We start from the raw sequence: 144179 nt of genomic DNA, 5'->3' as shown, positions 1-144179 counted from the left end.
TCTGCTCCTCAACCACTTTCTCTGAGCGTTAATAGTGACGTGATTGGTTTACATTAAATGGAAAGCCTATATCACACGCAGAGGGGTGTGACAAAGCATCTGTATTTAACGCCCAGGGAATGAGAACGAGCTGGAAACCCCAGCTGAAGGCTACTGCAAACATTTAATACAATTTACAACAGAGTAATCGGGATGGCACTGACAGGTAAAGCTGTGTGCATATGTATTGGTGTGTAAAATGTCCATGTGTGGGTGTTTGAGTCAGTGTGTGGGTGTGTGTGTGTGTGTGGGAGGCAGAGAGAAAGCCTTTTAAGTCATCCTGAAATCACGTGCAGCTTATTTCCTCCTGATCCTGTATGACTGAGAAGTCTTGTGATTATAGTCCCTTGTTGTGGTTCCTCTCTCTCTCTCTCTCTCTCTCTCTCTCTCTCTCTCTCTTTCTTTTTTTTCTTCTTTCTCTGTTACATGGGAAAGGAATCTAGAAGAACTACAAGGACAAGGCCTGTAAGTAAAGAGAAACGACAGTATCACTCTCTCGGCAGCTTGTTGCCTTAGAGACCAGCGAGAGATAAATCTGTGAAATCTTCTGATCATCTGTGTGTTTGTGTGTGTGTGTGTGTGTGTGTGTGTGTGTGTGTGTGTGTGTGTTTGTGAGGATTGTGCCTGTGTGGGCGTACAGAGAACGGGGTCGGCTTCTGACACGCAGCAGAGGAAGATTCCCACATAACTTCTCTGCCCTCTGTTTTCTCTCATAAATTGTTACATCAATGTCGGAAATCAGATCCAATTATTGCAAATTAGTAGAGTGGCACCCTCTTTTCTCCAGCGCGTGCCCTCACCTCTGAACCGATATCCGACAGACACTCTCCTAAACAATAGACTGTGAAAAGAAACCACAGTGTTAAACGAGGCACAAAATGTTATCTTCAGAGGACGTTAATTAGACAGAGTAGTGTCTGTCTGAGGCAGGAGAGAGGAGAGGAAGACGGAAAAAAGGTTGGGTAACAGGACAGGAATGTTGTGGTACAGCATCATTTACAAACATAGACTGTATACAAGAAGTGGACTTAGTCATCGTGACGTCACTCATTGGTTTGAGGACTGCCATTTTGAAGCCTTGAGTTTGGCATTTTGGACGTTGCCATCTTGTTTTTTTGGAACCAAAAGTGAAAGGAACAACCAAACACTGAATAAGACATTCTTAGAAGACTAAAAAGGTTTTAATTAACTGTCATGAACGAATGAAAGGGTTAAAGTTGTAAGGCACAAAAACGGACAACTCCCAGACCGTTGGTAGCGAACTGCCAATAACAAGGTAGCCACGCCCTAAAGCATTTTCCCCACAGTGGGACAAATAAAGGAATATCTTATCTTATCTTATCTTATCTTATACCCTGTTTTAAGGTCGATTTGACTCTAAATGGGACCATAATTTACTAAATGAACATCATACTGTATTGAAAAAGACTTGAAACTAGCGATTGAGACCATAAACTCATGTTTACAATGTTTACTGAGGTAATAAATCAAGCGAGAAGAAGGGTCATTTCCTCATAGACTTCTATACAATCAGACTTATTTTTGCAACCAGAGGAGTCGCCCCCTGCTGGCTATTAGAAAGAATACAGGTTTAAGGTACTTACACATTGGCTTCACTTTTCAGACCTGGAGGTTGCCCACTGTTTACAAATCGAGCAACACCTTACTTAAATCTGTGACTGGATTAAAAAAGCATTTACAAGTAAATGTAATTATTAATCTGTTTTGTTTTTTTTACATAGAAAATTGGCGTTAGTCACTGAAACTAGCTAACTAATTATGGGAAATAGTGTTGCAGTCTAGTCAACTCCAGGTTTACCTGTTCTTTGGTCTGACAGTCAAAAATCCCAACTGAAAGCTACTTTACGTCTTAAAGAAAAGATCATCAATATAAATATGTCATGACCTTTAAAAGTGTGTTTTTTGTGATAATGGATGTCTACAGTAGTATCTAGAATGAAGGTAAAGACGGCGTAGTGCTGGCTGCAGTCACATGGCAGGTCAGAGGCAGGTCACCGAGGAAAATAAATCAACAAACAAGAAATATTATACTGGAATCTGAACTTTTTCTCTGTGAAATCGGATTTTCAGCATATTAGCGGGAGTGACCGCTAACACAAACTGTGAAAAAAAACATAATCCTCCTCTAAGAGGAATGAATGAATGTTTGTCCAAGAGCCTGAAATGTCTTAAAAAGAGAGACGAAATACATTCTGTGGTTCAGTGCCAGGAGATGTTTGAATTTATTATGCTTTGGTTAAATCTGTGAATTTAAAATGATATGCTGCTTTCTGATTTTTAGCAAACACCTTCTAAAAATAATGCATTAATCCATTTAAATTCCTGTTGTTTGACTTGAAACAAAATTTCTGGATCTACTGTTTATGGGGACACAGGCATGGTGGAGAGTGCTTTCTTAAAACAAGTTAAATTAATGTACATTGAAACACAAACACAACTGTACATTTTATGTTAGAAAAAGTGTGTTTTTAATGTTAGTTTAGCCCTCTGCATAAGAGTGAAACTGTTGTCCACTTACCCAGGTGTTTTCACTTCCTGATTAGACCTCTGTTGATTGGTTGCACCTGTTTGAGGGGGCGGGACTATACACACCTTTACCATTGGTTGGTCTAATCAGCCAGAGTGATTGAAAACACCTGCAGATTATAACATAAAATCACATCCAGACACTCAGGTCAGTAAAGCTATGGTTTATTCATATGAACATGTTGAAAACAGGATACTCATTATATAATATGTACATGTTTGTATATATATATATATAGATGCATTTATCCCATAATTACAAATATTACAAATATTGAACAGTGTGAATATAAATTTAATATAAAACCATTGAATTAAAATGGAAATAAAAGACTTTATGTCATAGTATTTTGAAAGCATTGCCATGGAAACGAGTGGAATTCTACCTCAGTGACGAAAAGTAAGGTCATCCGACATACCTTTAAGTGCACATATAAATAAAATATGTTGTGAATACATGTATAACTATTGAAGACATTAAATATAATGGTTTGTATTAGAAAAAAGCACTTTAATTACATCAATATAATCTGTTATACATTATTGGAGCCGGCAGATGTGCAAGAGGTAAGACAAGAACAGTGCCATAAAATAAAATGAAACAAAATCCAAGGAAACCATAGCGGATAATGTACTGCAGCTGTATAGTGTTATCGGGACTGACTTTGAATTGCTTTGGATATCTGGAGGAAAACGATATATAAATTAGCTTTTTGCCTGCTTATTAAACCAGAATGATGCTGTCAGGGAGGGATGAGGAGACAGAAACAAGCAGAGAAAAACTCAGTGGGCAAGAGAAGGAGGGAGAAAGAGAGACAACAAATAGATCCGCGGACCTTTATACGGATATGTTTGCTGCAATCTTCCTGTATATGTGTTCATTAACAGAATGTGTGTTTCCATGGTAACCGAAGTGGCAGTGTCGAGACTTGAAGTCACCCAGAGGGTGACCTTGCCTCTGACAAGCGCACACAGCTGGATCCATTTCTATTTCTCTCTTTCTGTCTCCATTTCTTGAGCCAGCTGCCTGTCTGTCATCCACCCACCCATCCCCACCCACCCACTCACCCATCCCCACCCCAGCTACCAGACAGGAAAGGAGTTGGCACCCATAAATGCTTCCTAAAAAAAACAGCCAAAGTAGTTCTCCCTCCGTCTCCTGCTCACAGACAAACTCGACTTTGTGTGTAATAATGAGATACAAAAGGACATCCAACTGTCGGGGGCTGTTACTGGGCTCTGAAGCAGGAGGAGCATGTCCCGCCTTTGTCCTTCTCTAACTGGGGGGTGATGGTGTCGGGGACTTCTGATTGGAGCATGTCATTCTCACTGGCGATGATGTGTTTCACCAGGCAGTTGGCCGCTTCATCGATGTTGATGTTTTCCTGAAAAGAGAGGACAAAGTAGAAGGATAGATAGGAGGATGAAAAGGTGGGAAAGAAAAAGAGAGGAGGAGGCGAAAGAGAAATTGATTAATGCAAACATTTTTATGAATGGCAATAAAACAAGTGTGGCAAGAAAAACCTGTGAGAGCAGGTGAGTGAACCTAATGAGCCGTTACTAAACGGAGTGGATGGACGAGGCACCGGCCAGCAGACATGATGTGAACTGAAAAGGGAGTTTTATATACATTTCTTATCTGTAACCGCTTATCCTATTCAGGGTCGTTGCAGCTGACATTGGGCGAAGGCGGGGTACAACCTGGACAAGTCGCCAGACTACCACATGGCTGACACATAGAGACAGACAACCATTCATGCTCACATTCACACCTACGGGCAATTTAGAGTCAACAATTAACCTGCATGCCTTTGGACTGTGGGAGGAAGCCGGAGAACTCGGAGAAAACCCACGCTAACACAGGGAGAAAGAGGCTACAGGCAAATAAAAATACTAATATGTTCAATCTACGCAGGCACTCACATACTAGAGACAGGCTACGTATTCAAATAATGATTAATTTCTCAATGTTCTGCATCTCAGGAAAATCAAACATGAATTTACTACTGAATGATGTGAAGGAGTGTGTTTTTTCTGTCACAGCTGAGCAGCTTTGATTTGATGCTAACAGCAGAGAATGAAAGCTGTGTCAACTAAATATAGTTGATGTAATGTTTTAAATAAACAGGGCTGACAACAGAATGATTTTTGTCTGACAGAAATAAATGCCTGGAGTGTTGCTCATTATATTCTACTCTCTTCACGTTGTAAATCTGAATTAGGTTCAGCTTTACACCGTGTTTTTGCACCACCGCACTTGTGGATTTTTCCGTGCTTGTTGTTTTTTTTATTATTATGCCATCATGAAAGGTTATTTTGAGTGAATTTTGCAGACAGGAAGCAAGGTGCAGAGAAGGTTGTAGAGAACGCAACAACGGTCTGGAACAAGTTGTGATTATGTGGTTACACAACCAGGATATATGAAATTATTAGAGCTAACATTATACTGCTATGAGAAAATCATGCAAAACTCATCTTGCCTGATTTACAAACCTATTCTACCCATCAAAATAAAACACAAATGCAAAATGTCCTTTCTCGCCAGCACCCAGAGATTAGACAGCACCCGTACAAAAGATTTAGAGCGACTTGGACCAGAGCTGAAGGCTATAGTAAACTAGAGTAATGGCCTGTTAAAGTGAGGTTCACACAAGGAGAGGACCAGCAGCGAGTGTTGTTGAGATACACACACATGCACACACCTTCTTAATATATGATGCAGTACAAATACTGAATATTCATAAGATGTAACAGTGTGCTCAGTAGGATGTGATATGCTGCCGTCTGCAGCAGCTCCCTGCACTTCTATGTGCCACGTTGTGATCTATCATCCTTACTGTTAAATCTGGAACAACAGATTCTTCCAAACAAAAAACACCTTCTCTACACTTCACTTCCTTCCCTGTGCGTTCTTGTGCATGCAGAACATGTGCAGCGTTGTTGAAGATAAATGTTTGAAATAATTCTTCTGGCAGGTTATTTGGCAGTGGGCTCAGAGTACGTCAGATATGACCCTGATAGACTATTTAACAGACTCTTGACACTCATTCAGCTCCAAAGGAAACTGTATACTTTCTTGTGCAAATGACACTTGTGGCATCAAGATGCACATCGCTTAATATTCACAGTCTGTGGCTATTTATATTCATGGTTACAAATGTGATGACTCTTGGCAGGTTTTTATGAAAACAAACACAAAGCAAAGAGCTGTATGGGCTTCAGACTCTACAGTGTACACTGCAACGCCTCTCAATTCCTTTACTGGTTTACTGCCTTGATTTCAACAGCTTAAATCCTCACTTTATCTTATAGCCTTCTATTTTGTTCTTTCACTGCACCAGTCATTGTTGGTCACCACTATTTCCAGTTACCAGTTACCTCCATCCGTGTGTGTGCGTGTGTGTGTGCACGTCTCGGTCTATTTTCTTCCCTTCCCACTCAGCTGTGAGATTCCTGGTCCACATGAGCTGCAATCACGGTTTGTGTTGGTGAGTTGGATCCTCAGCTCATCTCACCGTCACAATTTGCACATCACATTCTTTCATTCCTGTCTACATCAATGAGTCTGGAATTATACTGCACTTTAGTTTATTAAAGTTTAAAAGTTGTGTTTCATATTCTTTCGTTTGTTGTGTTTTTGTGTTGCTCAATGAAATATTTGATGTCCAATTTAGACTGTAAAAGTTACAAAGTTCATACGAAGGTTCATTCATGTAATCATAGAAGTGCTGGTATTTTTTTTTACCTTTAGATAAAGCCATAAAGGCTAGCTGTTTCCCCCTGTTTCCAGTCCTTATGCTAAACTAAGCTAACCATCTCCTGGCTCCAGCTTCATATTTTAACAAACAGAGAGAGTGGTATCAATCTCCTAATCTAACTCTGAGCAAGGAAGTGAATAAGCGTAGGCTATTTCCCATCAATGTTGAACTATTCCTTTAATATCTGTGTCAGTCAGTGACCTGAAATAACACAATAGGAATGTCTGCTGTGAGCTGCAGCTCTGCTCATTGACTGGAGCAAATACTGAGCAGACTGAGAGTCTGTTAAACTCAGCACTTTTAAAGGATTCCTTCACATCCTGAATGTGCCTCTGTGGTAGCGTCTCCACAGGCTAATCAGGTGCTGGGTCTGACACACTCGAGCTGGTAGCTGGTAGTCAGAGGCTTCTCGGAGAATTTTTTAACAGGAAGTACACCTCAGGGCTCTTCTCTTTGTATCCACAGCACCACAATGCTCTGTTACTGCTTGGTATTTATATTTGTGTGTGTGTGTCACATCTTTCTCACCTTAGCGGACGTCTCGAACCATCCCACAAAGCCGTTCTCCTGGCAGAACTGCTCCATCTTTATTCCGTTATTGGTCAGTACGTCCCGGCCCTGGTCACATTTGTTAGCCAAAAGCACCGTGGCTACATTTTTCCCATTGGCAAGAGTCAGTTTGGAATCCAAGTCCTCCTTCCATTTGGTGATGGCCTCAAAGGAGGCGGGCCTCGTGACGTCAAACACGATGAAGGCGCCCATGGCCTCGCGGTAGTACACGCGGGTCATGTTGCCAAACCTCTCCTGACCTAGAAGACACACACGGACAAGGACGCAGAAGCATACACACAAAGAAAATGATTAGAATTTTGGTACCAGTGTAAAGGTGTAAAAACGTGTTATATCGCACATTAGAGAAATTCATCGTTGTATTTTGCAGGGAGATCAGCTACATGTTGGCACAGTGATGCTGTGTCACCTCAGCGGCAAACAGACACAGAGGCATGAATCATCCGATTTACTCATTTTAACACACTCCTGTCTCCTCATATGTGCTGCCACGCAAGCCTTCCCGACATACTTCGCCCACTCTCTCAAACACGAACACAGATGCACGCACAAATTGATATGCATGTTTGCAAAGAGCTGCAGAAAGAGAGAGATGAGATGTAGACATGGATAGAGGCAGGATGGGAGGAGGAGAGAGCAGTCTTTGGTGTGTGTGTGTGTGTGTGTGTGTGTGTGAGTTTGTGTGTGTGTGAGCGCCCGCCTGTGAACTGTAGAAATTCCTGCGGGTAAAATTAATTCGATAAGCTCTGAAGGAATGTTGTATCCACACTGATTTTTCCCATCCATAACGTCTGCTAGAGCACCATCAGTACCAGCCTCACAGTTCAGCTTGTGGGCAAGACGTTTTCACACTGTGGACTGAACGAAAAAAACTCAACTGATCCTTCCCAAATTAGTTTGCATCGTGGTGAAGAGGAGAGGAGCTGATATTAATTTACTGTGTTGAGGCTCATAGGAACATTTGTTATTCACCTGCTCTCCTGCACAGGTGGATCAGAGAACAGGGTCAGCTGCACAACAGCTGGGAGGAGTTGTGTCTTGTTCAAGGACACATCACAAGGGCACAATCTTGTAATATATTAGGGAAGTATCATAGTATACAGGAGTATTACCCAAGTGAAAAATTATGTTTCCAGCGTTCTGTGTAAGCCAACTCAAACATACGAGTGTTTTCTGGACAATGACCTAAAAGAAATTGGTTTCATACTTAAAAAAGAACACAGACATACAGAAATGTCTCATGTAAAATAACCAAAACCGTTTAACTTTGACAGATATTGGACAGATCTTGAAGTAAAGCACATACCATCACACAATGCTTGCATACACAGCACACATACACACTCTTGATGTGTCTGAGAATTAAATTTGTTGCTTGTAAATTTGATTAGATAATGGTGCAGATTAATATAGATATGTTTGATTTATGTGTTTCTTTTTGTATTTTCTTTCATCTATCTATCTATCATTTTATTATTATTTTGTATATATTCTATTTTTATTTATTTTATTCTATCATTTTATTATTATTTTGTATATATTTTATTTTATATTATGATTGACCAATATGTGACAATATTTATATAAAAATTCAATAAAATACTAATTACAAAAAAAACGTGAAATGTATGTGTTCATGTTGGCGTTCATAGTAAGAAGCCGATTAAAAAAGAAGGTATTTAAGGCTTTTAAAGTTACGTAATGTAAGGAGGCGTATCAATGGGTTCACTAATAGGGATTATATGTGGTAATAATTCAATGGAGATGAAGTAGGAGTAGGAGTTCTTCTTGTGTCAAACCTGGTCTGCAGCCATAAACCTTCACAGCTCAACATGTATATCTATGTGATTTCAAAAGGCTGAACAGTGTATAAAGCCCCTCTAATAAGCCCTAAATCAGCCTCTCTCACATCTTCATGCTATATATATGCCTGTGCAGCTAGCCACGACAGCCTTTGCCATAGAAAAAAAGCTGTTAAAAATAGAAGTTATTATTTGTCTTGGGGAATACACAGAAAACAGCAGGTGATTTATCACATCTGTGGCATGAGAAAACTTCAGTCCATCATCAAATCCCCAAACAAACCCACAGCAGTGCTGCGTAAAGTAAGCGCAAACATTTAATCCACATATTTGCTTTGTAACCAGTGTGTTAATTTGACACAATCTTTTCCCCTCTGTGATCCAAACCAAATGGAGAACCCATATGATATTGTGATGGACAGACCCAAGGCTCATGTAACTTTAGGCCGAGTGTAAGGAGCACATACAGTACAGACCTATAGTAGTTTTCTCTGAGGGAGACACTCATCTGTAGTTCACAATAAAAGCTTTCTGTATACAAGAGCTTGGGTCTCAAATCTGCCTCACATGAGTTTGAGACACATGACTGCTTGCGCTTACTGGAGAGGGAGCACGGGAGGGGGAGAGAGCAGCAGGTCAGAGGATTCTTCTAAAGCTCAGCCGACACTCATGTGAGATGAGACTGCTGTAGGTTATCAACAGCATCCCTCTAGAAAAGCCTTTATTATTTCTGTGTATTTCTGTGTTTCACATCTCTATTTTATTATCGAAAGAGTCATATCTGAACCCCAATAAATGCAAACAACATAGTACAAAATACAATTAAAAATGTTCTGTTATAAAAAATACAGATTATCCTACAGGTGAGGAATGTATTTGAAATGTATCTATGTATGAATTAATTAATTAATGAGTAACATGAATTCAATCTTAGCCTTTTAAAACCACAGATGCCATCACTACACTGCCTCATAAAATGAAGCATTTATCTTTATTGTGTTTATGAAAGGTGAAAGGTCACAAATATTTGGTTGATTTAATATCATCCAAATATTGTTAGTAATACTCATGGCCCATAGGTGATTTTGGCACCTCGGTCTCGGTTTCAGAACTTCTCTGGACTTCTGTATGTAATTGCAGAAATGTGTTGCCAAGTGATTTGAAGTGAGTAATGCCAACAGGTCAGCTGGTGCACATGAGGAATATTAACCCAGGATAACCCATAAAATCACTCTCCTCCTATCAAAATGATTCAATAACATCTGCGACGAAACGGTCCCATGCTCATCCTCACTGTCTTTATGTTACTGACCTCAAACTATCAGTGTTTCCAAAATACACAATTCTTTGAAAGTCAGTAATCCACATTTTCTCTCAGGCCTCCATACATGACTTGAAACCAACTTGTTGCCTTTCCTGAAGGACAACATTTACATTTGAGCAGCCGATCTCTGATGAATATTGAATTTATTGTTTGGAAAGTTTAGTCTTTAACCTAAAGTGACATTAATTAAGGATGGGAAAGTGATTTTCATAACCACCACAAGCAGATTCATCCAATCATGTGATGTTCAAAAAAGAAAAACATAATAATTAAAAACATAATTTCCTCCAGGACTATATCTTGCCACTAACATTAATGAATTTCCAAACAGCCTTCAGCTAATTTTAAATGACCATTTTCAATAAACAAGGCGCGTTTATTTAATTGTCTACCAAAGTATGTTCCATTTTCAGCTACATCTGAAAAAAATATATATATTTTTAAAGAATATTAACCAACTAATATTAATCTCTTCTTAGCCACTGTGTCCTATTTATAATAAATAAATAAAAATATATTTATCATTTTAAGGATAGGCTCTTCTCCTTGGCTGTGGCTCACTTAAAAAAAACATGTAAAGTTTGAGTAAAAGTAAAATTAGTCACATAAATAAAGAAAAAGAAATATTAGTTTGCCCTCCTGTAAATCTGCTTGTTTCATGTGAGCTGTGTGTAAAAGTTGACTCTTACCTGCGATGTCCCATAGCTGCAGACGCACCGTCTCCTGGTCCCAGTTGAGGACTTTGAGGGCGAAGTCCACCCCGATGGTGGCTCTGTAGTTGGGGCTGAAGTTGTGATGGACGTACCGCTTGATGATGCTCGTCTTACCGACCCCGAGGTCACCTATCACAAGGATCTTATAGAGGTGCTCCTTGTTGTGGTTGTTCTGCATGGCGACCGAGGAGGGCGAGAGCTGAGCATGAAGCCACCGTACAGGAGAGGAAAGAGGGGAGGAAAGAGGAGAAGAGGGGAACAGGACAGGACAGAGCAGAGAGGACTGGAGAGAGAGTTGGGAAGGAGTTGAGAGGAGAAGAGAAGAGAGAGAAAGGGGAGGTGAGGTCCCTCCCTGCATGCCTGCCCACTGAGGGAAGTCTGGACCTTGTGACGCCTCCTGGGAGTGCCTGGATGTATTTAAAACCCTGTTTAAAACATGCAAGCCAGAGAGGATAAAACACTATTTTAATATTAAATAAGCAGTGGAAGAAGTTTTTTAGATTAAAGTAGAAGCATGAAATGGAAATACTCAAGTGTCTCATCCTGCCCAGTTATGTTGGCTTTTTTTCAAGTTTTCTTTCTTTCTTTCTTTCTTTCTTTGTTTATTTATTCATTTATTTTCTTTTTATTTATTTTTTATTATTTATTTTCTTTTAATTTTTTAATTTTTTCTTTTTTTCTTTTTCTTTTTTCTTTATTCCCTTTTTTTCTTTTCTTTTTTTTCTTTCTTTAATTTATTTTTCTTTCCATTTTGTTTTATCTATGTTTCATTTTATTTTATTTTGTTATGAGGAAAAGGAAGAAAAGAAAAAAAGGAAAAAGAAAAAAGTACGAGAGTATGTAAGCAGTGGAAGAAGTTTTTTAGATTAAAGTAGAGGCATTAAATGGAAATACTCAAGTGTCTCACAAATTTATTACAGTAGGGGAGAACAGGGTTAGTCGTCACACTTTTTACTTTCAATTTAATCCCTCAAAAACTGATCCCTTGATAGTTTCCCCTTCAATATGTAATGGAAGCCAAAGTGTCAGGTAGGAACGGAGTGACCTTACTCTCCTTGAGCTTATTCTGTTCAAAAGATATGGACTGTCAAATATGTCTTGTGCACTTGTGACAACCATCCCCATGGTTGGGCTGGTTGTCACACACTATGGGGTTTGTTGTTCCTATGGTATTTTAAAGGGGGAAAATAAAAAATGGAAGCAATCTTAAAGGAATTGATAAATAAATAATAATAATACAAAAAAGTAATAATAATAATAATAGAATACATTTTCATGTAAAAAAAAATTAATACATCCACAGAGCCTTTAGAAAGGTGCTGAATAAAAGTATAGCTTTTCCTGGAAAAAAAAGATTGTGAATTAATCATTTTAAAAATGTTGGTGGGTCCAAAATGAATGTTTTGTTTACCTCGGTCTCAAGTTTGGTTTCCACTTCTGACAAGGATTGTGAGCCAATATTAGAACGACGTGTCTCTGCCATCAGTTAGTGTTATAAAAAAATTATAAATGGCTGAGATTGACGGTAAGTGCCTGGCAACGACTTGTTGTGAAGTGAATGCAATGGAATGGGGGAGGGAGACTGCAACCTCTGGTGGCTGAATATTCAATAGCACCTTTAAAAAGGAATTTTAAAAGTTTAATTTCATTGAAAGGCAACAACCTGACACATCTCCTGCATCGAGAGAACAGAAACAGGAAAAATCATCCCTATAAGTGCATTTTTTTATCCTTATATAGTAATACTCAACTCATTCTTATGTCAGTCACTCACTATCAGTCACATGTGACAACCAACCCTGAAGAGGTTGTGACAAGCATCCCCAACTGGGAAAGCGACTAAGCCAACAACCACATGTTGTAGCTTAGCTAAGAAAAACCCCATCTAGTTCTCCCATCATACTTTTTAATGATAATTGTTTGATTATAAACCCAGGGTGTAAAGCCTACAAGAGAAACACAGAAGAGCTGGATATTTACATTTTGATATGAAAAACACTAAAAGCCCACTCACCTTACTGTCAAGTGTCTTACTCCTGAAATGACCCTGTAGGTGACCTCTGACCCCAATTCTGAAAATTTCAGTACCAACATTTTTTAACAGCCCTCTAAGGAGCGACATTTAATGAATGTGACAACCAAACCATGTGACTAACAACCCCATTGTCCCCTACTCAAGTACCTCACAAACGTACTTAGTTAACTTCCATTACTGTCAAGTCAGAAATTGATATTAAGATTTATCCCCATAAAGGAGCTTGTGCCAGTAAAAATCAACCATTTTTTGTATTTCACCCCCCTATAATTAAGTTGTTTCATCTTCTTGTAGTTTGTTGTAACTTTGTCACACATTTTTGTTTATTATATTGTTGTGAGAGTTTTTGCTTGAGAGAAAACTGTTGATCCACCCCAACCAAAGATAACAATGACAACCATCCCAGAAAGATTGATTTCATATTGTGTTCCATCTTCTTTCACACACAAAGAAAACATACAAACCTTTTGAAATGCTTTTATTCTGTTAAATTCAAAAGGAAAAAACAGTGCAAATCAGAATAATAGGCGCGTCAATCAGTTACATCCCTTTATTGATTGATTAAGAATCCCTTTAAAAACGCTCCACGGGGAACTCGTACAAATTACCCCGCAGAGTAACATGGCAGTCAATTTGATGCAAGGACAGAATATATTACAATTCTCCACTGTTGCTTCCCTGGGACAAAGAATCAAGGTCCTGCACCTGGCAAGCAAACACAAACACTCCTCACTTACCACATTTGTCACAGTATGTACTGATGCATTTTGATTCTAAGTTTGTGTCGGCAGTTACAGCTTGAATTGAAATCGTTCATAGGCAGCTATCAGTGATTGTTGTGATCAGAAAACATTTGTAAAAAATTAAAGCAACGTGGTAGGTAGGTGGTAAATTCATCGCATCAAAAGGGCAGAATAACAGTTTCCCTTCAATTAAAATTTTAACTAATGTAGGTGCCTAGTTTCACTAAATTTAAAAAGTGGTTGGATGTTCCTTTCATCCTGCGTTTACAGCCTCTACAGTTGGGGGATTGGGTTGGCTGCTACCGCGATGCTCTCCATTGCACACTCGTTGCTGCCCCGGCGGATTCGGAAGTAGCCGTCCTCGCCCCAGCCGCTGCCCCAGCTGTTCTTGACGATCCAGTACTTCTGCCCGGTCACGTGGCAGCGGCCGTAACCCACCAGTAGCACGGCGTGGTTGGTGAGCTCGAAGGGATTGAAGGGGTCACCGAGGCCCGTGTGGTGGAAGATGCCCTCCTTATAGTTCATGAAGTCGGGGTAGACCTGCAGAAGGATAGGGATGATTTACTTTTTCTCACTTTGTATCAAATCTAAGCTATACCTATGAAGTAGGAGGGTCTACTGAGCTGTAAAGGAGAAATTACAGAATACATTTCATAAGCAAATAATTAAAATTCAACACTGACCATTAAGCCCACAATTGGTTTAAATTGACTAACTGTGAAGTAGAAGTCAACGGTTTTATTATGCACTCAGTAGAAGGCAGGAATATTAAAATAAATGTGTGTGTGTGTGTGTGTTAATTCAAAGATGTGAACATTTCGGGTACATCTTTTATCATCTTTTGATTCTTAGTTTATCCATTAGGTGCGTTTGGAAAACAAGATCTCAAGCAGTGGATTAGTTAAAGTGGATTTCTGCAAGACACAGTAACCGATTTTGGGCTAAAATACGAGAAGGATTAACCAGACAAACAACACGGGTTAAACTCAATTTAAACTCTAAGCTGTTGGAGAAACCCCAGTTGTTTTGTGAACACATACTGTATGTATAGGAATAGCAGTTAGGAAACAGTGAGCAGCTGTGGTACCTCAAAAGCGACTCCCATGGGTCCGTTCTTGACCAGTTCCAACATCATGGCCATCTCACTGCATCCGCCATAAAATCCACCGACGTAGTAGTATTCTGCGGCGTAAGTGCGGCCACAGTTTTGAGGAACGCCACACGGAGAGTCCTTGCCAATATACGGAAAGCAGGACTCATCCACAATGCCGAAATCCTGCACATACTTCCCAATCAGGTATGGGAAGCCACCATCGCAACCTTAAAGAGGAGAGATGAACATTAACTCTGGTTTGTTCAATAGCTCTGAAATTCAGAATCATCAAGAAATATTTCTGGAGGTTTTCTCGACTTTCTAATTGGGTGAAATTCTCTTTTGTGGTACAAGATGGAAAAATTCACTCTTCAAATGAATTAGTGAAAATGCACTAATCAGGGCAGTTATAAAATGCTTGATACACTTTCCAAAGAAACACTTAAGCGCTACTTGTTCTGATTAGGGAGGACGGCGTCCCAGAGTTTCCTTCATACAGCAGTACTACACTTTTCCATGATCATCATGTATCGCAATATGAATATTCAACTAAGACCATCATGTACATTTTCTAACTGCTACCTGACTCTTATCTGCAATATTCTGCTATTCTAATGTAAAATGAATTGATGTGGTCAGGAAACAAGATTTGAGATGGAGAGTTAGTTTACCTTGAGAATATTCAGAACAGGAGACGACTTGTTGCGGGCTGAGGATGGGAGTCTCGCTGTTGTTGGTGAGGATTCGAATACGAGCTTCCAGCATTCCCATCGAGGCAAAAGAGTAGCAGCTTCCACATGACCCTGAAACAGAACATGAAAGATTTACAGTCAAACCACACTGCTGTGTAACACAACAGCACGGTAATAAATCCCAACTTTGTGAAGCTTGTGATGTTCAGTTTTTTTTTTGACTGTACAAGTCAACTGGTGTTGTACTAGAAAGCATTTAGGGCTGCCCCCTCTTAGTCCATTAGTCAATTAATCGGTCACAAGATTGCTTTGGTTAATTAGTCGTTTTTTATGCTTTTTCATGCAGAATGACTTTTTATTTTCAAGACACTTATGAGCACATCCCAGGTAAACGCAAGATTCAAAGTGGTGATTTTGTCTGATTCTTTGTTTTTGTTTTTATGGGTTAAATGCAGAGGTTAAATTTCATGCATGTGCCTGTATGTACAGTATATGACGATTCTAATAAAGCTTAAGTTAAGATTTTCACTGAGGACAGCCCGAATAGCATTATATTAAAAGGTACTTCTAATATTCTGTCCTAATGTATGTAAATAAAGTGGACAAAACATTGGAAGCACCTTTCAATATAATGCAATGCTGCAAAAACCCAAACTGACCATAATGTCAACACCTCTGACATTGTCAACCAAAAATGTCCAAAGATACTGTCGGTACACATGCATTCTGCTACAACACCCCTGAAATAAAACTAGGGCTGACCTCTACCAAAACAATTCTCAGTCGACTAACACTCATACGATTTTGTCGAATTATAGATTAGTTGATTTAATCAACAGATCTGTAAAACTGAGTTTCTCCACAAAGAATCACAAAAAAGCACCACTTTAAATCTGGTGTTTACCAGAGATGTGCTCAAAAGTTTCTTGGAAATAAGTCATTCAGCATTAAAAAAAAAAGCATACAAAATTACTAACAGATTAAAAGAAATCTTAGTCGACTTAGACCAAAACAACCGATTAGTCGACTAATCGACTAAGAGGGTGCAGCCCTAAATAAAACCCTAATAAACTGGTAACTCTGTACACTGTAATAGCACATTTGTGCAAGAATTTATTACATCAGTTAGTACTAAAGTTTCTGTAATGTTCCTGCCCCAGTACTCTTATCTGCAGTAGTTGTAATTCATAATAAGACACTGATTACAGCCACCGGTTACCATCAATAGTGTGAGACGCCAGCTTCTTAATAAAATGCTCTGCAGAAACAAATTAGGTCAGAGAACAGCAGCTGTGGGGATTTGCAGGGCGGTTTAATTGTAGTAATGATTCAAGTCAGGGTGACAGTGAGAACACTTTTCATTTGGGTCCAAGACTTAAGTCTCTTGAGGCTAATAAGGTGTTACAACTATTTAAATTAAAGATCTGTGCTAGTGGGAAACTTTGCCGTCCTAATATTTTATAATATATGATGTAATCAGTCTGTCACGTCTGACCAACAGGACGCCCGCTCTCAGGACTTATGACGAAGCTTTAATTAGCTCCGATGCCAGTTACACCTTCCCTTTAAAGTCGTGTGATGTTAAGAAGCAGGCAGACCAATTAAATCCTCAATCATACCAATTTTTGTGAGCCGAAATGGGACCTACAAAATCCACCTGACTCAAAACACTGAAGCAAAAATAAGCTCAGCAGCACTGCACAGTGGCTTAGAGGGCTTCTATTGAAACTCTCCAGCCCTCTCCAGATCCTTAAACCCAGCCCTACAGAGGCCCTCTCAGACACTCAAACTATTCAGCACGCATAATCTCTCCACTCACACACTAGGCTGTGCAGAAACACAGGAGGAGAGCAGAAAGCACACCCAGGCCTGCCAAGAGGGAAGCAGAGTAGCTGGCAAGTTGCTGTTCAGAGTCTGCCCTTACTGACAGCTGCTCGAGTGTAAAAGTACGGCTTTGTCTGCCTCCTGCAAGTCTTTCTAATATCATGTGTGCACAGGTATAATACTCTGTCCCTTTAAATGTGGTGCAGCAATTGAATGTCACCTTGGTTTCGCACGGGGCTGACGAAGTTAACGCCAGCAACGTTCCTCCAATCCCAGTGCTCAGGTAGAGCTGCTGCCATCTTGGCTACCTCAGCTTGCACAGGCATAGGGCGAACACGCCTAAAGTCAAAATAAAGAATCACACTTGAATCACAAGGGCATTTTACCTCAGACATGTTTGCACTGACAAATTGTTTCACAGTAGGGCTGCTCGATTATGTCAAAAATCATAATCACGATTATTTTGGTCAATATTGATATTTAACACGATTAGTCATTGACTTTGGAAACATCATTTAGAAGTTAAATGTATTAATCTGGTGCACTTTGAGGGCGAAATGAAAAGGGTCTATAAAAAATTTTGTGCTCTTGTAAACAATTTAATCATTTAATCAATATATAGATATGAATGGAGAGGACACGGCACAAAAAACTCATCGCCGCACTGAGGACAGTCTGTCTAAGTTGACAGTCGCGCTGGGAGCAGGGCAAAAGTGCACTGCTGTAAAGGAACGGGTTGCTCTGGATTTATAACACAAGACCAAACAAGAGCATCATTGCGAAATGAAATGTGGCACAATAATATCTTTATGTTGATTATCTTGTTGTCACAATAGTTGACACCCATAATTGGAATTTGTTTAATAGCACTGCCCTATTTCACAGGAAACCTAATAAATTAGAAATTAAATGCATGCAGCCCAGCAGGATTCATGGAGAAAAAAATATATTAGTAATAATTTAGCGCACTAGATATTAATTTAGGAGCACAAACTACTAATGTATGTGCATCCATGTGTTTCTTTCCTCTGTGGTATTGTATGGGAAACGCAAGTAAATACTCACACAGGGATTCGGGAGGCGGGCCCTCCTGCTCGGTAGTGCAGCTCCTTCAGAGTGTACGTCTCATACTCCGGGTAGGGTACAGCCTTCCAGGACTTCTGAACAGAGTTGATGGCATCAATGAAGTCCAGGTTGTGTTTGTACGGCTTCTCGAGCAGCCTGGAGGGTGAATAAGGTCACATGTGAGGCTATTTTTTATTTTTTTAAAAAAGGGGTTTGTCTGCCACACAAACAGAAGAAAAAAGACATTGCAAGCTTTACATTGCAATCAAGTTGTTATTGAGGTGAATCATAGTAAGTTAGTTGGTTAATATGTACAGCTTTGACAAAACACACACACCTGACAGTGTAATACAATTATACAGTAGCGCTGCAATAAAAACTACAACTTCTGCTAGTAGGTTTAACTTGGATAATAAAGACTTGCAAAGATATTTTCCAGTTGCTGATACAGAGATGTCAAAAACAGCTTTGTAAAGCAAAGCTAAATTGTTCCCTCGAGTGCTGAAGACTATTCCAGTAAGAAACTGCACTTAGCTGAAAGTTCCTAATGAGGGAAGTACAACTCCCAACACAAATACAAGTCATTTTCATCTAGACCAAGACAACATGGACCTACAGAGACATCCACTACCGAAGTATGTGCAGAAAACATCGTAGATCAGTTAGTAAAAGTCCAGCCAAGAGACAACCAGCAACTCCAGCCTTGACGGGAGCATTGTAGTTTCAAACTAACCTACAGATTAATGCTAATACGTTTTTCAGTTGCAATTGTGAGCTTCAGTATGTGAGGAAAATACAGCATGATATAGTTTGAAGTGTGAAGGTACGGAGATGTTTTGCCTTTTTCTGAGTTAGGGACTTTCACACACCCCCGATTGCTTGTAAGTTGTGTGGAAACGGGCTCTTTTTCCAGTAGCACGCTGAGCATAAAGATGCTCTAAATGCTAGTATGGACTTTTATGTTCTAGAAACAAGGAGGGTTAACTTTCAAAGCTTTGCCTTCACAGACAGAGCTCAAATTCCACTGATCATCTTCATCAGTGGAGGGACAAACATACTGTAAACACACTCTTGCATACTAGAAAAAGAAAAAGATGAGATGATGTGGATGCTTCTTATTATGCAAATACTTGTTGAATCAATGCTTAAGACTGTGAAAATACAAACCTTTTATACTTTTATTTTGTAATTGTGTTTGGGAGATATCACACTAAAATCCTAACTGTATTATCTATTTGGTGGGTAACTCAGACAGCGCAGTGGATACCACTAGTTAAATCACACTGGTTCCGAGAGAAACATTATTTTGTTAAAATATTTTTATGGTATAAATTACAAATAAACTTGAATCTACTGAAACCCTTGAACTTGACACTTGAAAATAATCTGATTTAAATCCAACTGGAACCAAAGAGGCCAGGAAGCAGCTTGATGTTGCCAGAAACTGAGTCAACGTTCATTTCGCAATCGAGTCTCTTTGTATCGCCTGTTCACCAACGACTGTGCTTCAACATCAGATTTCTCAGATGTCAGGACCGTTACTGAGGGCGAGTGAGGCCAACAAGGGAGGAAATGAAAGTGTTGATTAAAGCTGAGATGTCAGAACGGCACAGTACAGTAAAAGCAGGGATCATCATCACTGCCTGCACTCACTGAGAGTCTGTGTACAAACAGATATCCCTGTGTACCGCTGATGTCTTGCTTGTTAGTTTGTGTTTCTCCACTTTGCATTTTGAGGAGCGAACCAAACTATCATAATGGACGTACCTGCTGCTGAAGACTGGTTTGAAATCTACTCTTGGAGGTACTGTTTTCACTTTCTTCCCCACAAAACAGGCCCAGTTGTGCCCCAGGACATCATGGACCCACCCTGGCATGGTCTGGTCACAGTAGCTGGTCACCTTAGGGCCGTCTTCAGTGTACTGGAAGTGTAGCGAGACAATAACTTTAGGGCTCATGCAAATACAAATACTCAGGATTTTAGGAAAGTAATTGAATTAAAATCTGATTATTCCATATAAAGTAAGCTATTTTCAGTACATTATTCAGACAACCATTGAGTTCTAAATTTGAGAAGGAATAAAGTTGTCTTATTGCTGCATTAAGTTAGGAAATGGGGAAGTTGGATGAGACGTGAATAAATCATGACATGTGTTTGAAGACAGACGGGCTATGACACTTCCCTCAACTCCGTGTCATGTGATTGACGAGAAAAACTCATGACTAAGCCATTAAACTCCTTTATAGCCGCTTTCAAATAGTGCAACTCATTTCAGCATGGTGTGGGGGTGCTGAGGATATGCATATTTTCCAGATACCATCATCATATCAGATGAGGCGAGAGGAAATTGAATGATGGTGAAATTAAACCTTTAACATTAGGACGTGTTGAATGATGAGGTGAACTTTGACTATATAACATTTCCGATCAGCTGGGCTAACTCAAGAAGATGAACAGTGCATAATACCAGCGGAGATATAATATCAGAATGGGATATTAACTAGCTTGCTGCTGCAAGCATTTTCAATGGACCGCAGTGAAAACTTGTCCACCCGGGAAATTAGTTTTTGCAGGATTACCATGACAAAATACTGAAATTATCGCTCAAATAAATGAATTATGAATGTGCATGTTTTACCTTGAAGAATCCGAACCATTTGTAGCCGTTAATGACCACCTCAAAGCCCTGGTTGTAGATGAGGGTGAAGAAGCCGGTGTTCCCCAGCTCGTCTGTGGCTACAGACAGTTTCTCCAGGGTCACAGTCACCGTGCTCTCACTTGTAGCTGAGGAGGAACACCACAACATACCATATGCAAGAGTTTAACTTTTAGATTAATTAGAAGCAATTGAGCATAATGCTTACTACTATTTTATACTCTTAGATCCCATTTGAAGTATTTGTATTCTAAAACTGCTCAACCTAAATACTTCAGACATGTTTCAAAGTGATAAACAGAAACACATTTCAATTTGAATCATGTTAATAACACTTATATACCTTTAAACAGAGGGTCATTTCATTCAAATTGCATTTGGACTCAACTTGACAGCATTTATAGCCCACATTTCAAGTAATTGATCTTAAAAGCTTTCAGAAAATGAACAGTATCAAGACTGGCATAGTCCTAATAAATCCAGATACTTAAACTTACCAGCCTAAAGCTGACTTTCATTAAGTGCTACAACTTTAAAATAATGAACTTATTGCCCATATTAGAGTTTCTATTGGCCCAAAGCTAATATGGGTAGGAGTAATGAACACAATATGCTTGTTTTATTGGTGCAAATGGTCTCCATCTGTATATATGCACTTTTTAATGATACAGCACATTTTTATAATTTATTTCATTTCATTTCAAAATGTATTTCGAACATGTAGAATACAAAAAAAATATAAGAAAAAATAAAGATATAAAGATATAAAATAAAAAATATTATTTGTAATTATTTTAACTATAATTACTATTATTTATAATTATTCTAACTATAATTATTACCTTTAATCTGTGTCATACAGAAATATAAATTAATTACTGATATAATTATCCTTATCAAAATATAAATTTGTTATCAATCCAGAATACGAATTCATTACTTATAATATAACTTAATCACAATACCAATTCATTACTTACATATTTAGCTTAATCATATTGACTATTTGTTATCTTTTCTTATTTATAGCAAACTATTTCTAGGGGCTCCCTGAATTCCACTTTGAGAAACACTGAATTAGAAGCAAGGACACAAACCAGATTCAGGAAGGCTCCTATTTCCGGGTAGAAAAGGGGCTTTACACAAAGAGGAAGTGATCATTGAATCACCTGCTTTAGTTAGAAGTTAAAAACCTAAATTCAACAGGCCCTAACATGTCACCTGATTTACATATTATGAAACTACTTTCCCACCCAGCAGGATGTGAGAGGTTTAACAGTCATGGGGGTCTTTTACCTTCAGCAGAGCAGTTGATGGTCTTGTCTTTTCCTCCTTTGGACATCTGAAACACCCATGTCCCCTGCAGGTCCTCATAGGTGCAGTTGGCAGGTGTGTCACCCCAGCACCCTTCAACCCAGAGCAGCAACACACACACTACTAGCACACCTCTCATCTTCACACACACCTAGCTTAGCTGCTTACACACACAAACACACACACCTGAAGAACTACACAGACAGATCTGCGTCTTCTGAGGAAAACCTGAAAGGTTGACCCTTGTTGTTTGTTTCTCTGGGTCACCTGAACGACTTTAACTCCTCTGTATTAGTGTTACATCCAGCCCTTCTGCAGGCTATTTATGCACACTGTAACTTTTTAACAAAGATACACGTGTCAACTTCCACAGCCAAGATAAGTATCCGAAGCCCCAAACGCACAAGTACGCGTTCTTGGGTTCTTCGCAGTTAAGCACACCTAATGTTACGTCTTTTAGAGTATTTACAAAAGTGTATAAATGTAATGATGTATATACGAGCCCTCAGCACGCTATTAGTTTAGCGTGACTTCAACACTCTTCTACTCTTTCATACAGAGATTTCAGCGAACAAGGAATCAAACAGCAGTGTACTCTCTCACCCTCGATCGTCCTTTGTCTTGTTCTTCGTTTTTTTGGTTTCGTTTTCCTGGTCATATGACTCGACAGCTGGGAGCATGCGCAGTAGATGTAAGCAAAGAACAACCTCTGAGTGCAGTGCAGCAGGGCTGTGGTCATGTGACTTTTTTTTTCTCATCAAATTATTAATGATATTTTAGTTGAATAGGCTATCAGCAAAAATAGAAGATTTTCTTTTTTTTTAGAATCTTAAAGTGACACCATAAATGTTTTGTTATTATAAATAAATAAATAAATAAAATGCAAATATTGTAAGAATATTTAGCTTATTTATTTATTGTTACACTGATAAGCATTCTGGGCTGCACGGTGGTGCAGTGGTTAGCACTGGGTCGCAGAGGGTCGTAGGTTCGAATCCGGCTTGGGGCCTTTCTGTGTGGAGTTTGCATGTTCTCCCCGTGTTAGCGCTGTTTTTTTTCCGGGTTCTCCGGCTTCCTCCCACAGTCCAAAGACATGCAGGTTAATTGTTTACTCTAAATTGCCCACAGGTATGAATGTGAGTGTGAATGGTTGTCTGTCTCTATGGGTCAGCCCTGCGATAGGCTGGTGACCTGTCCAGGGTGTACACCGCCTTCACCCAATGTCAGCTGGGATCGGCTCCAGCCACTCCGCGACCCCTAACGGGATAAGCGGTTGCAGATGATGGGTGGATGATATGCATTCTTTAATTTATATCAAGGCCTACGTTCTGGATTTACTTTTGTAGCCTACTGTAGGCATGTTTTTAACTGCATGCATTTCGTCATAGCAGAAAAAAAGCACAGCCAGGTGTAGGCTAATTGATAATTCGGTTTAGGTGTGCCAGTGTTGTTGTGCCATGTTGAGGGTGGTGTGGAGGCAATCCCTTAGGCTACATCCACACTAATACGTTTTCATTTTGAAATACCAGATAATACCAATATAGATGAGCGTTTTAGGGCCGTTTCAGAATTAATCTCCGTCCATACTACCACGATTGAAAACGCATATCACATGACTATTCACGTACACTGGGCATGAGCGTGCCGCTGTAAACAGGAAGCAGCACTGGACACAGGGAATTATTGTAGAGCGCTCAAATTATAGCTTGCCTCCTGCACATGTAGGCAGTAGCATTATAAAATGCAGAATTTAACTGCACAACAGCTGTTAGCATAGACAAGCAGCAACGCTTGTAACTCGTTATCCATGTTGAAATTAACCGCTGGTAGTCGAGGCTGATGTCGTTTGTTTTCTTCTGGAAAAAGGTTCACATGATGGGGCGTGATGAATCCGGGAAGGACACGTTGTAACTGATAAGACCCAATCAAAAAGCGAACATGGGTGTCTACATCATCGTTTTCAAAAGTCTCCATTTCTGTCCATCCAGACTAAAACTCAAAACTGGAGTTTTAAAATTAACTTCTCCGTTTTAGGGGCTCGAAAACACCGTAGTAGTGTGGACACTAGGCATAAACGTAGCAAAAGTTAAGTGATTTAAAGCGAAAACATTATTAGTGTGGATACAGCCTAAATCATAGATATGCTCTGACTTATTTTAGCATCTTTAACTATTCATATCACTTCATAATCAACCATTCTATGACTGCACAATCCAATAGTTGTTTTCAAAAGACAGTTTGGTTTAACAGATATGTATTAGTAATTTGGTCATGTACCAAAGTTGAAACATCAACAGGGTGTATGTGATGCCTTGTGTGATGAGCCAGAAAGACCAAATGACATCACATCAGGAGCTGGCGGCGGGTGGAGCGGCAGCAAATTGCCCCGCACATAGAGAGGCTCACCCAGAGGTGATCTGAGGTTGATCCCGGAGAGTTTGAACATATTGAGCCCCAAAAAGTCACCGCTTCCATTAGTTTGTGTAAATAGGACAATAAGGTCTTGTTGATATGTTTTTCTTTCTTTGACTCTGCGGTCTAGTTCTTGTTTGCTACTTCATAATCTTGTTTATAATGTTATAATTATTTAATATTCTAATAATCCCTGCGGAGGAATTATCTTTTCACTTGCCTCCCAAAGGAGGTCAGAGAGTCAAATTGCCTGTTTGTGTGTGTGTGTGTGTGTGTGTGTGTGTGTGTGTGTGTGTGTGTGTGCGCGCGCGTCTGTGCATGCATGTGTCACTGCATCCTGATAGGTCTGTAGTTAAAGGGGTTAAAGAGCTTTATTTTTGCCAGCGGGCACTTAAGGGAAGTGCTAGAGGCTTTGATCACCATAGTAACCATGACATATACTGACTCATCTCCTTGACAGACCATAATAAGCACTCATCTGAAGAAGGAACTGAAGAGGTATTAGTCATGCAGTCTCATTAGTGCCATTACACTGTGTTTGTGTGGAAGTGTGTGTGTGTGTGTGTGTGTGTGTGTGGGCACATGTGTATGTTATTGCGTTCATGTGACTGTGTATGCCTATGCAATAACGTAAAATAGAGGAGCAGGGAGACGGAGGGATGATGTTATGAATGTTAACAGCCTGAACCCACTGAGCTCCCTGTAAGAGTGACTCATTGAAACTCGTGTTTCAATCTTGATATTGTTCTCGCTTCCACTGGCAGGAAATTAAAACTCAAGTGACTTTCAGTTCTGCTATATTGGCATCCACAGATTTGTTCCCTGCTTGCATGGCTTCCTCTCTCCCTCTCTCCATCTCCGTCACACGTTCTCTTCTTCTGTCATGCCTTTTACATTTCTCTCCTCTCTATACTTCCGACTTGTGTCGCTTAATTTTTTGGTGATGTCTCCCCAACACACACACACACACACACACACACACAACTAGGGATCTGCTTCATAACAGACATTATACGACACAGTCTGCGAACCTGTTTACATGCCTATTCAATTACTTTCTTGATTAATTGAGTTTCCATTTGGTCTATAAAATGTCATTAAAATGTTTTTAAAAAATCCATCACAGTTTCCATGAGCCCAATGTGACGTTTTTTAAAATCTTGTTTTGATATTTTCATCAAAACACAAAGATAATACATCTCCAAAAGGCAGCAAAACAAGGTCGTGTCTAGAAGGTAACCCCAAAATTGCCAAAAATTTGCAAAAAACCACACGAGACTCACTGCTCGACGACCTAACCTAACCTTAACAATTCAAGGTCAAAGCCCAACCTTAACCATTCAAGGTCAAAGCCCAACCTTAACCATTCAAGGTCAATGCCTAACCTTAACCATCTCGCAAGAGTTTCGCAATTTGTGCTTTATCTTCTAGACACGACCGCAAAACACATTTTGAGAAAATTGTACCCCCTGGAAGGAGCTCAATACGAGATTGGGAGCATTTCTATTGCCTCTAAACAGCTCTCAACACGGCAGACGGCTCGTAGCTAATGGTGCTAACAGTGCAACAGTGCAAACAATGGCGAAAGTGCTGACAGAGATAACAATGTTTGCCTGAGGGGGAAACGGAGGGTGGGGCTATTCTGCTGCGACACTCACATGCACTGAAAGCACGCACGGCCGACCTGATGACAACAAAGCGAGGAGAAGCTCTGATTACAACACACACAGAGGGAGAGCGACTTCATTCTCTGCTCAGGTAGACATTACTCCTCTATATCTGTACACAGCAAATAGTTGTTTGATACTACATTAATATCAAATTTAGAGCCTATTTAGTATTTTTGCTTGAAAAATTACGACTAGTCGTTTTAGCTCTAGACTGTGTGTGTGTGTGTGTGTGTGTGTGTGTGTGTGTGTGTGTGTGTGTGTGTGTGTGTGTGAGTGTGCGGTTATAGGTGTGCAGTATGTGTGTGAGCATAAGCATGCTTCCATCTGTATTTTCCTTCTTTGTATTCTCTGCACAGTTCCTCACTCCCTAGCACATAATAAAAAATCCCTTCCTTGAAACTGCAGCAGCCATTGGGGCCTGATCAATGCCGTCTTTCATAGAGGTTAAGACTACATTTATGCAAATTTAAACTCTGAATAAATTACTGAAATTTACCTAAGTGTAATGATAAAAGTAATTTATGAAACCGTTCCCTCCATTTCAGACTGGTTGAGTCATATTCGAAGCTGTTAAATACCTGATGAACATCTGTGACTAAACTGCCTTTAATTAATATATTAACATGCTGGTTGAAAGCCATTAGACTCCTCATGTAAAGACTGTTCAATCATATTATAGTTCTACTTGATGAAAGAGAACATCTCTTAGCAATATTGCCTTTTTCTGTGCTTTCTTACCCACATCGATCAGCTGGAAACAGGACGCTAGAGCAGCATTTCATTAAGTTGGAGGTGTGGGTGGAGCCACTCCATCACAGAGTGGGGTTGGCCACTCGGGCCCTATGTTGTTAACGTTACATCCTTCACATTTAAATTAAGTCCTCTGGAGTGACTTCACGGTCAGCTACCTCAGCCATACCACAAACACCTACACACAACGCAGCCGTGCACTGTGGAATGAAATGTTTTCACCTTCCTCGTACATATGTGCATGCCCACACATGCATGCTATGTATATACACGCAGCAGCAATTATATACGTCAACGCGCACGCACGGACAGTCTGACTCTCACTGTTAACCACATGCTGCCATGTCACCCCTTGCCCACACACACTTTATATATAGGGGCCACCTGACTCACAACATGCTATTTACATGGGAACAAACAACACAATAACTGTGAGACGCTGTATGAGGATTACTCACTGTACTAACTGGTTGTATTCTATTCTTTTATTTTTTTAATGCCCCGCAAAATGTCATATTGCAAATGTAGGAAGTCAAGGGTCCACTCACTATATAATATAAAACACGGCTTTTTATCGCACCTCAAATATGTAAATGAATATACCTATTTCACAATAGAAATGTGGAACTTTTGCTTTGTAAAATCTCTCAATTCCGTAAAATGTTTCATTTTCAGTGTAGCTGTAGTCAGAGATGTCTTGAACACAAATATATCAGTCATTGTCTGGGCTTATGGAGCAAAATCTTTTTATAGCACCTCAAATATCCAGAAATTAGCTATTTGAAGGTACAAATGTGGGTCTCTTACTTTAAAAAATCTCTTATTTGATACAGTAAAAATGTTTGATTTTCACAATATTTGTAGTCAGAGATGTCCTGAACAAAAATATATCAGTCATTGTCTGGACTTACGGAAAAATTTATTTTTATAGCACCTAAAATATCCAGAAATGTACCTATTTCATGGTAGAAATGTTGGACTTTTGCTTTGTAAAATCTCTCAATTCATACAGTAAAAAATGGTTGATTTTCAAAAATGAAAAAGTATATAAAACGGCACAGCTCACAGCTGAGGGTATGGGCGTGTAGAGTTGAAAATTAGGAGATTTACGGGCTCTCGGGGGTGGTATAACATTATATCTAACATCCTCAGATATATTTAAAGGCATCACAAATCAAACCCCTGGGTCTTTATGTTCCTTAATATCAGGCACAATCTGGGTTTTAGTCTCTTGAAACATGCCAGCTGAATAACTTATGGATGATCTTTGCGGTAAATCACTGATTGCGGTTAAAAAAATAGTTTGGCATTGAAATTTGCGTAATTGTAATTTATCTTAAACTGTTATCATGATGTTTTAACATCTTTCCACGACAAGAAATATTGCTCTTAGCATTTTATTTAATTCTACCAGGTTAATTTATTGTCTTTCACTGATTTTATCTTCAGTTTTTACTTCAGCATCAATAACTATTGATGAGTCACTTTAAGAAAGTTTAACGACACACAACCTAATTGGTCTGTTTTTTCAGCCAATGATATACTGTAAGAGTGGAAACAGAGAACAAGTTCAATATAGCAAGTGTAAAAACTAGGGCTGTCAATCAGTTAGAATATTTAATCGCGATTAATCGCATGATTGTCCATAGTTAGTCGCAAATTAATTACACATTTTTCATCTGTTCAAAATGTACCGTAAAGGGAGATTTGTCAATGATTTAATACTCTTATCAACACGGGAGTGGGCAACTATGTCTGCTTTATGCAAATGTATGTGTATATGTATTACTGGAAATCAATTAACAACACAAAACAATGACAAATATTGTCCATAAACCCTCACAGGTACTGCATTTAGCATAAAAAAATGCTCAAATCATAACATGGCAAACTGAAGCCCAACAGGCAACAACAGCTGTCAGTGTGTCAGTGTGCTGACTTGACTATGACTTGCCCCAAACTGCATGTGATTATCATAAAGTGGGCATGTCTGTAAAGGGGAGACTCGTGGGTACCCATAGAACCCATTTTCATTCACATATCTTGAGGTCAGACGTCAAGGGACCCCTTTGAAAATGGCCATGCCAATTTTTCCTCGCCTCCTTTGCAACAAGCTAGTATCACTGGTACCAGTGGATTCCTTAGGTTTTCTAGTTTCATATGACAGCAGTATCACTCTAGCTTTGAAACTGAGGCCGCTGCGAGCAAAAAAATCACAAGTTACGTTAATACGTTAAATAAATTAGTGCCGTTAAAATGAAATTGCTTAAATGCATTGACAGCCCAAGTGAAAAATGCTGCATCTTAGGTTACTCTAGACTCTAGAGTATTAAAGGGGACATATCATGAAGAACACACTTGTGCCCATACATTTGGGTATCTGGAATGTCTACCAACCAACAAACTATGAAATAACCTCACAAGCCAATCAGAGCAGACAGGGCTTTTTTGGGAAGGGGTCTTAAAGAGACAGGCGCTAAAACGGAGCGTTTCAGACAGAGGGTGAATCCAGGTATATTCGGACGGACAGTATGAGAAAAATAATGTGTTTTTATAACATTAAAGCATGTCAACATGTTCTAGTAGAAACCCAAAATACAATTATGATCCTGAAAATGAGCATGAGCATGAGCTTAATGATGACATTCACATAGATTGTTAAATCAATACATATTCCTCTAGAGACAAACACAGGTGAGCATCCCACAGGAGACGACCGAAATAAATATTGATGCAGTCATATTTGAATAAACCCATCAATGGCTGAGCAGAGCTGATGAATGTGTTTGTGAACATATTACATGTTGCCCAAATTGCATCCATTGTAATAACAAACCAATTTCTACCTGCTTGCCTTTTATTTGTTCCTCCTTTTTTTGCATTCCTGCCGTTTGCTCATTGCCTTCTCATCCTTTCCATTTACCTGAATAGCGGGTCATTTGCGACAATTTGGAGATTTAATTTTGAGAAGAGCAATTTCTGCACTGAGCGTTGGAGAAAGAGAAAGAAAAGGAGGGGGACAGAGGCAAATATAAGAGGGTGAAGTGGGGAGAACACAAGGAGATGGGGGGGAGAGAGAATGAAAGATGGCAGGGTAATTTCATTGTCTTGACCTTGTTATGCCTTCAGTTAAATGAAATGTTTTCGGGGGCTGATTCAAAGCGGAGCTGTGTCATTGTGACACTGAAGGAGATGGAGGAGGAAGCAAATATCACAGGAGCTGTCAAGGTGCTGTCTAGCAGCTTCCACTGACTGGGATCGACATGTAGGCCAGAGACTCACAGACTGTTGAGTTCATTCATTGTGGGCGATCAAACTGGGAGTTTATCCAAATACTGTAAGAAATAAAACCAATGGAACCGTATGAGGTCTATGTTTCAGTTCCACAGGTTATTTTCTAACTTTTGCACGATGATTGCTGAAACAATTATTTATTTCTATGTAATTGAATGATGCTGTGGGAAAATACTTTATGGATCCATGTATCTGCTACTACTAGTGCTTTATTCCTCCCAAACTCAAAAACTGATACGTCAAATACGTCACTGTGAGGAACCCATTTAACACAAACAGTTTTAGAATGACATTGACAAAAAATGAATTTAACACATTTGTTCCCATGAGAAAGAAGTATTAAGAAATTTTTTTTTTCTTGAGACACACCTTCTCCTAAAAGTCCTGCCAAGCACAGTTATCTATTTTACTCAAAGCAGGCGTGACTTACACAGAACTGTCAAAACACTAAATGGGAACCTGTGTGGGCATGTGCATGTGTGTCAAAGTTTATGAATTCACCTTCATGACAACACGTATTTTTTGCAGTAGGTGAAGTTCTATGCAGACATTTAGCTACAAACTGATTATTTTGGTGCTATATATTTATTATAATTCTATCTTGTCTAAAAGTGTTTAGAATTAAAACAATATAACCATCCAGATAAAGAGACAATAACTGTTGTCATGAACATCACAGCAAAGTAAAGACAACTCTTTTTATATTTGGGATCTATCGGAATCCGAATTGGTTATTCGGGAAAGCACAAATAATGCCATGAAAACAGATTAAACAAGCGTACAACAACACAACGCAAGTGTGGGAAAAAACATATATATATATATAGATATAGATAGAGGACAGAGATGTTGAATGTCATTGGGTAATCACTACTTGTGGTTGGTGATATTCCAAAGAATAAACTACCTTACAAAACCGGATTCAAATCATGATTACTTCTAAGTAAATGTTGTCACTCTCAACCTCTGACTTCCTAGGAAAGAAGCTCCAAAGCTACCTTGGACCACGCCTTGTGTGTGTGTTTGTGTCTACCTCCTGAACTCCAATAGCCCATCTGTATTCATGTGTGATGATGTTAGTCCCCATTTTGAAACCTGACCACAAACTAGAGACCTGGAGCATTCAGAGCATGGATGGCTTTCCTAGCTAGGTTTACAATAAGGAGGTTTCTGCAGGATTGGTAGGTTATCCAAGATGGGATAGCGTCTGAGCTGCATCTCAAATTAATCTTCAGGTTCCCAGCTCAGATGATGTACACCAATTCTATTAGCTTTATTTTGACTTGGAGGGGTAAGGATAAGTTATATTAAAGAAAATTACTTCTACTTTTGGGAGGGAAAATCAGCTAATTACATAAAAAGTTATTTTTATAAAACGGTTGCTATATCGTGACAGTAGTGCATGAAAAAGGTAACCTGAAAAAAATCATGTTCCTCTGTGTCCTCCGGTGTCCTCCGATACTCCTAACGGCATCTGCAGGATTTCACAGACCGGAGGAAATCAAGCAGTAAGAGCTGATCTGAGGTCTGCTGTCCAGCTGCCAGCTGCCATCTACGAGAGCCAGCTGTCAATCACTCACAAACTCCGACCAAACGGTCAAACTAGGCAGCGCTGATCAAATATGAATCAATATTCTGTTATGTTAATGCCTATTTCTCTCCTCAGATGTTTTCAGAATCATCTTGTAGTGCCCGGTTTAGCTATAAAATGAGAAAGTTTGTGACGCCGCTGCCATTTTAAAATCTGGTGAAGGAACGCCACGTTCTGGTCACATGACCGGAGCACAGCCAATAGATATGCTCTCTCTCTGAAATGACCTGTGATTGGTCAAAGTCTCCCGTCACGGGCTAGATTTTTTAAAATCCTGAAAACAGAGCCATGAGGACGTGCAGAACTCTAGTTTTCTCTCAGAACAATTGAATTACAATAATCTGAAAGGTTATTTTGGAATTTTTGCCCAATGATGCCAAAAATATGCTGCCTTCTGACACTTTAAGATTGTTTTAAACATCCCCTAATCGGCTCGGAAGTCCATCCTGGACGCACCGATTTCAAATCGTAAACATTAAACATGTTCAGCATTTACGATGGGATCTCCTGTTGTATTTAAGTGAAGGCCACAAAACAAAGAGCCAATCAGAGTTCTTTAATTGGTGAAGTGTCATCAGATTCGTCAGGTTGGTTGCTGGGGCCCCCCTGATCCCTAGCAACAGGTTACACATTGGTTCATAGTCTGCCCAATGAAAGTGAGTTTACATTTGAAATCAAAACAACGTACATTTACATTAACACTGCTCTGTGACTAAAGGAGACACCCCACGTGGTTAGCCACCTACTGGCGGGAAACATTAGTTCAAAACTCAAGTTAGTCATGCTATAAAAACTATGCTAGGTGACACACAGTAACCTATTGGTGTCATTTAAACTGCGCGCAGCTTCTGTCCTCTGATTAACACAAACGCACGAACACACACAACAGCGCCATGCAGCGTCAGAAATGTTAGGTCGGTTGACTTGTTCAGAGATCCTCTATCGATTTGTTCGAGAAGATGACTCACTCCTCTCGAAATAAGTGAACTGAACAAAATGAACAGAGATCCTCTATCGATTTGTTTGAGATAATAGACAGACTTTGGTTAGTTCGAATTCACAAAAGTCACACAATAGCACAAAGAAACAAACCAATCAAGGCAGCGGTAGACCAGTAACCCCCATGTTCTGTGAGGTAAAATTACTGTTTTTCCATGGAGTCTGGTTGCTTTGGTGAGAGCATAGATAACGGCTTCAGTTCCCGTTGGAAATATACATCTGCCATGTTGAATTTCCAGTATTAATGTTGCAGTGACACTTTTAATCAATTAATATGCAACAATCCTGTTTAATACATAGCCTGTTTTAGTTATGATGTGTATAGCTGACCAGATGTTTTTGATCAAAAGCCCTGGTGAGTATAGTCAAAGATGGGTTGACCGCATGTTCTGTATACTGCATCTTAGTACACATGGTCTGTATTAAATTGTTGTGACTTTATTATATAATGACTGACTAAAAAGATGGAAAAGACAAGGAGTTCAATCATAGTTTTTTTTAATAATGATTTCAATAATGATTCAAAGGTACTTTGTAGTACACTTACACAATGATTTATCAACGGCAAAAAAATGAATTATAAAGCAAAACCCTTTCTTTGTCTTTGTTTTTTTCCCCCCACCCACGCCATATCTTATATCTCCTGTCCGACTCCACAGCACTGCTGTGTGGTGGTCGCACTGACTGGAGGGTCCCAGAATTGTTGCGTTACATGCCAGTAAGAAAAAACACGAAGAGAACCATGTCATCATGAGGAGCTGTAAGTCAGAGTTAATGAATGCCCTGTGACTTCTTTTGTTCCATTTAAAGAAGGCTACTCTCGCTCTTTCTCGGTGCTCAGTGTGTGGGCGTTCGACTGCGGCGAGTCAAACTATGGGGACTTTTTAAAAATCCACCTGTTAATGCCAAGGTGCTGTGGCAGCACAGTGTTTCTGCAGAGAGGAGGAGTGCTCAACAAAAGATGTAATTCATGTGTTTCCTTACACAACAGTTACAAAATCACAGCGTTACGTCCTGGTATGTGGATGTGCACCAAGCTGGAGCTGCCTTAAATGCTTATACTGAATACTTCTAGTGCTCACAGGTTCTCCTTTTGCTCAGGCTTCTGTAGGCTATTGGTTCTTCTCAAATCCCATTAATGCATCTGCACTTCCAGCCTTGCAATATTAAAGAGGACCTATTACGCTTATTTTCAGGTGCATACTTGTATTTTGTGTTTCTTCTAGAACATGTTCACATGCTTTAATGTTCTCATACCGGCTGAGCTGTGCTGCAGCACCTCTTTTCGACCGCCGTCTGAAACGCTCTGTTTGAGCTCCTGTGCCCAGTTGGTTGAGGGCGTGCCAAACTTGCCGCTAGGCAGGTATTATGCAAAGTGTTACATGGTGACATCACCACATTACGAAAGAAAAACTCCCTTTGAAAGTAACTTTGCAGACCTTTTACATGCACAAAAAACTATATACCATACTAAAGGAAAGGGGAAAAGCACAAAAGCATAATAGGTCCTGTTTAATATATTGAATATACAGTTTATGAATATAGTGTACCCACAATTGTGCCAGAGTTTATGTTTTTTTGGGAATCTCATGTAAGATAAATAGGTGGAAGTGGCTAGTACTTCATCTTGATACAATATTAAATGTGCTTTTTATTGCTCCAAAACAACTGAAAACATTAGACACATCCAAATAGGATGTATATGTGAACCTGTGCTCCAGGCTCCTCTAAAAAGCTCCTTACTCTTCATTTCTCGTGTCCTCTGATAAACAAAAACACTGTATAGTTATATTAAAAGCACAGGGAGCATCTTGTTAACACTGCCTACTCTCCGTTCTCTTTACGGTTCCCAACGGCCACAGAGCAGCTCAGAGAGGTGCCTTCACAGGCACCGCCGAGGGCCAATTTGGAGCGAGGCGATAAAGATTCATTAATTGGGAGATGAGAAGAACTCTTGTTTGGCCAGAACAGCCCTTGTTCTCGCTGCCAGGTCTGTTGGGAGCCTCCAAAAAGCCTGTGAACGAGGCCCCAGTGTCAGCGACAAAACAACGTGGAATCCAGTTTGGATCTCAGCACGAACTGAAAGCAGTTTATTAAGTTATCAAATCATATCTCATTTTGTAATGGCTGAGGCTGGTCTAAAGCTAATTTGTGGGCAAAAACAGTGATCGAACATAAAATCTGCCTGAATTAGACGTCTACTACCCCCCCCAACCTCACCCGTTACCAACCCCCACTAAAAAGCCACTTAAAAACATACTGTATTTTCCAAACAGCTAGAGCCATACAGAGTATTCTCACATTTCACAAAGCTGAATAGAGAATCAAATATCCAAATATAAAACCATCTTCCATTATCACACCAATATAAAGCATCAAATTACATTCTACAGTTCTGAACATCAGAGGAAATAAAATGCAATAACAAAACAAATCTTTAAAAAAAAGGTAATGTTCACTATCAAGTGTCCCTGAGGGTGGATAAACACTACAAGGCTTTCTTTAGAAGATGATAAATTCAGGCCATCTTTATCACATTTACAAACATTTTGAACTTTTCACCACATAAGGTCATGTAGATATAACTCCAGTTTAATCAAATTTCTGTAGTGTTTATCCACCCTTAGCTAAAAAAATGCAGAAGCACTTGAAATAAAAAAAAGATGAGAGAAAGTTGGCACATAGTGGAGGAGCTTATGTTAATAACGGCGTGATAAAACTGCTAGAGTCTGGGGATACGCTGCAATTCAAGCCTGACTTTGCTGTTATTTCTTAAATAAATAACTAGTATACATCTATCATAAATTAGAATTTCAGTTATACTCATTTTCTGCCTGTAGTGAATAAATACCTCTAAATGAATATTGAAAAAATATGTTCTGTTCTACACACTCATTATCGAGAATCCCGCTTCCCTTTAATTACGTTTTACGGTAGCCCATCATCATTTTCTTTTTTATCAAAAACGAAGCCCACACTAGCTGCTCCAATGAGCTCAGTTGAATTACGGTTTTGATAAACCTGGGTTGTAAAGCGATTGGAAAACAACACAGCGCCCTAATTTAAATGCAGATGAGCTGCCTTCGTCGAGAAAATGAGTGAAATTTGTTTTTCGGCTCAGATCATCCAACTCAGTGTTCCAGAAAAACACAAAACATGTACGTTTTGCTTACAAGCTTGTAACATGTCACGACAACTGAAATCGGTAATTAAAACACGATAATCTTGATTATCTCAAGTGAGCAGCAGGAATGTAAACATCACTTCTCGGCAACATTCATCTCCTTATTGATATCTCTACTAATACTCTACTGAAAATAGAATCTCATCAGAATTTAAAGCAGGGGGTATTAATGGGGATTTTGTTTGTGTTTGTGTCCGCAGCAGTAATCCAAACAAGATGAATATAAAAAGCACACGGCATGAAACCATGTCTCATCTGACTTTTTCAAAGAAATCTCCCACATCGGTGCTTCTTTGATCCCCCATCATGCCCCGCAACGATACCTCTGTGTTATACGGTGTCATATCACAGCTCAGTTTGGTTTAATTCTCTTATAAATAGTTTAACTAAATATATCTCACAAACCATCAATACACAATACTGTAAATTCTGCAACTTGCCTGCTCTGTATGCAAAACAATAATGCCCTAAAGACACACACAGACCTGCTTAATAACTTATTCCACTTTCTCATAAATACATACACAAACTCCTCTCTTACTTGTAATCAATATAACACAGAACCTAATGTCTTATTACGTAACTCCATCTCCTCTCTACTATATAACCTACACCAACTATACCTAAAATAATCGTACTCTATTGGTTGAGGAAACAACCGGATATTAAAACATACATCTTTACTCCGTTATAAAAAGCAACATTCAAATCAGCAGCTTTGGACAAACGTACAAAAATACTGTCGATGATTTTTAAGACACCTACCTGTCAGCCCCCCGGGCCACGAGTTTCACTAAACCAACTGCAGCAAAAGTGGATTTATCCGATAAAGAATGTGCCATTCTCGACAGTAGGGCTGGGTAACGTTTCTAATAATACGTCTCTTTGATTTTCCCGCCTTTACTGTTTTTTTTTTTACTATAAAAAAACAATTTTTACTAAATTGCTTGAAGCATTTACTCTTAGGGATGCGTTTTGTTAGGATTTTATCCATACTGCTCATTGATTTATTTTGTTTTGTGTGTAAGAAAAGAAAAAAGAAAATCCCAGAATTAACATAAATGTGAAGGGATTTACTGCTTGGCAAATAGAGAGAAGAAGCCTCAAGAATTTCAATACCCAGCCCCACTCAACACCTCCCTAAGTGTGGTTTAGGCCAACACTTTTGTTCTCTCTTCACATAAACATCTTGTGATTTACTAAATCGCATTGACACTGTTAAAAGGGTTTGGAACGATTTGTGATATCCATCAAATTACACTCACAAAAGGTGTTCATCATGACACATTATTTATAATAATTACGTGAAAGCCTGTGACAGTGGGCTGACAAAACAAACTTCTACCAGCCTGCCCTGACAAGAGTATTCAACCATTATGTCTATGTGGTGTTTACACGGTAAACATAGTTTTCTGTATCAAATCAAATAATCAGGCAGGGCAGTGGGAGAGGCTGCTCCATTGTCACACAGCACTGTCTCCTCAGTACATCACCAATCTGACTACAGATGCTGATTTCCGCGATCCAAAACTAAATTATAAAGCACCCTGAAACCTTGCGTGCTTAAAATGCAGTTTAACACTGGAGGGAAACTCATAGAATTACATACAGTACATCTGGTTCTGAACCAGGACTGCTTTTATGTTTTCATTCACAAAGTATAAAATAAATGACCGTGTGTCTTTTTTTTCTTTCCGATCAGCAGATGAGCACATCTGGATTAAAAATATTTTTGAGCGCGGGGATTATCAATCCAATTCTTTAGAGTGCATTTACGCAGCATTTTGGGGTAGAAATCATAAGGAGATCATCTTCCTGGCGAGCATAAGATTTTACTCATCATCATCATGATGATTTGTCCAGAACATGAGGGGGAAATATCTATAACTGAGATCTCCCCAGATTAATATGAGTGGTAGCGTTTTTGTGATCCTCGAGGTAAAATATGGAGCAATGGGATTAGTGCAGAAAGCAAAATATCCTGTCTGTATTAATACTGTAGCTTCACTTCTTTCATTTCCATACAGGGCCTGCGCATTTGTCATGGAAAATGTTACGAAGTTCACCGGGTGTAAAAATCCCCAGACAACTAAAGAGATTGAATTCAAATGCGAGAGGGCCTGAAATCGTATTTTGTCAAAATGCTTCAACAGATGACAGATTCGTTTCTATCTCCCTGCGGTTCTGTGAGTTTATGTTGAGCTTACAAGTCAATACCTGCATCTCTTTACACCAAATATATACGAGGCCAGGATTCTCAACCAATATCCTTTATAATGACTACTTGATTTTAATATAAGATGCGTGTCACAGAGCCCTTAAAGAGAATAAAATAGCAGTAGATGTAAGCACCAATCCTGTCTTTTTCTGCAGAGGTAGCACACAACTGTCGAGCCTCACCCAGGGGGGCTGATAACACGCAGCTGAAGTGCTGAAGCAAGCTCCCTGTTACACTCTCAGCATGTTTTAAACTCTTCCAGTGACAGCAGCACACAAAAACAACTCCTCCCCGATCACATTTCAGCAATAGTGCTGCTTCGTTTTCTGACAACAGGTCACGGCCTCGATTGTAAAAAATTAGATGAGCAAGGATGAGGAACCAATTGTGTCAACAATTATGACTAACAGTTCTTGTTTCAGGCTTTTTGTTCTGTGTACATTTTGAACCCTCTCATGAGTCTCAGATGCTGATTGTGCGTACCCACTCCTTTGTTTCCATTTTGGACCCAAGAAGAAGTCTTGCTCTGAGTTGTAGAGACATACTGTAGCTACTTGGAGGACACCAGACCAGGTTTGCATCTTAATTAAAGGCAGGGTGGGCGATCTCAAGAAACTAACAGGAGTACACTAGATTTTTAAAAATGATCCAGCCGAAAAAGTCTCTAAATCTAGAGAGAGAGTCGCCAAGTCGGCAACACAGACAGTCAGTCCCTTCAGGCCTCCCTCCAAAGCCACTACCCCAAAATGATCATCATGAACATAAACATATCATAATGAACGTGAACGCCGAACATAGCTATTGTTAGTACTCACAGCTGTCAAGCTAGCAGCTTGTGGAAGACTCTGGTGATGAACGATGAGTGCACAGGCAGAATACGCACAGCCAGGCAGGCAGGTAGGTAGCTCGTCCAATCATTACTTTCAGGCCAAATGTAATGACTGGATGGGCTTATTACAGTCCTGCGACAACCACAGATACCAGATCATTTCATTTATTGATTGCTGTCGGGAGGTAATGCGAATTTCAACTAATAACTATTTTTCTCTAAAATCGTTACCAACCCTGCCTTTAATTGGTGCACTTCTTTAAAAAAAAAAAAAAACAGCAAAAGAAAGTTAGCAACAATTAATGGCACACAACAATCATCTCCTTAACTATGTCACATAGTAGCTTTGTCACCAGTGGATTGGACTCTGACTAAGAGTTTAGATCAGAGACTGAAATGGGAAAACACAGGAAAAAGTGGGAAAAAAACCCAAAGTGAGAAAATAACACTGCAAAAAATAGGGGAATCGCACCTTTTTTTGTCACTAGAAATTACAAAATGTATCGCTCTTATTACATAAACAAAAATGTCAACTTATCTACCCGCCATCTTCCTTGCTGAATTGTCCACCAGATATTACAGGAGGATGAAAAAGAACAACAATCTAAAACATGATATACGAAACCCTTCAGATGTGCACCTTGTATACGTATGGATAATATTGCTTTTACACTGGAAAATGTGGAATATTTATATAGAAAATATCCAAAACAATAGAAACAGTTTGACATTTACTTTTTTTTACTTTTTCTTTATGAAACCACGTATTTACCCACGAGCTAGTAAGCTAAACCCTCCCTAACCCCTTTGGCACAATAATCATATTCATATTCATTATTATTATATTGTTGAATTACAAGACATTTGAATAGGAATGGTCACTCACACATTCAGAGTAGTAACACAGTTTCTGTAGTCGTAACACATATTGGTACTGTATGATGTTATAACATAGTTCAAAAACATATTTTTTTCATTTTTTTTTCACCTTTGTTGATATGTAAATAAATTTACTTTCATCTGAAACAAAACAGAACTGTCTTTGCATGCCCTTAGTATTTACAGAATCCCTTTGTCTGAGTTTGTTCTTGCTGGCTACTGTAGAGCAGAATATACGACACTCACAAGGAGAGATCAGACTGCATCAGTCAGCAGACGGATGCATGTGCTGCAAGAAACATGGAGATCATGATGGACAATAATACACAGGCAACATTTTGAAGCACTGATTTTTGTTGCGATACCAACAGTCCAATTATCTGTATTTAAGTCAGATATACGAATCCATGTCTTTGCTGCAGATAACATTCCTCATATAAAATGTGTAAAAATGTTTGTGTTGTGTATAACAACCTTCTGACTCTTGTTTTCTCTTTACTTTGCGGAGGGTTTTCCTCTGTGGAGGGAGCGGTCACAAAGCCAGGACCCCATTTCTCAAAAGCATCTTAGTGAATGCATTCATCGGCACATTTATATTACACTCTAGGTACTCACAAATCCTGTTTAAGTGTTGGCACATGTAAGTACAATATATTCCATTTAAAGGCATAGGATTTCAATACAAATCTTAAATAGCCAAATTAGATATTTTAGGTTTTGGAGTCTTTTGAAAGTTCAGTTCTGTTACACAGACATTTATAATTGGAACATTAAAGGTACAGTGTGTAGGATTTAGTGGCATCTAGTGGTGTGGTTGCAGATTGTAACCAAGTAAGTAAACCTCCACTTCTCCTCCCTTTCTAAGAATGCAGGAACGTGAGCCAAAGTGAGTGCAAAACCGTGGTAATGCCATTCACCTCACTCAGAGGCCATTCATACCATAATAAGTCAGACGGCAGCTGGCGGTTTTGTACTCTGCAGCTCACGTTACCGCAGTTTCACAAACATGTTGAAGAACTACAGTGGCCTTCAAGTAAAGCAAAAACATGAAAGGTTCTCTCCAGAGCCAGTGTTTGGTTTGTCCATTCTGGGCTACTGTAGAAACATGGCGTACTCCGTGAAGACGACCCGCTCCCTATGTAGATATGAAGGGCTCATTTTAAGCTAACGAAAAAACACAACAATTCTCAGTTTCAGGTGATTATACATTAATGAAAACATAGTTATGAATATTTTATTACATGGCTTTGTTGAATACTCGATTCTGATTGGTCAATGACAGCGTTCTACGGTCTGTTATTTCCTTTAGCAGACCATTGCTATGTATAACAGACCGTTGCTATCAGATCAGCTGCGTGGTAAACCGCTTCACCGCCAACATCCTCGAGCTCAACAGCGTGATGTTGTCATCCTCTCCGTCGCACTCGCACAAACACACGCCTCCTTCCTCTGCTGGACGCAGTTTCTTAAGCAGGTAGCCATGTAATAAGCGGGATAATGTACAGGGAGCGGGACATTGTTGTGAAATAAACCCCTTCCAGCTGTGCATTATTGATAGATCCCCCAAAATGTTGCACACTGTTCCTTTAAATTTGCAATTGGAAACGATATACTACTATTGCCAAATACCTTTTAGAGAAAATGTGATTACCACTTGGATTGTGTTCACTCGCAACATTTTTTCACAATGCAGGAAGTATGACATTTGGGATTACTCTCATGAGGCCAGATGTTACTTTAAAGCAACAGATTGACATTTTGGCAATTCACTGATTTGCTTTCTTGTTGAGAATGAGAAGATCGATGCCACTCTCATGTCTGTTCGTTCAATATGAACCTCTTTTATTGTTTTCTGCCCCTCTTTGTCTGAAAAGAGTGGAGAAGTTCAAAAAGGTCTTTTCACCTGAGCAAACAGATGACGCTGGTAGAAGCTCTCCCAGCTCGAATCTATCAATCTGTGCCCACTAACATAAGAGATGATTCCAATTAATCCCATTCAAAGCACCGTCTTTGATGACACTTGCGTCATGCTGACACATTGTATGGAGAAAATGTCATGACGGGGATCCAGCTGAGCCTCACATTTCGCTTTGCCAAATGTCACACACGCTATATATACGCTTTGTGGTCAGATTTCTGCCACCTGAACATGATTAAATGACTAAGATGTTTATGGTGAAACGAGGCCCGGTTTTGTCAATCCCTCCTCTCCCTCTTTCTCGAGTCACAGACAGAGATGTACAAAAAGGTTTGGTCCCAACTGCTTCAGGAATCATGTAGAAAATATACATTCAAACTTCTGAAGAAAACAAACTGGAAGAGTAAAAAACGCTGAAATACTGGCAGGATAAAAGAAAGAGGGACTGAGGAAAAGAAAGCGATGTAGAGGGGACAGATTGGACGAGAAAGTTCTTCAGAGTAACATACAGTCCGGTATGTTAACGCAATGCACTTTTGTCAGAAGCATGTTGGATTTTATCACCGAAAAAATATCCATAACCTCTCGTATATTTACAGTGTTTTTCCCTTACATTGTATTTGTTTGTGTGTGCTCACTCCTTATGTGTTTGTGTGTGTATCAGTAAATATATGTGTGCCCTTGATAGCCTCCATTTAGTCCGTACAGGTCTTAGGAGTCTTACATCATCAATACTCTTCGATTTCATGTTTCCAATACATCTCATTAACGAAGATACAGCAAAAACATACTTGTGCACGCACACACACGCACGCACACACATACACACGCACATACAAACTCTAATTAGTTGATAGCCATGTTACCTTAAGGCCACTACCCAAACCTAAATGATGTGTAGCTCTAGACCTTCGAGAATGATTTGTGACTTTACAGAAAACTCTGCAAAGTCATAGTGGCCCTTTTTTGCAGTTCTTGACGCCCCGCTTGTGAGAAACTGCACTATGAGAAATACAACGTGGGCGAGCTTCTTAGACTTGCATCTCACTGCAAACATGTAAACACAAACACAGCAGACTGTGCCAGCTTGGTGTCTTCACCAACCAGCCCTCCACGACTTTTTACTCCCGGTATAGGGGACGAATGGATTTCAGTCTTTCCATCCCAAACTCTTCACTCAAGTTGACCGTGTTGTTTTTGAGCGCTCCTCCTCACTTCTGCGTTTTTATCTTCGCGTGCCTCACAGTGAGGATGAACTCTGGCTGTAGTTTCTGAGTGTCAGTCTGCTGTACCTGGGCGATGGGGGAGAGGGAGGAGGATGGGAGGGGACTGGGGGGAGACACAGACCCGTCTCTGAGACGGGTGAGCCGCTGCTAGATGCCAGGGAATCGCGGAAAGGCGACGGCGGAGTCAAAGCAATGAGCTCCTCCTCCAGCTCCCCCCTTCTCAGAGGGGAGTTGGTGAGGCAGGTGATCATGTTTCCTCGCATAGGGGAGAGAGAGGGGGAGGTCTGGGTGTGAGGCGGCGGCAGGGGGTAAGGTGAATGAGGAATAGGGTGAACGAGGCAGCCACCCCGGCCACCCATGCTGGACTCGACCGGTGGGAGGGGCTGGACGTCGGCGTAGGTGGTGACGGTCGGGGGCATCGGGATTTCACGGGGCAACAGATATGGGTCGGCGGGGTGAGGAGAAGGAGGCGTGTGTATGTGCGAGTGCGACGGAGAGGATGACAACATCATGCTGTTGAGCTCGGTGATGTTGGCGGTGAAGCGGTTTACCACGCAGCTGATCTGATCCATCAGTGAACTCGGGCCCTGTCCCGGGTGATCGTCCACAATAACCAAACGGCCGTCACTCCCCACGATCAGAGAGCCGCTGCTAGCGGGGCCGCAACTGCTGCCGGGACCGCAACTGCTGGCGCCGCTGCTGCCGCCACTGCAAATGCTACTAGGGTAGTTTGGAATACCAACCATCATGGGCTCCTCCCCTACGCCTGCCCCGAAGCTCTGGCTGACCGTGCTGATTGGTGAAGGCGTCTGTGGCCGGTATGTGATGGAGTAGCGCTCCTCTACTTCAGAAAGGTCATACAGGGTCTTGTCCGTGATGGAGTCAGGATGAATGGACAGGGAGGACATGGAGGGGAGGGAGGGCAGAGGGATATGTGGGTGCAGGTCCCCCCCTCCACAGTAACGCTCCTCGGATGTTTTGGAGAAGGGCTTGATGACGGCAGTCTGATTGTTCTCCTTCTTCTTGATGTGGAAGGACAGCCGTTGCCACAGGTGGTTGCCACGTGAGCCGCTGCGCTCCGTCTGCGCCCAAGACACTGATTTACCGTTGGAGCTGGAGGGCAGGAAGGAAGTAGGAAGGAAAAGAGAGAAAAGAAAGAAGGGGCTGTTTATAGAGCTTGGAGCTAGATTCACCACCTTCAGTTAATTAGCAGTTTATTGCCTTTTTTGTCAGTTTGATGTGGAAAAATAAATTTCATTTGTTTTTGTTTCTACATTTCTGATTAGAGATTAGATAAACGAAAAGGTACGCATACCTTTATTTCGTTATTTTCAGTTTAGAGGCAGCAAAAAGTGAATTATTGATTTGCATAGTTGTGTTTAGCTCCAGACTTTAGTTTGACAACAGGATGTATAAATGAAAAAAGGAGCACTGAACATTATATTCTTAACATTTACAAACATTTTTTTCACCTGTTCCAACTGCAGACTCTACTTTCTGTCTAGCAGCTGAATGTGGGCATTATAAATATTATTATTTTATGCTGAACATTATTTACACTTTCTTTCAAATAAAATATACGGTTGTTTTTGTTTAATATTCTACTCAGACAATGTAGATGTGACATTTCTTACTACAGTAAGTGATTTCAATAATTTTCATATGTGTTAACCCAATACATGTTCATTTATTGTGCTGTTTTTTTATCAAAATGTATTGGTTTTAAAGATATGCTTTGGAAATTATCAACAAACAAAACAATTACATAATTCAAAACAAAACATTAATTGATAATAAATAAATAAATAAATAAATAAGACTATTACCAATAATGATACTACATTTATTAATTATAGTATTAATTTATTTTGCTGTTCATCATTAGTTCAGGTTTATCTTGATAGCAAATCTTAAAGCACCCGTTAGTCAATTCATTAGTGGTACATTTTGATACAGGTAAAAATTTGTTTTAAAACTTCACTGTAACAAAACCAAACATGGCAAAAGCATTACATAAACTGTGCCTGGTCTTTATTAGTTCCTATTTATTATCACACATGAGTAATGTCATTTAATAGATGCAAACATATTTAAATGACTCGACCACAGGAAATCAGTCGGACTTCATATGCAGACTAATTTCATTACAATTCATTTTCTGTTCTATTTTTTCCAGGCAGTATGTTCTTCGTTTGTCTTTGTCAGGTTCTCTCTCCCTCTATCTTACAATTTTCTCCACTTTTCTCTGCTTCACATCAGTCTCAGCGCTGTCCCCTGCCTCCCCCCACCGTCTCTTCCTCTCATCCCTTTGTCAGGTTAATTAGTGTGATTAATCTATAGTGGAGCTTCTGATTAAACCTCACACCACCGTGGCTGGGGGTGAAAGGAACTCAAATCACCCTGGGGACACTCACACATACAGTACGTAGACTCACGCACACACATCCATATGCTGCACATGTCGACCTACACACACACACACACACACACACACAATGCTGTGATCTACTCATTTGATCCCATAGGAAGAGTCTCTGACAGAAGGCTTTAGAGCAACGTAGGCCAGACCTGCTACTGGCAGAAACACATGTTGCACACACACTAAAGGAGTGCATGATTGACCATATCTTACAGATATCACACCCAGGCTGATTTAAATGTCTAGTGAAGGTAAACTATGCACTCTTCAGTAGTTCAAACATTTGGTGGAAACATCAGTCATATATTCTTTTTTAAATATTCTTCTTTTCCCCCCCTGGTCTGCTGGTTTCATGTCTGTCTGTGTCTGTTCAGTCTACACAATGACAGCATCTCAAAGGCAACAGCTTCCAGCTCTGCACTGAGGAGATAGACAGCCCTTCCAATTACCACCACCCACAGGGGAAGATAGGACCAAAAGAGATGGAAGAGAGGGGAAGAGAGGAATAAAAGCAACCAAGATGGAAGCACTCCTGACATTCTCATAAGAGCGTGATTGAAATCTCGCTTGCCGTGCGGGGTTGAGCTGGAGTAACGTGCTGACAAACGAAAATGTGTTCTTGTCTTTTTCCTCCCTTTTCATTCTGGGCAAGTGGCTGTGCGTCACTCCCTTTGTGTCCTTTGATCGGTTCCCCGTCACAGTAGATGGCTTGTGGATGGCCTTAAGCTGGGTGTGAAAGCTATTATGTCTCTCTCCTTTTCCCTTTAGCGTTTTCTTCTCTTTCTTTACCATCACTCTTTCATCTCTCTGTCCATTCAGATTTCTCTTTCCAATTTTCTCCTTACCCTCCCTTCCTCAGCTCACTTTCTCTCCTTCTTTGCCATGTCTCCATTAGGCAATTGTCTGCAGTTCATGTTAGGGTCAGAAGAACAGTCAAGCAGACTCAGGGGAGTTCAGGGAATCAATCTCTCAGAGAGATCCAACACACACACACACCATAAAGAGTCTCCGAGTGGGGCCATTACAGAAATGGTGCCTTGGACGGCAACTGAGGAGAAACCTGGCATTAACCTGGCCAACGAGCCTCTAGTGTACACACACACACACACACACACACACACGCATACCTGAGTGTCTCTCCGGTAGAGCCTCTGCGTTTCCACAGGTTAACCAGACTAGAAGAACGGCTGGCGGCTGAGGACGATTTGCCGTCGCCCACGTGCATGCGCACCACTGTGCTAGTGGTAAAGGCACTGCGCACGTTACGCTCTGGTTTGGCTAGAATGATGTACACCTGTTATGAAATAAAACATGATTTGTGTTAATTAAATGTTGCAAAACAGTACTAAAAAAAAGTCGACGACTCAAATTAATAATGTACAGAAAGAGCAGACGCCTACATCACTGCATCTGTTTTGTGAAATAATTTGTGTTCACAAAACTTGCCTTTTAATAAAATGCTCTTTTTAGAGGAGTGATGGAGACTGTCATGACTCACCTTTTTAAAGTAAAACTCTAATAAAAAGACAATTCTCAAAAGAAGCAGCAGCAATTTGTATTTATTGATCGTAGTTCTGCTGTTGTTAAAGCACAAACGGTCTCTTTGAAGCTGCACAGGAATATCTAGCTATTACTGTTGAAGTGGGAGAAAGCATGATACGTGATAGTATTCTAAATTAGCCGTTTCACTTCAGTGCAGACAAGTTTCTAATCATTTATTCAAAAACTTAAGTTGAACACTCACTTTCGATTACATGGTGTTTACTGGGAGTGCTGCCCGTGCATTACCACTTTAATGACTGTCAGACTGTCGATAAGAAACAAATACTTTGGGGTGCTTTATCACCGCATTTAAGTACCGTATTCACACACCAAGCCAAATTATAGTGTACTGCATGCACAACATGAGGACCTGTGGCAGGATGAGTATGAAAAAGTAAATGTCTGCAGTGAAAAAAACAAGTTATTCTTTCGTGGTTCTGGAAGGGGGACATAAATATTCATATAATGGGACCGAACTGCTCTTATACAAATAATACAGATTGACTTAAATACTCAACAAGGTGTCCTGACATGAAAATTAACCCATCGTGGTGATTACTCTCCTGAGTTCAAGATTTTTCTACATCAGAATATGTCAGGGTGTATTATTGAGGTCATAACTTGGGTATGCAAAAGATTGTGGTGAGTTTAACATATTGTTAAGTCTGTTTCAACAGTGAGAGGTAAAGGGATAGTTTGGGTGTTTTGAAATGGGGTTGCATGAAGTACTCATCCAAGGTCAAGTGTATTACCTACAGTAGATGACGGTCGGCACGACCCCAGCTTGGAGAGAGCCAGCAGCAGAACATATTTTAGCCACTTATAAACATCAGTATCAGTTTGAGTGGACGCTATATTTAGAGAGACAGCTCATTCCGATGGTGAACTGAAACCATTGTATCCATTTATGCTCTCGCAAAGCCACCAGGCACCATCGAATAAAACAGTTATGTTACCTCGCAAAACACGGGAGTTTTCCGGTCGATTGAGGCAACGGTAGACCAGCAACTCCCGTGTTCTGCGAGGTAACATTACAGGTTTTGTTTCCAATGGAGTCTGGTTCCTTTGGTGAGAGCATAGATAACTTCAGTTCCCCGTCTGAAACATAGACTGTATAGTTGTCTCACGGCAATGTAAACGGGTGAAAATATTCTAACTGTATCGTACACTTAAACTGATATTGATCTTTTTAGATGGGCCTTTCTTTTAGGTGGCTAAAATACATTTTCCCGGCCCCGTCAACAGCAGTACTTTCCTGTCTGTTCCTCCAAACTGGGGGCGTGCCGACCGTCATCTACTACACTGACTATGTTTAAGTACCTCATACAATCCCACTTGAAAACACCTGAACTATCCGTTTAACTGGTAATGTAGCATTAAGTATCATTACTGTTGCTAGGGTTACCTACAGTTTAATACACCTTGTAGACTGATTTAGAATGATTACAACCACAGTATGTTCGAAGTTTGGACACTTCAAAACCATTCAGACATTTTCTGAGGCTTAAAGCAGAAACTTAATGTTTAAGGAGACTGAAAATGAAGATCTAGATCAAAGCAATGAATGAGTGAGATGAAGAAACTGTGGATTTTAGTTTCAGCCTTACCTTGGGTACGAACATGCAGCACAGCGCCACAGTGGCACTGAGGCTGACGCTGAAGCACATGGTGATAATTTTGTAGTTGGAGCCAAAGTAGATGGGTACGAAGGCCAGCCAGATAATACAGGTGGTGTACATGGTAAAGGCAATGTACTTAGCCTCGTTGAAATTAGCTGGGACGTTGCGAGTCTTGGAGAGAGAGATAGAAAGTCAGAGAGAAAGTGTAAGCAAATATTCTTACATTTCTTTATTGTTGTTGAATGGTTCTGTAGATTCTGCCTTAAATTAGGAAAATAAAACAAAGAAAGACACTGATAGCTTTTGATTAAAGGCCTTTACAACCAGAATACATGCTGCTACACATTACCATTATAAATCTGATGCTAACCTCACCATTATGTGCAAGTGAGTTGTATTGGTTTTCTCTGCTGCTGTGTTCATAAACACAGTCAATTTATTTGCTTGACGTGAAGTGTATTTCAGTTTTTGTCTCCTTTTACCATTCTGCTCTCACACTCTGCAGGAAATGGATGGCTGCAGGCCACCGATAATCAAATACTGACTTTATAATGCGTTTGGTCCAACAGAATTTCATTTACTGCTGTTGAAAGTAGTAGAGCACCAAAACACAAACAGTGGTTCAATCATTGCTTTTCACGTCATGTCTGTATGACTTTTCTCATACATAGCAGCTTGAAGTAAGACACATACTGAACATATTGGAAATGTAATATGTTATGTATGTTCCTACAAATAAGAACATGTAACCCCAACATGTGTCCCTGGAGCTGTGGATTTTAGGCAACCTCTTACTGATGCTTTTATGACTTTAATTTTGATATTGTCATTAAAATCCATACTGTATTACAGAAAAAAATTTACAATAGTTACAAACACTTCAACTTGTACCTTGAAGGCATAGAAGGTGCAGCTGAGGATGAGCAGGCCATTGTATCCCAGCGGGGTGACCACGCCCAGGTTATTGGTGTTGCAAATGAGGTTGACCTGGCGGATGCTGGGGTAGTCATGGATCACCTGTAGAGACGGAGGAGGAAACGTGTTGGTGAATGATGTTTGCATACATGTGACAAGAATGGCATTAAAATAGATTGGGGAAGCAGTACAATTTAACAAACTAACATTTCCATTCATTATACTGCCAACTTGAGATGTCGAACATTTTAAGTCTGTTGGCAAAGAATTAAAAAAATGCCAGAGCAAGACTTTTTAAACTGTTTTGGACACAGACAACAAAAATGCTTTAGATGAGATTGTAAGAGTCTGATGGTACCTGTTGATCTGCTAATTCTGTGGGTCAAAAGGTCTTAAAACCATTAGTGATGTAATAGAAACAGACTGACGGAAAAGGTATGAGATATGAGGTAACTTCTACTGCTCTTGATTCTTCTTTATGTTTCTCTCTCTAATTTGTCTCTTAACCTAAGGCTGCTCGATTATGGCAAAAATCATTATCACGATTATTTTTGTCAATATTGAGATCACGATTATTCAACACAATAACTCATTGACTTTGGAAACATCATGCATTTATTAAACTTCTTTCATTAATTGTCTTTTTAACAGGGGATTTTCTTGAACTTTAAATATAATTCAACTGAGAACAAATAAAAAATAAATGTAAAAAACGAGAGAAAAATAATAAATGGATGTATATGTATATATATATATATGTGTATATATATATATATATATATATACACATATATAAATATATAAACACACACATATCAATAAATAAAATATAAAATAATATATAAAAATAGATTAGATCAAAATAAATAACGTCAACTATGTTGTAAAGTTAGTACACTTCCACAACCTACTGAAAACTACTTAACATAAATTTCAATAAATAAAATAATATAATATAAAATAAATAATATAATATAATATCAAAATAAATTAGATTAATAATTAGATCAAATATGCCGTAGTTCACTGCCACAACCTACTGAAAACGACTCAACATATATTCAACATTTGGTGAATTATATTTGACGTATTCCAGTCAGTAACAGCAAAAACAGGCGGGATTTATAACAAGACAAAACGAGAGCATCATTGTGAAACAGAATGTGGCACAATATTCGTTTTAGCTCAATTATCTTGCCAAAATTGTAATTGAAAATAAAATTTGATTAATCACCGAGCCCTGTGTTAAGTCTTTCAATGAGCCACTCTCCCACTCACAATGAAACACTGACGGACACACACACACACACACACACACACACGCACGCACGCAGGCACAGCTTACCGCAGGTGGCTCCATGAGGAAGAGAGCCACGATGATTCCCAGCTGCAGCAGTATGAGGAGGAAGGCAATGATGAGCTGAGCGCAGGCAGACATGAAGCGAGGTTTCTTTGTACAGATCTTCTTCTTGCTGCCTGCTAGGATCCGAGCGATGCGGTTCGTCTAGGGGTCAGATCGCAAAACACCATCAAGACCTTTTTAATAAAATGTATACTGAACATTACTGTATCTATATTATGTCCATCTGCTTGCTGTATTTTTACACTGCTTCCACTGTCCTTCTGCAGACATATCAGAGAGAATCCTATAGTACCTCCCTTTTCCCCGAGCCTCAGTCCCAAAACCTCATGGGACAAGGAAAGACCTGTGCCCTGCTTCTTCTGTTATGGTGCCCATATCCCCTCGCTCTTAAGGAAGGAAAGCTATAACACTCTGCACTATCAGGGGACTATGGCCCCTGTTTTTTTCCCCTGTTTCTTTCTGATTAGGTCCACAGTTCTGCTTCCATCCACAGATGTATCCCTGCTGTCGATTCTCCTGCGTCTGAAGCTTTTCTGTGGTTATAGCATAGATCTAATGACAGGAATATACAAAGTCTTTGGAGGTAACTCCTTTAGCCCCACACCTCTCACAACTGCTGCGCCCTACATTTCACAAATCTCTAATTCAATCCTTACCTTGGTGACAAGCGCCGAGTAGCTCATGGCAGGTGACAGGCCTATTCCCAGTCGCTGGAGGTAGCAGTGGACGACGTAGGGTTTGGTTATGAGGCTGAAGGTACACAGGTACCCCAGGCAGATCCCTGCCAGTATTATGTAGCACAGCTCCCTACTGGACGATTTCACTACTGGGGTGTCCCGGAACCTGAACACATTCAGACACAACAATTATGTGCAGAAACATGTAAGCAAAGACATACAGATATGGAGAAATACAGTATACATGCAAAGAATTTAAACACACATTCAGGAAAGCAGTGATTAAAAAAAGAGTAGAAAGCACAAAGTGGGTATGTAAAGTGTGTATCTCTGACTAGTGTAACATTTTGGAAAAATGATTTACCCCAAGCTTTTCACCACACAAATCTTTATCGTGGAACAACAGGGTTATTACCATAACTAGAAAATCCAAACATTTGAGATACTGTTAACCTTGTGATTATTTTGGGTAAATATCATGCAGCAAATCTAGTCTAGCACTGTTTACATTGTTCTTCTTCTCAGTTCACATATATTTTCTGAGATAGATGAGAGGTTCATTACCTGATGAAGACTGCAGTGACAAAGAACGTGAACATTAGACCGAGGCAGGCAAAGACCACAGCAGCAATGGGTTCAGGGTCTCCCCAGCGCAGGTACTCCACTGGGATTGGGTCACAGCCTGCAGGTGGAAGTATTTTTTTATTAATTAAAGACTTTCATTTGATGTGTGTGAAAAAGAGTGAGCTTTAGGTAAGACTGCCATACATTTTCCAAACATTTCATTATATGCTTATCTATATTCTTTACCTTCTCTGCCTTTAGTTTTCCTTTTGTTTCTCTTATACCCTTTACATCAAGCCTTGAGCGACAACCTGCACGGGTCAAGGTTCAAGACGTGCATGCTGGACCCACAGGTGTCCAGGTGGGAAAGTCTCAACAATCAAGTGACTGACCAGCATTGCCTTCAGCCAAAGCCTGCATCTTGCGTACAAGCTTGTTAAACTCACTAGCAATTAGTGAACATGTGAGTATTTAGTTACAATCAATCTGTAATCAATCCATTATCAACACACGGATATTGAGGCCATTATTCAGCATGCCTCCTTCATTATTCACCGTTGCTGTCGAAGCAAACTTTACCCCTCACATCTGTCTTTCTGTCTTTCTTCTTACATCTTTTGACCTTGCAATACATAATTATCTGTTGTCCACACTTTCTTTCTTATCCCCCCCATCTGTGTCTCTATTTCTCCCCTTCTTCTCATCATTCAATCTGTTATCGGTTTCCTGTCACTCTTTTTCTCTCTTAATGCCTCATCCATCACTCTGTACCTCTCTTTTCCCCCTAATATCTTCCTTATCTCTCTTTATCCTCATCCCCCCCACATTTCTCCATAATTCTCTCCCTCCCTCCATCTCTGTCTTCCTCCTAGGCAAAGAGATAAAGTGTCATTAATTAAAGGGACAGTTCTAATTATGAACCGTCTTAACGCTTGCTGAAATTATCTGGCTGGTTGGTCTAGACATGCTGTAGCAGCAGGAACGCACGTAGGACTCTAAAACTTTCTGTCCCTATACATCTTCACTTACTCGCTCTCTCTTTCCTTCTCACCGTTTCTCTCTCTCTCTCATAGACACGCACAAACATACACACCATGCATGCACACACACACCTGTTCGTACAGTACTGCAGGTCGCACAGAGAGAGGAAGAGTCATTAAAAAAGCCTTAAGTAATTTAATGACTTTGTCTTTAACACGATCAATAAAGTCTATCAAATCAGTGAAGTGGTTCGGTCTAGGGGCATAAAAAGCAGCCTAATAGCGGGTGAGCCAAGGGGATGGAAACAAACAGACAAAAAAACAAGTCAGGCGGAAGCTCTCTGCTGTGGCTAACTTGCAGGCTTACATCACTGAAAAGCCATTTCAGCTAAAACTGGATAAAAGTTAAGACAAAACGCGCTCAACTCACGATTAGACCTCGAAGACTGGGTGCTGGACCCTTAATGAAGATGATGAATACTACTGGGGCAGCACTCCGATTTGACTTTTTAATACTGCCACACAGACGTTTCGGGCAAGACGCCCTTCTTCAGCGTGTATTCAGGCAATGTCACAATCAATATACACAGTTGGGGTTAATTAAAGTGACTGCAACCAACGTAATAATTACATCTCAACAGGGATTTGTGGTGTATCTATTAAAATGGCCATGTAATTTGTATTATGTTGGGGAAAAAAACCAAGAGTAAAAACCAGGATCTGTGAAGTGTTCTATTTGTAATCATGATGATAAATTATCGGTAGCTAAGCACTCTAATAGTCATACCCACAGCTTGAGTAAACTACACTACATGGGTACAGAGCTACTTCCTTGATACCCTCACTTCCAATGGGATGGGTGAGGAGATTTCTTGTTTTTTTTTCATATTTGAGTATCCTACCTCAATGTTTCCCACACCTTTTTTTCTGGGGACCCACTTTTTTTTTAAAATGACAAACCATTGTGACCCAATTCATAACATGCCTTATCTATAAATCGCGAGAAGAGTGAATTTGTGCATTAATAAAAGTTCCTGACCATTTCTACTGCTATTTCCGCATTACCTCATATTATCTTTGAAGAGGTGAACCAGCCATTTCAAAGAGATATACGTTTGTTAAATCGCAACTTTGTTTTATGCACGTGTTATTTAAAACATATACACATGTTAAATAATTTATAAAAGAGACCAAATAAATGCATTTAGGCGGAGTTAACAGGCTCTCGTTCTTTTCATCTCATCAGTAAAACGAGCAGAATGTACGCCAGCCTTTCATGGTACATTCAATGTTATAAGTAAGCTACAATTATCAGAACAATACGAACATTCAGGCTCCCTCATGTGGCTGTGTACTGCAGATATAAATCTTGAAAAGAAGACTACATTTTTTTGGGCGGCTCTAATATAATCTCCTGCGAACCACCTGTGGGTCCCGACCCGGTCTTTGGGAATGACTGTTCTACATCATGTGACTCTGTGTCTAGGAAGGTGGTGGCTCCATATGTTGGGATGTATTTTATTGTGCTGGTTTCGGTCACCTATAATTCACCCCACCTGTGTATGTTGATGAAAGTGAAATTGCCAGAATACACACTGAAGAAGGGCGCCTTAAAACTGGATAAAATCGATGTAAATCATAATCTAAAACAGTGTGAGGTATTGAACATCATGCAGTGTGTGTAAAACAGAATAATCCGTAAAATAATCTTATTTAAAGACATACCCTAAACCATACATAAATATATTGAGATGGAGCAGCTTCACAACAAAATCACATTTCTGAATCTCTTTTTTTTTTCTTCTCACTTTAGGAATTACTTGTATGTAAATGTAACTGTTCAACATCATGGAGGTAGTGCTTTTTTACTACTTAAGCATAGGCCCTCTTTAAGAGACTACAGTAACTGTCCTGCCTAACAATGAGGGGTGAGGACCACCCACCCGTGAAAATGTAAGGTGGGAGGAAACTAAAGCACTTGCTGAGAATTTAGCTCCAATTAATCCTGCTCACAGATGTTAGGGCCGAAAATCCCAGATCAGTGTTTTCCTCGTGGGTTTTTCTCAGAGCAGTCGAAAAAGCATCGGATACGTTGGTATTTCAATACTTAATTAGTTCACGGAACCTGCAGGATATCGTGTTGTTTTTGACCCTAAGCCAAACTAGTGCATTAAGGCGAGGGGGGCCGATTGGAGGGTTCAGTCAATATAAAGTTTTGAGCCAAACTCCTTCAAACACGCTCAGACTCAAACTGTGGAACTTTACCGATCAGTGGAGAGGCTCAAATCCCAAAGCTAATCCTCCCTCTTTCTGCTCCTTTCACTCTCCCTGGCTGCTGCTTCTGTCAGAGTCTCTATTCATCTCCATCTCTCTCTCTCTCTTTCAGACTCACTTTTTCCTTCTCTTTATACTTCTAAGTAATTTTTCTCTCTCTTCTGCTTGTTTTTGCTCTATTGCTGTCGCCGAAACTCTCTTATTGCCTTTTTCTGTGGTTTCACACCCACTGCACCTCAGTCCCTGCCAGCTGAGACCTTTCTCTATCTCCTCTATCCCTCTGCCTCTTTATCTCTCCTCTCTTCATCTCTCTCTCTCTCTTTTCCTTTGGCCTGAGGGAGAGAGATCAAAATGTCTGCTGGAGGAACAGGGCAAGCAGTTTGTTTACACCTCATTATTACTGTTCCATATAACCCCGCTGGGGAACACGCAGCACTTATTGTTGATGAAATGAGTCGCGTACACGTACTCACACACATGGACATGCACAGGGAAACACACACAAAGTGATACACTGGTAACCCCCGATCACTCTTTCAATTGTTTATATCCCTCTTTTTTCACTGTCAACTTCCTCTTTGTCATTTTCTCACCCGTTTGCTGCCTGTTTTAGTTTAAGGATGCTCTTCTCTCTGCCAGCGAGGCTCAATCAGAATTTTCAGCAGGGCTCGATTCATGTTTTAATCATTGAGCTTGCTGAGGAGCTCGCAAGCGGTATAATGAGCAGCTGAAAGCATAACAAGGCAATATTCAACCGCTTCGAACGCAATGGAGGGGAAATACATTTTCATTGCAACTGAAGTGCATTTGCATTGAAAGCTGCTCTTGATGCAGAATAATTAAAACACTGGTGACCATGTTGGTAACAAATTAAAGGGGATGAGAGAGAGGGAGTGGAGGGGAGGGGAGGAGAGGAGGAGAGTTTCTCTCTGTAATGTAACCGGTGCAGGACTTACTGTATAATAATATGCTGTAATGGCATGCTGTATCAGGGATAACACAACTATGTCATTCTACTAAACACCCTTTACCTGCACGGTTTCCTTCGCGTTGCATCACTACTACTGCATTGATATTCACGGATTTTCATGCAGGAGCACAAGCAAATACTGTCGCTTCCTTGTGCTTATTCCTTTGTGCAGAATTATTCAAGCTTCTTCTTCTGTCTCTGAGATTTGCACTTACATGTCATAAATAAACATGCAAACACATACATAAACATAGAGAGACTGACCTGTGAGGTCATCTGTAGGCCAGGAGCCCAGTTCACAGCCTCGGCAGGTGTACTCGTCGAATACAAACTCGTTTTCTTTACAGGGAGTGCACGTCCAGCAGCAGCTCACCTCACCTTTACGGATCACCTGGTAGGGACGGGATGTACAATGTCTGTGTGTACTTATACCTTCGTGTAGTATATGCTTGCAACTCATTGTGTGCACCAGCCACTGTATTAAGTGGAGCCTTTTATTCCACTAATACTCAGCACCCATCTTGCCCAGAGTTTAACTGACCTTCTAAGACATTTAATTCATTTACAAGAGGTAGCAATAAATATGTATAATCTATTCCACATATGAAAATGTGTCATGCACGGTCAACACTCAACGGTAGGGTGCTACATTCACAATATTGCCTCTAATGACCTTTTTAACGTTTACTAACTGTAAAGTAAATACTTGAATTAAATGCCATGTGTACAGTAACCGGACATTTTATCTGTATGAATCATCATACCTTAATTTGTCCTTTGTCACAGGGTTCACTGCAGACTGACTTGATCACGCCGTCTTTGCTAAGCCAGATTTCATCATCATCTATCCTCAAGCCTCTGTTGTCCCAACTGCCAATGTTAATATAGTCGTAGTAGTCCTTCCCCATCTTTTTGAAGTTCATTATTTCATACCTGTGGATGAAAGGTGCACATACAGTTAGAGCTGTAACGATTTGTTGATCGACAGAAAAATAATAGCCAACTATTGTGATCACTGATTAATCGTTAAAGTAATTTTTCATGCAAAAATGGCAGACAATGCTGTTTTCAGTCTCTCAAAAAAATGGGAATTTCCTGCTTTTCCATGTTTTATATCACATTAAACTGAATATAATTGGGTTTTGGACTGATAAAATTGAATGACATCACCTCGGACTCTGAGAAACTGGGATGGACATTTTTCAGTATTTTCTGACATGTTATTGATCAAACGATTAATCTAGAAAATAATTGGTAGATTAATCGATAATGAAAATAATCGTTAGTTGCAGCCCTACATAGAGTAAACAGTACATCCAACACATTAATTAACACCCACATAGTCCAGTCATACGACCATGCAAGCCAAAAGGCTGCACAAAAAAGAAATCCATGACAGCTTTGTTGGGTTACAGTGCTGCGTACCTGCCAGGTGAGTCTCCGTTCACATCAAATAAGATTCCCTCCCCTGACACGCCTGTAAAGTTGGTTTTCATCAAGAAGTCCAGCAGTGTAGCACCATCTATAGGTCTCATGGCATCACACAGGCCCTTAAAATACATGAACAATCATGTCATATCCAACAGAAATGTCCTGACACTCAGCTTAACAAACATTGATTCATGTAAGTAACTTTGGAAATGAGGGTTTAATGGCCATCTATGTTGATACAATTCAAAGAAATGAATGCAACAGTAAAAATAATGTATTCCTTTAGTTAAAACTCTGCCTAATTATAGTTAAGTATATCAAAAATATGATTACTGCTGAGGCTGACCCCAAGCTTAGAAGCTTCGACAGTTGCCATGGTAATCAACATCCAACTCAGTATTCGAATGCTTCAGTCTCAACAAAGCCAGGTCTTTTATGTCATATGATGGCATAGGCTACAGTATTATTTATTCATTTGTTTAGAGGCTTATCTATTAGCAAATTTGTTTTAAAGGCAGTCGCTGCAATTTATTTGATGTGATCGTTCAAAATTTTGTAGCCGCTTTTGTTTCAATAAAAAAGAAAGTCAGATCTTTGTCCTCATCTCTCATTAGAAAATAAGAGCAAAGGAAGTTTGACAGCTTGTGTTGTTGTTGTTTTCTCTCATTAGAAAATAAGAGCAAAGGAAGTTTGACAGCTTGTGTTGTTGTTGTTTTCTCTCATTAGAAAATAAGAGCAAAGGAAGTTTGACAGCTTGTGTTGTTGTCGTCGTCATCCATCCCATGACTGTCCTATTTAGACCAATCACCTTAACATTTTTACACAAACAGTGAACCGTACCGAGTTGAATCATCTCATGACGTTTAGTAAGAATTTAACCCGTGTCTGAAATATCACATTCCAGTTTACACGTCTGCAAGGATGAAATCTAAAGTAATTCCCACAACCTTACAAATAATATGAACAGAAATCTGTAAAAATGTAAGCAGCACTGATGTATTTACTTCTTAAACTAAACTAAACATGTCTCAGTGTTGTACCTTTCTATCTAAATCGGCACATAATTAATAAGTAATGTTCGTATTGTAATGTAATCACCCAGGTTCCCATCTTGCACTTTCCCAGTAAAATGTATGTAGTGTGACAGTAAGTCAAAAATGGCCACCTATGAAACAAGGTCAAGTTTAATATGGCAGCAATACCCAGCTGGTACCTTGTCCCACCATTCCCCCTCTCCACCCCGTCATCTCCCTCCTGTCTCTCCTTGCTTTGTCCTAGTCTGTCCCTCCATTCATCCATTAGAGCAGTACGTACCTGATAGCCTGGGCAGAGTGCCCGTTGCATGTTATGCAGGCCATATGCCATCGAGTAGATGGCATTAATGACAAACCCCATCTTAGTGTCCTGTGCGTACTGCTGCCGAAGCGAGTCTCGGTCTGCAGAAGTGAGTGGGTAGTGTCGGGGGGGGAGAAGGATGGAAAGAGAAAAGCAGGTATATCAGAGAAACTCTTAATTTCTCTTCTAGTTTTATGAAACAGTGTGTTTTTTTCCCCTGACATCAAAGACCACTCTCTTTCCTCTCATTTCTTCTCATCGGCCACTTCCCACCTCCACATCTCATTTCTGTGTCCTGTTCATTTGTATTTCACGTTCCATTTCATTAGAATACATGAGACATGACTCCCTTTGATGCAACTCTCACACACCATTTTGCCTTTGAATGGAGGGATTGAAACAGAGAGAGAAAGATGGGGGGGGGGATGAATACAAAGAAATAAAGGGAGGATGCACTCAGCCACAAGGGACATCTCCAGATGAACCGGAAAGCTGTGAGTATCCGTATGGCGTGTGTGTAGGTGTGTGTGTTCAGCCAGTCTGTTTGTATGTAATTTGCATTAATAGTGGCCATTATTAAACCTGTCAATAAAAAAAATGCAGATTGTTCCTGTAGCCTGAACCAAAACAATGCAGCCTCTCTGTTTCTCTGCACCCCAGATGGTCGTGGTCAAAGCAGAAATACAATACAGCTGTACAACTCAGAAACCCTGTGTTGTCTATATTCACTGCTACAGGTGTTCAAGAAGTACATTTCAGGTCTCATCACAATTGTATGTTTATACTCACTGCCACAGGTGCGGTTGTATTTGGCGTTCTCCTGTGGGTGACCTTTAAGTCGACAGTGGAAACGATGCTGCCAGAACTCTGGAAACCACGGGTTCCTGAGGTTGTTTTCAGGACGGAGCTTAAGGTAGTACTCATCAAACCATTTTACATCGGCCGACTGGAGCTTGATGGTAATACCACCCGCCGCTTCTCTAACATAGCCATCTGTTACATCATACCGGTCCGCCCATCCATCACTGCAAAGAAACAGAAGGAAAGAAAAGTTTAGCAAACTCCATCAATTTATCTGTGAGAAGGAAAAAACCTGCTCCACTGTTTCAAAATCAAAACAATATTTGCATTGTTTCCTCTGAATATCTGGAGACACATCTTTTGATCATTCCCAAATATGTATGCTGATAATGCTGCACAAGCCATAGAGAACTTAATTGGACATTTTATGCTTTTCAGACGTCTATTTTTGGGAGAAGACTGAGATGGAACTATGTGGACAATCTGCAGTGGTGGAAGAAGTATTAAGACTTTTTACTTAAGTAAAAGTAGCAAAACTACAGAGTAAAAATACTCTATTACAAGTAAAAGTACAAAAGTACTAGCAACAAAAGTACCAAAAGTAATACTCTTTATGCAGAACGGCCCATTTCAAAGTAATATCTATTATATTATTGAATTATAATTAGCATGTATACATCACTTTAATGTTGTAGCTGGTAAAAGTGGAGCTCATTTTTCTATCAATAATCTGAATATACAAAGTAACTAAAGCTGTTAAATAAAGGTAGTGGAGTAAAACGTACAATATTTGCTTTCAAAATAGAGTAGAGTAAAAGTATAAAGTAACATAAAATGTAAATACTTAAGTGCAAGTAACTCATACTTGTACTTAAGAACAGCACTTGTGTAAATGTACTTAGTTACTTTCCACCGCCGGCAATTTGTGATTTTTGGTCCTCCTATCATAATTGAAGGTTGAAATAACGAGGCTTGAATAAGCCTCCCAGTAGCCACCTATCTGGTCTCCATTACTGTTTTCAGAGTCCCTGTTCCTATGAGAGAGCCTCTAATATTGCAGGTGTGCTGTGTGTGGACCTTTTATAGGGCCAGCTCCTATAGGATTTAATACTGGTAGTTGAAATAATCAACCTGATTAGCTGAGCGTGCACAGTACATGAAAATCATAATGTGCCAAGATGCAAAGATGAGTGGGTCAGCCTCTAGAGCCAATTACAGTGCTAAGCTTTCTTCATAGAGCTGGAATTACAATACACAGCTATGTGTGTGTGTGTGTGTGTGTGTGTGTGTGTGTGTGTGTGTGTGTGTGTGTGTGTGTGTGTGTGTGTGTGTGTGTGTGTGCGTGTGTGCATGCAGTGAACAGCTGACATGCCTGTTACTGGATGAAATTACATTTTGGGGTTGAGAGGTGAAGCGCAAGGGCAACAATATGTCACCATAACAAATAAACCATATTTCACTCACTCACACTCTCACTCACACACACACACACACACACACACACACACACACAGATGAAGACATTTACTTGGTGAGTGCTCCAGTTTGCTCGGAGGATGGGACAAACAAAGAGAATGAGCAACAGAAAGACTGGGAAGAAGAGAAGCAGAAATAGCAAATCGGGTAGAAAAACAGTGAAATGAGGCACAAACAGTGATTAGCAGAGAGGACATGAGGGAGGGAGCTCTTACATCATTATGGGCGATGTCCAAAACTCATCGTATCGCTGACAAATAGGCATAAACATTACGCACAGACACACATTCACACCCATACGCCAGCCGGGTGCTGAGATGATCTAGGTCAAATGGAGTATTTTGGCTGCAGCTCAGCAGCCGTGCCCCGTCAGACACCAGCAAGATGAATATAACTACCTCACAATGCACACACTGACAAACTGTGGAGACATATCGCTGCAGTTTGCATTTTTTGGGAGGGGGTTAGATTTGGGTTTACTGCTCCTCAAGGAAGCACAGATGGCACAGTGAGTGTGTGTGTGTGTGTGTGTGGGGGGGAGATAAAGAGAGGAAAGAGAGAGAAGTGGATGTGAATGACAAATCTTCTCTCCTCCTTTCACAACTACTGCCAACATGGCCTCAAGCAGGACAATGATCCTCAGCTCTTCCAGGGGAAAATTCGCATTTCTTTCGGTCTTTCTTTCCCTCTCTCGCTCTCTCTCTCTCTCTCTGAGCCTCCAGAGAACAAAACTCATTTTCTCCTACAGCAGGCCTTCCAGCCTCATTCTGATTGGAGACCCAAAGTGTTTGTGAGTATGTGTGTGTGTGTGTGTGTAAACTGCCTTCTCCGTCTGCCACCATTTGTGACTCTCTAACTGTCTCTCTTTTCCTTCTTTCTTTCTGTTGTTCTTCTTGTCACTCTCTGCCTCTAAGCAGTGACCATAAATCACGGTGGAAGTATTTCTAGATGGCTATCCGTAACATGACAGACGACGCCTGTAACCACCCAAATACATGTGTGCAAGTATGTGATGTGTGTGCGTGTGTGCGTGTGTGTGTGTGTAGGGTGTCAACTTTGTATGGTGGGATAGGGTTGAGAAGCGGTTCTGTCACCAATACTTGTTAGATGAGTAAAAAAAAGCTACTTTAGTGGACACAGACTTGTTAAGAAGTGTGTTTACTGATTTCTTTTGGTTTTAAGGACTTGAAATATGTTTCAGAAAAAAACTAGATGTAGCATGAAAAATTAACTCCAAACAAAGCCTGGACTAACCAGTTGTATTTGGGCCACCCAAAGGGGCCACAAGATAAATCTGAGGGGACAGTTAACAGGATAGAAAGCAGAAAAAAACATCTGCTTCACAAAATGATATTTATTTTTTCAGATATTCCTCTGATATTTCCTTTTTTATTATATATTACTGGCAAATTTCACTTCTTTGGGCCTTTAAAAATGACTCACTCCCTTATCAGTTGACTTGGTGATAACCCGTAGACATATAGTATGCAACTATGACCCATAAGGGTGGGGGAAAAAATCGTTACAGCCTAGTATCGTGATATTTTGCGTGGCAATACTGTATCAATACATGGAAGTCAATAATCAATCTTTTATTATATAAACTGTTAACCTCTTAACAATCCGAAAGGTTAGCTTGTCGGAAAGAACGCAAAATAACGCTCCAAAGTAACGCTAAATTTTGGCGAGGAAAAACTGCCATGACCAATTTCAAAGGGTCTCTTGACCTCTGACCTCAAGATTTGTGAATGAAAACTCTGAAATGAACAGAGTGAAAACTGTATCTTATTAAAAAAGGTAATAAATCACAATATATCTTATTGCAATACTCAGAATATCGCAAAATGTTTAAAATTGCAATAAGATGGTATCGTGTCTTAAGTATCATGATATCGTATAGTGGGGCCTCTGGGGATTCCCACCCCTAATTACCCGCCACAATGGGTCACCGGTAGATATCACTTCATATTAAGGGGTCACCAGCCAAGAAGGTTGGTAACCACGGGTTTACTTTCTATCAGGTTCCACGGAGCAACATCATTTCAAGGAAACAACTTGAATGCAAGTCACAGTGCTACTACAAACGTATTCCTCTCATGTACTGCTGCTTAGAAATAAACTAGCAAGCTGGCAGTAGATGCTTTCATGACCGTTTCAATAACAGTGTTGAATTTGGTACATTGCTTTTCATTTATCTGGTTGGCTGATTCTTATAACACATATTAATAATAATAATAATAATACATTTTATTTAGTGGCGCCTTTCTGGACACCCAAGGACACCTTACAAAAATCTGTTAAAACATTGACAGATAAAATAATTATCAATTATTAATATTGTTCTATATTATATTTTGCCTTGACTTAAAGCCATATCTCTGTAAAGTAAATCAATGGGGCTTGAAATAGTTTTGAGCGTTGTAACTTTTAGAGATCCACGCTGCTGCTCAAAGTGTTTTTGGGTCTGTTATTATGCAGAAGACGCTGTCCCTTACAGAGCCAAAAAGTGCTATCATCACAGCGCATGTCATCACAATGGATCAATCAGTAGCTCCCCTGAGGGAAGAATGAATAGGATTTTGGGGTATTCATGTGAGTATTTGCTCCTAGTCTGTGTTTAACACAATGTTGTATTGACATTATGAGACAGTGGGTGGAAGAGTGAGAAAGAAAGAAAGAAAGTGAGAAAAGAGACAAAATAAAGACAAAAATCAAAGAGATTGACCAGTGACGCCGCGAAAACAGATTCAGAAGTAAACAATCGATGATCATTAATCAGCACTTTCTCATCCTGTTGATAGATTTCTTCTTTTTTCTGTCCCAGTTTTCTCTGCCCATCGGTCTCTTTCACCCCCTCTCATTAACACCTTCAGCTTTCCCCTGAGCCCCTTCGCTCTGTTTTTCTTCCCTCCTCTTCTTCCCCGTTCTCCAACTCTGTCACATTCCACTGCATCCGTCTGCCAATATGTCCTCCTCTCTTTTATTACTGTTCTTCTCATTTTCTTTCTTATGCACACAAAACCCTTTCAACATTAATAACTAGGGCTGACTAGTAGCAATTTAATTTTCACTAGTGGACATTTCGACATGTCAAAATGTCATTTTAACTAGTTAAAATGTTAATTTAAGATATCTGCAAAAAATTTGACATGTACGTACATCATTTAAGGTATCTACAATGACATTTTGACAAGTGGAAATTGCTTTTTTGATATCTAAAATTCAATTATTATTAGTTATAAAAGAAATTGTAGATATCTACAATGAACATTACCGCTACTGTATTAAGAATTTAATTGTTGATATCAATAATTAACATTTTGACTGGTGAGAATTGAGTTGTAGATATGATTAATTAGAAGTGCAACTAGTCAAAATTACATTATGGATATGTTGACTTGGAATTATAACATCAAAATTGAACGATAGATAGGTAATCGAGTTTGAATAGAAGTCAAAAGTTAACTAGTTCTTATTAAGTTGCACACATCTACAATCAACATTTCCACTAGTAAGAAATTAATTGTTGATATCAAAAATTTACATTTTGACTGGTGAGAAATTAATTGTAGATATCGTTAAGTCAAAATTACATTACGGAAGTGTTGTTGTTGATATCTACAATTGCTATTACTGCTTCTAATCAAATAAAGGGCTTGCCATACATAGATACATCTATGATAACTCAAACACATGCATAGTATGTTATGTCTCTCTCACCCTGCATTTGTTTGTTTTTTTCTTTTCCTTTTGGGTCCTTTTTTTTTTTTTTTAGATTTGTTTCTTTTCATCTGTCACTCATCCATTTCTTTCTTTCACTTCTTTCTGTCACCTATTTGGCAAGCTTCCAAGCAGGACACACCTGCAGCTCCTCAGAGGCCAAAATGGCAAGCAACGCCGGCAACTTAGACACAGCCACACCTGCATTAATCACCACCTGTAAGTCTAAAAATTTTAGAAAGTTCTCCTTAAAGCGCTTTGAGTGGTCGGAAGACTAGAAAAGCGCTATATAAATGCAAGTCCATTTACCATTTACTTAATTCCAATAAGCAACTCTGCTTGTGCTGCAGCGGTTTTGAACCCAATCGGTGACCTTCACCATTTTCATCTTCTCACTGTCTCACCAAACGGCTTCACTCCCACTTAATCATACGGTCTAGGATCAAATATTAGAATTAAATATATAAAGACACTTATCACTGATGATAAAATATGCAGTGTCACCAAACAACCAAATTTGTAATTACCCCTTCAGCAAGTAATATGTTTTGTTAGCTCTCAAGTACAATCACAGAAAATGATATTTGCTCTGTTCTCTGTCTAGCACAAAAAGCATAGGAAATGTGATTTTAATAATTCCCTAGTTAGCAAAGTAACTCTCACACATGTTGAAACACAAATAGCAACCATCCATTTTCATCTGAATCCCACATATTCATTTTATAATTTAAACATTTTTTATTCTTAACATGTAAATCAGTAACTGGTCTTGTGGTCTCAGGTTTGTTTCTAAGCACTGTTGTGCTTAATTGGACAAATTATCATAAAAATGTAAAAAAAAACATAACTTTTTCTTTTTGGTTGAATCCTCATTACTGAATTTTCCGGAATATCTGGATGAAAGCAAGGATCACTGCTACAGGACGGTTTTCACTTGCCTGAAAATGACACGACATACAGAACTTACATGCAAGTGCTCTTTTTTTAAACACACAGTGAGGTCCGTCTTCACCTGCGTCTGTTTGGTATGTCGGTGACTCGCCTGACTCGCGTCAAAGTAGGCGGTTGAGGCACAGTAGGGGTTGAATGTTACTGTCTTTCAAACAGCAAACTGCAATCTTGGTGTCAAGACAGAACACAGTGCTCGAAATAGGTCTTTTGTAATAAATGTACCACAAAAAAAAAAACATTTCCAGTAACTGCACACGGTTAATAAGTCTTTCAAACTCAAACCACTTGTGGTGGATGGAACACATAGTGAACAGTCTTTCAGTATCTATATCAATATCCTGGTACACATCTTTAAAGGGGATGAGAGCCCTTAACACAGCCACTGATAATGTATGATAATTAATTCCTCCCGGTCCCACCCCAATTTGAAGCTACGAGCCTCTAACCACAAAAATACCAAGGGTGCACTGGCGAGCCCTCTGCATGCTGTGCATTTGAGAAAGCTTTTCACTCTTTGCCCTCCATTCAAAAGACTACAGCCTATAGGGTCTTGTGTGCTATATGGACTTTGAACCAAATGCAACAAACATACATAAAAATACACACAGATGTTTACCGTTTACTGTATGTAACGTGGGCGATGTGGCTGCAAGAAGAGGGCTTTAGAAGAAATCTTCAGGGTAGATGTATACATTGATGAGAGCGTAAAGAGTGTGTGTGTGTGTGTGTGTGTGTGTGTGTGTGTGTGTGTGTGTGTGTGTGTGTGTGTGTGTGTATGTGCATTTATGTGTATGTAGACAATGGTTGTCTATGTGCTGGTCATCAATAAGTAGGCTGATCAATCACTATTCTTGATCAATATAACTGTTCTTAATGACATCCTGGTTTTCTCTTTATCTCTCTCTCTCTCTTTCCGTCTCCACATGTCTAAGAGCCCGAGGCCGTTGCCATGGTTTCCAGCCCACGCGCAACCTGCTGTCTGTACTTTGTGTCTCATTAGAGCACGCTGGATTTTAAGTATATGCATACACACACACACACCCTCGCTCACACACACACACACACACACACACACACACAGACTCTTACTTTTCTATTCACTATTCAATTAACATTAGACGGCCTGTCTCTACCAATATTGGAAATGCTATTTGCATAATAGTACAGTATGCCAGTGTTGTAGGCCAATGCAATACCTTAAGCAGAACTTTTACAAACCAATTCTACATACGGAGGCCTGGGGCAATTGGCTTTCCATTCTGCTCATTCAAAGTATAAATAGAAACTGGAACTCATTTGCGAGTGATTATTAATTTTCACTTGGTTCTTTCTTGGTTGCGGAATTCATCTCGAGCCACAAGTTTTTGACTCTTTGAATTCCGGCAGAGGTCGGCCAGTGGGATTTGGTTACAGGAATACTAAAAGCACTAAACAAATGCATCTCTGATGCAACTTGATAAGATATTTTCTGATGTCTACCCCTTCTTGGAGATTTGTTAACAGCTCCAACTATTATCACAACTGAACAAGGATGCAGTACAAAATAGATCACACTATCAATGGCCTATGTGAGCTGTGCAAAGTAGAAGCAGAGTGCTACGACAACCCTTCTTCAGAGAAAGAAAACAAGAAAGTTGCATTTCGGTACAAAGCAAAATGGATTTTTACTCAATTTGACTGCCTTTTCGACAAAAGCAGTCAATGGAGTTCCCCTACAGACTGTTGCTGTGACGACAAGCAGCAACTCTGTGTGTTACAGCTCAGACTGATTTCCAAATTTTCCAGGAATTCAATTTTCTCTGATCATCTTCCAGACTCCTTTCTGTCGTTTGTCTCTGTACATTCATGGAGCAATACAACTTGAACTACAAATTTTCAGTCAAGTTGGTAACATTTTTAACTTAACCATTCATGCCTTTGCTTCAGCTCCTTGTATCTAGAGCAAATCTACTTGTATTTGCCTGTTTGTCTGTTCCATTGAGTGGCTTGCATTCATGCCGCATCTAAATACTGCTGTGCATTGTAAAATGCGACTAGAAATGTTGACCATACACATATTTGCTTTGGAAATTGCTTCTTGTGGAAAACTAGAGTGTTTGGAGAGTGTTAGTCCAACCAAGTTCATAAGCCTCTTCTTATCTCCATCAGGCCATTCTTATCTTTTTATTATTCTTTATTTTTTTATCTTTAGTTTTATGAAGATAAGGATCTGCATCCAAGACAAGGTGATTTTTCATTTTAAAAGGTCCAGTGTATAAGATCTGGCAACATCTAGCGGTGAGGTTGTAGATTACAATCTGTCCTGTAGGACAACTACGGTGGCCGACGTGAAAACGCAAAGTGCCAGTTGTTGTAAGAGTAGCGTAGGTCATTTTGGAGAATAGCAGACCCAGTGTGTGTTCGTGGGAAGTGAGTGGTGAAGCAAGAGAGAGAGAGAGCGGCGGCGAATGTGTGTGTGTGATGGTGTGAGAGAATAAGTGAGCTAATGGAGCAGAAGACAGAGTTAGTTAAGCTTTGAGAATATCAAGTGAATGAACAGTGGAAGTTGCAGTTTCCCCGGCGGCTGAGTGGGTGTTAACTCCGGAGCGAGTAGCATTACCGACCCTGGCCCAAGCAGGAAAAGTTAACACAGTGTTTGTTTTGTCCGTTCTGGGCTACTGTAGAAGCATTGCGGTCGGCTCCGTGAAGAGGACAAGCTCCCTATGTAAACACAAATGGCTCATTCTAAGATAACAAATAAACAATTCTTATTGTCAGATGATTATTCACTAAAGAAAACATACCTATTAATACTATATTCCATTTCTGCCAATACATCCCCCTAAATGTTACACACTGGTCCTTTAAGAGAGATCATAATAAGAATAAGAATAAGAAAAAAAAACTGAAAACAGTGTAGTAAGTAAATAAGGAATTTTCCACTGTGATCATTGAAGACTAAAATGTGAATATGGTAAAGGTCCAGTTAAAAGTGTTGTGACTGTATCAAAGCGTGAGCTCTGTTTTGTAAATAGAACCAAATCAAGAGCCGAGCTTATCATCACATCCGTTCAGCTAAACAAGGCCATTCCTGTAGAGCATTTCATCTGAATTAAAGTGAGTTGATAATTTTTGATCAGTGAATGAACCGCAGTGTTTGAAGAGCCACAGCTTAAAGTGAATGTTCATTTGTGTTATTGTTTCCCTTTGACCTCATTTGTGCTGTGCTTGCTCATGACACACGTTTGATGAGAGAGTGGTGGCATGCATTTCAATTTTGTTTTGTTTTTGTTATATCAGGAGGATAAACATTTGGATTGTTCTGTAATCGCTGTAGTGAGATCGGTTTAGGTCAGGAAAATATGGTCACAGATTTTGTTTTGGCAAAATATTTGAATCTGATCTGAAGCTGTGTTGCCAATAGGTCACTTTAGTAATTAATGTCTGAGTTCAATAATATCATGCCACCCGACCCGACCCCAACCCACCCACTCTCTAGCTGCCATGGCAACCTGGCAGAGATTCTAGATGAGCATCTGCTGCGTACAACCATACATACTGCACACACACACACACACGCCAGCAGTCCACCAACCAAACCTGACAACATTAATTAGCTGGACAGACAACACAAGTGGGGAAAGAAAACACAGATGGTTACAATCTGACAGAGTGGAGAAAATGAAAGATAAAAAAGTAATCTACTCTGCATGTCTGTGAACATTCAAAACTTAAGTGCACAACAGCTGTACATTTACAACAACAGCTAGGCAGCACAACAGCTGTTTATTTACATGCACGAGCTCTGCTGTCAAAATTCAAACCCAGAAAACAAACAAAAAACAAACAAACAGATGTTGTCCAAAGGATTGTGTGAATTTGGTTGTGTAATGCATTCAAAATGCTTCTGCTCATATAAGCCCACATTTAAGTCAAGGTAGCTGAAGGCTCCCCAAGCACAACAACACAGCAACAACTGTCAATTTGTGTCAGCACACAAAGTAATCTGCAGCAGACTATTTCAACCAAATAGGATAATGCATGCAAAACACTGGTGGGGTGTGCTTTTTGCTAATCCTATTCAGTCACAATTTGTGAAAGAGAGAGCTCACTAGTTGGCTCCTCCTCACTGATGGATGATGAAAAAAGATCTGTTCAGTGCCCTTGATTTTCATGATGTAGTGAGATGGTTTACCAAGAGGGGAAAAAAAGATCTAATGCTGCAATCCATTGTACTCAGAAAAAAAACAACCCTCCAACACGGAAAAGTGCAATGGAATGGTTATTCAAGTCGAAAATCCGAGTCGGGAACTCAGGCAAGCGTTATCGGCCCGAGTTCGCCGACACGAACAAATCTGACATCACAGCAACATGGCGGCGCACACATTACCTTTTCATAATTTTTTTTTAACTTTATGTGGTGTTGTGAAACGTGTAGCTGCCGTTTCTATTTCCATTCAGTTGATTTGTGCTCGATAGAAGCATGCGATACTAGCTTACTCCTCCCATATCTTTTAACAGGGTTCAATTAATTAGGGCCCGAGCACCGACAAAGTCGGTCCGAGGACCTATTGTATTTCAAATGATTATTAGGGCCCGAGCACCGACAAAGTCGGTCCGAGGACCTATTGTATTTCAAATGATTATTATTATTATTCTTATTAGGGCCCGAGCACCGACAAAGTCGGTCCGAGGACCTATTGTATTTCAAATGATTATTATTCTTATTCTATTATGTCTTTGAGCGTGAAAACGAGGTGCTTGGGATAATGAACGCGTTTTGAAATTTTGCACACGTGTCAGACGTGCGTGAAATAAATATCTGATATGGGTTTCGTGCTCGGGTGTGGCAAATTGGCTCGCTAGCGCCCCCTATTGAGTAGCCCCGACGACACGTTTCCCCTAAATTTACGAAATTTGGTAGTTATATGTACCATGATGAGACGTAAATAAAACCCTCTTGGAGGTATACCGTAAACCCAACCGGAAGTCGGCCATATTGGATTTTATGGCGTTTTTCTCCATATCCAGGCGCTGTACTTTAACGAACTCCTCCTAGAGATTTAACCCGATCAACTTCAAATTTGGTCAGTAGTATCTTAAGACCTTTGGGATGAAAAGTTGCTCAAAGATCAAAAAGTTATCGAACTATGTTGCCGTGGCGTGGCGGCGAATAAGCGCCTTTCGCCAAGAAACAGGAAGTTGTTGTAACTTTGTCGTACATTCACCTATATGCTCCAAATTTCTCATGCCTGATAAAAGTCCCTCTCTGACACCATCCATATGCAAATTTTGGCTCACAGTCATAGCGCCACCTAGTGGTAACAGGAAATATCATGTTTTACACATTGATGTACTCTGCCTCAGAAATTAATCACATCTACCTCAAACTTGGTCAGTAGTATCTTAAGACCTTTGGGATGAAAACTTATGAAAAGCTCAAAAAGTTATCGAACCATGTTGCCGTGGCGTGGCGGCGAAAAAGCTTCTTCGCCAAAAAACAGGAGGCTGTTGTTACTTGACTTTACATAGTCCAATCTGCTCCAAACTTCACAAGCTGGATAATGGACCAGGCCTGAAGACATATATGTGGTATTATGCGTGATAGTCATAGCGCCCCCTACAGGAAACAGGAAGTTGTTGTAAATTGGCTGTACATTGTCCAATCTTCCCCAAATTTGACATGTTTTATAAGAGTCTTGCCCTGAAGACATGTACGTGCCCCGACGTGCGCGTTCCCCCGACGTGCGCGCATGGGCGAGGGCCCGATCATCGCTGCTTGCAGCTTTAATTACATTTATTTTTACATAGCGTCAAATCATAACAAAAGTTATCTCGAGTCGCTTTTCATATTATGATTTAGAGACCCAATAAAAGATCCCCCATGACATGCACTAGGTGTGACAGTGGCAAGAAAAAACTCCCCTTTAACAGGTATAAACTTTGGGCAGAACCAGGCTCTGGGTGGGCGGCCATCTGCCTCGACCAGTTGGGTCGACTAATCATGTTGTGCGTAACCGTTTGAGTTGTGCCTATATTTATGAAACAACTACACAGAGGCTCCGTAGTCCGAACCAAGACAGCAAACTTTTTTACTCATTCTGACCTTGACAAAGGTAGCGCAGACCAGGTCCACTCCTTCCGTTCTTACCTTTCACAATAAAAGCCCTAGACATATAACATTCACAGGCGAGTATTTCGCTTTTTTCGTGTTGTTTATTCGTCACGCCCCCAGTGCGTAAAGGCCTTAAGACAGTGAAAATATGTAAATAGAAAGACTACACACCCAAAAGTCGCTAGGTGAAGTCTCTCTCTCTGACGCCGGGGCCACACAGCGCGCATCATGCTCGCGTGACGGCAGCGTCACGTCGTGGCCACGTCATGCCCACCTAGGGTGTTCACACTAGACGCGAGTTACCCACATCTCGGGAGCGTCCCGGAGCTACCTGTCAGCTGTGTTCTTGCTGTTGCTGAGAGCCCTTTCTTTCTACATAGAGTTTGCCTTTTAATGGCCATTTAACTTCATAATAAATGTGATTTATATTTATTTAAGACAAAAAAGGGTAAGAACTGTGTGGTAATTTGTAAATATTATTAAAAACAAGCAAATAAATTCATACATAAATATTAATATATAGCCCATATAAATCCCTCTTTTCTGTCAGTGAAGAGGGATTTATATATATATAAATCCCTCTTCACTGACAATGAGGAGGGATTTCTATGGGCTATATATATATATATATATAAATCCCTCTTCATTGACAGTGAAGAGGGATTTCTGTGGGCTATATATTAATACAAAAAAATAAATAAATACATTAGTAGTAAGAGAGAGCCTACAGCAATCCCTCTTCACTTTGACTGGCACAGTTTTAAACAACATTTCCAGGGGGTTTCGGGTTCCTGTTCTACAGCATTCCAGGTTGCGGCTTTTATCGAAAACGACTTAATTTACATCTGGGGCGGGACAGCAATTTACATTATAAATGCTGATGTTCCGACATCTCAGGCAACTTGGAGCTTTTCACCACCTTGTTGCTGAACTGCGCCTTGATGGAGAAAAACACCTGAAGTATTTCAGAATGATAAATATAAGTAAAGTGTTTTTTTATTATTATTATAAAACAAAGCAAAATAAACAGTTTCGTTATTTGTTAACCTTTAGAAAACGAAAATTATTATTAAATATCTTTAAAAAAATTAAATAACACCTCTAAAAGAAAGAACAATAAAGTTACGTGGTGTTTGTTGAGAGAGAGAGAGAGAGAGAGAGAGAGAGAGAGCGAGAGAGAGCGCATCGGAAAAATACTGCCAACTATCACCTGATGTTCTTATAACCTATTAACCCAGTCTATTATATGTATAGCATATGTAGGGTTTCTGCTATGACTACTACAGTGTTTACATAATTAAAAGCCTGTACTATATTAACTTGATGGAAACCTGCAAGCAGACAACTGCTTTATTTAGAGTATTTCAGAATAAAAGCATTGTGTTAATGAATGAATGATTCTGTGCACTAAAAACGCTAGAGGACTTTTATTTTGAAATCTATATAGGAAGTGTAAAATATTGATGGTCAGTGACATATTCTACAGATGTCTAGACATGGAAACTGTAGTAATCTTGCTCATATACTGTCAATAGATCACCTTCACTGTCTGACGTGCGTCTGACGCGCGTCTGACGTGCGTCTCATGCGGGCAGTGTGTCCACTCTAACCTGTTAACATGGACGCCGAAATAAAAAACAACACGCGACGTTGCCGTCACGCGAGCATGATGCGCGCTGTGTGCTCCAGGCTTGAGGCTACGATGCCTTTGTGTTTCGTACCGGGATGAACTCACACGAGCAACGGGTCTCGCTAGTTCTTTCGCTTCCCCGCTGATAAAAAGACAAGGAATCGCTGGATAAAACACATCAGGTAACATAATGTTTCATTTGTGCATGGACCATAGCAGTTACCTAGCTAGCCATGAATCCTTAAAATGTCTTCAATTAGATTTTCAGAAATATTTCCCCACAGGTATTTTCTAGTTGTTGATTTAAAGATGGTTACTTTATACGTTGGTCCTCTGTAGATGCTTGTGAATCTTAGAATACATAATTACACACATACAAACATCAGTTTGTTGCGGGCGTCCATGTTTTCCCGAGCAGATGCACTGGGACGCATTTAGATTGGATGTCAGGAGTACCGACTCGGAATTAAATAAATAATTAGGATGCAGCATAGGCTAAGACAGCTTACAAAGTTGCATGTCATGGTATAGTTGTTGAGGCTCTATGATTAATGGCTTCTGGATTTGGAAAGGGGAGAAGCCTCCACAGTGTGATGAAAGAGCACAATATTGGTATCGGAAACTGAGATTTTCAGACTACTTGACATATCCCTCGTTAAAGTCAAGCTTTATATCTTTCACCGTCTATTTAGCGCAAAGACAAGTCATATGAGTGACATAGAGGGTTTTAGGAGGAGTATGCTCTCTGACATTTTTTTTGACAAACTAATTCGAAGGGAAAGTATCAGCCAGTCGTCCTCGGCCACGACACCTCATCTATAAACAGCCTCAGCCAAACGGAGGTCAAAGGTCACCATGACAACAGCAAAACTCATTAAGCCAAATGTCAGAACTGTCTCACACACAGAGTGGCGCTAAACTCTGAGTGTGTGTGTGTGCGTGTGTGTGTTACACTGAGAGAGACGGATGCAAGGCCTGTGTCCATGTGCGTACCCAACTGTGTAATTATGTGAGTGATCGGACCACTTTACACGCCCGTCATTCAATAGCGCGCACACACACGCAGCGGAACAGCCCACGCCTGCTTACCTCGGCAGCAGGTTCACTTTTACTCATCTATCGATGCCACACTTCATTACCCTCCGTCTCTATTTTTTCTGACAGTCTCTCACCTCTCATCTTTTTCCGGTTTCAGGTTTCTCCCCACATCTGGATCCTCTTTTTTCCCCCTCTCTCCCCATTTCTTCCACTTCATACCTCTCTATCGGTTTCTCTGACACCAATTTCATACTTTTCTCCATCCTTTTCTTGTTCTATTGCTGCTCTTCGGTCTTGTTGCTATGCATTCTCTATCCATCCATCTAGCCATCTATCCATCTGTCTATCTATTACTTACTCTCTGCTCCATTTGTGTCAGTTAATCAATCACTGTCTGACCATCTTTCACATTATTCTTTCACTCTGTTGCTTGCATTTGCGATTTATTTTCCAGGACTATTATTCAATCTTTCACAGAACCATAATCACATTGGCAAATCATCACTGAAAAAATGGAAATAAATCAAGGAATGTCTGACACAGGCATACAAACACTACGATACAAACATTACAATGACAGTATTCCATTTTCTTCCAGTGATACAGCGTCACTCTGGACCCCAATCTTTCCATAGCCTCAAACGCCAGTCTAAAGTGACCCTTTTTCAAACTGAAGATCAACAAAATGCACTAACCTTAGAAATGCCCTCACTTCCTCAACTGTCTGTAAAGATAAGTCACACAGTTTGACATACACACTCCCCCTCTTTCTCACACTTACACTCACCCACACACACACTTTGTCCAGGCTAGTTCAGGCATACAGGGTGTATTTCAGATGTTGGCAACTTTGCTGATTTCTCCTGGGCTTCAAACAACAGACTGATTTGATGTGTGACAGGGGGACAGAAACAAAACTGTCAAGGCAGAAGAGACAGAAGATACAGAGAACCAAAAAAGTTGCAGAGACAAAAATATTTAATAGAGACTTGCGGAGAGAAACAAAGAGGCAGGCAGAGAGGGGAGGAAGAGAAGAGAAGACGGCATTTTGGCTGTTGCCATTTTGGTTTTTGGTCAGAAGTGACACGAGAGGGTGCAGCTAAGTACAATCAAACACTGAATAAGACATTTTTAGGCGACCAAAATGTTACAATTCATTTTCATGAACTGAAAACACACTGTGAAAGGGTCAAAGGTCTACGACGAAAACGCGGACAACTCCCAGACCAGACAACGACGTGGTAGCGACCTGTCAATCAAAAGGTAGCTACGCCCTAAAGCATACCCTGCTTTATCGTCTATTTTACTATAAATGGGACCAAAATTTACTAAATGAACATCATGCAGTATTGAAGAAGACTTGAAACCAGCGATTGAGATCATAAACTCATGTTTACAATGTTTACTGAGGTAATAAATCAAGTGAGAAGTCAACCAGAGGAGTCGCCCCCTGCTGGCTTTTGGAAAGAATGCAAGTTTAGGCACTTCTGCCCTAGTTTCACTTTTCAGACCCGGAGGTTGCCCACTACGTGAAACAAAGAAAGAAAAAGAAGACCATTCACAGAGCCGAACCTGGATTACTGTTGTCCCCCTTTTTATTATACGCACATAGCAAAAAGCGATGGTCAGACAACCCATCGATTCATTCTCATTAAGTCTGGACTGACTCATTGAAGCCGACTTTAGCTCAGAGAAGGTCAGTTGGAGAGGGAGGAAGAGAAAGATGAAGAGGACGTGATGGAAACTAACAAAAAGCTCTTTCCTAATGGAGAGAAATGAATGGCTACAGCAATATTTCTTTTCCATTTGACACAGTCATTTTTTAGCACGCTAACTTCAGCAATGTGCATTGACCTTCAGGGCCTGTTCAAACTCATTCCATCACTGTTTGTCATCGAGAAAATGTCCTTCTTGGAAAATGTCAAACGCAATGGAGAGGGATTGTTTTGTAACAGAAAACATCATGACACTGTGGTTTAAGATTTTTTATGTTACGTCCACAAGGACATACAGTATATGATATCACGCAGCGGTGGAGGCAACACGTTGGAAAATATCCAATTAAATAAGCTGTTTTCATTATTGGACAAATTCACTTTTAATCAGTGGAAGTGTGGAGTAGATAAAGATAGAAAGAGAGGGGTTAGGAGGCCAGATTAAAGTAGTAATTAGCCATGGCTTCTTAGACAAAGACAGAGTACAGAGAGGAATGAGAAAGATAGAGGGATAAATAAATAGACTACAATTTCGCCAAGGGAAAGAAAACAGCTCGGCAAGTGTATATATGTTGATCAGTGTGTCCCCAGTGGAAACTGAAGCACTAAACATCCCATGCTCTACCTACTAAAGCATAATTGCGTGCACAAAAAGCATGGCATTGAACTCCCTTTCAAATACTACGTCTGCACTTTCTTGTAGACTTTGTGAATTAATTACTTTGTTGACGGTGAATTTCTAACAGAAATCCCAAGGAAAGCTCACATTTACAAAGTGGATGAATGATCACACAAACATGTCATTGCAAACACCCCTCTGTCACAAAAAATAGATACATCTATAATGTTAAAAGCAAATTGAATAGTCTCCTCGGGAATATAGATAATCCTGTAATTACAATAAATGGCATTTGTTTTACATTTTCATTCACGGTATGTTACAGCATAACAGGATTATGTTGTAGAGTGCATGAACACTTACTGTTAAAGTGTCAGTAGTCAGTATATTTTTGGCATCATTGGGCAAAAATTCCATAATAACCTTTCAGCATATTGTAATTCAAGTGCTCTGAGAGATAACTACACCTCATCATGGCTCTCTTTTCAGGCTTTAGAAAATCTAGCCCGTTTGACGGGAGACTTTGACCAATCACAGGTCATTTCATTGAGAGAGCGTTCCTATTGGCTGTGCTCCGGTACTTGGCGTTCCTTCACCAGATTTCACAATGGCGGCGGCATCACAAACTTTCTCATTTTACAGCTAAACCGTGCACCACAAGATGATTCTGAAAACATTTGAGGCGCGAAATAGGCATTAACGTAACATAATATTGATTCATATTTGATCAGCGCTGCCTAGTTTGACTGTTTGGTCGGAGTTCGCGAGCGATTGACAGCCGGCTCTCATAGATGGCAGCTGGACAGCGGACCTCGGATCAGCTCTTACTGCATGTTTTCCTCCGGTATGTGAAATCCTGCAGATGCCGTTAGGAGCACCGGAGGACACAGAGGCACATGATTTTTTTCAGGTTACCTGTGTCATGTACTACTGTCACGATATAGCAACCGTTTTATAAAAATAACTTTTTTTATCATATTTGCTCCAATCTCTCCTACTTCAGCTTTAAGTGGACCTTGAATTTCCATTTTAATATTAGCCGTCTGCGTACCTACTGTTAGCTTGACATGCAGCTTGAATTTAAACTTAAATTATGACTGACTTTTCTGCATGTTGAATGAGAAAAAAAACACAATTGTCCATTTGTATTTTCATTTGAATTACGACAGAATCGCCCCTCTTCCCTCGCCCGACAAAGGAAAATATAAATAAAAGAGCCAAAGCAGTGATATTAGAGTGAAGAGGGAGATGAAGAGTGAGAATAACTTGCGATGGAGGGGTAGAGAATGGAATAGAGGGAGGGTATAGGGAAGAAAGATGGATGAGAGCAGATTACAGACATTACACCCCTCCAGCTGTGGTCTTTGTCTGGATACAGTCAGCTGTGACAGTAATGCGTGCTCACAGAAGACACACGAACACATACACGTACATTGATTCGCCAAAAAAACTGTGACTTTTGACTTTTTTAATATCTCAATGCTTCGGAAAACAAATACAGGTCAACAAAGAAAGGGGAAACTGAGCAGTGGGGGATGAAGAAGAAATTAGAACCGTGACAAAAGGAACAAAACAGCAAGCAACAGACAATGAAACGCATGAAGGAGTGGAGAGGTTAAAGACAACTAAATCCACAGAGATAAGGCAGGATTGAGAGAGACAGAGAGAGTGCGGATAAAGTGATATGATCTCTAGGGGGGAGAGATAAAAATGACTGACAGAGGGAGAGAGGGGACGATCACAAAGGAGACGGCGGTGTTTTGTAGCTGTGTGTTTTCGTGGTGAGGTCGAGAAACAAAAGAAGAGCAATAATGTTCGAGGTGAAGAAGTGAGTGGAGAGAGAAACACGAGGAGAGAGAGATGGAGGAATGATGTCAGGGGGGAAAGAGTTAGAGAGATGCAGAGGCTTTGTATATTCCTCCTGGTCTGGCCTCATCACTTTTTATTGCTTCACACATAAAAGTGTCATTTCTCATATTCAGCACAGCGGACATTGTAATATCACCTGCTGAGGTAATACACCACCAATGTAACATTACTCTCTCTCTCTCTCGGCCTCTTATTTCTGCTTCATCTTTATCACCGCGGTGGCCTTTTGGTCTCTCGCTCCCTGATCCTCTCTCCGTCTCTGCTATTCCAACCTTCCCTCTGTCATTTTCTTTTTCTCCCTCAATTTCACAGTTTCTACAATCTAAGACCGCTGCAACAAATCAAAGTCATTTAACCGGCTTTCGAAGGCAACGTCCCAGCCTGGTACCAGACTGAAAGGTGAGTTTTCAGTTAAGAAGTGTGATTATTGGGCAGAGCCATTTCAATTTCAAACAAGCCAAATGAATTAACAGTTAAAGGAGAAGTTGGTATCTTAATTCAATACTCCACATGCATGTACGTTGACAGAGTAAAGCTTTGTTTATACTCTACACAGTGGTGCGGGCCTCCACAGAGCTAGCTATACGCAAGCTACGAACACGCACAAAGGCGTTTATGCTCAACGTGTTGTTCTTTGCGGTATTCTCCGAAACATCAGAGGGCGTACAAACAAAAGATTGTGTGAAGAAGCAAGAAGTCAACGAGTGTTACCGGCAAAACGCCATAAACCAAACTCCTCAATACCAAATTAACTGTAAACTCATATCTCATATTCACGGACATTGAGTTGAGTAGTCAAGCCAAATGAACAACTTGCGGATCCTTCGTGTTCAATATGTTATGATGTCATTTTTGGCTCGCGCAACCTCGCGCCGGGGACACTACGGCGAGCATAAACCCTGCTTACTTTGTCCCTTCACAGGACACAAGAAATAATTACAGCGACCCATGACTCCTCTGAACCTATGACGCTTAAACAACACTCAATACACTCGAATAACATATGAAATATACTATATACTGTATACACTACACCAATATTCAACTATAAAAAATATAATTTTACTACAGTAGAGTGAAAATATATTTTCTTTTAACATTCAGTTCAGTTTAAGTCGATTCACAGGCCATCAACATTTAAGACAACAATCTCTAATGCCAGGTGTATATATAGCCTACAAACACACACACATTCACACACACACACACACACACACACATACATACACACCCTCTTCTCCACACACTTGCACACACGCGGCCATTAATGGACAATCTTGTGTAACCTAATGATGGGCCGGTGGCTTAAAAGCAGCAGTCAGAGCTCTTCTCTGCTTTACACGATGGCAATAATTATACTGGTTGGGCTGCGCACACACACATGCACACACATATACCACCACCAGCCTGTCTGTTTGACAGCAGGGATTAGCAAGGAGAGGTGCAGCTAATGCTCGGTAACGAGACATCCAGCTTATCGCCCACAGAATCGTGTGTGTGTGTACGTTTGTTTGTGTGTGTGTGTGTGTGTGTGTGTGTGTGTGTGTGTGTGTGTGTCAGAGAAAGAGAGTACGAGACAGATCCACAGTAAATTAGCTGCATGTTATTCTGGACTTTAATGACATTGGTACCAGACATGTCTCTCCTATTTTTCTCTCTCGTTCTCTCCGTGTTTCTCAAATTCAAATGTGCTTTATTTGCATGAATGGGTGTTCGCCATTGACAACTTATAAAACAACATGACAATACTGATTAACCTGACAATTGATAACAAATAACAGCAATAGATCTAATGGAAACTATAGCTGTAAAGGCTTTTACACACCGGGGGCATTTTTTTTTGCACGTCATTATATTTTTTCGAACTGTTGTTTTTGTCATGAGTACTTTCACAAAGAACGCAAATATGACGCAAGCGAAAAAGCCTTCTTCTTTTTTCAGAACAAGGTTGATTTTTCTGAGCTTTTGCACTATGAATAAAGGCATCAACCATTCAAGATGTGCAGAACTGCTTGAGATGCGCCACCATTCATGAAACAACAATACGGAGGCTCCGAACCAAGACGGCAAATGTATTACTCCATTCAACCTTAATAACGGCAGCGCATATCAAATCCACTCCCTCCATTCTAAAATTTCACAATAAAATCCCTAGACATATAATATTTGCAGGCGAGTATTTTGCGATTACGTGCCTATAAATCAGTGTGCACAATGAACATTGGACACATGGATTTACACGGGCATCATTAGATGTTTTCACTCTGATTGCAGGTGATGATGTAATCTACAGATATCTATGGTTTTCACCCAGAGCACTGATCCGCTCCTCACAGCTTGACACCTATAATTTTGGTATTTCTTTTAGCCAACAGTGGGAAACACAATTCTCTGATCTGTTTATATTCTAAGCAGGAGAGTGAGAAATGCGGCGTGTCCTCTGTGTGTCCTAATTAACAATGTGAGCATACTCTGGTCTCTGGGAAGCGATGTTTTCGCAGCGGCAGCCGATCTCTATGGCCAGACGGTGTCCCTGGAGTTTGTGCATGGTTGAGGATTTGTTTTGCTTAAACTCATCAATGTCAGCGATGGATTTGGTGGTTCCCACATGAGAGCTTTATGATGTATTGGCAAGAGTCTGCATCACTTTAGAACAAGTGGCTAAATTATTTGATAGAACTCTTTTGTATTTGCAGTAGCAACAGATATATTTCTAGTTCTTTTCTCCGGTGGCAATGTTTGTCAACTCCGAGGACATTTAAACACCATTACGTTCATTTCCATGGTAACATAGATGATTCATTAATAGACAGTTAATGTTGAATAACGTGTGGCACAGACTATATTCTTATCTCGTCTGACCTCAGCTCTGTTTAAAGATTATCAGTTTTAACGCAGAATTGCCTTGATGATCTCAAAGACTTTCGCCTGAGTTTGAAGCAATTGTTAAGAACAGATTCTTGTGCAAAATAACTTTCAAAATCAATTAAACCAACGGCTCTGTATCGCTTGGTATTTCGTTCCCTTTGATGACGCATGTCTCTCGGAATATTTTGAAAGTCATTTATCTAGGCAGTAGCTACGATTACATGTCCTCTGTGCTCCTTGAATTTGGGGAGCAGGACGCTGTAGAACGACAATGCTTAGGGTTTTTTGGAGCAGATTCATATATATTCATATCTCACCAATAATGTGGTAATTTGCAGTATATATCCAGACATTGGCACAGTTTAGTGACTAGTTGATTAACTGCATAACTGCCTCTGAACAGTCATCCATAGATGCGTTGCCATGTATGTGAATGTCTCTATCTGAATGGAATTAATCTGCTCCAGCCTCAAATCGGTAAAACTGACCTAAATGACCCAAAGTAAAGGATCTGAGTGAAGAATTCGGAAGCTGTTCTCATTATAGTAAGGGGACACAGATGGAGGCATGTGCATAGTACACAAGTAAACATCCTGATCTCTCTCTCTCTCTCGCAAACTTTCTCTCTGTCACTCTCTCACTCCATCTCCGTCTTTCTGTAATTTTCTTGCTCTCCGTCTCCGGTGTTGCTATGGTAACAAGTTGTGCGGGGGCTGTGATGCGGCACACATCACACCCGTCTCACTGAGCTCACCGGAAGAGAGGGAAAGCGAGGGAGACAGAGACAAATGGGTGACGGTGTATTTGTTTGCTGGAGTCGGGGGAGGACATCCTTGACTTCTAACTTTAGCTGCCATCCCGTTGAAGAAATGTTTTGAAACAAACATTTTGATGTTGAATAGCTGTTAAGAATATAGATCTAATGTCCTGCACAGAATTGAGGTGAAATCTTAAAGTTGTAACCTAATGCAAAGGTGACTTTTCATTGTGTAATCTGGTTGTTTGGGCTGATGCTAAACCTGGCAACCACCTGCAGATCGCTGTCTGTCAAAATCTTGCTGCCGTTTTAAATAATTACATATCAAAGCTAATCACATTGTCTGACAGTTTCATAAAGTCACCCAACACAGGCGTAAGCGTTGATTATAGAGTAAAAGCTCATTAGTCAGAGTTCAACATGTTAAAAATTGTCTGATTGTGGTAGATTACCCTGATTAACCTTATCTTGATCAGGCTGTTCTCATACACCGTTTGTAGCTACACCTATGAAAAGTAATGCACTGTAATTCATATATATCCCACGATGTCAATTCGTATGTAATCCATGTAATTGTGAACCAGGAAGTATAAATTGTGAAAAACGCAGTGTACGGAGGAGGTCGGGGAAGACGAGTGGGTCAAAAAGAGGCCGCTGTTCGTACCCCGTGTGAAACCAGAAGTCAACGTTGGTTTAAGTTAAGTTACGCCACTTCCGTAGTCATTACAACCCAAACCACGATCTTTTCCTAAACCTAACCAAGTTGTCTCCTGTGAAGACGGAAGTTTATTTTGAAAAGACTGTATGCATGTAATGAATACAAATTGACACGTGTTGCTGGAGATTCATAGGGAAACGGTTGTATGAGGAGACAGTGTGTTGATCACAGTCTTTCTAACTTTCTAAATAGATAGACAAGTAGATACTGTAGAATGACATATTGTAAATATTGAGAGTCAGGAAATAAACGAAAGCTACCTCCATGTTTATTTATAGCGCCAAATTGCATCCGGCATGAAATAAATCCTAAACTGTTCAATGGATGGGAACATTAAACGCCCACTGAAGGAGAATCTGTGGCTCATCAGAACAACAAAGAGGGTGCATACAATTAAGCAAGATGGCCATAGACTTCTTCTCCACTCTTAATGACCTCCTCAGCCGACACCAGAGACACTCCACTATAGTGGAGATCAGTTAAACGCATGCAGCCGTAGTGACATCAGTCAGCTAAGTTTATAATAGGTAAATTAAACTCCTAATCCAAAGATACAGTCACTGACAGCTCATCCATTGAGCTGCCCAACAACAACTCTCCCTAAGGGATTTGAACTGGCAGGCTATGAACCTGTTTCACCTCCCTCTCTTCTTTCTGAGGTTTCATGTCATTGTTAAAATCAAAGTTGGCAGACTAGAGACCACATAACGAGATAAAATTATATGCTATCATAGACCTAAAAGGCAGAGGAGCTTTTGGCCGTAAAGCCCAGCATTACACTCAAAGTAGAAAAAAGACAGCTGCTTGAGAAGCAGGCCAACGCAATCATAGCTCTTGTAAAAGGTACAATTATGTGTTTAGTTTACTTTGTATACGACCCAACAATGTGTCTTTGGGTTTACGTGATTGTGGCCGATTTCACAGATTTCATACACCTTTTAGTATTGGTACAACACAATACTGCATGTTTTGTATGGCCAGAGACTACAATGATTGACTCCTGAAGGCCTACACGCTTGTTGTTCTGACAAAAACATCCACCTTTTCACTGTTCATTTGGAACTTAATGAATTGTAAATCAGTCCATTTACTCAATATATTTGTGAGAGTCAGCCAAGGCAACCCATTTCCAGTTAATATTTCATTTAATTTGATGACCCATTTCTTGATGTAACCCATTAACACATAAGGCAACTGAACAAATTGCCTGATGTGATAAATGGATGGAAGCATCTGTTGTTTTACTTAGCACGTCAGGAAGAGCTGACTTCTTAAAAACTGAATAATAAGACAAAGGAGAGCAGAGGAATACTGAGGATTAGTTGTATTCTTCCTCTCGGCCTGTGTCATGTAATCCCATTTCTTCAATTGCTCCCATTTTCCTGTGCTGTTCACACAAAGGCAAAAAAAACAATTGCAAAATATGGTATCTGACGAAACACTCAGCAGCTTCAATTTTTCCGTATTCACATCTTTTGTTTCACCAGGGGCCTGCCGTTTCTCAGAGGCATCACAGTTCATATTTCTCTTAATTACCTTTGCCTGGTTCAGAGACAGAGCTAAATTAAGGGCCAATTCATTTCCTGTCCAGGCACTTCAGCAGATGGCAGGGCAATTCTTTAAAGATAGCCTTTCAAACGGGTGATGGATGACAAGCAAGTGTATTTCTAAGAAGAGAGAAAGGGCTGAAAAAAGGTGCTGCCGGTTATGCAAATAAAGTAGGGAGACGCAGAAAGTCAAGTGTGGAAATGGAACGAGTCGGAGGGAATGAAGAGTACTGAAAGCAAACATCAGAGGTTATTTGTGTCCTGGTGAAACCTATGTTGTCATCAATGTATGTCAACTCGATACCAGCACGAGACACAGTGCAGTTAAATGAATGTTCAGAACATTAGCATATCCCAAAAATGAAACAGAAAAACAAAGGGGAACCCTTTAGATTCCTGTGTGGATTACTAAAAAAACGACTATAAAAAGGATTATTTTTGGTGTGTGCGTGTGTGTGTGTGTGCTGAGCCACTAGCCTGACGTAACAGCCGGTTTAATCCCACAGTGTAAATCTCAGAAATTGAGCAGCAAAATGACGAACTGAGAGCTCACAACAGACCAACCAAGCAAACAACACAGTTTGTTGTACCAACAAACAGATTCATAAACACACAAACTCAAACAAGGACAGATATACATTTACTCTGTTAACCTTCTTTTTATCTCCCTTTCCTACTATCACTGTCTCTGTCTCTTATGTCCGTCTGTCCGTCTGTCTCCCCCTCCCATCCTCACTAATTCCCAGCACTTTTCCCATTGGAGTGCTGTAAGAGGATAAGGCCATTCCCTGGGAGAGCAATAAGAGGATGAATATGTGTTTGTAGGTGTGTTTGTGTGTCAGTCCATGCCTAAGTGTGTGTGTACTGTATATATGCATGCATGCATTTTTTTGCATGTTGTTGATAAGCCAACTGAATGCAGGTGTTTATGTGTACAGTTGTGTGTGTGTGTGTGTGTGTGTGTGTGTGTGTGTGTGTGTGTGTGTGTGTGTGTGCCCACAGGTCTGCCCTACATATGGAAAACCTCTTAATTCCCTGTCAAGAGACTCTGAGTGTTGGAATATCCATTAGAAATTCCTGTGTATCCGTCTTTTGTTCTTGAATCCTCCTCTCTAACTGCAGAGCGATCACTAGTCGTTAATGAGCCTGTCTCTTTCAGTGGGAACAGAAAGAAAAAAACATGAAGGGGATGTGCAGCAGAACTGCTTAATGATTTCATTTTTGGAATTTTTTTAAAGCCAGCCACTCATGTGATGCATTCAAAAGGATGACTAGTATGGAACCAGAAAGGCTTGCCATCATCAGTCATTTTAGTGCAAAAAATAACAACAGTGCTGACAGAGCTAACAGTGTTAACCGGAGAGGAAACCGGAGGGTAGGTGTTACACTTCCGCGACAACAGGCTAAAAGGCACGTGCAGCCGGCCTGGCTATGTAAACACAGCACAGACAAACTCCGATTACAACACACACACAGAGCGACTTCATTCTCTGCTCAGGTAGACATTACTCCTCTATATCTTTACATAGCAAATAGTTGTCTGCTGCTATATTATTGCTCTGGATATCAAATTTAACACCTTTAAATATGCCGTTTCAATCAGAAATACTGCACATTGCACCATGTAAGCAACACCATTGAAATGTCATAGCCATGACTTTAAAGATATCCTTTGAGCTGTGGCTTTAACAAACCCTCCAAACCACGTGGAAAAATTACACCTCACAGAAGGTGTGATCACTTCATGTTCCTTGATAAAAAAAAAAACATCAAGAGCTGTCAAATACATGATTTGAATTTAAAATGAGTTTGATTTTTGCAGAAACAGTAATCATGACTCTCGCTGTTCTCCCTGCAAAAATTGAAAAAGAAGGTAAAAGACAGCAAACTCCGACGTTGGAAAGCTATTTGTCATTTTACCCGTTGTACCCGAGTGTTGGTAGAGTTTAAATTGGCTAAAAATAACACCCAAGTTGCCATGTGGCACTGATGCACGGTCAATGCAGCATTAGATTTACCACAAGTTGTTGGTGCTGTGTGATGTAATGCTATTGCAGTGGCCTCAACATCCCATTAAAAAGAATTCACAGCTAAGATCCTACTGCAGGCACTGACCTAGAGGGACACAATAACACCTTACACAACAGCACCAAACTTCTCCAAGAGTGTCATTAAAAAAATATATTATAACTTTCACATAGACGGAGTTCATCAACATTGTATGAGATTGGAGAATACTCTATATAATAACAGGTGCTCCTGTTGTGCTAATCCCCAGTACAACCATATGAACACATCAAAACTTTAGCATAAAATACTTCAATGATGCTACACCATCAGACACAAACAGAGAAATATGCACACTGCTACGGAGGCACTGCTGTCATTTTCTCCCAGGTAAAAGCCCATAATGGACTATTCTTATACATCTTTTAAAATAGTTGATTGAGAGACTTTTTGGATTGTGCGGAGGGTATGCATTTTCCCCAACACTGTCCTGCAAATATTTCAAAATAAAAGTCTTGTGTTACTGAATAAAGGGATTCTGTCCAAAGAAAAAGAAAAACAGGAAAGCTGTTGTCCTGGATATCACTGTAAGTCTTCCCACACAACTCTAATAAACATTCATGAGCAGACAAGTTAAACACAGAGACGAGAAAGGAAACAATGCTTTTCGTGGTTTCCTTTCTGGTCAAAGGAAAGAAGAAACAGGAAGAGAGGGAGGTAAAATGTCAAAAAGACAGGAGCAGCAGGAGAAAGAGGAGACAGAGGGGCAAAAGATAGAAACAAATACTGACGGAGAGACCGAGACGGAGACAGAGAGAAAAACCTGTGAGCTGAATAAAGAATTCTTTGATATTGGATAGTTTCAGTTCAGCAGCCTTTTGATCGGCTGTCTTAGAAGACTTCACCCAAACTGACAACAGAAAATAAAAGTCAAGGTAGAGTTTCATTGGGGTTTAAAATGTGAAGACGTAAACCCGCTGAGTTCTTTCATATGTGGTTGACACTTTTGACACCAAGTAAGAAAGAGATCCAAGGAACTTTACGTCATGAAATCCTTCCTTTGTCAAATTTACAGAAAAAAGGCTTCATGTTGTACAACAAACGAATGTCAATAACAATGACAAAAAACTAAAATATCAAATACAATGAAAGGTGATGCCCCCTTTTCTGACACTTTGGTAGAAATGTGCATATTTGTCAAATAACTACCGAGTTGTTTTATTTAATTTGATATAAAGTTTTTTGTATTTTTTAAAGGTCTGTTTTTTTTGGTTGGCATTAACTTAATGTTAAAAACTGTCCTGGTGGAGTTCACTTAGTCTGCAAGTTTTGTGCACACATCATAAAAATAAAAGACAATCCATTTTGTAATTATGTATTCATGTAAGTGTGAATTTCTGCTAACAGACTCAATAAAAACAAGGACAAACATAGAAGATCTGGAAGAAGAAAACCGAGGTCTGGAGTCAAAGGTTCAACAACAAATTGATTAAAAGAACATGGACATCATGGAAAATGATTTGGACAAAACAGTGACATGATGTGCATCACATCTTCAAATGATCTTCACCATTAATTGTGCTGTCTGCATAACATGAACACTTTTCCTACTGACAGCCACAGAGCTTGGTGCAGACCCTCTGAGGAGCTTCTGCTGCACACACAATCCACACCACAAACCAAAATGGCCATAAATCAACCCCTTCAAGTTGTAACAAAAAGCCAAAGAGAATCATCCCTCCAACTTTTGATCCAGAAGTAAAAAGCATAATAACACAAATAAATAAAAATCCAGCCTTGGAAAAGAGCCATACTCAACAGTATGTCTGTGGTTTACTCCGTATGTGTAGATAAAGATGATATTTATAAAAAACAAACTACCGTAATATCACTGTTTATCTAAAATTTCCTCAACAAACACCATTTCCCATAAACCCAAAACCATCGCGGATTAAACATCACAACTCAACAGACGAAGTCGGTCCATGTCCGAGTCGAGGGGTTGCGGCTAGTTCAGACATGTCTGTAATAACAGCAGCACAGAGAGATGTAGAGATTACAGCTACAAAGTTGGAAAAATGACTTAAGAAGAGACTAATGTAAACACCTGTGCTGTAGTTTTTTGTATGCTGACAAAGTGATTGTATGAGAGATTGGACTGAGTTACAGAAGCTAATGAAATAGAGGCCATCCTTCATGACACCAGAACTTTGACTCACTAAAGATCAGCCATCAGTATTTTCTGCGAAGTCAGCCCACAGGAATCTGAGAATTCGCCCAAAAATATCACATTTGAAAGACAGATGGACACATGGGCTCATTCATCGCTCCCTAAGTAATAGAAATCTTTTGGTGGAAAATATAAGTGCTGGGTGGATTAGTGATAAGGCTTCCAAAAATCCAAACATTCCCCAAAGAGACACAGATTTGTTCAGTCCCAAAGCTAGATGCCCCTGTTCAGACTATTGGGAACAAGATTTGAGCCATTAGCCCAGATTTTTAACATCACATTTTTAAACCAAATTTAAACACATTTCCGCTCTTTACTCACATTTCAGCAACAATGTCGAGAACATGCAATATGTGTGTTGAGTAGAAATGTGTCCCGCAGTGGACCTCCAGAGAGAAGCCACAAAGCCACAGACCATGTATTGATCTCACAACCTTTACAGATGAGACCGCACCACATGGGAGAGCGCTCGCTCACGACACTTAAACAGGAACAGTCACTCACGTACAGCTGCACACGTGCACGGTGTCTCACACGTGTATACCCGAGACGCACAAACTCACAAACATCGTGACAATGTATAATCACACACACGTGTACTAATACACATGAAAAACAAACTTCTATTAATCTCCTCCGTCTCCATCCATCATTCCTTCCTACATATTCCCCTGTGTTTAATTACTTGCGGTCTTTTATTGCAAAGTTATGAAAAGAAAGAGCAGAATTAATTTCCATCGGTTCACCAATTAAATGACACGAAGCAGCTCTTGTTTTAATCAAGGAGTAAATTAACACGATACTAACAGACACCGCACAGCTTCATACTACATCGCAGACTGGAATACAGACCTTGTTTGTGAGTGCATGTACAGTATGTGTGAGTGTGTGTATCAGCACCTGTGTGTGTGTGTTAATGTGTGGCCGTGTAAATGTGTGTGTGGCGGTGACGTGTAAATTACCCTCCTACTGTGAGCGTTTTGCTACACAAAATCTTTTATTACTATGATATTTGAATGGCATAATCACACACACACACACACACACTACCTTTCTTCTCCGCTCTGCCCTCAACTGCTAATGTCTCAATCATCTTCTCCCCTCTTTCCCATTCCTCGCCTTCCTGCATCTTTCCTCCCCCCCTCCTCCTCGCTCTGTTTGCAGCACGTCTTTGATCTCCTCTCACTGCCATTGCAGGTGTGCGATCCACTATAAATCGATTTTAAAGACTGGCAGATTTGAGACCTCTCAGGTGTTTTGCCACAAGATGCCGTTTGACCTCTCAAATGTCTCTCAATTTAAAACCACGAGGACGAAGAGCGGCCTTTAACAGACAGCTGTGGTGTGAAGTGGGACTCTGCGGGGATCTGACCTCTGTTAAACGATCAGTTCAGGGTCTCAGTTTGCATACATCACACTCCTGCACTCTGACAAAATGCAAGCAGCTGGATCCAGAGAGGGACACAGTGACAGAGAGAGATAAAGAATTGAGGGGAAACAAAAGGAACGGACTGATAAGGAAAAAAAGATGATTAATAATGAGGGAGAGTCTGACAAAGATGAGAAATGTGACAAAACAAGGGAGTTATGAGAGATGAGAGGGCAACGGGGTCGTAGAATATCAGCACAGAAATGTTCAGGCTCTGATCTGAATTTCACTGAAATGGCCATTAGCATTATCAGTAACGCCCTCTTCTAACAGCGCTGAATGTCACTCTCCATATGACAGTACATATACAGTACACATTTCCTGACTAACACACGCATCTATAGATGCACCCACGCATGCACATAGCTATTCACATAAACACATGCGCATGCGCCGCATATCGCCCCAGCTGCTATGCCGGATTCATCCAAATATGGTAGGGGATATTTCCATGGCAACAGCAGGCAGAAGGGGTGCAGACTTGAGCTGGATGATCTCCAGGGAGGGTCTGTTTTTTTTACTTTTGATTCAAACTATTCTCTTTCAATTCAATTCATTCAACAGTATCAGCGCAGTCTGAATATCTGCCTCTTATGAAAACACAGAGGATCCAGCAGTGGTTACATATTGGCTGCCATGGAAATGCAACTGCACTGCTTGAACTGTAAGGTTGCAAACTTGCATCATTCATTGGTTTTAACCTATTACGTAGTTATATAATTTGTATTTGTACTTTTTAACCAGTGTTTTAGCTGTTTTTTTAATCCCCTGATCAAAGACATAAACAGCACAGAGAATGTTTCCCTGAAATCTGTTGCCGCAAAACAGCTGCAAATGAGAAAATACAGCCATTTAAAAATAGCACTGGTGGAGTAGATATGCAATAACAGGTAAAAGGCCAAAGCAGTGCTTGGGAGGGAAACATATTTCAAACTGAAATGACTGACCATAAAATACAGAGAAGCTGTTCTGCTGTGAAGTCAACCATATGATAAGTCATAGCTATTATCACTGCCTGCCCTGAATGGTCTGGATGGACATTTATTACAGGGAGGGACAGTGCGTCAATGCATTTTGTGTGAGCATGTGTGCATACAAGAAGGTAAATACCATCTTAAAGTCCTGGTGCCTACCACGAGTCACACATCTATATATTCACTCCACAAACTAACACACACTGTAGATCAATGGTTCCCAACCTGGGGTCCAAAGATCACAGGGATGCGCCAGGATTTGTCTGCTCTGAGGTTGTCAAACTTAGGTTTGCTCATGTATAACTAAAATCATAATAACACACTTACTGGATAATTTATACGCTTGTAAGTCTGCATATAAAATTATTTTAAAAGATATATTTTTTGCTACTTGGTAGCAAAATCTAACGAAATAATCTGCTTCTATCCATATTTGTTGGCATTTAGCCTTTCAAAAACAACATTTTCACTTCACACAAATCAAAAAACGATTTGCTCTGCCACTTGACTCACCCAAAGGGAGGCATGCACCTGTATTAACAAGGCAGTCTAGCATAATCTAACAGCAACATAAATTAAATTTATTAAACCACAATAACAAAAGATCTATTTTGGCTCCAACGCTCATATATGGTAAATTAATTTAGTAATTTACAAAACAAAATTATATTATGTATCTGCACTCACTTGGCGAATCCATCAAGACGTCATCACTTTATTTAAGTTGACGAAACTGACAAGTTCTATTCATTAAAGAAAGTTGATTTGATAAAAAAAAAAAAAAAAGACTAACCCATTTAATACACTGAATTGCTTTATTGAAATTGAGGATTTTGTTCAAGGATTTGTAATTGTTTTTTAGGGTGATGACATCGGAGGGGCTCAGTTTTTCTCAGATACAAGTAGGGGGGGTTTCAAGGAAAATAGATTGGGGACCACTGCTGTAGATTGTCTGGTATACACACAAACACACACAATCTGCAATCTTTCTGTAATATGTCAGACAGCATTGCTCCAAATTTGCTGCAGGGCCGTGCCAAAGGGGCATCATCAAAAAAAAACTGTGTTTTGGACTAATAAAATATGTATTTCGGGGGGCTGGCTGCAAAATAGGGCAGGAGTAAATGCAATTTTTACAAGTGGCGGGCGGCTGAAACAAGTGTCATTGATACGACCTCATTTGAATTTGAGAAAGGAGACGATGATTCAATTGAAGACAGATAAAAGAGGTTATTAAGTCGATTTAGGGAGAAACTAATAACATGAGCGCATTTTAATTTGTGCCCGTAAGTGTGTGTTTATGTGTAAGTGTGTGTGTGTGGGAGGGGGGAGGATGTTTGTGCGTCCCATGTGGCTAGATATCTATCTCAGCCAAGCTATTCATTAATGGGTCTGTAGCCTGTTGGCACCATGAGGAATTATAGGACAGAAGCAATCAATACACTCAGGCTCCAAATCCAGACTATGTGTGTATGTGTATGTGTATGTGTATGTGTGTGTGTGTGTGTGTGTGTGTGTGTGTGTGTGTGTGTGTGTGTGTGTGTGTGTGTGTGTGTGTGTGTGTGTGTATGTCATAGTTTTCTTGTGATGTGGTAGTTAGCCCCAGGACCTGATGTGGGGTTTTAGACATAAATAACATACAAAACTAAAACCAGAAACAGTGAAACTGAGTGCCTGCTGAGGCTTTTTAAAATCAACAAAACTTAAAGGGCAATTTCATGTAAATAACCAGTATTGGCAGTATTCTTGATGATGTCATTCTAAAGCCTTCACTGCACTAAATAATCATGGGTTTATACATTATGCTAATGTTAATGGAGTATTATGTCAATGTCATTATCACTCCTCTCAATTGTGGGCCCATATACTTTAAGCCAAGTTCACACAACACAACTTTTAAAGTCGTCACATCGTTGAACTGTTCACACTACACAACTTGCTGTCTTGTAATCGGGAGACTTGAAGTCGTCTTGGTTTTCACACTACATGACTGACCGGCGACAGGAGGTCACACTACAACATCTTTCACCGGGAGTGTGAACTAGGCGTTACTCGTAAATAAAATTGCACTAAGCCTGTAAAAAATCCATTAACTGAACAAACTTGTTGAATTGATCGGTTCATTAAAAGTGCAATGTCACTGCATTGTTTTTATCGAAATTTCAAAATGGCATATAGCGTAGATACTTTGTTATGTAGGAGAAGGTGGAAAAGGCAAAAAGTTGCTACCAATGTCTACAATAATGTTTCTTATCATTAAACTTATCAGGAAAGTGGAACAGTAGTGTGTTTCTCAAAATGAGCTCACTATGACAGGATGGTGATAACACACTAAAGATTCATCAGAGAGTGACTCCACCAATTCAAAAAAAGCCACAAGATCAATTTCAAGACTGACATATCACATCTAGGCAATGTTAGCGGCGATAATACAGTCAGACAGGATTCAAACATTCATCTTAAATTATTAAACCACATCCAGCCCATCAACAGTAAACATGCAATCTGGAGATCTTGTGGTCTGGTCTATTAATGACCATGCTTATCTGCCCTAGGTAACTGAATAATCTCATGTGTGCTCTTGTGGTAATGTAATTATCCTGGTGTTAAACGGGTGTCTGCCCAACTGGGCTAATCAGAAGTTCCTTTCACTGACCTCCAGTGAGCAGAGCATCCACCCGTGACCATCGGCAATTTACAACTACAGTCCGTTTATGATACGGATGCTAACGAAGGCTGAGATTCAATTAACCGACCTAATCAAGACAGACTGGCCGGAGACAAACGACTACAAGATATACTGTACTGCAATTTTAACAGGCTATTAGCTTCTATATTCAACCATGGAAAACTATTTTCTTGGAGAGCCAATGATAATGTGAGAGCTTGAGCTGTTTTAAATGCTTTTTCACTTAGATCAACAAATTCTCATTTGACAAGTGACCATTCAGTCTGAAATGGCATCAAGATGGTGTTGCATAATTTAAGGAAACTGTTGGAATCCATTGATTTAATTTGGCAACAGGTTATGTAAGCTAAAATTCCAGGATAATGTGTCAGATTTAATATCAAATAACACTTTATTTGGTTGTTGTTGTTGTTGTTGTTGTTGTTGTTGTTGTTGTTGTTGTTGTTAAATGCGCCAAATTTCAAGGCCAATGTGGTGTACCATAAGTGGTCTATTCATCTTTCTTTTGCATCTATTATTCATATTTATTTATCCAAGAATGTTTTCCCTTTTTTCTTCCTAATTGGGAGGTCCAATTCCCTGTGACCTGCAGTCGTTGTCACCATACTTGGAAACCTTGAGACTTTAAGAAATAGGGAGGATTTAAAAAAAAAAGTGGGGGTCTAAGGGTTTTCCCCCAGAAAAAATTGAGTTTCAGAGACTTTGTTTCCTGCATTGTGGTGACTTTAAACGAATGAAAATAACAAATTAATAAGTACGTTGCAACATCATTTTTATGTTAAACTTTTAATTTTACCTTTAATTCGCAGGAAAGAAAACTGAATAATTTGTCCCTCTGGTGTAAACTTGAGTGAATCTCTGGCATACACTAATATTCATCAGTTTTTTTTAATTTTTTGCCCCTGCTTGAGTATTTCTTTCAGATAGTACTCCCAATTTCTTTCTCCGTCTCTCACTCACTGAAGGCCCTTTCAGACACAACGCGACAACGGCACCACTGCGCTCTGAAACCCATTATTTCCAATGGCTTGCGTCACTGCATGACGGCTTTTCGCTACGTCCATCAAAGCTCGATTTCTGGCGCTGCACGCTGTGATGTGCACTGAACCCAGCAGCAAGCGCAACTCAAACATGAGCTCAAACTGCGCTGTGTCGCGAGCATAGACTGCTCTCTTCCACTGGGAAACGACATTTGGTGTAGCTCTATTGTCGTCCGGGTGGAAACAGTAGAGCTCATAGACACTGTACAGTGCCAGAAACAGGTTAAGATAACAAGAAGGAAAAAGAGTGTGAAAATTTGTCATAAATCAGGAGAAACACAGGAGAATTGTGACCCCGGGAGGAAACCGGGAGAGGGCAATGAAAAACTGGAATCTCTCGGGAAAATTAGGAGGTTAGGCATGGTTGTCACTGCTAATTTCACTGGAGAAAAGTTAGACAGCCATTTGCCAGCTGCTTCTCTTTTAACTGACATCAATAAGCTTCACCAAAAGAGTGTAATGTGAGGGAGGATATATACCCGCTATATCTCCTTCATGCAGATGCTCTGAATAACCAATAAAAGATACATTGACAAACCAGCAACAAGGATGAGAACCATCAATGGCTTCCAACTCGCCAAAACCACAAACTGGGTTTATTGGAAAGAAACAAACGACGGGTTTGTGCAGCACCCCCCAACTCTGACTGAGAATTAGGGCTGAACGATATGGAAAAAAATAATGTAATTGCACTTTAGTATGCAATAGTTCCTTATCTTCTGTATTATTCACTATACACAAGCAATAAATCCTTCTATAGTATGACCAACACGACACTGTATACAGTGAACATAGACTAGACGTAGACTGCTCTTTCATGTAGGCCAGGCCTATGTGTTATGATGAAATGAAATGAATTGATGCATGATATGAATAACATATTTAGCTATTGAATTGTAAAAACCTTCAATCACAGTAGAATATTATCACTTGTAACTTCGAGCATTGTAAACATGTAAGATAATCATCATGACTTAAATTAAATCTGCAGAAAGATCAACAAAGCACTGCAGAACAACAGGGCTGGTGTGAACATTAATATATGAATCAGTTACAGTAACAAATCACACAAACTAAAGTGCACACTGACTATGGTTCTGCCAATATTTAGATAACTCATAGCCTCGTTGAACCGTTCCTGCTTCAGGGCAAACATCCTTCACATTACCCAGCAGTCGGGAAGCAAGACACAGGAACTTCACTTGGGTCTTGAGGAGCTGCTGCATTTATTCATGGACACGCTGAAACCTACACTGTACATTTACTACCACTTGACAACTTTACTGCACCGATCGCAATCACCCGTCTGTTTTAAGCGCGACCACCGTCTCTCTCTCTCTCTTTCTCTCGCTCGACCACACACTATTAGCACGATGACAAGTTTGCGCGTGGCATTTTACAAGTTGTTTTCTTCATCTCTCTCATTTGCATACTACAAACAATTTTTTTTATTTTTTTTAAATTGCAGCTTTTGCAACTTAAAAATTGCAAATTGCATACTATATTTGAATTGTTCAGCTCTACTGAGAAGGACAGTGTTGTTTTTCTTTTATCCACTTACACGTATTCACATTTGGGAGCTTGCTTTGGGAGCAGCTCCACTGGACAAGTTGGAGGTTAAGGGTTTTGCTAAAAGGCACATTCACAGTTATTGTTAGAGGAGGCGAGAGCACTGTTGTGGGCTTCTCCTCGGTTTTGTAGCTTTGGGCCACCATTCAAAACAGATGTGTTGAACTGACACTATCCATCAAACCCTCTGTATATAATACCTCTCTGTAAATAGTCACAACTTAAAAACAACTCACAGGACAGGATATTTATCTCTCTCTCTTTCCTTCCACTTCCATCTATAATGGCAAGGCTAACCCAATTAACAGGATATACAGCATGTTTAGTATGGTTTAATACTTTACCTCACTCTCAGCGTGATGACGACGGCGAGGATGATGTAGATGAAGGTGATGATGATGAGTAAGATGAGCGTGATGATTATGAGCATCATGGTGGCGATGAGAACAAAAATGATGCCTTGCTACGATTTAGTTACACAGCGCAGATCACTGCAGGAGAATAGAATTAAATGGAATTACATTTGTGGCATTTTAATGGTAAACACATGATAATGGTTCCAATCTATTCAAAGGCTTTTTTGTTCTCTGCATATTGGCTGGGATAGGTGCTAAAATTATTATTCATCTTGTGTTTATTACACAGTTGGCATGGCAACCAAAGGGCTAAGAAGAACCTTTCATATACACACATGCATACTTGCACACATGCATACTTGCACGCACACACACACACACACACACACACATGCACAGATGTAGATTAAAAACAGCCCATTTCGAAGGTTATTTTTGCAAGTGAATTGTAGGAGGAATTCATCTAAGTGAGAACAAAGCCTAATGTGAAATCCACCTCCGAAATTCAAAACAGCATGCGTGTTCGTGTGTGTTTTTGTGAATGTATAAAGGGTTACAGTGTCTCTTGCTGTACGGTTTGGATGTACAGTCTATTTGGGTATTTAACACCATTCAGTAGGCTTCTCTATGTCTGTGATACAATGACTACTGCTCCACCATTTTAAAGAGGCATGGCAAAAATCTACGTGCACATACGTATTGTTGTGAACGTAGATGTGTTTTGAGCTTTAGTCCACACCCACACGGCGTTTTAGGTCACTGAAAACAGAGCTTTGGTAAAACCCCGGCCAGGGTGAAGATGTTCAAAAACTCTGTTTCCAGTGGAAAACAAGTTTTTGACTTGCAACGTCAGAGTGTGTACCGTTTCTTTTGCGAGGCATCACTAATGAGGCGACATAAATACATCCATGAATGGTGGACGTGGCCAAATAACCTGCCAGCAGGACTTTTTGTACAGCTACTCATCATCTACGTACATTGATGAACAGATGAGTCAGAATGTGCTACGGAGGTCACTGCTACTTGAAACCGTACTGGTGTGGATGGAATTTTTTTTTAGAACAAAGGAGGAAAAATGCCGTTTCAAAAAATACCTGTGTATGTGTGGACTAGGCTTAATTCAATTTACTTTGAGTTAACTCTGAGGAGTGTTTAAAACAAATCAAACTCAAACAAGAGTTAGAAATTATCTGGTTTACCAACCACAGATCAAACTTTACTTGTTGCTTAGTGGTAATGTCAACTACTGTATACAAGAGTTTCTGCCTCCACTGAATGAATGACATCCTCCACTAACATCAAAATAAATCAATGCACATTTATGAAATAAACAAACCAGAAAGTAAACTGATTACAAAAGAAGAAAAGACTGAATCTGTCTGACTCGGCTCAGCTAATTGCAGTGATTGGTCTATTAGGCTTAACAGTCATTTGCTTAATCAGTAATAAAAAATAAAAAAAATGTTACAAAATCAGCAAATAATACTTGCCAATTTTTCAGTCGGGAAATGTTTTGTGGCAAATTTCAAAGTCAGTCACAATCATCTGGGGATGTGTGTAGAATACCTCAAAAATGTGGGAGCACGCAACCAGCCCTGCTGGTCCAAGACCAGGTTGAAGTTACTTTGAAGTTTGATAATCACCAGCTGAATGCACATTATATGCAAAGAACTGGGTTGAATTAGTTTGAAGTAGATACAGTATTTACCAGTTGGGCTCTTATGTTAATGATAGTAGCTCTGTGTTTATCAGCATCGATGGCTCTCATAAGAGGGTTATTTTAGAGAAGAGCAAAGAGCCACACCTCTCCAGCTGAACCCCAAAAACATCCCGTGGCTGAAATCCTCAGTGCGTCACACAGTTTGAATATACCTGACTATATAACATAGAACACACTCGTTACAAAACTGAACTTAGTAGCTCTACTGACCTGCCGATGAGTAGGAACTCTCCTACCAGTCCCTGGCGTCTCATGGCCATGAGGATGTTGCGGACAGTCATGCCTTCACAGAAACACGCCACCACCCTGGCCTTGGGCAGGTGGCCCCTCAGTCTCTCCAGCAGCCGATCAAAGCTCTGCTCTCCGGCGTTGCTCCAGATTTTGCCTGGGGAAAACATGTCACACAAAGACAAACATGGTCTGTGACGAATGCGAAATGTTTGGATCTCTGTTGCTTCATGTGTTATGAAGTCTTGAGTTTCTTTTTTTTGTCACACTGTTATTCTATTTCATTATTTATTGTGCCAAAGTGTCAACCACCTGACACTCACAGTGTAAAATGGGTCTTCATAAGGTTAAAACAAAACAACAGGCTGGTCTTTATTGTTAAATATACTGTATGTCTTCTTGTTTAGTAGATGTCTGTAAACTGAGACGGCAGGTAAATACATTTTAACTGCTGACACCATGGTGTCCTTGTTTGGCAAAATGTAAAAAGGTAATGAGATGCAAGTGCTGCTTATTGCTGTTTGTGTGAAACAAACCCCTTACACAAACTATGCACCCACTGAAATTCAATGCAGTTTCTTACTTGACTACAAATTTGACCTGAGTATCTTACCAGAGTGGGCGATACAGATTCCCTCCTTGGCTGCCATGTCTTTGAACGCTTCCATCCCACTTTCACCGTAGTTGCCTGGAAAAACCACAGAAAGGGTAAGCATGGGGGGCATTTAATTAATTCAGTTTTGTTTTAAAATGACTCCAACAGCTGTTAGAAAAGCAGAGAAACAGGGATGGATGATAGATGGATAGATAGAAAAGTGAAGCCAATGTGAAAGTGCCTTAAACTTGCATTCTTTCTAACAGCCAGCAGGGGGCGACTCCTCTGGTTGCAAAAAGAAGTCTGATTGTATAGAAGTCTATGAGAAAATGAGCCTACTTCTCACCTGATTTATTACCTTAGTAAACATTGTGAACAAGAGTTTATGGTCTCAATTTCTAGTTTCAAGTCTTCTTCAATACAGCATGATGTTCATTTAGTAAATTATGGTCCCATTTAGAGTAAACTAGACCATAAAGCAGGGTATGCTTTAGGGCGTGGCTACCTTGTGATTGACAAGTGGCCATCGCGGTCGCCACCGTGGCGTCGTTACCATAGCGTTGTTCAGCGTTCGGTTGTACAAAAAGACACTAAGGAGTCGGCTGTTCATTTTTTCCAGTAAGTACATTTTGTTTGAATTATGTTTTTCGCTAGCCAAAATTAGCATATTAATTAATACCACACTTAACGTGACTTACAGAGGCACCTTGCTAACCAAGATAGTCACTTAGCGTTTGCTAGATACTTGCATGCATATACATAGGAAGATGAACAGAATGACAATGAAGATTATTGATTCAATTTACGACTGACTTGTGCAAACTAAAAGAGGACATGAGCTATCACACATTGTCAAACTTTGGTGGATAAGATGACAGTTAAAGACCTGATCCTGTCTGATTTTTAAAAAACATGCCCACTGCAGTAACTCGCCTGCTACTGCTCTACTCATGGAAGCTCAAATTTATGTCAGAGAAAGCATCTCCCCACTGTGGCACCCGTTTCTTTGCCAGAGAAAGTGGGTGACCTGGAATTTATGCTAATGAATGGTTGTACACACTGGCAAAGAATATGATAGGATTCCCCTCTTTAATTTCTCTTCCTCTCCCTTTTATCTCTTCCCTTCTCTGTGTTGATTGAAGAAAAGATCTAAATTATCTTTCTCACCCTTTTTTTTACCAGTGTTTCTCTTTGTTCTCACTCAATGAGGTTGTCACATCTTCTAATGTTTCGTCCTTCTTTACGGAGTATGTTATCAACAACAGAATGCAGTCTAATTAGGTATCATTGATCTGTGCTCTACTTAAATTGACGAGGAAAAAGAAGAGGTCAAAAGGAGAAAAAGTGATACGAATGAAGTGAGAGAAGGACGGACATAAAGGAAATCATGGCGGGAAAGGGGAGCACACAGAGAGGAAAAGGGGGAAAGGGATGGAGAGGAAAATGTACACAGAAAGTCGAAGAGGTCCCACAATCCCTGACCGCTGCATCTCAGTGTGTGTGTGTGTGTGTGTGTGCGTAGTCAGGCCAATGATGAGTGTGGTGGAGCGAAGTGTAAAGTCCTGTAATTAGTGTCTCAGTGAGAGGACTGGGAGACAGATGGTACAGGCCGTCCTACCCCTGCACACATTGACACTCATGCACACACGCACACATTCATACTGTTACCATCATCAAAATCGATAAAGCTTGTAACCTACTTCAGTCTGGTCTCAACAGGGATTTATGTGCGAGACATATCTCTCTCTCTGTATCTCACTCTGTAAGCCTGTCATGTGTCTCTTCATCACCCCGTATCTGCCTCTCAACACACATGTACACCATGCTACTTTACATTACTCATAGGGCTGGGCAATATATAGATTTTATATCAATATGATATGAGACTAGATATTATCTTAGATTTTGGATATCGTAATATGGCGCAAGTGGTGTCTTTTCCTGGTTTTAAATGCTGCATTACAGTAATGTGATTGTAATTTAATGTAATGTAATTTTCTGAACTTACCAGACTGTTCTATGTTACCCACATATTAATGATATCTACATTACTGATGATTATTTATCAAAAATCTCATTGTGTAAATATTTTTGTGAAAGCAACAATAGTCGAGTCTACAATATTGACGCACTATTGATATCAAGGTATTTGGTCAAAGATATTGTGATATTTGATTTTCTCCATATCGCTTAGCCCTAATTACTAGCAAATTCTCACACAAATACAAATATGCTCTCTTCCTCACTACTGCCCCCCAAATTAACTTGATTTTACAGGATACTTTCCAACATTGAAATCCTCGAGGGTAATTCACACATACACATTAAGGCATGCAGACCTATTTGTCGCTTCATTTGAAAAATATTAACCTCATATGTCAAGTAGGGGTGTCGCGTTAAACCGGTTAAACCGGTTAAACCACCTCCCTACAATTGTATTTTGTGTGTAATTCATTTGCCAAAAAAGAGACATAATGTAAAATAAGCAAAGTTAAAGATGAATTTGAATGATAGCATTCTTTTTTTTTTTTTTCAAATTTGCTATAGGTTTAGCAATAATATTGTTATTGTGAATTATTTTTGCCACGGTAATCGTGTAGTGAAAATGTCAAGCACTTCACTATGTCATCTATGTCACTAATCAGCAAATGGCTTCATCAACTTTGACATGGACTGTGATCAAATACAGTATACATAAATGCAAAGCAGAGTGAAACTGAACATAAAACCTTACACTTCCTTCAATCTCAGAGTCATGTCTAGAAGGTAACCTGCAAAAACTTGCATTTGATACATGCATCCTCTGCTTACTTCAATTCCCTTTGCCCACCTACTCTCTATTGCCTTAAATTATACCTTTCATCCACTCACACTGGCCATACTCCACATAAGTGCACCTACACACAACTAGTAGCCCCGTGGTGACCATCACATTTTGGAGCAAAACAACTCATATAAAGTTTATTTACCTCAAGCTCCCTCTTCACATGTGGTGACTTTCTTTGTTTCATCACCTCTCACTGAAAATAAAACCCAACTGGGACATCCAGCACAGAGATCGCACATTCACAGCTTCTCTAGGTTTTGTTTATACCCCCTTTGTGCTTTTGTCCCTTTTACCTCTTGCTGGTCTCCTCTACAAAGCTGTGTCGCTTTAATCCCTAAACTGAAATCTAGAATTTAAATGATAAACAAAAAAAGAACAAAAACAGCTTTAAGTAAAAATTTGCAGAAAAACATGCAAGAACAAAAATCCGTTCTCACTGTGTGCTCCTCACATATATGCCCCTCTACCCTCTTCTTCTTTGATCTCCCGTCCACAGCGTGTTATTCGTTTGATATGTTGCAATAAATTACAACATGCAATCAAATGCAAAGCTGAAGAGTCTTCTGCTTGCCCTCCGTGAAGCTCCGTCTCCTCCTCCTCCAGCTACTTGCTTCTTCTACCCCCGCTTTCTCGTAGCAGCCAATCAGGCAGTCAAGTTTAAGCTACAGAGATAGGTGCTTCTGTGTCTTTTCTCCCATTCTCTCCATCCCTCCCCTCTCCCTCTCACCCTTCCTCCATCCTTCTCAATTACCACCCTCATCCTCTTGTCACTCTTATCAGGTCTATTACATGCAATTACATGTTCCCTCCCTTTCCCCTCTCTCCCCTTCCTTGCCCGTTTCCTCTTTACAACCCTCGTTCTCTCCGGTCACATCTTCAAATAGAGAAAAACAACATGCAGTCAAAATGTAAACATTAGGAAGTGAAGGGCATCCTCCTACCCTCTCATCCTATTCCTCACGATCCCTCTTGTTTTCTTGTTCTCTCTCCAATGCCCCCACCACCCCATATCACATCTGGAGTGGTACAACTATGTGCAGCTAAATGTCAAACACAGTAATACCCTGGGGCAGACGCTCACTGACACTCACACGGTGTCAAACACGGAGTTAAACAAGATTACACGGCTAATAGATCACACACATAAACACAAATACATAACAGTATGCATCAGCACACAGATATGCACAGACTCATGAACTCTGTTATTTGTTTCAGTATCCGTCCACATTATTGGGGAATTATTAAGTAAATGTAAAATAAGTGACAGACATGTTATACTTTGCAATGTTGTCACCTAAAATTAGGGCTGCAATTGACTATTATTTTCATTATTGATTATTTTTAATCGTTTGGTCTAAAAGATGTCTGTAAATAGTGAAAAATGCCCATCACTATTTCCTAAAGCTCAAATGGTTGTTTTCAAATTACTTGTCTTTTCCAACCAACAGTCTATGAAGATAAATTATATTTAACACAGAAAAAAGCAGATAAAAAGACTTCAAAATGAAACGATTATCTGAATAGTTAAAGATGAATTTTTCATAAATTAAACTAATTATTCCTAAATAAAAAAAAATAGACCATAAAATCAGTTAATGTGATTAGGGCTGCATGATTTTGAAAAACTATTTAATTGATATTATTTTGACTGCTATTGCGATATTAGAGGGAATGATCATTTTTTTCATTTTCATTGAAAAACATGTTAAAATGATTATGGTGTGATTTTTGCGAGGATCTTTACCAAACAAAAATGTTTTTTTAAGTCTGTAGAATGTGATGTGTAGGCCAGGACATCTCTGCAGCACCACAATATTTAATTTAAAATGGTATTTTGACACACATTTCGCCTTCAACAGATATTTCCCTCCTGCGATTTGAAAATTGCACCAGGCCATATCGCGATTTCGATAACATTTAGATTAATGGTGCAGCCCTAAATGTGATCTATTCCGTAACTTGCAGATGGGACAGCAAACTCTCACAGGTGGTAGTCTTAATCACCAATTAGTTTATTCTAACATGTATCCCTGTATGATGTTTATTTTTTTCTTTCTAGCCCTGCAAGTGATCCTGCTGGCCTCCAATGCCAGTTAGCAGCTCAGTTCACACCACTAATGAGTGTTATTAGGAGAGAGAAAACCTGAAAGACCTAAAGGGGTCACTGGCCATGAGGGCTGCACAGTTAATCAAATATAAAATGTGACTTTTAGACCCTTAGTCATTAAAATTAGCAGTTGGATATATTTTCATGAAGTTATCCAATTTTCTTTTAAGATTTTTTTGGGGGCTTTATTTGATAGTGACAGTGATAGTTATGAAAGGGGGAGAGAGAGGAAATGACAGGCAGCAAAGGGCTGGGGTCGGATTCAAACGCTGAGCCGCTGCAGTAAGAACTCCGCCTCGAAACATGGGGCGCCCGCTCTACCAGGTGAGCTACTGGGGCGCCCCGGGTAGCCCATTTTTTTGCGATGGAAATAGCTCCAGGCTACAGACAGGGTGCATACTGTATGAGCAGTATTATAACCATAACCAACTCCACTTGCACCATGCTTTTGTTCTACTGTGCAAACTCTGGATCTAGAAATATACCTTGTCTGTGCCCAGAAAACATTCTTGTACACATACAGGGAAACTAACACACAACCAGTACACACTGTTTGCTCTGATGCATGCGAGTGCTCAGGTACCTGTACAGGTACAGGTAATTACACAATATAATAAACAATTGCCCTGCATATATATTCTCCAGTAAATGTGTTTAACCGGTTTTAAGATGGCAACAGCTCAGACATTTTTTCCCCTTAATTTCCTTACTAACATCTGTGCCAATAGGAAATCTCTATTTAATACTCCCTCACAGAAATCGTGGATTGAGCTGGGCAGCGAGAGGGCTGGCAAACCATCCATCTATCTTAACAGAAGCCATTAAATGGATTCCCAGAACATGAGTTCTGCAATCTGAGCCTGAGCCAATTTGAGTAGATGTAGTCCTAGCGACCCAGGCTCATTAAAACACAGAAGAGCTCTTGTTATATGGGGACCCACCAGAATCTGGCCCATGACCCACTTTGAATCTTCACCCTTAGGCAACACTGCCAGAGACGACGGTAAAAATGTGAGCATATTCCGTCATTCTCCTCTTCCCCATTCATTATACCTTTTTCTGCACTACCCTCCCCAACCCGTCCAAGTCTCATCTTCCTCAATCCTGTGAAGGCTGTGGTAGTTAAATAGGCACAGGGCATGTCATGCTACAGAGGCAGAGAGAGACAGAGAGGGATGACGGGGAAAAGAAAGAGAGAGAAAACAGAGCAGGTGGAGAGGAGTCAATGCAGACAAATAGGAGAACGAGAGGAAGATGTGGAGAGAGGGTTTGACATCTTGATTTATTGAGAGATTGATCAATTTCTGTTGGAGCGTGCCTGGGTGACACATGTCACATTTCATGTCAATAAAACCCATTGAGCTGAATTGAATTGAACAGAGCGACACAGTGGTGGAGCATGATAATGATTCTCATCAGAGAAATGAGCACTGAAACCCAATTGCAACCATGTGTGTGGAATATTATTAGTTTTATTTATGATCAGACTGACAACAGAGTGTGATCAATATTGTAACATAATATGCACACATTTTATCTATAGTGCATACATACAAGCAATAATGGAAGTGGATGATGGTGGAGAGTGCTGACAAAGGACAACACCTCCCTTCCCCTTCACAGCGCCTAGTGAAGACATTGAGCACCTTCAGCTACAGGCTGGTCTCCCCAAGGTGCTCTACAAAGACTTTGGGCCCTATTTAAACGACCTGTGGCGCATGGTGCAAGTGCATTTAGGGTGTGTCCAGCTCCACTTTTGCTAGTTAAGCATCGCATAATCTGGGTGCAAGGTAAGGCGCAAGGGACCAAAGGGTTGTATTTAGTCTCTTTACTAATCATAGGTGTGTTTTGGGCATAACAGGAATCAAACCAATCAGTGTCATCTCCCATTCCCTTTAAAAGTCAGGTGTGCCCGCACAATGGCGCATTGCTATTTAAAAGGCGGGATTCGGAAAATTGGAGAAGCGAGCGTTTTTCTACTGAGGAAACAGAGCTGCTCGTGAAAGTGCACGAGCAGATGTATGTGGTGATTGACCAGCGGACTCTCTGCCTCTGCCGTCTCCCAATCATCTGCCTCATCAACAACTCCATTGGACTGCATATGAGCAAATGCAGCGATAACCTATTTAGACGGGGGAGCGAAATTCAATAAGCACTAGGCTAAATATGATGAACATGTACTGATAAATAATGAAAACTGTATTGCTTTCCGATGCAACCCACGGAGGGGCTCGGACCGGCTGAGCGGAATCCTCCGGAGATGCATTGCGCACAGGCTTGCAGCCGGGCACTGCCGGAGAGGCGGTGCGTAACGCGCAGATCCATCAGCCTCAAAACGCCGCCGTTTAGGGGGAGGGGGCCCACAAATTTTGAAGTAGCCTATGCCTACACTTGCACACACAGAGGGATGATGAGAGGAGACACCACAGAGGTGGGCATCGTGATCCTCTGGTCGCGGCGGTCACGCCAGTTCTAGCACCAACACTGTATTTAAACGGAGGAGGAGCACTGCTGCGTGACCGTGTGTGTAACAAGCAGAGTGTATGCGCGTTGTGAACCCGCCTATGTAGACACATCTTACCATCTGACTAATGCGCCCGTTAAATAGCAGGAAAATACTGCACCAGACTTTAGACCAGTTATTTGTTAGTCAAAGGCGCAATCGCTTTCTGCTGCCTCAAGATAGCAATGCGCCAACAATGCGTCTGACCACACATCATTTTAAGACCAACGAGTGTACAGATGGGCCCCAAGTACATTTGCTTACACAATGTGGGCACTGGCTGTGAAAATGACAACTGCGTCAGTCTGAAACTAGCAATGACGCGCTGTGCACTGCTTTGCGCCGGGTGTAAGATACGGCCTTTTATTCCAGGAACTGTTCATTTACATCTTCTCCTCTGTCTGTTAAAGCATAGGTGTCAGTGTTTCTGCTGACGATCTTCCGATGAACTTAGCTCAATGAAAATGTAATATTTTGTTATATACCTGTACACATATATTTTATGCAACTGACCTTTCAATTCCCTTGATACTTTTATATTTATGTTACACAGTTCATCTGAGTTGCTATGTTGCACTGCATAATGACTATCCATCTACATTTGTGTCTGGTTTGTCTGATTTCTTTATGTCTTACCTCTAATTTCTGTGCCCTTTAGCTTGGGAAAAAAACGATGATGTCATCGTGCGAAAATGACGGAAGGAACTGATGATACCCGACTAGCCCAGAGAGACTTCTTTGCATTACTGATGGAACAGAACGGTTGTAAAATCCACACATTACATGCATATATTTGGGCATGTATGATACATACTACCTCCCAATGAGAAAGTAATACTCACGGTATTCCCCTATCCTATAATATTACTTCATTACGCCAATGTAATTACTGTGCTGATACTACATGTATTATTCAGTTTTTGCATATCAGTTTCCATCGTCTCTTGCCTCCAGATGCAAAATGTTAATGCAGAGAATTAATGAGTCTCCATAAACTTCCCCCCCCCCCCCCACACACACACACAGACACACACACTCACAATCTTTCTCAATCTGCAGCTCCTGTACGCTCTCTCTTATCTATCCTAAGCACTCCACAGCCACACACACACACCTTGTACTCTGTCTTCTGTGGTTTTCTGGCACCATTATCATTGCTTTCCCCATTCTCTATTCCTCCCTTGTCCCCTTCTTCCTTTTTCCCTCAATAAACCCTTCATTTCCTCCCTTCCTCCTGCATTTCCCTCTCTCCCTCTACCCCCCCTCCCTCTCGTTGTCCTCTCCCTTCATTCCTCCAATGCCCTCTCTATCCCTTTGCCTCCCTTCCTTATCTCTCTCTCTGTGTCCTATCCCTTCCGTTTTCACTCTGCCACCCTCCCTCTCTCCGTGTTTGAGACTGATTGTGTTTGAGAAGGCAGCAGTCGACCTTGAGGACCAGTTCCAAGGTCAAACCCGCTTGTCTGAGGAAATACAAAGACCAATACTTTCCTGACTAAGACACACATTTGCACACTCAACCACAGGCCCTCTCTCAAACACAAATGCCTTTACACATACACGCTCCCTGTCTTCTTGCCGTTATGATTAATAGCAGCACACCAGCAAGCTCACACACACACACACACATACACACTCATATGGAGAGCTCACATGAAGGCAAAAATGAATGTCACACAAAAGACAAATGTTATTTCTGACACCATATTGTTACAGATATGCAGGGTGATTTGTCTGTAACCCATCATTTACATTAACAAATGTAGACAGATGTGTCTGAACATCTGCAAATACATCACTTTGCATTTTCAATTGGAAGAATTTAAGTAAATGTTAATATAACTCTGCAAGGTTTAATTAACATCAATCAATGTTATGATTATGCGTTATATAACCTCAACCTTATCTCTCTCCTTATATACTTTATATTAGTGTATACTGTATGTATATATACTTGTATACAGTATGTGTGCATGTATAAACACCAAGGCTGACAACATACTGGAATTTCTCTTTAATTTGAGAATAATGTCACTGACTACACCCAAATCACTCACACACATTCATGCATACTCAGTATCTAGATGTGGTATATACTCACATGCATGCACAACGTTAACACACACACACTTACCCTTCATACCTCAGTTCAAATGCTGTTATAATGCCCTCAGGCATGGCCAGAGGCCAGGAGTCCTTGATGTATGTGTGTGTGTGTGTGTGTGTGTGTGTGTGTGTGTGTGTGTGCGTGCGTTTGTGCGTGCGTGCGTGTGTGTGCGTGAGTGTGTCTGTGTTTATCGCCCTCTTCAGGTTCAACAAGCCTTCTCTCAGTGGACACGTGTACACACAGATGCAGTTACTGTATTGTCCTCCAATTCATGTAGCCGTCACACTATCTCCCACCAGTAAACCAACTGACTGACTTCAATACCACCTTCAGGGTGAGTAAGTGAGTTTGTGCAGTACATCTCCATGCCTATATCAAATAGAGAAAATTTAAGATTTCAATCATGTTTTCTTTCCTCTTGAAATTATTTTCTATGTCCATAGCACACAATCTTTCTGAAAGTCTACGTTTACATGCGCACTAATATTCCAAATATGATGATATTCAGAATTTGATACGGGTCATGTAAACAGCATATTCTGTTTGGATAATCTGAATTAGGCCTTTTTTCCGAAAGGAGCATTTTCAGATTAAGACATGTGGGATATGCTGATATTATTCAGGTTTTAGGAGCATTCTTTGGCATTCGGAATATGCATCTCAATTGAGGCTTTTACAGCAGTTTACGACACACGGCCTCTTGCCTGTTTACGGCCAGCTCTGTGTGTTGTGCACAAACTAACTATCCGACAGTTTACAGAGATGCATGCCTAAAAGAAATCTCACATTTCTGGTTGGAAGGAGAAACACACCTACTTTTAAACATTATGAAAGACTTGGATATCAACAGGTTTTTGGATATGCAGAAATATCACAACGCCGACCTTCTCAAGAAGGTGGTTGAAGGAATGAAAGAGGGAGGCAATATTAGTGGAATATTGTCTTTTTCGGAATAAGGGCAAAAAAGTGAGGACTCATGCATACATTTTGAGACAATTCTTTATACTTTGAGGTCAGTGGCATCTGACACTCTATCTTCCTTTGACTATGCTCTGTGGCAAAATGTCTGTCTCCCCCCGCTATCCCTAGATGCTTCTTTCTGGCAGTGTGACAACCACCTGTTCTTGTGACCCCATTCATTTCCCTCTCCGCCAGCAATTACCTACTGATCTACTGTACCCTGCTGTTTTTGGATACTTCATCAACTTCTTGGCTTCGAGCGATCTTCAACACGGCTACCATAATTCAATTTGAATCACATTTACGTTAGTAAGCTGTCTTCCTCTAGCTTCTTGTCCTTGCACTGAAAGTACTGAAATGTAAAAAATCTTGTTTAAAAGAAAACGTTTCTGCTTTTTCTCCTTGGCTCTATTTCCTAATAAAGTTCCTTTTTGTGAAGCATCACAAATGTCTTCACAATTGGACATTTGAAAGCGCTCAAGGACTTTCCACTTGGACTATTGTTACATCTATTTTAAGTCACTCTGGATAGGATCCAGGTAAATACATGTAGTGAGGAGTCGAGAACGCAGTGTAATGAGGCAGAGAGAGAACAAGGAATAGAGTTTGTGTGTGCATGTCTGAGCTTGGAAGAGGAGTTTAAAAGTCAGAGACAGAGTGTGGGTGGTTGTACCTTCAGTGTGTATAGCAGACACGTAGCTCCAGTTGTATCTCTTGACGATGTCCACCATAGCTCTTGCCTGCTGGGCATCTGAAGGCACCACCCGCATAAAGTATTTGTAAAGGCTCTGCAACAATGGAAATAAAAATCAATGAGAAGCAGAGTTATCCAGGAGCATCTAGAACATTCAGATAAGTAATTCTACATAATTAAATTAAAGTAGCTTTAAAGTAGCAGTAATATATTCTCTCTCCAATTCCCCCTCTAATATTTATGACCCTACATCTGTACAACTTGAATGAGCTAGAAGTTTGTATACAGGCGGATGGTCTCACCTTATCGCTGAGGTCCATACTGGTGGCAGAGTAGGCAATCTGTGGTATGTTGAACAGCTGTAGGAGGTTCTGGACCTGGATGGCCACTGAGCTTGACCCCGGCCCAATTAAACCCACAATGGGTTTCTTCCCCCGCATTGGAGTGGCAGAGGGGTCTGCACACTTCATCGTCGGTCCTCCTCCACCTCCACCTCCACCTCCTGTTCTTTCTCCACCCCCTCCCCAGGAAAGTCCTCCACCCCACTCCTCGGCCTCATCGGAGGAGACCAGCGAGTCCCGTATGAACTCGATGCTCTGCTCCAGAGCCACAGCCGAGTGCCAGCAGGAGTCCCGGATCTCGCAGCCGAGGGAGATGTTGGGAAGGATGTGCGGGTCGGTGTTGATGCGGTCCAGTGTGTACATCATGGCCTCCACCCTCTGGATGCCGTACTGCTCTCGCACCGCGCCACACTTGCGCTCATGTACCTGCGCAGACAGGGTGGAGGAAGAAATCAAATCAAGTCAAATTGAACTGGCATTTAGATAACAACATTGTCATTGATTGCTTTAATTTATTCAGACACATTTTCATTTTTTAGCAAACTGGATGAACAGAATTCTTTAAACTTAGGCTTTTAAATGCTTCCAGTGGTGGATTAATATTGGTTATATATTCACATGGCTGCCATGTTCAAAGAGTTATTTTTTTACTGTTTGCAATTATCCATAATTGGATGGAAAAAAGCTTAAATGTCAGTGGGTGGCTACAGGTTTCTGGGGAAGCTAATGGAGGCTGAAGGTTCATGGACTCACACAGAGGTACCCATTCTACAAATTGAAAGTGTTCTTTGGCTCATAATAAGCAGAGTATTATTATAACTCTGTACAATAGATTGCAATGTTTGCCAAAAATTAACTACAAATAATAAAACTTCAGTAGGCAACCATTTTTTGGCATCATTGGGCAAAACTTCCATAATAACCTTTCAGCATATTGTAATTCAAGTGTTCTGAGAGACAGCTAGCGATTGCACCTCCTCATGACTCTGTTTTCAGGCTTTAAAAAATCTAGCATTATTACTATTCATAATTGATCAGCGCTGCCTAGTTTGACTGTTTGTTCGAAGTTCGCGAGTGAATTACACATAACGTTACCCAAAGTTTACAGTCAAAAAACTCAATTCCTACAACTATGACTCACAAACCATCCTTCAGACATACACAGACGCAACAACACAAACTTACCTTGTCAGCAGGAGGCTGATGATGGACGGAGAACAGCGCTCCGATGATGATGTCACCAGGTATGTGTGCTACAACTCGCCGTTCGGACGCAGCAGATTCAGCTCGATCAGATCCCACCCAAATGGACAGAATTAGCAGCAGCCAAAGCATCATCTTGATCCGTTGAGGTAACAAAAGAAGAAGCAGATCTCAAATGTGTCACGTGGAGCCGTCACAGGAAGCTACTTGTCCGAGAAACACCTTTCCTGGCCATGGCCTGAGCTTGTGGCACAGACGAGTTTTTGTAAATTGGATGATTTCAATATATTCCTTTCTTCTGACTTGTCGTTCTCTCCCTCGGATTTCAAGGTGGGACCATCACTGCAACAGCTGGGACAGGTGCAGCGGTGCAACCTGGGAAATTCAAAAGAAAAGCTGGGCTAAGTCTCATTGGCTGAAAGAACTTCAGGCTCCCCCAATTATAAGGTAGAGTTGGTCTCCACAGTAACAGATGACAGACAGACATGTTCACATAAACCTGTGAGCAGAAAAGACTTTGTTAGAATTTTAACATCTTAGTAGGTGCTGGATTTCACAGGAACGCTGGCTACACAGGCTTGTTTGTAGTTTAATAGTTTGATGTATTTACTTCTATAATAATCACAATCTGTAGACACAATCTCTATATTTACTTACGCCTGACATAACATTCATATGTATTCATAATCTTTGATTAAATACACTTCGACTTTGTCATCAGCTCCCAGTTTGATATGGGTGTGAATCCCATCAATGTATATGTATGTATTAAGATAAGATTAGTCTATCATATTGTACACTGTATGGCAAAATGGGGAAATATAGTAACACCTAGGGCTGCAACGATTACGATACAGATTATTTTCATTATCGATTAATCTGCCGTTTTCTAGATTAATCGATTAATCGTTTAGTGAAATAGTGAAAAATGTCCATCCCAGTTCCTCAAAGTCCAAGGTGATGTCTTTAAATGTCTTGTTTTGTCAGTCCAAAACCCCAAAATATGAAATAAAACAGAGAAACGCAGGAAATGTCCATATTTAAGAGGCTGAAAACAGCATTTTCTGCCATTTTTGCATAAAAATTTCTTTAACGATTAATCGATTATCAAAATAGTAGGCGATTATTTTTCTGTCTATCGACTAATCATTGCAGCTCTAGTAATAACTTTAATGTTGGATCTTAATGTCTACTCATAAAACCTCAGATGAACATGCAAACATGTTAGCAGATCAGCACACCCAGTACTTTGGGTAAATAAAACCTTCAGTCACGTTTAAAATGAAATCCAAAACACATTTATATAAAAAAAAAAAAGGTCCAAAGACTTATTTTCCTCTATAACCCATTTCCATTCACACCCTGTCTTTTTAGCTGCTATTACCAATAGAGAAGACTGAGCTCATATCTTTCATTCTCACCTGACACTGTGTTTGTTTGTGTGCACCCATTTCACAGCAAATGTCAATCTCAGCATACTTGATGTTTAATTGAAATGGGGATGCAAACTGTGCAAATGAAATCACCCTAATGAGCATTGCATCGGCCGTTACAGTGACCAACATAATGAGCTGCTGCTGTTTGTTCTTAACGAAGCTTAATATGATGACTATAGGATCGGCTCTAGACCAGTAGTCTTGATTTATGGATGGAGGCTTTACAAATTCTTTCCCAGCTTTACGGCCTTGCCCTGTTCCTCTTGGTGCACAGCTCTAAATTACTGCGACTGAGCAGAGTCATCATAGCCAACACTGTGTCAACATAATATCAATAACACAACCGTCCGCAACATCATATCACACCTCGCACTCACTCGTGAATCTATGACACCAACAAGGTCACATAAATCAACTGGCAGTCCCATTTGTTTCTTTAATTTATTTTCGTTTTGGTCCGAGAAGATACTACCACTGTTTTAAAGCCATGATGAGCAGCAAATAGCATACTGTTCCTCAAATGTCTGCCCCTCAACGCTAACCAAATCAGACTTGGTATGTGATACATAGTCTCCCGCTGCTCTAATGGTATTACTGTAACGCTGGCTTTTTGGGTGTTCTCTCCAAATTGGGCCCCCTTCCATTGTTATCATTAAAGAATAAATAGTTTTTCGAGACTGAAACAAATAATTTGGCAAAAGCTGTGCATTCAGGAGTATTTTGTATTCCTTTTGTTCTAGGAAAAGAAAGTAGACTATTGCATGTGCCTTATTGTAATAAATTACAGAATGCATCCATTTAATGGGGTACAAACAGAGGTTAGGTAACAGTGAAGTGAATCCCCTTTACAAACTGTGGTCAACCTTTGAGAGGATGATTCAAACAGACGTACAGGGACACATCTTGCTACAAGAAATACACCACCTGTGTTTAACAGTCAGCCAAAAAAGGTGGGGACATCAGTTTCCTCCCCCGAGTAAACTTTAAAGTAGCCATCCCTCTGCATTAATGGGCCGGTCTCATAATTTGCTTAACCTCAGAGCTAACACAAACACTTTACTTCACTGCAATGGAGCATTTTAATTGACCGTAAACAGCAGGGGAGCTGGGACAGTTTAGACAGCAGAGGATGGCATCCACTGCTTATGCAAAACAGGATCAAGGTCGTGACAGGGATGTTGGTGGTTAGCTGAGTGGGGAATTGGGGGGAGGGAGGGAGAGAGGGAGAGAAATGAAGGTGCATTGTAGTGAAATATAGAAATAGAGGATGAGAGGGACACGGAGGTATAGGGAAAGAAACAGCGCATTGGATGAAAAGACAGAAGATGCAGGAAAGAGGGAAAGGTAGTGGGGAAAGAAATGAGACAGCGGAAGTGCATGGAGAAAGAGGTAGAGGAGGAGAGATAGAGCCAGAGAGGGAGATAAGAAAGGAGACAGAAGAAGAAGGAGAGAGTGATAAAAAGAGGCATCCAGGGACAGAGAGTCTCACTGAACGTAATTAACATGACAGTGTCAGGAAGGCAACAGGGCTAACTGCTGCTCCAATAATGAACAAATCAAACAAAACTCAGCTCACACACACATACGCTCTGTCGCCACCAATGACGCAATGGTGTCTCGGTCTCCCATTCTCCATATCTACTGGCGCATTAACATAAAGATATGATTTTTTTTTAACTCTCCTCACTTCAAATTGCACTGCTATAAGACACATTCCCACTCACCAACAACAAGCCACTGTTTCATTTGCAATCCTCCAGCGTGCCTCTCTCACACAGTCACATACATGCTGTGTCTCTCTGTCACGCTCCCCCCTCTGCGTCTCTCTCTTGTTGCGTAGGCCTAACTGTAGCGGAGAGGAAAAGAAAAATCAAATCCTCATTCCCTAAACAAACATCTCGCACACGCCATTAGGCATTTACATCTCAAGTTCTATCCAAACTACGCACAAGGGCATTATAAAACCGTCAAAATCAACTTTTACACAGACATAAACAGACAACATGGGCAGAGACAAAACACTCTCCCTCCTTCCCTCTCTGTCTTGCTTTAATTCAATGAGTTTCATTAGTGCTGCTAGTGCTGACACACTGTTTTATGTGTTGAGAAAGCATTGAATTTACTGCGCATTAAACAGAGGCAATAACAATTACAATTTATCTAAAAGAATCCCCTTCTGCGCAAACACTTATTTTCCTCTATCTTGTTCTGTATGACGCACAGATGTGTTGGTAATTAATGATGGGGCAGCGTCTGGACTTTTTCAAAATAGACTGTCAAATGCTCTTTTCGTCATCCGAGCAGCTTGATTTTGATTGTGAAAACTTTTCTTACTGCATCTGCTTTCTTCGACAGGTTAAATGAGGGGAAAAAGAAAGAGACATCAGGACACACACTGACAGTAATTTGCCACAAACGAGACATAAACATGCTAATGGAAAATGCACGCGTGTTGAATGCCCAATGATGGATGTGCATTCACCCGCATTATGTTAAGAGTTAGCAAGATCTTTCATCACCTCTTGACGCGTGCACTTCTCACAGTGATGTGCTACCAGCAGACAACGTAGTGATAAATGGAGTACCAGCATAAGAGTAAGACATTTTTAACAGGCTATACACATCTTTACCTAATAGACTATGTCCGTGTCTTTCTGTGAATAATAGACATACCGCCTTCTGATCACAGAAGAAAACTCAGGGGCATGAATGTTCAACAGAAACACAGAGCAAATAGGCACACTCAACCGATACCATAGTGATTCTCAAATTCTTTTCTGGCAACTAAAATGGGTCATACTGCCTTTTTTTTAAGGAGGCAGCAATATTTTGGGAAGCTTCACTGGGAAGGCTTTTGCTGAGTGGGCATGTGACAATGTGTCTCCATGTGCCTCTTGTTCCCAAGTGGACAGAGGTACAATTTTTTGCACCTGAGCCCCAGGAAACAAGGTGTTTCAGCATGTTTTTGGAAAAAGTTTAAAGCTTTATTTTGATCATCTCTAACCGCTGCCTTGTTTTTGGAATTATCTAAATGTCACTTGGAGCTGTTCCTGGTGCTCAGACCACAGACATCACGAAGGCTCGGAGACGTCAACACTGACAATATTCAGATCTCTTGTGTATCTTCCCTGACTGCTGCAGCCAAATAGATTTTCCTTAGGGATGCACCGATACTGATACCGGATCAGATATTAGGTCGATACTGACCGCATCATAACTACTTCACAGACACGGAGCGGAGAGAGGACCTCAACTCAACAATGCTATCTCATGACAAGTAACCGCGGCAGTGCTACTTTTGGCTGAGTTTTCTCCTCCACTCTCCAGTAAACTTGCGGCGGCGACGCGCTTTGAGTTCAGGCTGGTGCACGCCAAGGGCAGAGTACGGGCAGGGAGGCAGGGAGGCATCTGATTGGTTCTTTCCAAGCGGACCGCGAGGCAGTGATTGATAGACGTTTTTACAGCAGCTACAGATGACGTCTCTTTTCCGGTACTTTTTCAGAGCTCATAAGTAATGGATCGCTGTCGGGGCGTAAAGACCATTTCAACCATTATAACAAATAGTGTATACTGGATAACATCGTCAACCATGCCTTTAAGTTTCTCCTGTTTACGTTTTGGCCAATTTGTGGCTGCATTAAAAAGGTGACACTTGAACTGTAATTCCTCTTAATTTTGAAGATTTTTACCAAGTTGCTGGATTTATTATTTTAATAATAAAGAACAATTCAGTAAATGTATATCTATGCATTTATTTGTTACATTTTGTTATACAAAGTTAGTTAGGAAAAGGATGTTCAAGTCAGTCTTGATGTTGCCTTATAGATAAAAGAATGATCCCAGTTACATCCACACAGCGGGGCATACAGCTTATTAATTAAACACTGGTATCGGATCAGTACTCAGTATCGGATCGGTACTCGGTATCGGATCGGTACTCGATATCGGTCGATACTCGATATCGGTCGATACCCAAAGGCCAGGTATCGCTATCGGGACTGAAAAAGTCTGATAGGTGCATCCCTAATTTTCCTCAGTCATTCTATCTAATTAAACAAGTCTCTATAAATATTTAATGTATCATACTGAATGACCTTAACGGACAATAAAGGGCAGGAAGATGTCAAACCCCATTAAAAACTCTCTGAACCAAATTCAGTATAGTGATAAAGCCAATATCTACATCACATAGGCAACATGTCACTTTAAACATGCTGCTGAGAACTGTTGACTCCCTATGGGAATATCTTACAGTCTCAATAATACATGCATGTGTAGAGATTGTCATCAGGGAGTGTGCCAACAACACAGTAACGACTTTACCTGCTGCAGTAGCACAGACAAGGTGTGACACAGCTTCACTCTCCCAAAACAAGCTGTGACCTTAAATCACTTCATCCTGCTGATGTTTCAACAGGGACTTTGCAGCCTCTTCCACTGGCATCCTCTTCTCCATCCTCCTCATTTTGACTTTACATTTTTTTTTTTATATTGTGTTTTCGTTGATGCATGCATCCCGTATAAAGGAAATTCATTGACTGATGTAATATTTTTGTACATGCAGCGTCTCGTCCAACTGGCTCTTTTTCTCTCCAAGGAGAAATAAAACAACAATGACTGGCGCAGCATCCGTCAACCGCAATGCGAGATCAGAGTCCATCATTCAAACACACACTCATACACGATTTTTTTTATTTTTTTTTTTAAAAACAAGCGAATGGTGCAAAGCATGACAGAGACACCGTCTGAAATGAACATGGCCACAGCATGCACAGATGAAAAACGGGTTTCTGATCCCCCCTCTGTCTTATTGGCATGTCTGTATCTCCTATACATCAGAGCAACTGGCTGCTCTTTTTTTTAAATTAGGTTACACCATAATATAACCTTATCATATAATTCAAGGATAACTAGTCCAACAAGTAAGTCCCTTTATGAATACTGCATGAACAATAGGTAATATCAAAGTGCGACAAAATCACTCTGAGCAGAATATTGAGTAGTAAGTCTGCAGAAAGGGTATATTTCTGCAAACTCCTCTACTGTAAACCTTACCTTGTATTAATCTATATGCCTCTCCGGCGTCAGCAGCACGGTCCCTGCTTGATAATGAGGTTGCAAGTTGCTGTCACAGAGAGAAGAGCTACTGCCGATGTGTGTAGTCCAATGTCAAACACACAGCTGCCTCTGATTGCTGTGCAGCCTCCGAGCTCCCTCCGTTTTCCAGTCACGCACACCTGAGTCTGTCTCCAAACACTTCACTCCTTCATCCCTCCCCTTTTCCTCTCCTCTCCTCTCCTCCTCCTCTACTCCTCAGCCCCCATCCCCATCCCCATCCCACCTCTCTCTCTGCTAGTTTTACCCTTATTTCCCCTCTTCTCGTCCATCCCTTTTCCAACTCTCCATCTTTATAAATAAATGTATCCTCCAGCAGCTCATTTTACCCCTAATTTTTCCTCTCCGCTAAAACTAGTGATGGGAATTCCGGCTCTTTTTAGTGAGCCAGATCATTTGGCTCAGCTCACCAAAGAAGAGCCGGCTCTTTTGGCTCCCAAACGGCTCTTCGTTTTACCACTTCTGCCTTTTATAGTTCAGCCAGATTTAGCGTTGTTTGGTATTTAGTATGTGTGCACATATATCACATAAATTATTCAATATAATGCTGCTTCGTTTCCGACTGTCACTCATCTTGTCTGCTATTCCCGCACCGCGACGCAACACACCGTAGCGCAACGCAGCGCAGCGCAGCGCAGCGCAGCGCAGCGCAGCGCAGCGCAACGCATCGCAACGCAACGCATCGCACCGTATGCACAGCACCGTACGCAACGCATCGCAACGCAACTCATCGCAACGCAACTCAACTCAACGCAACGCATCACATCGTAACGCAACGCATCGCATCGCATCACAACGCAATGCATTGCATCGCAATACAACGCAATGCAACACATCGCATCGCAACGCAACTCATCGTAACACAACGCAAAGCAAAACAAATCGCATCGTGGGCGCCTGGGTTAGCTCAGTTGGTAGAGCGGGCGTCCATGTATCAAGACTTGGTCCTGACCGCGGCGGCCCGGGTTCGAATCCGGCCTGTGGCCCTTTCCGCATCCACTCTCTCTCTCTCCCCCTTTCCAAGACTCTATCCCTTGTCCTCTGAATAAAAAATGGAAAATGCCCCCAAAAAAATAACTTTAAAAAAAATAAATTAAAAATAATCGCAACGCACCGCACCATACCGCACTCCTCTCTCCTACTCTCCCTCCTGCTCCGTACCTGTAGACCGTCAGCGCACCGTGCACCCCCGCCCCCCCCCCGTGCTTGATGGTATGATCATTGTCTATCATCACCTGATTGGTCGCACAGACGACATTAACACAACATTCAATCACAGTCAGTGCATGGAGTGCCCGTGGCACGGAGAAGATCGTCCTATCATTCTGCCTTGAATTAATTAAAAAAAATTTAAAAAACGGCTCTCGGACGGGAGCCGGCTCTTATCGTTCACTTAAAAGAGCTGGCTCTTTGAGTCGGCTCTTAAAGTCGGCTCTTTCGGAACAACACATCACTACTTATTTCCCATCTCATCCATCCCTTTTCCAACTCTCCATCTTTATAAATAAATGTATCCTCCAGCAGCCCAATTTCCCCTAATCTTTCCTCTCGCTAAAACACCCACCTTTTCATTTAGCTTCCACTCCTCTCTTCTCTTCCCCATCCCTTGGGTCTTTTAGTTTGAACATTTCTTTCACCTCATCTATCTTACCTTAACCTCCTCTCCTTCATCTATATGTCTTCCTACCTGATGTGGTGAGAAGTGAGGACCAACTAGAAACAATCCTTGTTTGCAAGACTAGACAAGCTAGCTTCCAGTTCTCCGTCTGCTTGTTGATTGATTTGCCTCTAGCTTAGCCTATTTCTTAGTTTAATAACATAAACCATAAGCGACAAAGTTTATCTGTAAACGTATTATCTGTTTGTAATTCAAACAATAATCCAAATGTGTCGAAGATAATACTTGTAGGCTAACGTTACTCTATCTAGTTTACGATTCGCAAATCTGTCGACTAGCTAGCATAAATTATTCCGCAGACGTTAGACTAGTTCAGGGGTCAGCAGCCTTTACTATCAAAAGAGACATTTTAGGAAAAAAAAAATCTGTCTGGAGCCGCAAAACATTTTCAGTGAGGTATGGGGCCACATTGCGGCAAGAAACATCTGAATTTCCAGAATAAAGTCATAAATTTACGAGAAAAAAAGTCGTAATATTACGAGAATAAAGTCATAATATTACAAGATAAAAAAATCGTAGTATTATGAGAATAAAGTCATAAATTTACGAGGAAAAAGTCATAATATTACGAGAATAAAGTCAGAACTTTACGAGAAAAAGTCATAATATTACGAGAATAAAGTCAGAACTTTACGAGGAAAAAAGTCGTAGTATGAGAATAAAGTCATAATATTAGTATAGTAGTATAGTAGTAGTAATTTTACGTGTTATTTTCTTTTTTTCTCGTAAATGTATTACTTTATTCTCGTAACATTACGCCTTTTTTTTGTAATATTATGACTTTATTCTGTAAATCTCAGATGTTTTTCCCCTCAATGTGGCCCTAATACTCCGTAGTACGCTTGCACTTTGGCCCTCACTGCATTAGACTTATATACTATATACTTAGACTATAGACTGTGTTACCTTCATCACAATGTTCAAATGTTTTGCGGCTCAAGGCAGACTACAACAACCAATATCTCTACAACATCTGTAAAGGAGACACGATTGGATGCAGGGTACAGATTTCGACATTACACCTGTAACCTCACGGGTTCGAGTGTCATTCAGCCAATCAGAGCTGAGATCAGGTTTCTTGTCTCAATTTCAATTCAATAAGCTTTATTGACAAGAATATATATAACAGGGACAATATATTGCCAAAGCGCATCTTTTCTCTGTCTAAATTCAAACGTATAAATGTTCATAGGCTACATTATACATTTTATTATACATAATATTTTATTATACATATTATACATAAAGCGTCTCGAGATAACTTCTGTTATGATTTGACGCTATATAAAAATAAATTTAATTGAATTCAATAAATATATTATTATCATTATTATTATTAATAATAATAATATTAATAATAATAATAATAATAATAATAATATTATTATATGATGCATAAAGTATTGCCAAAGCGTGTTGTAGAAGGTTCATATTTTGTAGGCTATATTATTAAATCGAGCCAGCAGAGGGAACAACACACAGATGGAGACACACACAGAGAAACAGTGAAAACTGTGCAGCCTGATGGATTTGTGTGACTATATTACAAATATTGTTTCCGTGGTATCCTACTGTTTTGTAGGATGAAGGTGGACTGTCTCTGATCAAAAAGACATCAGAGAGGTGATCTGTGGTCTGGGAATAATGATGCAATGGAGATGATCGATAACATTTGAAGTTTCATAGCGGTCACAGGAGTAAAGAGCCATTAACCTGTAGGCTATAAGCTTACAGCTTCATCTGGCGTCCACTTAAAAGATCCACAGAGATCAAATCATTAAAGATAAAATACAAATCAATACAAATCTAATGGAAACATCCTGCTCATCCTTGCAAACGTCTCCATCCATATAACACTGACACTGACAGCAACGACGGTCTATTGCAGGTTTTGCACGAAAATAGACTTGTTTGCATAGCTTATTTTTAACGGCATTTAATTTGACTATTGACGAGAATCAATAATTATGAAAATGCTAAATGGATAAACTATAAAATGGAAACATTTTTCCCTTTTTTGCCTCAACTCTGGGGAATTTGTTTTGGAAATTTGTCTTTGCATGCAAAAAAGGCTAAATATTCCCATGCAAAATAAAATAAATCGACTCCAGTGATACTGTAGCATATCACTATAACATTGCAGTAGAAGGAAGGAATTATAGGAGATTAAAAAAGAGCATATGTCGCCATCAGCTCTCAGTGAGTAGCCTATATCTAGACACCTTTTCTCACAGGAATATTATAATAGTGATTATTTGTCCCCTTGTTTCAATCACTTTGATGTGCATTGAACTTGACTGCTTTAGGAGGAATAAATGCATGGGAAATTGTCTTTACTCGGTGTCATGACACTGCATCAGTTTCCATCCACGAAAAGAGAAGTTGCATACCTTTGCATGTAGGACAGGTGAATAATGCTCCAGGAGAAACACAGCATCCCTCACGCGTCCATCAGCGCATCATGCTGTCTGTCGGTAATCTACTTTTTCACTATGGCAACAAATGAGCCCCCCTGTCCTCTCTCTCTCTTTCTCTCTCTCTCTCTCTCCTCCTCCAATGAGGATGCTCTGCTCGCGTCACAGGTCATCCATCCTCCCTCTCTCTCTCTCTCTGTCTCTGTCTCTCTCTCTCTCTCTCTCTCTCTCTCTCTCTCTCTGGATATCACACCTACCTCCAAGATACCATCTGGAGATATTATGATAGAGAGTAGCCCGGGAGGAAGAATGAGAGATGGAGGGAGAGACAGAGACAGGGAGAGGAGAGGAGAGGAGGGGTAGCTATGGGATAGAAGGGTTTTAGAGCTTTGCTATGACAAGGCTTGGATTAATTTGCCAGCCAAATGCATTTGGGATTAGCAGACCATTAAAAGAGCATAGACATAGCAGGCTACACACACACACAACTACACGAATTCACACACTGTCTTTCTCACACACACACACACAAACACGCACACACACACACACACAAACACACACACATGCAGGCTGGATGCAGCTTTAGCTGATGCAGTGATAGCCTTACTAACCGTGACCTCTATGTCTCTCTCTCTCTCTCTCTCTCTCTCTCTCTCTCTCTCTCTCTCTCTCTCTCTCTCTCTGTTTGGGACAGGCAAACATACCATAAACAGATTATCTCTCTCTCACACACACACACACACACACACACACACACACTATCTCACATTATAATAATGTGTGTTGAGGTAGTAGACCTATATCCCACTTTTTAGGTTTTCATGAGCCATAACAAAACCAGTCCCCCAAAGCTCAATTACCAAACAGGCAAAGCAGGCAACTGTCAATCAATCAATCAATCATTTGTACATTTATTTGTATAGCACTTTACAATAATCAAAAGGTACCCAAAGTGCTTTACATTAACATCAAGAAATAACAGGACTAAAAACATAACATATCATACAATCATAAAAAGGTACATGAAAAGCACAGGAGAAATGTCACAGCGCTACTAGGGATTAAAAGTCAATCTAAATAAAATAGTCTTGAGTTTAGATATAAAAAGTACTAGGTCAGTGACAGTGCGTATATCAGGGGGTTACTTGTTCCATAGTTTAGGAGCAGCGACAGCAAAAGCACGATCACCCCACAGTTTATACCTCGACCTTGGGACTTCTAAAAAAAGTTGACCCGATGACCGCAAAGCTCTGTTATGCTCGCTGTCACAGAACCCCACACCCTCAGGAAGGCCCCAAAGACCCCATGTTGACTTTTTTTTTGTCTTTATTTTTACCTTGAGGTCTTTTGAAAGGGCCATGTGTCAAAATGTAGTTTTAATATCTTTAACATCACAGTTGGTATTATGCTTGCCTGTTGTATATTCTTAAACAAATGTGCATTTCATCAACTTTTAAAGGAACAGTGTGTTAACATTTTGGGGGATCTATTAGCAGAAGTGGAATATAATATTTATAGCTATGTTTTCTTGAGTGTATAATCACCTGAAACTAATAATCGTTGTGTTTTCGTTAGCTTAGTATGAGCCATTCATATCTACATAGGGAGCAGGTCCTCTTCACGGAGACCGCCATGTTGCTCCGCCATGTTTCTACAACGAAACACTGGCTCTAGCGAGAACCTTTTGCGTTCGGCACAGCTCACTTTTCACCCCAGGGCTCACAGGTGGGATAATCCGGTCCTAAAAATGCCAAAAGTAAAAAACACTAGTTGCAGCATATAGTATGTTCAGATATATTTTGTTATGATGAAAATCAAGCTGGTTTGGTTTGAGAAGAATACAAAGGATATGTTGAAGCTATGGTGTCAGTATAGTTCAGTTGCAACTAAATAACCATGTGTGATGATATCCCATAATTGAAGGGCATTAAAGCTGGAATCAAGAGCCGGATCCTCTGAAGGACACAGTCCACAAAGGTGGGTGCTGCAGGGGTCCTGACGGGCCAGACTGTATCTGCCCTTCCTCCTCAGACTGTGTAATCTCACAGAGACTAAACCTAATGATGCATTCCAGCAGCTGTCTTCAGATCATAAGTCACATATTCAATCAAACAGCCAACAAAGTGGAATATATTGGTTAAATCAAGCAAGTTACATGGAAAACTGGTCATCAATGAACCGGCCTTTGGCATTGGTGAATGTATAAATATGTAAATACATGGATTGCAATCATATAGCGCCTTTCTAGTCTTCCGACCACTCAAAGCGCTTTACACAACATGTCGGCATTCACCCATTCACACACACACATTCATACATTGATGGCAGAGGCTGCCATGCAAGGTGAGGTGCCATCAGGATCTAATGTAAATACTCATTCACACACCGATGGCACAGTCTTCGGGAGCAATTTGGGGTTCAGTATCTTGCCAAGGACACTTTGACATGTGGACTGAAGGAATCGGACCAGGGATCGAACCGCCGACCTTCTGATTGCTGGACGACCCACTTTACCTCTGAGACAGAGAATCCATCCATATATAACTTCCTCTTGTCTATAAAGTTCTCTCATTAACATCACAATCAGGCTGCTAACAAAAACACTGGAATTTATGACTGATTTCCAATATTTACATGTTTTTCATTGATCTAGATTATGTCATGCATGTACCATTGACTGATGAACACAAATATGGTGCAAACAGCATGGTCTGCGATCACTTGAATGCACCATTAAACAATTGACTGGATCGTAGTGGGTTATAGGATACTGATGGCTGCAATGATTCATTAGATTTGTGCTGCAGACTCAGGAAGAAGAAGTCAGCATTTCTTGAATGGGACAGCTTTGTGACACATTTGGTGTTAAATTGCAGGCTTTTGGAGGATCCGGCCTCTAATAATCCTTCATCTGCTCATATGCCCCAGCTTTAAGCCTAAATGAACACTTGTTATAATCTTAGAGGTTAGATCAGCCGAAATAGAGGGATGTTACCTTTATCTCCCTCAACATATTAATGGATCCTTGCACATTTCCTTGATCACTCACACAGACATCAACAATGCGCAGAGACTCCGACACACAGGAAGTTCCTGTCTGCTGTCGCATCACATCGTGTCCTTGATTTTCTAAACAGAGCTGTTTAGGACGGATGAAATGCCAGAATGATCTGGGGTCACATTTCCATGGCAACCCTTCACTGCTGTTGTAAAACAGAAAAACAACAAGCATCCAATGGATCAGATGCCAGTCAAACTCTCTTTCTCCCACACACACAAATTCAACTCATTAATCGCTAAGAAGGACACTTGAAACGTGATTATTTGGATCAATAAACAAATTAATATCAAGACGTGTGACAGAGCAGAGTGTGTTGAAGCATGGAGACTTAGATTGAATGGTAGGATAGATGAAAATCATCCAGTTAACACACTGCATGTGCGTTATCTGACACTGACACTGTTAAGCAGAGTGTGTGAGCTACAGTGGAGTGTATCACATAGCGACAGGTCCCCTGGTTTGAAGAAAATGAGATTACACTGACGCAACAAGGACATCCTAAATGAAACACACTTGCACTCTGTGTGTGTGTGTGTGTATATGACTGGTGTGTAACTATGCACAAGCGTGCAGCACAAGCATCTAAACATCCATATAGGGTAAAATTCTCTTTTTGCCACACTCCTCCGCAAATCACAAGCACAACAGAGTCAGTGTCACAGTCGGCAAATCAATTATTCAATGGTATTTCAAAATAACAGTGGATACCCATGGTTGCCATAGACACATAGCTGATTTACAGGGCTGTCACTTGTCTGTGATATTCCCTCTCTAAGTAGGACAAATAGAGAAAAAAAACCTACAACTGCATAATGCCAACGGAGAAACGAGGACGTCAGTTATGAAACATTCACTCTCATGTAATGTGGTTCATGCTTCGTTGAACAACTGGAGATTGGGGGTTTATTTGCTTTAAGTGAACTAAACAATATGACATATGGTAAACATTCACCATCTGGTATTTAATTCCTAATAAGCCTAATCATCTGGTTTGTTTTGCTCATATCATCATCAGGTATTTACACTTACTAAAACTTTTCATTATTTACATTTAGGCCTTCTTAAAATGCGTAAAGGTACAGTGTGTAGGATATGGCAGCTAGTGGTGTGGTTGCAGATTGCAACCAGCTGTGTAACCCTCCGCTCACTCCTCCCATTCCAAGACAGCGGTAGCGTTAGTCACCGAGTGCAAAACTGTGGTAACGCTGCTCAGAGGCCATCCTTACCATAATAACACCACAGTTTCACAAGAGTGTCGGAGAACTACGGTGGCCTTCAGGTAACGTAAAATGCAAAAGGCTCTCTCTAGAGCCAGTGTTTGGTTTGTCCGTTCTGGGCTACTGTAGAAACATGGCGGAGCAACATGGCGGACTCTGTGAAGAGGACCAGCTCCCTATATGAAGGGCTCATTTTAAGCTAAAGAAAACACAACAATTCTTAGTTTCAGGTGATTATACACTAATAAAAACATAGTTATGAATATTATATTCCATTTCTGCTAATAGATCCCCGGTAATGTTACACACTGGCCCTTTAATACGTCTCAAATACATTTTGAAAATCTTTGTCAGTTGATTGAAATGATATCACAATGTCTACAATTTTCATGTGAAACTTTCAGAAGGCACCTACTTCAACATTATGCAAATCTACTCGACTCTGCAAAAATGTTGAAACTAGTTGAAATGCACTGAAATCAAGTGAAAAAGTCACCTCATTGTCAGATTTATACCTAATTATAAAATTATTGTGAGAAAAAATTACATGATTCTCCCTCAAACGTGAAGCCCACCGGAACAGATGTGGGTTTAGTATGCAATATAACATAAGACCATGTTTATTGTTTATTTATCACATTTTAGGAAGAGAAATGCAAATTCAATCCACTTTAAAAGGGAGAGTATGCCCTCAGATCGTCTGGCAGGCTGTTCCAGAGTCTGGGCGCATACAAACTAAAAGCAGCCTCAATGTCGATGTTAACTGTCAGCACAGGTTGACAAGCTGTCATAGTGTCTCTGACTACCAGGACGCCCTGATAACAGGGACAGCGCTGCAGCGGGATATGAATTTCACCTTGCAGAAATGAAATAATAAAATTTGCAAAGTCTCTGTGAAAAGGGAGCCACTCTTCAACGGAAAATATAGATTTCTTTTAGGGCTGCAATTAAGGATTACTTTTATTAGTAATGAATCTGGTTATTTTCTTAATTAATTAGTTACTCGTTTTGTCAATATGATATAAAAAAAAATGCTCACCACAATATTTCCAGAGCCCATTGTGTTGTTCTATCTGATCAAAAGTTGAAAACCCAAAGATATTCAGTTTTGAGAAGCTGGAACCAGTGTAATTGTGCCGTGTTCGCTTAAAAAAATAATGAAATGATTAATAGATGATCAAAAATAGTTGCATATAGATTTTCTGTCGATAAACTAATCGATTGATCTAATTTGTACATCTATCTATCTACCTCACTCTCTGTCCAGATGTAGATGAGCAGCGTATAGGGTCACAGGTCAGGAGGTCATAACCTCTGACCTTCTCTGATTCTGAGCCACAAACACACATCTAAAGCACATGTCATTTCCTCCAGTACACACACTTTTCTCCTCCCATCACACGCTGTGTGTTTCATAGAGTACAAAATCTGATTTTCAATCACATTTTCTAGCAAAGAGACAAATTATCTCCTCGGGCAACACTGTGCAAATTATGTCTCTCCCCTGTAGTCGAAATCAGGAAGATTTATCTTTCATCTGTGCACGGCGGTGGGTGGATTTTTAATATGAATGAGCATCGTGAACTGAAAAAAAGTCACATAACCATAAGAAACACCAGCAGCTGGTCCAATCACCAGTGTGTTTTCCCTTATCTCTTATACCTCATTACCACTGATGAGGAGGAAACTCTAACCAGGCTGCTGTGACAGGCAGGCAGGCAGTCGCCCTGTGGTGTTCCTCTGGTTCAGTAAATAGATGGGCCATGCTGCCCTCTTGTGTCTGGTTGGGACAAAAGAAGAAGAAGAAGAAATTTATGAGAAAAACTTTACTTGAGTTACTGGAGTGAGCTGCTGTAACTTGAGAGCTTTAAAGAAGGTGAAATTCTCAGTAAGTTCAAAGGAAAAGCTCTCTCTCACACACACACACACACATACACTGTCTGCTCCTCTGAGAGCAGCAGCCCTGCAGACAGGTTTATCCTGTGACGGTCATTCATGTGCGCTCTACTGCGTTCCTGCAGCAGGATAAGCTGCACCCCGTGCCTGGCTACGGCAGCATGTGACCGGCTTGTGATGCCGAGGTTTGCGCAGATGACTTTGTGCCCTGGGCCCGACTGTAGGCTGCTGAACCAGAGGAGACTCTCACTGACTCTCTTCCTCAAAGTTTCCACTATTGTACATTCTTCTTGTTTGGTGCGGATGATCGTCACGCTGCTACAGATGATGAGGACACAAAAGAGGCTGTTATTTTGTTACATAATAAAATGTTTCTGAAAGCATTCTGTGACTTTGTCATACGTGTGTTACATTTATATTTAATATATCTTATTATCATCATTGTACAAACAGTATTTATAGGCCTACTGTGCTTATAAGTACAATTTAAGGGTACTTGTACATTAGTTTAGTATTCTCAGTAGTACACTGGAGATGATAATGCATTAATATAATATATAATGTCGCACTGACTATTCTGCTGCACGAGTACGATAGTTTTACTTTTTGTAGGCTACTTTAAATACATCTTACTGTCATATATGTAACAGAGTATTTTTACATTGTGACATTGATACTTTTACTTATGTAAGTTTTACTTAAAGTACATTTCGGACCACTTATCCCCATGATATTTTAACCATAATGCAATAAACTGTTAACAATGCTGACTAGTTTGCATAATACCTTGGCTGCCTTGATTGAACATGAGCTCTGTGTTTACAGACACAGAAACACAAAGGAATTAATAGCCTGTATACTGTGAATAATGGCTTGAAGAAGCAGAACAATTGTTGTAATTTCCACCAGGAAAATCTCTTCTCACTTTCTCACACATTACTGGAAGGTCAAAAGTGAAGAGCAGCAACATTCACTCAACTGTGTATTTTTTTTCTCCTACAGTGCGAAAATTAAAGATTCAGATTTGACCCTCAACACTGTAAAACACCTGTGACATGAACATGTGTTTGATGGAGTCTGCATGACTTTACATGTTTATCTTTCTGTAGTAGAATAATAAACTGACACTGCCTATTTTCTTTTATGTGGCATGAAATGAGTTTGAATCTCACATCAGCATGCACATTATTGACTTGATTTATGACTTCACATGTTGTGAATCATAAATCAAGCGTATAATGTGAACATAAGCTGTGCACACAGGCTACAGCCAGGTATAGAGATACCTGATTTGCTCAAACACTTACTATAACAGGCACAGTGCTGGTTTGTGTACACAAAACAACATTAGTATTCTACCAATATCCTGGCCAACTATGGAGAATGATCATACTCAAATTATATGTTTCACATGGCCTCACATGGCTGAATCCAACTGGTAATGATGTTTTTGTCTTTATTTAAAAAATAATTGAACGTTTAGCCTGAATGATGGCTCAATATAGCAGTAATTTAATATGTTCAATTTGTTGCCCAGACTAATATTTCCCTTATTTCTAATGCAACACTACAATTTACTGATCAGCACTCCGCTCAACCAGAGGAGAAAAACCTGATTCTCATTAATATCGTTGTAGTATTGAATTTCCACCTCCTTATCTTCGGTTTAGTTTAGTTTAGTTTAGTTTATTACTTTATTTGACAGGGACAGTGCATATTGATAACATTTCTAAAAATATGCCAGAGTTAGCCAGAAATGCTGATTTTCCTCTTTAGTCCCCGTGCAAAACCACAGACGTTAGGAATAATAGCAATGAAAAATAAAATAATAATAATAGTAATAATAGTTTCTTTTCCATATCTCACTGTTTCTGTTTCAACTGTACATCAACTGCATGCACACTTGATCATGCACAAATTCCGGCCGGAAGGGTAGGGGTTGGTGCGAACACACGTACACACACACACACGTTATTTTCTTTGCCTGAGGTATTGTGGAGCTTAGGTCAACTGGTCTCAAGACAAAAAGTAAGAGGAATCACAAATATTATCCTGAGCATGTGATAGTGTGGGTGCACATTCTTGAGTATGTGTGTGTGTGTTTGCCTCATTGAGTGCGTGAGATCACACACTTTGTCAGAGGGCGGCCCCTAAAACGGCTTAATGAGTAGGGAGAGAACAGGAGACTGTTGGCTGGGTGTAGGAGAGAGGTGGAAGGAGGTCCGGTGGAGGGTTAGATGAAAGCATAGAGGGGGAGAAAGAACCTGCAAGTAAGTTAGTAATTGGTTACTAGTATAAATACAGATACCTGAAGAGTGCATTTTTTACATTTACTTTTTAAGTCTAGAAGCCGTCTTTAGATCAAATTTGGATGCAATCCTGTATTTCTCTGCTTGCAGCCTACTAACTAGAAGTGAATCTACTCCTCTGTGCTGCTTTTGAGTCTCACCTCATCAGCTGCAGTCTGTGAGGGCATCTCTTCAGCTGGAGCTTATATTTCCACTGTGGTTAAGACGAGCGTCTCTGACTTTTCACCATGAGGAGCTTGTATGTATCTGTAGTTCTGCTGCAGCTCATTGGGACTTCTTTATGCCAATTCCCTCGCCCATGTGCCAACTCAGAGGGGCTACGGACCAAAGAGTGCTGCCCGGTGTGGGACGGTGACCGCTCAGCCTGCGGCGCCCTGTCAGGTCGTGGTTTTTGCACTGAGGTGGAGGTCTCAGAGGAACCCCACGGGCCCCAGTACCCACACAGTGGGATTGATGACAGAGAGCGCTGGCCTTTGGCTTTCTTCAACCGGACGTGTCGCTGTGCTGGGAACTATGGTGGTGTTAACTGTGGTGAGTGCAGGTTTGGTTACTGGGGGTCAAACTGTGCTGAGTTCAGGGAGTCGGTGCGCAGGAACGTCCTGACCTTCTCACCTGCTGAGCAACAGAAGTTCATCTCTTATCTGAACCTGGCGAAGAACACCGTCAGCCGTGACTATGTGATCTCCACGGCAACAAGAGCAGAGATGGGTGAAAACGGTGAGAACCCCATGTTCTCCGACATCAACACCTACGACCTGTTTGTCTGGATTCACTACTACGTGTCCCGGGACGCCTTCCTGGGAGGGCCAGGGAACGTATGGAGGGACATCGATTTTGCCCATGAATCTGCAGCGTTTCTGCCGTGGCACCGAGTCTACCTGCTTCACTGGGAGAATGAGATAAGGAAGCTGACGGGAGATTTTAACTTCACCATCCCATACTGGGACTGGAGGGATGCCCAGTCCTGTGAAGTGTGCACCGATGCTCTGATGGGTGGACGCAACCCCCTCAATCCTAACCTCATCAGCCCTGGTTCAGTCTTCTCCTCGTGGAAGGTAAGAACATTTGATTATTTCTCTCTCTGACTCCGAGTGTGTGAGTGAAAAGTGCATGTCTAACTAGATCTATGAGCAAGTTGTTCTTATCCATTGTTAAAGAGACGGAAAATTCCTTTCCCCAAGAAACAAAGGCTTGTTTTATTTCCAGCATCTGTTGTTCTAAAGCTGGTTTAACCTCTTAATCCAAAGAAATGAGAGATTTGATTGGAAACACACAAGAGTTCATCCTCAAGTGATCCAGAAAACATAAAAAAGAGAGAGTGAAAATCCTACTTGAGAGGCTTAGTATTCCACATCCCAGAAAATGTATCTAAGACAGCAACTTTATTCTGAGTTATTCAGAGAAATCTGTCAGAAATCTTGTAGTAGTTTGCACTTCATATGGATGGGTGGAGATTCATGAATAACATCTATAGGCTCTTTAACCACAGTAGCTCACTAAATGTGTGTGTGTGTGTGTGTGTGTGTGTGTGTGTGTGTGTGTGTGTGTGTGTGTGTGTGTGTGTGTGTGTGTGTGTGTGTGTGTGTGTGTGTGTGTGTGTGTGTGTGTGTGTGTGTGTGTGTGTGTGTGTGTGTGTGTGTGTGTGTAGGTGATCTGCACCCAGCCGGAGGAGTACAACAACCGGGAGGCGTTGTGCAACGCCACCGGCGAGGGCCCGCTGTTGCGCAACCCCGGCAACCATGACAACAACCGCGTGCAGAGGCTCCCCACAACAGCTGATGTGGACTTCACTGTGGGCCTCTCCCAGTACGAGACGGGAGCCATGGACCGATTCTCCAATATGAGCTTTAGAAACGTCATAGAGGGTAGGAGTGGTACACACACACACACACACACACGCACACACACACACGCACACACACACACACACACATTAGTATTACTGTACTTCCGTTTAAACATTGAACCTGAACCTGATCCTTGGTCTAATCTGTCTAATGAGTTCTGGCTCATTTAGTTTATACAAGGGTAGAAAATACAATCACGTGTGTGTCTATATACATGCATTCAAAGAGAAGCAAGCACAAATACAGACATACACACTTGTGTAAACCTGTTAAAAGTGAGAAACAGACAGATTCAAACTGGAGGAAATATTTGCAAACAGGTGCTGAAAACATCCATCCTACTAAAACTGAGTAATTCAACTTCAGCCTTACCTTGATGCTTGAGCCTGATAGGTTTTAGTCCACATTAGTGTCTCACTCAGAGTTACCTTGAAGCACTTTCCACGAGCGTCCTCTCAAAAAGAGCCTATTTTAATAGACTGCTTCCAAAGTCAGGAGCCTTCAGCAGTTATTAAGCTCAATAAGTCACTTGCTTGTCAGTGTGTTCGACATCATCTATCTGAGTTATATCAAAAGTGTCTCAAATATGTGAGAAAGAGCACTTGAAACACTAGAAGTGAGTACATCCTTCATATTCAACTCTGTTAAAACGTCACATGTAGTTAAGAGAATATGTTTTAAGTGAATTTAGTAGAAATCTACTCACCTCTCTCCCACATGTCAACTTCTAACCCTCTCTCTTATCGTCCTGCAGGTTTTGCCAGTCCAGCGTCAGGCATGGCGGTGCCGGGCCAGAGCACCATGCACAACGCCTTGCACGTGTTCATGAACGGCACCATGTCCTCAGTGCAGGGTTCAGCCAACGACCCCATATTCCTGCTGCACCATGCTTTCATCGACAGGTACGGTGATGCACACAAACATGTCTACAGGAAAAGAGAGAACACGCTATGGTTACACAAAATCAATTATTCATTTAATCAATTGTTTCTTTTTACTGCAGCGAATAGCCACATTTGTTCTGTAATGATACGCAAACATACATGTGTCAGAAATGAGAAAGAGGGAAGAGATAGAGGAGGAATACCCAAAAAATCATTTTTCTTCCTATATGTCATTGCCTACCTCCTTGATACTACCATTATATGATTTCTCCATTTCTTTATTATATCCATCTTTATCCATCCTTCCCCTCATCCCTCTTTTTTCTCCCGTTTATCTCTCTGTACCTTCCGTCTCTCCTCCAGCATCTTTGAGCGCTGGCTCAGAGCCCACCAGCCTCTCCGGACCAACTACCCTCGTGCCAATGCCCCCATCGGCCACAACGACGGTTACTACATGGTGCCCTTCCTGCCTCTCTACAGAAACGGAGACTACTTCCTGTCCGACAAGGCTCTGGGATTTGAGTATGCCTACCTGTTGGACCCTGGTCAGTACAGTAAACGAGTGTTTCTACAACTTTTTTGTATTTTTGCGGTAACTTACAGGCAACACTGTTGTAAGTTATGATGTGTTACGGTAAATCAGCTTTACCATGAGTGTGCTTAACAGTATAACTGCTCTACTGTAATTGTGGTTTTACAGTATGGTTGCAGCGACATGCATCCATTACCATGGGCACAGCAAAAGATGCAGGCTACTCTAAAGGGCTATTGTTAAGGATTCGCTAAATGATCATGATTTTAATGGAAAACTATGATTGCTGTGTTGGTTCCAGAGAGGATAAACATATATTGATATCTTTCACCAATAGATAGCGACTGAGAGCACAAAACAGAATAAAATGTATGGTCATATGCATACTTTTCATTAAGCCATTCACTTTAGTTTCCTATTTAAAGGTGCTATTGATAACATTCAGCCACTATATGTCTCATTCTCCCTCCCTCGTTCCATTGCATTTACCTCCCAACAAGTCGTTGTCAGGCACTCACCATCAATCTAAACCATTTATCAGTTTTTTCCACACTGACGACATAGAGATACTACGTGATACCAATGGCCATATATATATAAAATCATTAACATCATATTATCTCCACTACAGGCCAGAGGTTTGTTCAGGAGTTCCTGACGCCCTACCTCCAGCAGGCCCAACAGATCTGGCAGTGGCTCCTGGGAGCCGGGCTCCTCGGGGCGGCGATCGCTGCACTCCTCGCCGCGCTGCTTATTGTTGCACAGAGGAAGTGGAAGCGTAACCAGAGGAGGAAGAGAACGCCGAGCTACGGAGAGAGACAGCCATTACTAAACAGCAGCTCAGAGGAAGGTTCATCTTCGTATCAGACTACTCTGTAACACACACAGATACTGCACATACAGCTAATGCACTATTAGGGGTGCTTTCAGGAAGCAAATGAATGAGATGGTACAAGATAGAAATTGTTATTGATTTCAAATCTATTCAAATTTGAAAATGGTATCGAGCAGGTGACATGATTTTCATTGTGGTGGTAACAGCATTGGAAAACGTCAGTAAAATGTCTTTAAAGAAACACTGTCACAGGTTAAAAAAAAAAGTTTTTTAAAACTTCTGATATCTAGTTTTTCCAGACATTTTCAAATATTTTCATGCACTTTTTTTACATTTTTAGGAAACAAAAAAAACTGTTTTCACCACCAGTGTATTTGGGTAGTGACAGAGGATACAGTGGTAGATATCTCAGTAAAAACGTTATAGCTACTTATCACTAGAAGTGAATGGGAAATCTTTTTTGGGTGAACTGACCCTTTAAGGTTTGAGACAATTTAAATGGAGAATATGGAGAATGGATTCCCCTAATATTTTATACATTCAGCAGATATGTAAAGGAAATATTTAGTTTGACACACATACAAAATCAGAGCCATTAAGTGTTCATTAATACAATGCAACACGTGCCAGTGTTAAAATGAAAATATAAAGATGCACACACTACACTACAGTAATGTATTGTGAGTATTTGTACTGTGACTTGTGTCAGGTGAAAGTACTCACCTTTGAGGACATTTACTGTCTCTTTGACAGATGTTGCTATTCCTTCTTTGGCAACTTTTTCTTGACTTTCCTCACTGACCTGAAACACAGAACATCCTGTTACATAATTATAATAATTATATAATGTATTATTTCATTGTTTGGTACTCTATTTAACTGTGGTTCTGTTTACAAGACACATACTGTATGTACATATTGTAAGTTTACTCAACTGAATTGGCTGTTGCTCAAGGAAAGGTCATTTAAAGTCAGGTCAGGTCTGCTGTACCACATCTGTAGTGACTGCTCAGGTTGTAAAAGTCACATAATTTGCCCCCTCATACTGAATAAATCCGTGTCAGAACGAAAATTAAAGTCACTGCTTCCAAATTACCTCTCTCTCTTCATTAGCAAAAATGCATTATAGTAACAGAGAACCTTTCTAGATGTAATCAAGATTCCTCAGAAAAAGGTTCTGCACAGATTATATGTACCCGTCTGTTGTGAATATGTAATGGTCAGAATGGCCAAGTATGACCCTTCACAGATTTCCTTCATTTTAAACAGTTCATCATAGACAGTATAAGTGCCTTTGAGTGTGAAACTGTTTTACAGAAGTGAAATCACTGACACAACTCTCAAACCCGCTCTCTCTTGTGCATTAGCGCTGGTGCTAAAGGACTGTGATCTTTCACAAGCAAAGAAAATTAAGGTGGCATCATGATAACAAACATGAATCATGTATAAGCTGCATTAAAATCAGACAAATCAGATCCATTTTTTCTCTGTGATTGTTTTTGTCATCTGTTGGTCATGCAGGAATGCTGACTACACACATTTTGTTTGTTGCCAGTTCATGGCTACTTCCCATTATCACTGACGTATCATATTCATATAGAAACATAGAAATAGCTTAGCAGATTACAGAACTAAAGTAGGTCTAGTTAATGCTGCTAAACAGTCGATATTGTTTGATAAAATGATGTTGTTTCTTAAGTATATGCTTGTGACTATGAATTATATATTTAGGATAATATCGTTAATTGTGCCAGGATCGGAAATAGTAAATATTTTCCCACTTACTATGTGCAAATAAACAATATATAATAAATAGAAAATCTCTTTTATTTCAGACTTTGTCTTGTTCTTTAAAAAAGAGGACAATCCTGAAAATAGACAATTTAACATTTAAATATATTTAAATTCCAAATGCTAAATAAATGGTTGTTAATTACAATTTGAGATAATATGGTTGTTTCAGTCACAAAATCATAAATATAAAAAATATCAAGATGTTGATTCTCTGCAGAAACCTGATGTTTCCAGTTTTGGCACATTTAAAAAAAAAAATGGTAGACTTTAAAACATAACAAACTATTACAAATGTAGTATTTAACATACAAATAGATTGTTATTAATTCACCAGTATCCTCATTTATTTTTATCAGTAACTTCTTGACTTTCTAGAGATATGTAAAAACAAAAATAATGACAGACTCTTACTTTGTTTAGAAATTGCCAAAGCCCTGCAGAAGTTTTTCACATAACATCAAATAACTTTAAACAGTATAAATAAATTTAAAAAACAACTAACTAAGAATACTGGCTTGCAGTGTAGTGTAGGTTTGCTTTGTATAAGACAGATCTTTGATAAACATACATGAACAGCAAACTGATAAAAAACAAAATGAAAACAAAGACTGAATCAAGTGTCCGTTTTATGTCCTTTTGGTTCCACTGCTTTCCTCTGATGAGTGACAGTCTCACAGACCAATCAAATACTTAGTTACTGACTCCAAGCTCAGACACAGGAAGTGTTTGTTCTCAGCGACATTTCCCTTCAGGCTGTCTACAGATCCGGCGTCCATGAGTAAGACATACAGACACTTTTCAGTTGATAGAGCTTGTTGGGGCCAGTTTAGAGTCAAGTAAAGGTTAAATGACATTTGGGACTAAACTAGTTATAGAGAGGCAAAGTCCCGCCCCTTCCGGTCGACGACCACGGGACCTTATTTTGGAAAAAATATGTACGGTAGTCAACGGCAAGAGACAAATCATTTTTGATCCCATTTGAATTGCGCCATGAATCACACACACGATGTTTGTCAATTTAAAAGACAATTTTGCAAAACTGTTGTAAAACTGTTGATGTATAAGACTGTGAAAATACGTAATTAGAAAGACTACACACCCAAAAGTCGTTAACATCTCTCTCTCGCTGAAGCTACGATGCCTGTGTGTTTCGTACTAGGATGTACTCACACCAGCAACGGCTCTCGCTCGTTCTTTCGCTTCCCGGCTGATAAAAAGAGAAGGAGTCGCTGGATAAAACACATCAGGTAAGTTAACGTTTCATTTGTGCGTGGAACATACGTAGCTGTTATATGAGTACTATATAAGTTATATTACGTATATTGTGTGAGACGAGAGATGTAATTCACTGAGCGATTTCATACAAAACTAAATGATACAACGACAAATCTACGACAAACTGCGACTTTCTTGACTTGCTAAATTATGTTTTGAATTGACAATCATCATATGTGTGATTCATGGCGCAATTCAAACCGGATCAAAAAAATATTTGTCTCTCGCCGTTGACTTTTGTATATATTTTATTCAAAATAAGGTCCATTGGGGGACACCGGAAGGGGAGGGATTTCACCTCTCTGTTGGTTACCACAACTGATTTGCCCATGTGGTTCCACCTCTATGGTTATTTAAGTCAACTGTTTCTTGTCTGTTCCTCCTGTGTGATGTTTCAGCCCCGATGACCAGAAAGATGAATTCCCTCTCCTTTAAAATTATTATCATGTGTTTGTCGTCGTGGAATTGCAGGTCTTCAGCATGAGAAAACGTATTTAGTCCACAGAGGGGTGTGTCAGGGAAAAGACGAAATCCAACCGCAACTTTACAAACACAGAGTATCATGAGTGGAGAATCTCAACAGCAGTGAGCTGCTCTCTTCACTTTTTCTCAGAGGTTGACTGGATCAGATGCTGAAGCTTTTAGAGCAGTCAGTTGGGGGTCAGGCTGGTCGGTAGAGAGGAACAGTCCTCATGCTGCATGTTGCACGTCTTGTCCTGCTGGGCCTTTTGTGACCATGGGCGGGGATGCATATGAAATAATAATATAGTCTGTGGATATTCATATGTCAAATGGCAAAGTTGCTGTTGTTTTCAGTGAGGTTGAAGTGTAGGACCAGTTCGGATTTTCAATCAGCTGAAGGACTCCTTGTTGAATTCAAAGGTTGTTCCAGAGGATCGGGATGAGTTACACAGTCTGTGGAGAGTCCTGGAGATGCCCTTCGGTCCACAGCAGAAAACCCCGACTCGCTTACTGAAACCGCAGAGAGAGAAAGAGTTAATAGATGTAATAACACTGGATTCATACTCCATCCCTGGACATTCAATGGGTCCACACCATTACCACGCCGGCATACACCGACCCGCAATGATTTATACTTGTAAGAAGTTACAAACAGTCCCTTTAAATTGATGAATAAAGTGGGTACATCTACTTAACATACAGCAGAGCAGTCCGCAGGTGATTGCTGGTATAATTTTGTCTCTGTGGCGTCAATATCTCATCAACAATGACACAATAAACCTTGATCGCTCTGACAGATCCATGCTTTGTATACAGTGACGACGACCCAGATTGTGCCTCGGCTGTATGAAAAGTAGGCGCACCCACACTCTACTCACTGCTTATTGGTCTTCCCAATCTCATCGAACAGTAACTTCCACTTGGGTCGACCAACCAGTAGTCTCGAGGTGAGCGGGCGGTACTTCTCCTCAGACATGCTCTGGAAAATAAGGTAGATAACAAAAACATCCCAGTTTTTATATTGCAATAACTGATTTGATTTGGTCATTTCAGGGGAACAAGCTGTCAACACAACACTCTTTAAGTTGTAAGTAAATAGTTGGATGTGTAAATCCAGCAGTAACGGAGGAACATTATAATTCTTGATACATTTCATATCTCCTTTACTAGAGACATCTGACCAACGCAGCAGCAGATGGATGACACATAAAATCTTTTTTATCAGAAAAGCACTGTTGACATCTATAGGTTAAAAGATCCCAGTCTGTCATTACAACAGATTTCTCCGTCCTCTGCCTCCAGTTTCTCCTCTTCTCTTGCTTTCTCCTGCTAACCTACAAGCTGTAGCAGCCTGTGCTCTCTAGTTTAAGGGTCATTAAATGTTATCAGTAGTGCAAACAGCTGTGGGCAGTCATCAGCAAAGCAAAGCCAATTCAGGGACTGACGAGGTGGGATCAAGTAAAAATAATGAGCTGCATGGGTTGTTTGTGTATCAGACAAGTAAGCTACTGATATATTGAACCTTGTCACACTTTAACATTGAGCTAATTCAATTTTCCTGAAAGGTCCATCAGCCACCAGGTACATTACATTCATCTGAGCTCCTGTATGTTGCAAAGTATTATTTTATGTATTGTGTAAGTGGCAGAAGACAATGTTGTTTTACTCTCCATAAATAGATAACTATGTTTATATTTAAAGCATATTGTGTTATCTATCTACAATATAAAGAGGAGATTTTTACAGAAACAAAAGAACGCCCAACACTTGAACTTTTTAGCTTACTGGTTCAGTTTGTGTGTTGACTGACAATCCAGTAAACTCACTATATCTCATGCCATTTCCACAGGACATGGGTGTGAGACAAAGGTCAGGCCAAGCGTCATGTCACTGTCTTTTTGTGGTCAAGCAGTTAATCAACTGCGTCGATCCTTTTTCACAGAGCAGCTCTGTTACGGGTCACGATCTTTATACACCCAATTGTGTTATCTCATTTCCTGCCTGTCTTACAAACTAAGATCAATAAAGCTGTGTGTTTGAGCAGAGTAAAAGCTGGAACCCTCCCAAATCAGGAGCATGAAACATAAACACTCGTAAACGTGTGCAGGGTGCAACGTGCTTTGGAAAAGTGTTTCTCTCCCTTTCGGGGAATCGAATCCCCCCCGATACTCACCACTATACTATCGAGGAGTTGTTTTAAGTAAGTCACATGACCAAACACATAGGAAGTCAGCAACACAAGACTATATTACTGCTGGATTTTTGAATGGTAATAAACCTAATCATTCTTAATTTATTTTATATTTTTATTTATCTATTTTAATTTGTATATAGTAACTTATTATTATTATTATTATTATTATTATTATTATTATTATTATTATTATTATTATTATTATTATCATTATTATTATTATTAATAATAATAATAATAATAATGATAATAATAATAATATTTTATTATTAATTTTTTTTTTACTTTCTTGTTTTTGAAAACTTTGCATTTCAATTTACAGTCACTATCTGTTAGTATATGTACATATTATTTTATTTGTTGTGGTTTAGGTGGTAGTATTTTTTCTTAAGGAAACAATAAAAAGCATGATAAAAAAAAAAAGAATAAAAAAATGTAAACTGTTCTATTACATCCACATAGGTCTGACATTTTAAATAAAGTATCAGGTTTGGCTTGATCTCAACGACATGGATTATTTAATAAGAATAGAAATATTAGCAGCTATTTACAGTATGATCAAAAATATGCCCAAACAATTGATAAAATCAATGATATTGTTTTAATAGGTATTGTTTTACTGCTCTCTGTGGCCGTGTTTTGTATCTTTACAGAAACTGGGACGAGTAAGAAAAGGTGGAGAGAGTTTGAAACAAGTGGATTTATATAGAAGTGCTCCAGCTGAAACAATCTGACTCAAAAATAAATACTGTGTAGTTCAGAGAGAGAACAGTAAACTCAAGAGAAGACTTTTCCCTTCTCTCTGTCATATACTGCCCTCTAGTGGGTTAGGCTTTTAAACACTGACAAACAATGGATCGATGAAGAGATGAATGAGTGAACAGTCAATGAAATGAAAAGATGAACATAAAAAGATAGACGTGTGTGTCACACCTACCTGCAGGCTGTCTGTCTGACTGACATACAGTTTCAGATTAAAGTAGTCCGGTCTGTTTTCCTGCCAAAGCTAAAGGAGAAACACAGACATGGAAAGTTCGGTGTTTTAGTGGTGCTGTGATGCATTTAGGTCTAATTCAACAAATAGATATTTAGGATTAAATGGAACATTTATTCTTTAGGTTTCTCTGAAATAAGAGAGGTGAAATTACTAACAGCCACAAGATGGCGATCAATACACTAAATTTGATAATAGTCTGTTTATCCACATCAATGTAAAAACCTAAAATTGTTACATTTATATTGTTTTAAATAAAACTATTCTCTGCACTGCTGACTGTTTCAGTATGCATATAAAGAAGTTATTTGAAAAAATCTAATAATTTACAGTAACAGAGAAATGCAGAGGTTAGTACCTTATAAGTGATTATATTTGATCAAACCATTTTTCTACATAAACTTTGTTTTACTGTAATGAGACTTTAAAATAGGGCTGCAATTAAAAAGTATTTTAATCTGTTGATTAGTCTTGATTAATTATTCTCACTAATCGATTAGTTGTTTGGTTGATAAAATGTCAGAAAATGGTGAGAAATGTTGATCAGTGTTTCCCAAAGCCAAAGATGACGTCCTCAAATGTCTTGTTTTGTCCACAACTCAAAGATATTCAGTTTACTGTCATAGAGGAGTAAAGAAACCAGAAAATATTCACATTTAAGAAGCTGGAATCAGAGAATCTTGACTTTTTTTTCTTAAAAAATTACTCAAACGATTAATTTAATAGTTGACAACTAATCGATTAATCTCTGCAGCTCTACTTTAAAAGCACAGGTGCCACACTCCCCTGCTCATTTTCTTTGTCTTTAACCTCTGACCTCCCCCTTCCTCTTAAAACCCGGCCGGAAAACTTTCTTTGACCAAATTGAGAGCAAACACACACAGGAATGGAAAGTTGCTTGTCCCACTAGCCTGTGACAAGTACATTATCTTTGCTGGTAAATCTTTAGGGGCATCGGCTCAGTTAAAAAATGCCAAACAACTTCTTAAGTCTTTTCAGAAAGTGAATCTCCTGACCCACTGCTGACATTCATGCACACAATAACACTGGATGCTGGTCAAACAATGACCAAGCTCTGATTATGAACCACAGTTTAGCTCCCACGTTTTAATCAAAATAACACGAAGGCTGTGGGACGCAGACTTTGTCCTGACCTTGTGATGAAGGGCACACAGCAGCTCTGCAAACCAGTAGAAAGAGTGGAGCTCCCTGCAGACCCACACAAAGTATAACCTCTGCAACCTGCAACCCGTCCAGCCGTCACTGGGTGTACAGCCGAGAGGAGGGAAGGAGGAAATAATGAAACATATTAATGCTTGCTCCAATTGTTCATCATTAGTCAGTCTGTGATGTTTGTATGTTTTCATAACTCACAGTAGAGCATGCAGCACGCAGGCGAACGGCGTGACTCCTATTCCACCCGCGACACAAACACTGACGTCGTAGTTGAACACTTCCTCTGATGGACTTCCAAAGGGACCATCCACGTAAAGCCTGAACATACAGAGCGGAAAAAACACAAATTAGCCAAGAAACTGGACAAATATACACACATATATTTATACTTTCCCCTCAGAGCCAATCACACATAAGCATATAAACATCCTGCATTTGAA

General features: G+C 40.2%; 5 protein-coding genes across 7 annotated transcripts in view; 1 reads left to right on the top strand and 4 right to left on the bottom strand.

The window, feature by feature from the left end:
* Nucleotides 1–2734: 2734 nt before the first annotated feature.
* Nucleotides 2735–11573, bottom strand: rab38a (RAB38a, member RAS oncogene family). Its single transcript, XM_074641842.1, has 3 exons — nucleotides 10730–11573; nucleotides 6873–7153; nucleotides 2735–3971 (listed from the first exon to the last, which is right to left on the bottom strand). Exons 1-3 carry the CDS (start codon nucleotides 11109–11111, stop codon nucleotides 3816–3818), a joined length of 819 nt encoding a protein of 272 aa, XP_074497943.1. The 5' UTR covers nucleotides 11112–11573; the 3' UTR covers nucleotides 2735–3815.
* A 1676-nt stretch (nucleotides 11574–13249) lies between these two features.
* On the bottom strand, nucleotides 13250–22767 carry ctsc (cathepsin C). Its single transcript, XM_074641841.1, has 8 exons — nucleotides 22159–22767; nucleotides 20845–20990; nucleotides 19973–20127; nucleotides 18206–18361; nucleotides 17361–17479; nucleotides 15296–15427; nucleotides 14619–14851; nucleotides 13250–14071 (listed from the first exon to the last, which is right to left on the bottom strand). The coding sequence occupies exons 1-8, from the start codon at nucleotides 22313–22315 to the stop codon at nucleotides 13805–13807; spliced, it is 1365 nt and encodes a 454-aa protein (XP_074497942.1). The 5' UTR covers nucleotides 22316–22767; the 3' UTR covers nucleotides 13250–13804.
* Nucleotides 22768–39275: 16508 nt separating this feature from the next.
* grm5b (glutamate receptor, metabotropic 5b) lies at nucleotides 39276–123856 on the bottom strand. Of its 3 annotated transcripts, none has more exons than XM_074641852.1 (18): nucleotides 123237–123856; nucleotides 112600–112992; nucleotides 111376–111840; nucleotides 111053–111167; nucleotides 99894–99968; nucleotides 99263–99437; nucleotides 60025–60260; nucleotides 59215–59336; nucleotides 57895–58019; nucleotides 57234–57402; nucleotides 56734–56860; nucleotides 52246–52363; nucleotides 51661–51847; nucleotides 50987–51145; nucleotides 49618–49743; nucleotides 48715–48897; nucleotides 46693–46859; nucleotides 39276–44259 (listed from the first exon to the last, which is right to left on the bottom strand). In XM_074641852.1, exons 2-18 carry the CDS (start codon nucleotides 112750–112752, stop codon nucleotides 43161–43163), a joined length of 3801 nt encoding a protein of 1266 aa, XP_074497953.1. In that variant the 5' UTR covers nucleotides 112753–112992; nucleotides 123237–123856; the 3' UTR covers nucleotides 39276–43160. The 3 variants fall into 3 exon arrangements, with proteins under 3 accessions (XP_074497953.1, XP_074497952.1, XP_074497955.1); XM_074641851.1 differs by lacking the exon at nucleotides 123237–123856 and adding an exon at nucleotides 119109–119374; XM_074641854.1 differs by lacking the exon at nucleotides 123237–123856 and adding an exon at nucleotides 115778–115921.
* A 7571-nt stretch (nucleotides 123857–131427) lies between these two features.
* On the top strand, nucleotides 131428–137337 carry tyr (tyrosinase). Its single transcript, XM_074641839.1, has 5 exons — nucleotides 131428–132801; nucleotides 133395–133611; nucleotides 134348–134495; nucleotides 134841–135022; nucleotides 135641–137337. Exons 1-5 carry the CDS (start codon nucleotides 131974–131976, stop codon nucleotides 135886–135888), a joined length of 1623 nt encoding a protein of 540 aa, XP_074497940.1. The 5' UTR covers nucleotides 131428–131973; the 3' UTR covers nucleotides 135889–137337.
* A 2026-nt stretch (nucleotides 137338–139363) lies between these two features.
* The window catches only part of nox4 (NADPH oxidase 4), a 21840-nt gene continuing 17024 nt past the window's right edge, over nucleotides 139364–144179 (bottom strand). The window contains exons 14-18 of the mRNA XM_074641838.1: nucleotides 143938–144057; nucleotides 143718–143826; nucleotides 142507–142575; nucleotides 140254–140354; nucleotides 139364–139885 (exon numbers count right to left, since the gene is read on the bottom strand). Coding sequence (XP_074497939.1) covers nucleotides 139765–139885; nucleotides 140254–140354; nucleotides 142507–142575; nucleotides 143718–143826; nucleotides 143938–144057 — 520 coding nt within the window. The 3' untranslated portion in view covers nucleotides 139364–139764. The remainder of the gene's footprint in view (nucleotides 139886–140253; nucleotides 140355–142506; nucleotides 142576–143717; nucleotides 143827–143937; nucleotides 144058–144179) is intronic.

Source organism: Sebastes fasciatus, chromosome 7 (genome assembly GCF_043250625.1).
Source record: "Sebastes fasciatus isolate fSebFas1 chromosome 7, fSebFas1.pri, whole genome shotgun sequence".
Lineage (NCBI taxonomy): Eukaryota > Metazoa > Chordata > Actinopteri > Perciformes > Sebastidae > Sebastes > Sebastes fasciatus.
This window is presented reverse-complemented; position numbering and strand designations above follow the sequence as displayed.

What these genes read in the sequence shown, in the direction of transcription:
- rab38a (XM_074641842.1), bottom strand. Translation starts at nt 11,111, where the DNA reads ATGCAGGGAGGGACCTCACCTCCCCTTTCTCTCTCTTCTCTTCTCCTC. An exon ending in GCAGCTATGGGACATCGCAG is followed by an intron (nt 7,154 to 10,729) that starts GTAAGAGTCAAC and finishes TGTGTCTTCTAG; the next exon opens with GTCAGGAGAGGTTTGGCAAC. An exon ending in GGTTCGAGACGTCCGCTAAG is followed by an intron (nt 3,972 to 6,872) that starts GTGAGAAAGATG and finishes CTCTCTTTTCAG; the next exon opens with GAAAACATCAACATCGATGA.
- ctsc (XM_074641841.1), bottom strand. Translation starts at nt 22,315, where the DNA reads ATGAGAGGTGTGCTAGTAGTGTGTGTGTTGCTGCTCTGGGTTGAAGGG. An exon ending in AAACCAGTCTTCAGCAGCAG is followed by an intron (nt 18,362 to 19,972) that starts GTACGTCCATTA and finishes TTCACCCTCCAG; the next exon opens with GCTGCTCGAGAAGCCGTACA. An exon ending in CCCGCCTCCCGAATCCCTGT is followed by an intron (nt 17,480 to 18,205) that starts GTGAGTATTTAC and finishes TTTTGACTTTAG; the next exon opens with GCGTGTTCGCCCTATGCCTG.
- grm5b (XM_074641852.1), bottom strand. Translation starts at nt 112,752, where the DNA reads ATGATGCTTTGGCTGCTGCTAATTCTGTCCATTTGGGTGGGATCTGAT. An exon ending in GTCTGCTATACACACTGAAG is followed by an intron (nt 99,969 to 111,052) that starts GTACAACCACCC and finishes TGGTTTTTCCAG; the next exon opens with GCAACTACGGTGAAAGTGGG. An exon ending in TCTACCGGAGAGACACTCAG is followed by an intron (nt 44,260 to 46,692) that starts GTATGCGTGTGT and finishes CCTGCCCTCCAG; the next exon opens with CTCCAACGGTAAATCAGTGT.
- tyr (XM_074641839.1), top strand. Translation starts at nt 131,974, where the DNA reads ATGAGGAGCTTGTATGTATCTGTAGTTCTGCTGCAGCTCATTGGGACT. An exon ending in CAGTCTTCTCCTCGTGGAAG is followed by an intron (nt 132,802 to 133,394) that starts GTAAGAACATTT and finishes GTGTGTGTGTAG; the next exon opens with GTGATCTGCACCCAGCCGGA. An exon ending in CACCATGCTTTCATCGACAG is followed by an intron (nt 134,496 to 134,840) that starts GTACGGTGATGC and finishes TCTCTCCTCCAG; the next exon opens with CATCTTTGAGCGCTGGCTCA.